Source organism: Henckelia pumila, chromosome 2, assembly GCF_033568475.1.
Source record: "Henckelia pumila isolate YLH828 chromosome 2, ASM3356847v2, whole genome shotgun sequence".
In the NCBI taxonomy this organism is placed as follows: domain Eukaryota; kingdom Viridiplantae; phylum Streptophyta; class Magnoliopsida; order Lamiales; family Gesneriaceae; genus Henckelia; species Henckelia pumila.
The window spans coordinates 76,647,959-76,792,137 of record NC_133121.1 but is presented as its reverse complement, the minus strand read 5'-3'; the positions used below and the strand labels follow the sequence as shown (position 1 = coordinate 76,792,137).

Genomic DNA, 144,179 nt, shown 5'->3' with positions numbered 1-144,179 from the left:
GGAGCCACCTCCTGAAGCGACGGCACAGCGTGCTACATACCAGGGCCCGGTCTGTCTCTGTTATCTGATCCTTGACCTCGAGTCTATAGGGAGTTTGTTGTAAAACTGGCGTTCAGATCAATCACGATTGATACCCGGTGCAGCGGAAGTTTAAAAATTTTATTATGGAACAATTCCATAGTGTGGGTATCAATCGTTTAACGATTAAATTATAAGTGTGTGTAAAATTAAATAACAATTATTAAATTTTACCTTCAATCTCGAAGCGAGATTATTGGACTCCAACAGATTTCTCTGCTCTTGTTGTCTCTCCCAGGAACTGATGAACTCCTTCAATCAGGTCCACGAATGGAGGTTTAATCCCTCTGATAGATTGCACTAGAAAATCTATCAGAAGTTTTCTACGAAGAGAATAAACGAATTTGATTCGCTATTCCAGACTGCAATTCAAAATCACAGACCGGAATTTCTCACGCAGAGAAGGGAGGGGGGCGGCCGAATTTCTTTTGAGAGAGAGCTAGGGTTTTCGATTTTCTGTCTTTCAAATTATGACCAGTTGTGTTTAATTTCTGTACTGCAATAACTTATTTATAATGCAGGCCACTAACAGCTTAGGGCCCATTAGTCATAAGTTGAGGCCCGACAAGCAAAGCCTGCACGTTCAGAAATTAATATAAAATTCATCGTGACTCCGATTGATAAACCGATTTTACCAATGTGCACAGAAACCATTTCTGCACATTTTAAAGTCAAGATAAATTTTCCTGAATCCGAATTCAGTGGTTTCCAAAAATGTCCATCCCTATGTCATTTTAGGAAGAAGACCATATCGAACAGGAGGTCTAGAAGTCCTCTCGGATCTTCTAGGTTCAGGCGTGTCCAGTAATGGTTCCTGAGGCGTAGGATCGTTATTTTGTATTTCGGGTTCTTCTCGAACTTCTTCGAGTTCCATCATCTCGCCTTTCTTATCCAATAAGAACTCCTTCTCCAAGAAGGTGGCATTCCTAGAAACAAACACCTTTGTTTCAGCAGGATAATAGAAATAATATCCGATTGAATTCTTCGGATACCCTACAAAATAACATAAGCTGGATCGACTATCCAACTTATCTCCCACTGTCCGCTTCACGTAAGCAGGACATCCCCAAATCACATCAAGTACTCTGGCCAGAGATTCGTCACACTAATATCTCCTCAGATCGCATAGGATATCCACACTCGCAAGTATGTGGTGAATCCTTGACAACAATGCATCGACTCCTATATGTGTTGTAACTGTACCCAATCCCGACACCTGATGACCCCATAGAGTCGGTAAACGAGTCAAAGCACAGTACTAGCATATAGAGTCTCCATGATGTTTCAAGTAGTAAGGACTAATGGTGTACAACCAAAACCGCGGACTTTATCCACTCGATAAGTGATAACCACTTGGAAAGTCCGGATAGGGTAGTTCGATTATTCATCCTATGAATCTCCATTCATCCTATGAATATCCATTTGCATGCTTCGAACATCTCCATGTTCCCTACCAATGAAACGTGGTACTCCGCATCGCAAATGCTAGTCTCAAACTCGAGCGATCCTTATCCTTATTCTCGGACGGCTCAATTGACTAGGAACAGTTTAGAATATACAGTGACTATAAGATGTATTTCATGATAGACATCTCCATGTTCTACCACATCTTACATACACTATAGTACATTCAAGGTCTTTATCAAAACAACAATAGTATATCATAATATAACAATATGAAGAAAGATAAAGTCATTGCCATTAATAAAAGTGTAAATAATATTAAACAAAATATTGTTTGTACAAAGAGTCATCAAAGCCCATAGCCACAAGTTGGCTCACTGGGCACCCACTCTTTCAATCTCCCACTTGCCCTATAGCCAACTAGTCATACTACGTAGACCCATTGCTTCGCGATGTTTGTCAAACAATGGTCCTGGCAAGGGCTTAGTAAGCGGATCAGCGATATTGTCTGCAGAGGCCACTCGTTCGACAGTGATGTCTCCTCTTTCCACAATCTCCCGGATGATGTGGTATTTCCTCAGTACGTGTTTGGATCTTTGATGAGACCTTGGTTCCTTTGCTTGAGCAACGGCACCCATGTTGTCACAGTACACCGGGACTGGACCAACAAATTCAGGAATGACGCCCAACTCTTGGACGAACTTCCTCATCCAAACGGCCTCTTTAGCAGCAGCTGATGCTGCAATGTATTCAGCCTCAGTGGTGGAATCCGCTGTGGTGTCCTGCTTGGAACTTTTCCAAGAGACAGCACCGCCATTGAGCATGAACACAAATCCAGAGGTTGACTTCGAGTCATCCAAGTCACTTTGGAAGCTAGAGTCGGTATAGCCTTCCAATTTCAGATCTCGTCCTCCATATACCATGAACATATTCTTAGTCCTTCGTAAGTACTTAAGAATGTCCTTCACGGCTTTCCAATGCATTTGACCAGGATTAGACTGATATCTGCTCGTGACACTCAGAGCAAATGCTACATCCGGTCTGGTAGATATCATCCCATACATGATACTACCTATAGCTGACGCATATGGTACATGTGTCATATTCTCTATCTCTGCATCAGTCTTGGGACACATAGACTTGGATAAAGAAACTCCATGACACATGGGTAGATGTCCTCTCTTGGACCCATCCATTGAAAACCGTTTCAATATGGTGTCGATGTAGGTTGATTGAGTGAGTCCTATCATTCTCTTAGATCTATCTCTATAGATCTGTATCCCAAGAATGTAGGATGCCTCACCCAAATCCTTCATCGAGAATCTACCTGATAACCATATCTTTGTTGACTGCAACATCCCTACATCATTCCCAATGAGTAGGATGTCATCAACATAAAGTACTAAGAATGTCACAGCATCCTTAACTACTTTCTTGTACACGCACGGTTCCTCCGGGTTCTTGATGAAACCAAAATCTTTTATTGTTTCATCAAATTTCTGGTTCCAACTTCTTGATGCTTGTTTTAGACCATAAATTGATCTCTGAAGCTTGCATACCTTATGCTCGCTTCCCATGGATGTGAACCCCTCAGGCTGCTTCATATAGATTTCTTCCTTAATGTCTCCATTAAGAAAGGCAGTCTTCACATCCATTTGCCATATCTCATAGTCATACCATGCAGCTATGGCAATAAGGATTCTTATGGACTTGAACATTGCAACTGGTGAAAAGGTTTCATCATAGTCAACTCCTTGCCTTTGAGTATAACCTTTTGCCACCAATCGTGCCTTGTAGGTCAATACCTTACCATCAGGCCCAAGCTTTCTTTTGTAGATCCATTTACACCCTATTGGAACAATTCCATCAGGAGGATCTACTAAAGACCAAACTTGGTTTGTATGCATCGAATCCAATTCAGACTGCATAGCTTCAAGCCATAAATTTGAATCCGCATCAGAAATTGCTTCCTTGAAGTTTCTTGGATCACATCCAATGTCGGGTTCATCTTGATCCCCTTCAAGAAGAAGACCATATCGAACAGGAGGTCTAGAAGTCCTCTCGGATCTTCTAGGTTCAGGCGTGTCCAGTAATGGTTCCTGAGGCGTAGGATCGTTATTTTGTATTTCGGGTTCTTCTCGAACTTCTTCGAGTTCCATCATCTCGCCTTTCTTATCCAATAAGAACTCCTTCTCCAAGAAGGTGGCATTCCTAGAAACAAACACCTTTGTTTCAGCAGGATAATAGAAATAATATCCGATTGAATTCTTCGGATACCCTACAAAATAACATAAGCTGGATCGACTATCCAACTTATCTCCCACTGTCCGCTTCACGTAAGCAGGACATCCCCAAATCCTCAAGTACGAATACTTAGGAGCTTTGCCATTCCATAACTCGTATGGTGTTTTGTCCACTGCTTTAGTGTGGACGTTGTTCAACAACAATACCGCCGTTTCAAGCGCATAGCCCCAAAACGAAGGTGGAAGCTCAGTGAAGCTCATCATGGATCGAACCATGTCCAACAAAGTTCGATTACGACGCTCCGATACACCATTAAGCTGTGGTGTCATAGGAGGAGTCCACTGAGAGAGAATCCCATTCTCTTTTAGATAGTCCAAAAACTCGGTACTTAAGTATTCTCCACCTCGATCCGATCGAAGTGCTTTAATACTTTTACCTAGCTTGTTTTCTACTTCAGCCTTGAATTCTTTGAACTTTTCAAATGCTTCAGACTTATATTTCATTAAATATAAATACCCATACCTTGAATAATCGTCAGTAAAGGTAATGAAGTAGGTGTGGCCATATTGAGTCCCAACTCTAAATGGTCCACAAACATCTGTATGGATCAAATCCAACAGATTTTGACTACGCTCAGGTTTCCCCTTAAAAGGAGATTTAGTCATTTTTCCTTTTAGGCAGGATTCACAAGTAGGTAGAGAGTTAATATCAGACATATCAAACATGCCCTCTCCCACTAGCTTGTTCATCCTCCTTGAGGAAATATGACCTAGTCTAGCGTGCCAAAGGTTTGCTGGGTTTTGACTATCGATTTTCCTTTTGTTTGTTGTCGCCGGTTTATCAATATAATTTATTGGAACGTCTTTTAGTTTTAAGTTGTATAGATCGTTTTCAAGTTGTCCATTTCCAATCAAACATTCATTCTTGTAAATATTGCAAATCCCATTCACAAAATTGCAAGAATAACCATCTCTATCAAGCATAGAAATAGAAATAATGTTTTTAATTAAATCTGGAACAAATAAAACATCTCTTAATAATAACTTAAAACCGTTCTGCAAAGTTAAACAAACATCTCCAATGGCCGTAGCTTCAACTCTGGAACCATTCCCGAGCCTCAGCTGGGTCTCACCCATTCTAAGCCTGCGACTTCTTGTCATCACCTGCAAATCATTGCAAATGTGAGATCCACATCCGGTATCCAATACCCAAGAAGTTGTATTAAGTGAAATGTTTATTTCAATATAGAACATACCCTTTGCAGTTCCCAACTGCTCTAGATATTCCTTGCAGTTGCGCTTCCAATGACCGGGCTTCTTGCAGTAATGGCAAACATCCTTGGATTTTGCATTGTTTGAAGCCTTTGTCTTGTGCTTCTTCTCGGGCTCGACTTTCTTGGGTGGGGCAGAACGTTTCTTGCCCTTCATACTTGGCCCCTTCTTTGCAGAAGATGAGGAGCCCACCAAGAAAGCTGGCTTATCCTTCTTAAGTGTGGATTCATATGTAACGAGCATATTGACCATCTCTTCAAGGGTGGCCTCTATCTTGTTCATATTAAAATTTATCACAAATCCATCAAACGAAGAAGGAAGAGACAGAAGTAGTAAATCTACGTTGAGTTCATGCTCCAACACCAAATCAAGGGTCGCTAACTTTTGTATGAGCCAAATCACTCGTACCCCATGTTCACGGACCGAAGTCCCTTCACGCATGCGACACGTCATTAGCTCCTTAACAGTAGCGAACCTTTCAGCCCTCGATTGAGCCCCAAAAAGTTCCTTGAGTTGAGCGTGAATGTCAGCAGCATTCACGGTGTCCTCAAATCGCCTCTGGAGTTCATCAGACATTGAGGCTTGCATATAGCATTTGGTCTTGATGTCATGGTCCCACCATGCATCAAGTTTGGCCAATTCCTCCGGACTTACATCAGCTGGTGCTTCCTTCGGAGGTGCTTTCTCTAACACGTAGAGCATTTTCTCCGAAGTCAAGACAATCTTCAACTTCCGGAACCATTCCGTATAGTTGGCGCCAGTCAACTTGTTTTGTTCGAGGATCGAGAATAATGGATTACGCGAATTCATTGTATGAAATACTGAAAAGAAAAACAGACATATATCAATGATTGTTTAAGCAATTTACTAAGACATAAAATAGGCGAATTTAATTTTATGAATCTCACTCCCACTATTTTAACGATTTCACTACCCTCTAGTGAAAACGGGAAACTTTTCCTTAGTGAGAACATGGAGTCCAATCGACAAACTTATGGTCCCGAATAATATCAGCCAACCATAATTCTCAAAGGTAGAGCCCAATTGCTTCCAAAGCAACCCCCATGTATTTACCTCATGTCCAATAAGGGCCCAATAATATGACGCCGTTTAAAGTGACATGTCAAGATGACCCATCAATATTAAGTTGTGATGGACGGTCGCCATGTGGATCCCCCAATAATATGAGCCGATCCCATGGGAGTTCCACCCAACTTACAACATTTGTCGATCCAATGTACAGCTTTCCGACGGACGGGCCCCCCCAATAATATGAGCCGGACCGTATCCGCGAGTAGCATCACATACATTGACCGTTGATGGAAGGTAGGAACATTTAAACAAATTTAAATTTCCTTTATTTATCTTGATATCAATTTTAAATCATATTTAAAATGAGGGATTTTAATTATAAAAATTTGTCTCATCATAATCATTTTATTGCATGCTTGCCGGATTCACGCAATTATGTCTAAAACATGCATACAATCATAATATCATATATTATATAGGATGATCGATTCCATTTCTAATTGACCCGTGGTTGCCAATCACGAGTCTTAGTCCAATCCTAGGTAATATGCAGTATGCAATGCAATCCTATTACATTAGCTTCCAATTTACATTTCTTCGTCTTTATTGTCTGCTGGGCCCACCATCTTCAAATCTTGATCTCCCACTAAATCTAATGTATTTACAATAAATAACAATGACAAGTAGGGGATACATTTTTAGGGGGTGGGAACGGGCCATAAACCAAGCCCACTTTTATTACATATGACATTCATATCGGGCCATAAACCAGGCCCATTAATAAAACCAACAACAATAAAAACAAATGTAAATTCCTAACATACACCTACAAAATTGGTCATGGCAATCGATCATCCTTATCCAATAACATTTAATTCAAAATTAATTTATTGGATAACATGCAGTGGCATTTCAAATTTAAACAGGATAAAATCATATTTTATATATAAAATCTCATTTTACATATAAAATCATATTTTATCTCTTTATCAAATAAAATCATATTTTATCTACAAAATCCAATTTTATAGATAAAATCATATTTTATTTAATATATTCATAAGATCAAATCTTATCATCAATTGTACCAAAAATAATTGATTTCAAAATTCAATTTAAGGATAAAATATTAAAATTTTCCAAAAATTCAAATTTATCCAAAAATCAATTTTAAAGTTTACAGACTCGAACAATTCGATCCGAAATCTCGTGAACCAATCAAAAACAATTTTTGACCGGACCAAAAATAAAATTTTAACATATTAAAATTAATTTTAAATAAAAATTTAATTTTTCCCGCGGGCCGCCCGGGACACTCCCGGGCCGGCCCGCACCCATGGGCGCCGCCTTGGGCGGCGCCGTGCGCCCCCTTTGGGCGGCACCGTGCGCCGCCCGGGGCAGCAACAATTGCTGCCCCACCGGGCAGCGATCCAATCGCTGCCCGGGTTTTGCCCCGAAATTTTTTTTTTTTTTTATTTAAAACTATTTATTTTGTTTCAAAAACCGAGACTCAAAAATTTTGTACAATCGATTAATTTAATCGTTTGATCTGAGCAACCTGGCTCTGATACCACTGTTGGAGAACTGGCGTTCAGATCAATCACGATTGATACCCGGTGCAGCGGAAGTTTAAAAATTTTATTATGGAACAATTCCATAGTGTGGGTATCAACCGTTCAATGATTAAATTATAAGTGTGTGTAAAATTTAAATAACAATTATTAAATTTTACCTTCAATCTCGAATCGAGATTATTGGACTCCAACAGATTTCTCTGCTCTTGTTGTCTCTCCCTGGAACCGATGAACTCCTTCTATCAGGTCCACGAATAGAGGTTTAATCCCTCTGATAGATTGCACTAGAAAATCTATCAGAAGTTTTCTGCGAAGAAAATAACGAATTTGATTCGCTTATTCCAGACTGCAATTCAAAATCACAGACCGGAATTTCTCTGACAGAGAGAGGGAGGGGTCGGCCGAAAATTGAGAGAGGGAGACTAGGGTTTTCGATTTTTGTCTCTCAAAATTATGACCTGTTGTGTGTAATTTCTGTACTGCAATAACTTATTTATAATGCAGGCCACTAACAGCTTAGGGCCCATTAGTCATAAGTTGAGGCCCGACAAGCAAAGCCCACACGTTCAGAAATTAATATAAAATTCATCGTGACTCCGATTGATGAACCGATTTCACCAATGTGCACAGAAACCATTTCTGCACATTTTAAAGTCAAGATAAATTTTCCTGAATCCGAATTCAGTGGTTTCCAAAAATGTCCATCCCTATGTCATTTTAGGAAATCCTACTCCCTTACTCTTATTTAAGAAGTCCAACTTCTTTATTCATTAAATTTAACTCTTTAAATTTAACTATCTCAACGGGGATTAAAACTCCATTACACTGTGTGACCCTCAATGGTTCAGGGATACAGCTAGCCGTGGGCTCACAACTCCTTGTGACTCGGAACAACAATTTCCGACTTGCCCAACGAATCATGGTAAAGCGCCTAGCAACATCGCCCCATGATTCCCTAGGTATCACTGATAGTGCCTACAAGAACCAGTAGATTTTGGTTAGCGTACAGTACGGTCCCTTCATCCATATCCCGATCGAATCAACAACCATTGGTATATCGAGAGTCGCTCAAGATTCGATAACTATGCAATACATCTTGAAGATCCAATTAGTGACATCGCATGTGCTACTAAGAAACCATTTCTTAAATCACATCAAGTACTCTGGCCAGAGATTCGTCACACTAATATCTCCTCAGATCGCATAGGATATCCACACTCGCAAGTATGTGGTGAATCCTTGACAACAATGCATCGACTCCTATATGTGTTGTAACTGTACCCAATCCCGACACCTGATGACCCCATAGAGTCGGTAAACGAGTCAAAGCACAGTACTAGCATATAGAGTCTCCATGATGTTTCAAGTAGTAAGGACTAATGGTGTACAACCAAAACCGCGGACTTTATCCACTCGATAAGTGATAACCACTTGGAAAGTCCGGATAGGGTAGTTCGATTATTCATCCTATGAATCTCCATTCATCCTATGAATATCCATTTGCATGCTTCGAACATCTCCATGTTCCCTACCAATGAAACGTGGTACTCCGCATCGCAAATGCTAGTCTCAAACTCGAGCGATCCTTATCCTTATTCTCGGACGGCTCAATTGACTAGGAACAGTTTAGAATATACAGTGACTATAAGATGTATTTCATGATAGACATCTCCATGTTCTACCACATCTTACATACACTATAGTACATTCAAGGTCTTTATCAAAACAACAATAGTATATCATAATATAACAATATGAAGAAAGATAAAGTCATTGCCATTAATAAAAGTGTAAATAATATTAAACAAAAGATTGTTTGTACAAAGAGTCATCAAAGCCCATAGCCACAAGTTGGCTCACTGGGCACCCACTCTTTCACCTACTCCCTTACTCTTATTTAAGAAGTCCAACTTCTTTATTCATTAAATTTAACTCTTTAAATTTAACTATCTCAACGTGGATTAAAACTCCATTACACTGTGTGACCCTCAATGGTTCAGGGATACAGCTAGCCGTGGGCTCACAACTCCTTGTGACTCGGAACAACGATTTCCGACTTGCCCAACGAATCATGGTAAAGCGCCTAGCAACATCGCCCCATGATTCCCTAGGTATCACTGATAGTGCCTACAAGAACCAGTAGATTTTGGTTAGCGTACAGTACGGTCCCTTCATCCATATATCCCGATCGAATCAACAACCATTGGTATATCGAGAGTCGCTCAAGATTCGATAACTATGCAATACATCTTGAAGATCAAATTAGTGACATCGCATGTGCTACTAAGAAACCATTTCTTAAATCACATCAAGTACTCTGGCCAGAGATTCGTCACACTAATATCTCCTCAGATCGCATAGGATATCCACACTCGCAAGTATGTGGTGAATCCTTGACAACAATGCATCGACTCCTATATGTGTTGTAACTGTACCCAATCCCGACACCTGATGACCCCCATAGAGTCGGTAAACGAGTCAAAGCACAATACTAGCATATAGAGTCTCCATGATATTTCAAGTAGTAAGGACTAATGGTGTACAACCAAAACCGCGGACTTAATCCACTCGATAAGTGATAACCACTTGGAAAGTCCGGATAGGGTAGTTCGATTATTCATCCTATGAATATCCATTTGCATGCTTCGAACATCTCCATGTTCCCTACCAATGAAACGTGGTACTCCGCATCGCAAATGCTAGTCTCAAACTCGAGCGATCCTTATCCTTATTATCGGACGGCTCAATCCACTAGGAACAATTTAGAATATACAGTGACTATAAGATGTATTTCATGATAGACATCCCCATGTTCTACCACATCTTACATACACTATAGTATATTCAAGGTCTTTATCAAAACAACAATAGTATATCATAATATAACAATATGAAGAAAGATAAAGTCATTGCCATTAAAAAATGTAAATTATATTAAACAAAAGATTGTTTATACAAAGAGTCATCAAAGCCCATAGCCACAAATTGGCTCACTTGGCACCCACTCTTTCAGAGTTCACTTTGCATGCATGTATACTCATACTCTCGCACTGAGCGTTTTATGCTCACGTCTCGTACTCTGTATTTTCTGGACACCCTATTCCATGGGGCAGGTTTGCGATTGGACGAGGAGGGTGGATCCAGGAGGGGCTAGTCAGTGGTTGGCCAGCTGGAGCTTCGTCTAGGCTTTATTACTGTTGTTTGTGTTTATACAGCTATTCGATTTGGTTGTATATTATTGGATAATTACAGATTCCTTTTCTTGGGATTGTATAATGTTATTGGTTTCCGCAGTTTTATTCTGATATCTGTTTTATTAAGTTAATTGCATGCATAAGTTCTGTTTAGTAGGTGATCCGGGTAAGGGTCACTACATTTATGGTATCAGAGCATGCAAAAGATTTCTTGGGATTTAGTCTCATCTTGAGGTATTTTTGTAGATGTCAAATCGTGACGACCAGAGTTCTCATGGCAGTGTTGGTGGGCGTTGAGGTGATGCCGACCGGGAGCCTCGTCGAGAACGGCGTCATCGTCACCATGACGACGAGCGTTTCACTGTGCGTCGATTCTTAGCTATGGGTCCTAAGCCCTTAGTTGGAGGTGAGTCTCCGGAGGATGCGGAGAACTGGTTAGACCGCATGGAGACGACTTTTCAGACTTTCCAATGCACCGATGAGCAGAAGGTGGAGACCCTTGGCTATCTTCTGGATGGGCGTGCGCGCAGGTGGTGGAGGTTTACTTCTGCACCTTTTGTTGCGGCGAGAGGAGTGGCCACCTGGGCCGAGTTTCGCACAGCTTTCCAAAAGCGGTATTTTCCTCCTGCACTCCGACAGTCGAAGGCAGGCGAGCTACTGAGTCTGCGACAGGGAACTATGTCTATCGATGAGTATCAGCAGAGGTTCTTTGATCTGCTATCCTATTGCCCCGAGATTGCTGATAGCTCAGAGATGAAGTATAATCTGTTCCTTCAGGGCCTTAACCCTGAGATCCATGATCGTGTGGCGGTTGGTGACGACATGTCCTACGAGGGTTTGGTGAGCCGTTGTCACCAGGCGGAGGACAGCATTCGGCGGAACAGGTCTTTCTCTCAGTCGAGACCTGCTAGTTCTTTGGCCCCCCGTGCCCAGTCATTCAAGAAGTCCGGGTCTACTTCTTCCTCTGGTTCGGGAGGTGTTGTCCGTTTCGGTAAGAAGGACAAGTGTGATCACTGTGGGAAGAACCATCCATCCGACAGGTGCCGTAGAGCTTCTGGAGCTTGTTTCCGTTGTGGAGAGACTGGTCATATCCGGAGGGATTGTCCACTGTCTGGGGGAGGTGGTTCTGGATCTGGTTCAGGATCTGGTTCTCAGGCTACCGTACAGCAGAGGTCGCAGGGACAGTCTGCTGGGAGTTCTCATTTGAGGCCACGAGCTTCTGGCCAGGTGTTTGCCCTGAGACATGATCAGGCTGTGGAGGAGAATGAGAAAGTCATCGCAGGTACATTTATGCTTTATGGTATACCTGCTCTTGTACTTATTGACACTGGTGCATCTCATTCCTTCATTTCTGCACGTTTTGTTAAGAGGCATAAGTTACCATGCATTGCACTAGACGTAGTGATGTCTGTTTCTACTCCGACGGGCCAATCTGCTTTGGCTAAGCGTCTAGTGATGGGTTGCCCTTTAGATTTCGAAGGGAACATTCTGTTAGCGAATCTCATGGTCCTGGCGATGGTCGATTTTGATTGCATTCTGGGAATAGATGTGCTGACTACCTATCGAGCTTCAGTGGACTGCTATCAGAAATTAGTACGCTTTCATCCGGAGGGGAGTGAGAGCTGGTTTTTCTATGGTGAGGGAGCGCGACCCCCGATGCCTTTGGTATCAGCTTTGAGAGCCTGTCGAGCTCTAGAGTCTGGCGGGGAAGGCTACCTTATCTATGCAGTTGATTTGTCCGCTGAGAGTATTGGGATAGAGAGAATTCCTGTTGTAGATGAATTTCCAGATGTGTTTCCTGATGAGATTCCGGGTTTTCCTCCTGCTAGGGAAGTCGAGTTTGGCATAGAGTTGATGTCGGGTACTTCGCCGATTTCTAGAGCACCGTATCGTCTGGCACCGTCAAAGATGCGTGAGTTGAAGAATCAGCTACAGGATCTTTTGGACAAGGGGTACATTCGTCCTAGTGTATCTCCTTGGGGAGCTCCTGTTCTCTTCGTGAAGAAGAAGGATGGGTCGATGCGGCTGTGCATTGACTATCGGCAGCTGAATCGAGTCACTGTGAAGAACAAGTATCCATTGCCTCGCATTGATGACTTGTTTGACCAGCTGCAGGGCACATCAATTTACTCCAAGATTGACTTGAGATCTGGGTATCATCAGTTGAGAGTCCGTGATCAGGACGTAGCCAAGACTGCATTCCGTACTCGCTATGGGCATTACGAGTTCCTAGTGATGCCATTTGGTTTGACTAATGCGCCGGCTATATTCATGGATTTGATGAACCGTGTCTTCAGGGAGTATTTGGACAAGTTTGTCGGGGTCTTCATTGACGACATCTTGGTGTATTCGCGTAATACGGAAGAGCATGTTTTTCACTTGCGGTTGGTACTGCAGACTCTTCGAGATGAGCAATTGTACGCCAAGCTGAGCAAGTGTGAGTTCTGGATGGATAGAGTGGTTTTTCTTGGCCATATCATATCCAGGGAGGGGATTTCTGTTGATCCAAGCAAGATTGAAGCGGTACTTAATTGGTCGCGTCCGACGACAGTTGCTGAGATCCGTAGTTTTCTGGGTCTAGCAGGGTATTATCGTCGCTTCATTCTGAATTTCTCTCAGTTAGCTCGACCGTTGACGCAGCTTACCCGCAAGGGTGTGGATTTTGAGTGGTCCTCCGAGTGTGAGGAGAATTTCCGTGAGCTTCGACGGTGGTTGACTTCTGCGCCGGTGTTAGCATTACCGTCAGGATCTGGAGGGTATGTAGTTTACACGGATGCTTCTCTTCAGGGGTTAGGTTGTGTCCTGACTCAGAATGGGCATGTGATCGCATACGCTTCTAGACAGCTGAAGCTTCACGAGGACAACTACCCAGTCCATGATTTGGAGTTAGCAGCCATTGTATTCGCTTTGAAGATCTGGTGTCATTATCTGTATGGCGAGAAATTTGAGATCTTCACCGACCATAAGAGTCTCAAGTATTTGTTCACTCAGGCAGAATTGAACATGAGGCAGAGACGTTGGATGGATTTGCTTAAGGACTATGATTGCGAGATTAAGTACCATCCGGGAGCTGCTAATCTCACTGCTGATGCTTTGAGTCGCAAGGTGCGACTATCCGCACTTCAGACTTGTTCGATGTCTAGTGCGATTAGTGACTGTTGTACTTCAGGTTATACCTTCAAGCATAAGAAAGGTATGCAGAGTATCCAGATGTTTGCGATATTATCTGAGCCAGCCTTGTACTCGCGGATCCGAGATGCTCAGATGTCTGATTCGAAGACCCAGCGTTTAGCTCGTCTAGCTAACGAGGGTAGCTCGTCTGGATTTCATTATCAGTCAGATGGCTTTCTGTGTTTGTCTGGTAGGCTTGTGATTCCACAGGATGAAGAGTTGCGAGAGGAGATTTTGTCTCAAGCACATCGCACTAAGTTGAGTATTCATCCTGGGAGCAACAAGATGTACAAGGATCTACGTACTCGTTTCTGGTGGAAGGGAATGAAACGCAGTGTCTATCAGTTTGTTTCCAGATGTTTGGTGTGTCAACAGGTCAAGGCAGAGCACCGACGACCTGGAGGATTGCTTCACAGTCTGCCTATTCCTGAATGGAAATGGGAGTTTATCACTATGGACTTTGTGACCCATTTGCCGGTATCCCCGAGGAACTGTGATGCTATCTGGGTGGTGGTGGACCGACTCACCAAGTCAGCGCATTTCATTGCCTATAGCCGAGAGTACTCTGTGGATCGCATGGCACGGATGTACATTCAGGAGATCGTTCGACTTCATGGAGTGCCTGTGAGCATTGTCAGCGATCGGGACCCTAGGTTTACTTCTAGACTCTGGGGGAGTGTTCAGCGTGCGATGGGTACTAATCTCAGTTTGAGTACAGCCTATCATCCAGAGACTGATGGTCAGTCAGAGCGCACTATCCGTACGTTAGAGGATATGCTTAGAGCGTGCGTCTTGGACTTTGGTTCAGCCTGGCAGGATCATTTGCCGTTGATCGAGTTCGCTTACAACAACAGCTATCACACTAGTATTGGGATGGCACCTTTTGAGGTGTTGTATGGGCGACGTTGTCGTACTCCACTCTTCTGGGAAGAAGTGTGGGAGAGACAGGCTGAGGGACCGGAGTTTATCCAGCAGGCGATAGATATTGTTGATCAAATAAAGAAACGGATTAAGACTGCACAGGATCGTCAGGCCAGCTATGCTAATATCAAACGTAGGCCTTTGCAGTTCGAGGTCGGGGAGAAAGTGTTTCTGAGAGTGTCACCTTTCCGCAAGATTCTCAGATTTGGCCTTAAGGGCAAGTTGTCTCCCAGATTTATCGGTCCGTTTGAGATCTTGGAGAGTATTGGCGATTTGGCTTATCGACTAGCTTTGCCACCGCATCTATCCAGTATTCACGACGTGTTCCACGTATCTCTGTTGCGACGGTATGTGGCGGATGAATCTCATATTCTGCGGCGGTCTGAGGTTCAGGTAGACAAGGATTTGACTTATGTTGAGAAACCTCTTCGTATCCTGGATTATAAGGATAAGGTTTTACGGAACAAAGTCATTCCTTTGGTTTTAATTCAGTGGCAGCGCCGAGGCACTGAGGAAGCTACTTGGGAGCTTGAGGACAGGATGCGTAAAGACCATCCTGAGTTGTTTTGATTTCATTCTTTAAGTTGTATTCAGTTGCAAACTCTGTAAACGTTTGATTGAATAAAGAATGTTTCTGATTTCTGTATTTGCATTCGGTACTTAAGATCTGATTTCGAGGACGAAATATCTTAATTGGGGGAGAATGTAGTAGCCCGAACCCTAATTGAGTAATTAAAGGATTAATGCTAATTAAATAAATTGGGGATTGGACGGATCGGAAGCTCCGAAGGGACGATCGGAAGCTCCGATCGGGATCGGAAGCTCCGATGAGGATCGGAGGCACCGATGATATTACGTCATCCATGACGTGTGGCTGGATCGGAAGCTCCGATCAGGACCGGAGGCTCCGATCACCCCTATCCGGAATCAACAAGTGATATTTTGACACGTGGCAGATCAGGATCTTCGGAAGCTCCGATGGTAGGATCGGACGTTCCGATCCAGGTTCGGACGTTCCAATCGAGGATCGGAGGCTCCGATCGTTGTCTATAAATAGAAGGCCGAGACTTCATTTCTCCTTGCCAATTCCGGATTTCCTCTCTATTTCTAGTCATATTCGAGCTGTTCTAGTCTTCTTAGGCTTGGTCCGGAGGTCGGAGAGACGTTCGGTAGTCGTAGCGGAGTTGTGCCCAAGTTCTGGAGGCATCGACATCAAAGGGCTAACGACGGACGAAGGTATAGCTTTTGCTTCCTATAAATATTTAGGAGTATGCAATAGCTTAGTTAAGGCTTTTAGAGCACTGTAATGATAGTAGTATCATTTCGCTGTGTAGGCGGACTTTAGGCTTGGACTTAGAGCTGGTAGTGCCTACCTGGTATTTTGAGGTACGAAAGTACTGTTCGAGATATCCTGACTGAGTATGCATGTATTATATGACTGCATGATTTATATGCCATGATATTATGCTGCATTCATTTGCATCTTGCTGTATCTCCTTCGAGATGTCTGTAGTAGGGTTGTACCCTATCCTGTTAGTGGATGGACTTCCATCGATTTGGGTCCGGCGTATCCACAGTTATCTCGGTATGGGAGCCACCTCCTGAAGCGACGGCACAGCGTGCTACATACCAGGGCCCGGTCTGTCTCTGTTATCTGATCCTTGACCTCGAGTCTATAGGGAGTTCACTTTGCATGCATGTATACTCATACTCTCGCACTGAGCGTTTTATGCTCACGTCTCGTACTCTGTATTTTCTGGACACCCTATTCCATGGGGCAGGTTTGCGATTGGACGAGGAGGGTGGATCCAGGAGGGGCTAGTCAGTGGTTGGCCAGCTGGAGCTTCGTCTAGGCTTTATTACTGTTGTTTGGGTTTATACAGCTATTCGATTTGGTTGTATATTATTGGATAATTACAGATTCCTTTTCTTGGGATTGTATAATGTTATTGGTTTCCGCAGTTTTATTCTGATATCTGTTTTATTAAGTTAATTGCATGCATAAGTTCTGTTTAGTAGGTGATCCGGGTAAGGGTCACTACATATCTCATGATGAGACTAAATCCCAAGAATTCTTTTGCATGCTTTGATACCATAAATGTAGTGACCCTTACCCGGATCACCTACTAAACAGAACTTAGGCACGCAATTAACTTAATTAAATAGATATCAGAATAAAATTACGGAAACCAAAAACAATATACAATCCCAAGTAAAGGAATCTGTAATTTATCCAAATAATATACAACCAAATCGAATAGCTGTATAAACCCAAACAACAGTAATAAAACCTAGACGAAGCTCCAGCTGGCCAACCACTGACTAGCCCCTCCTGGATCCACCCTCCTCGTCCAATCGCAAACCTACCCCATGGAATAGGGTGTCCAGAAAATACAGAGTACGAAACGTGAGCATAAAACGCTCAGTACGAGAGTATGAGTATACATGCATGCAAAGTGAACTCCCTATAGACTCGAGGTCAAGGATCAGATAACAGAGACAGACCGGGCCCTGGTATGTAGCACGCTGTGCCGTCGCTTCAGGAGGTGGCTCCCATACCGAGATAACCGTGGATACGCCGGACCCAAATCGATGGAAGTCCATCCACTAACAGAATAGGGTACAACCATACTAACAGACATCTCGAAAGAGATACAGCAAGATGCAAATGAATGCAGCATAATATCATGGCATATAAATCATGCAGTCACATAATACATGCATACTCAGTTAGGATATCTCGAATAGTACTTTCGTACCTCAACACAGTGCAAGCTCTACCAACTCTAGGTCCATGCCTATAGTTTGCTCTACACTGCCAAATGATACTACTATCATTAAAGTGCTCTAAAAGCCTTAACTAAGCTATTGCATACTCCTAAATATTTATAGGAAGCAAAAGCTATACCTTCGTCCGTCGTTAGCCCTATGATGTCGGTGCCTCCAGAACTTGGGCGCAACTCCGCTACGACTAACGAACGCCTCGCCGACCTCCGGACCAAGCCTAAGAAGACTAGAACAGCTCCAAAAGGACTAGAATGGAAAGGAGAACTCGGAATTGGCAAATGAAAGTGAAGCCTCGGCCTTCTATTTATAGACAACGATCGGAACTTCCGATCCTTGATCGGAACGTCCGAACCCCGATCGGAACGTCCGATCCTGCCATCGGAGCTTCTGAAGATCCTGATCTGCCACGTGTCAAAATATCACTTGTTGACTCTGGATAGGGGTGATCGGAGCTTCCGGTCCTGATCGGAGCTTCCGATCTAGCCAATCTTCATGGATGACGTAATATGATCGGAGCTTCCGAATCTCTATTCAAGTAATTATGATTAATCCCTTAATTACTGATTTCGGGTACGGGGTACTACATTGGAGGAGATGACGGTCAATAGTTTCCAACGGCCATCTGAGCGTATAGGATTAAAGAAGCCAGCTGGAGTGTATGCAGTGGATCCTCTCACGTCCATCACTGCTCAATTATCTGCACTGACTACACAGGTAGCTTCTTTGAATAAAATTAATGTTGTAGATTCAACTGGAGTTGAAGGATCACCGGCCATAGATCAAGTCAATTATATAAATCCTAATGGCTACCGAGGTTATGGAGCGTACAGAGGTAATCCTATTCCCAACACTTTTCACCCTAATTTGCGGAATAATGAAAATTTTTCATATGCTAACAATACTAATAAGGGTGATGGTAAGTTGTCTTTCGAGGATGTGGTTAGTACCTTTGTGCAGGAATCAGGTAAGCGGATGGCAAGAATTGAGTCTCGCCTTGACAGCTTGGAGACGCACATTGCCAACATGGGCGCAGTGTTGCAATCCATGGAGACTAGTATTGGGTAGTTGGCGAACGCACTGAAGGACAACAACCGCGGCCAGTTCCCTAGCAATACTGAGGTAAATCCCAAGGAGCAGTGCAAATTCCATAGAAGTGCGGAGTGCCAAAGACATTGGAGTCCAAATTCCTACTGTTGCGGATAAGAAACTTGAGGAAAAAGTTGAGGAGAAAGAGAAGCAGCTTGAATCTGAACCAAAACCGATGTACAAGCCTCCACTTCCCTACCCGCAAAGGTTCAAGAAGAAAGCATTGGACGAGCAATTTTCCATGTTCTTGGAGATTTTTAAGAAGATTCACATCAACATTACCTTTGCTGAAGCTTTGGAGCAAATGCCGAATTATGCAAAGTTCATCAAGGAGGTAATGTCCAAGAAGAGGAGGCTGCTAGAGAACGAGGTAGTGAATTTAACGGAAGAGTGCAGTGCTGTGCTCCAAAAGAAGATGCCACAAAAGCTTAAGGATCCAGGGAGTTTTACTATTCCTTGCACTATTGGCTCTTCTTATTTTAATAATGCACTTTGCGATTTAGGAGCTAGAATTAATCTCATGTCTTTGTCTGTTTTCAGGAGCTTAGGACTTGGTGAGGTGAAGCCCACCAGGATCGCATTGCAGTTGGCTGATCAATCTATCACATATCCGCTTGGAATCATTGAAGATGTTTTGGTAAAAGTAGATAAATTTATTTTTCCAGCGGATTTTGTTGTGTTAGATATGGAGGAGGATGCAAACATGCCCCTGATATTGGGGAGACCTTTCTTGGCCACTGCCGATGCCAAGATAGAGGTGAAGAGAGGTGCATTGTCAATGGGTGTGGACGGTGAGAGTGTAATTTTTAATATATTCATGAAGTCATCAAATACCCCTATTGAAAAATTATGCTTGATAGAGCCGGTTATGAATTTGGAGGGACGTTCAAAAGCCGACATTGCGGTTGATCGTCGAACAAGAGAGCGCCAAAACCACCAAAGAAGGCCACGAAAAAAGCAAAATTTAAAAGGCGGTTCGTGGAATTTATTTGGCGAGTAAAAGAGAAGGGGAAGAATTAATCCCGTGAAAGTCGGGCTGAAGACTTTAAACCAAGCGCTACTTGGGAGGCAACCCAAGCGTTTTCTTTTATTTTAATTTATTTGTTTTTATTTTTAGTTTATTTAATTTTTGTTATTTAATTGTTTTAAGTATTTTATTTTTTAATTTTATTTTCAATTTTTGAGCTTAATTTTTCTTAATTTTCAAAAATTTGTAGGCTCCAGAAATCTCAAATTCGAGCAAGCGGTGCGCCCGCTCCATTTATCGAAGCGCCCGCGCCTTACGTGAACGAAATTGGAGTTGTTTTGCGACTTAAAGGCGCGCCCGTGCCACTCCATTCGATCGCCCGCGCCTCCCCTTCGTTGCACTGATACACGAACAGCGCATGACACCTACCTAACTTGCGCCAACAAGATCACCAAGCGCGATAGCTCTTCCACCAGCCCAATCGCGCCCATCCAGGTTTCATCAGTGCTGCATCCTAGCACTAACGCGCTCTCTCAATTGCGCCTAAGACAGCGCTAACGCGCATCCTCATCAGCGCTATCGCGCTCTTCAACAGCGCTCTCCATCAAGGGCTATCGCGCTCCTTACTAGCGCAACATTAGGCGCTATCGCGCTTCTGAACAGCACATGATTAGGCGCTATCGCGCAAGCATTATTTAAAAGCCCACTCCAGAGTCTACTCCTTCCAGACTTTAGAAATCACGATCCCTCGTTCGAGTCCATCTTTAAATCTCACACACTGGCACGATCATTGTAAATCTTTCACTCAACAAAATATCATCATCTCAAGGATTTTGATCTTGATTACAAGGCAGAGATTCTCAGAATTGGTCTTGCTCCATCTACGCTTGTCGAGAAAGGGGAATTTGGAGAATTTGGAAAATGTTAATCTTGAACGGTACAAAAGCTGAAATTTTATCTATTACATTTGATTCGTGATAAATGTTGTGATTTGAGGCTATTGGGTTGTCTGAGCTGTGGTGTTGAGTACATTTGATGCAGTGAAATTCTATATCATTTTATTCGTGCCTACCAAGTGTTTGTTGAATTGCTTGGGTTGTATTTGAACGTTGGTTGCTGGAATTGTTTGGAGTTTAGTGCATTGTTTGAGGCATTTGATTTGATTTGAGTTGAATTATTGAGTTACAATGCCACCAAAAACCAAAGGGAAAGGAGCAATTTCTTCGTCCTCTGCTGCTTCATATGATAGACACAGATTTTGGAATGCCACAGCAGAGGAGTATTGTTGTGATGTAATGGAGCGAAGGATGCACAAAGAAAGAGGAATGAGTTTGAGAGAGCATAGTGCGCCGGCGTTAATTGAAGCTAAGAGAAGAGGTTGGGAGACATTTGTTAGGAGTCCACCAGATGTTGTTATATCATTGATTCATGAGTTTTATGCAAATTTGATGGTCAAAGACGTGAATCTGAAAGTTCGAGTTCGAGGGAAATTGGTGCCTTTTGATAAGAGTACAATTAACCGTCTCTATAAAATGCCGGATTTGGACATTTCAGATGATGAGTATGAGGTATTTAAGAATGAGTCATATCCAGAGAATATTGTAATTCAGAATTTGTGTCATGATGGGGCGGAATGGAAGAGGAATGCAAAGGATGAAGCTGCTACATTTCCATCCATCTTTCTTAGAAGAGAAGCGAATAAATGGCATGAGTTTGTGGCTGCCAGAATTTTTCCATCTGGGCATACATCTGATGTGACTAAGGTTAGAGCTGGTCTTGTGTACTGCATTGTTACTGGAAAATCTGTTGATGCTGGGAGGGTGATTCAGGAGTCTATTATTGCTGCAGTTAGGGGTTCCTCGACTATCAGTTTACCCCACTCGTCTTTGATTACTCAACTTTGCCGGTTAGCTGGTGTTGTGTGGGATGATACGGAGCAGATTCTTCCAATTCGAGGTCCTATAAGAATTAATGGTGCATTGAGATGGGACAAAAAGAAGAAAGCAGCCAGTACTTCTGAACATGCAGCTGAACCACCGCAACCCTCGGAGCCACTACCACACTTTGAGCCAGCACCTTCCCATTTGGAAGGACCTATGTCACTACCGACGCATACGGCCACTGAGTATTCTACTCGTGATGATTCTACGGTCGTGATTACTCAGATGAAGAAGCAGTGGAAGATGATGCAAGCACATATGACATATATGCATGACTTCACTGCCGCTCTCGCCCAGAATTATCCGCCCACTGTTGTGCCTTATCCACCTCCTCCGCAGTGGTATTCTGATGATACTGCTGCTGCTGCACCTTCTTTCCATGGAGATGATGATGATGACGCCGAGTCCTGCAGCTCGGTGTCGAAGGTATGAGTCCCTTGTTCTTTTTATTGTTTTTAATCATTAGGGACAATGATTACATTAAGTTTGGGGGGGTGAATCAATGTTTGATTTAGTTGTTTGGTTGTTTGGTTGAAAGTTGAGTTTTGAATTTCATAGATAAAATTTTTGTTGAGTTTAGTTGTTTTTGGTTGAGTCGAGTTGAATTTAAAAGAAGTTGAGAAATATTGGATGCATGGTTGATGAAAATATTTTTGTGCTATAACTGAAATCCATGATTGTCTACCTACCTGACAAATATTTTTTGAAAATATGGAACCAATTAGATGAACAATTTCCTATATACTCTGTGATTAATACTTGAATCTGATTTTTGAGACATACAGACATAGATATGATTGAGGCATTGTTTGAAATTTTTGGGCCTATTTTTCATTGAATTTATCCTTAGTTGCCCATTTGAGCTACACTTGTATATTAGTACATTGAGGTACGAGAAAATCTGAATTTTTTTGTGAAAATCATCATTAACTGCTGATGATTATTTTTTCTGCACTGATTGAGATTTGTATGTTGGAAAACTGGCGAGTTCCCAGACCAATTACGATCGATACCCGGTGCAGCGGAAGTTTAAAAATTTTTTCATGGAACGTTTCCATGGTATGGGTATCAACCGTTCATCGATTGAATACGTGTGTGTAAAATTTAAATAACAATTAAATAAATTTTACCTCAAATCTCGCAACGAGATTAATGGACACCAACAGAACAATTCTGCTCTTGTTGTCTCTCCCTGGAACCGATGAACGCCTTCAATCAGGTCCACGAACAGAGGTTTAATCCCTCTGATAGATTGCACTAGAAAATCTATCAGAAGTTTTCTGCGAAGAGAATACACGAATTTGATTCGTTATTCCTTACTGCAATTCAAAATCACAGACCGGAATTTTCTCGGGCAGAGCAAGGGGGCGGCCGAAATTCTTTGAGAGAGAATAGGGTTTTCGAATTTTTGCTCTCAAAATTATGACCTGTTGTGTGTAATTTCTGTACTGAAATAACTTATTTATAATGCAGGCCACTAACACCTTAGGGCCCATTAGTCATAAGCTGGGGCCCGACAAGCAAAGCCCGCTCGTTCAGAAATTAATATAAAATTCATCGTGACTCCGATTGATGAAACGATTTCACCAATGTGCACAGAAACTATTTCTGCACGTTTTAAAGTCAAAATAAATTTTCCTGAATCCGAATTCAGTGGTTTCCAAAAATGTCCATCCCTATGTCATTTTAGGAAATCCTACTCCCTTACTCTTATTTAAGAAGTCCAACTCCTTAGTTCATTAAATTTAACTCTTTAAATTTAACTATCTCAACGGGGATTAAAACTCCATTACACTGTGTGACCCTCAATGGTTCAGGGATACAGCTAGCCGTGGGCTCACAACTCCTTGTGACTCGGAACAACACTTTCCGACTTGCCCAACGAATCATGGTAAAGCGCCTAGCAACATCGCCCCATGATTCCCTAGGTATCACTGATAGTGCCTACAAGAACCAGTAGATTTTGGTTAACGTACAGTACGGTCCCTTCATCCATATATCCCGATCGAATCAACAACCATTGGTATATCGAGAGTCGCTCAAGATTCGATAACTATGCAATACATCTTGAAGATCAAATTAGTGACATCGCATGTGCTACTAAGAAACCATTTCTTAAATCACATCAAGTACTCTGGCCAGAGATTTGTCACACTAATATCTCCTCAGATCGCATAGGATATCCACACTCGCAAGTATGTGGTGAATCCTTGACAACAATGCATTGACTCCTATATGTGTCGTAACTGTACCCAATCTCGACACCTGATGACCCCCTCAGAGTCGGTAAACGAGTCAAAGCACAGTACTAGCATATAGAGTCTCCATGATGTTTCAAGTCGTAAGGACTAATGGTGTACAACCAAAACCGCGGACTTTATCCACTCGATAAGTGATAACCACTTGGAAAGTCCGGATAGGGTAGTTCGACTATTCATCCTATGAATATCCATTTGCATGCTTCGAACATCTCCATGTTCCCTACCAATGAAACGTGGTACTCCGCATCGCAAATGCTAGTCTCAAACTCGAGCGATCCTTATCCTTATTATCGGACGGCTCAATCGACTAGGAACGGTTTTAGAATATACAGTGACTATAAGATGTATTTCATGATAGACATCTCCATGTTCTACCACATCTTACATACACTATAGTATATTCAAGGTCTTTATCAAAACAACAATAGTATATCACAATATAACAATATGAAGTAATATAAAGTCATTGCCATAAAAGTGTAAATAATATTAAACAAAAGATTGTTTATACAAAGAGTCAACAAAGCCCATAGCCACACAGTTGGCTCACTGGGCACCCACTCTTACAATCTCCCACTTGCCCTATAGCCAACTAGTCATACTACGTAGACCCATTGCTTCGCGATGTTTGTCAAACAATGGTCCTGGCAAAGGCTTAGTAAGTGGATCAGCGATATTGTCTGCAGAGGCCACTCGTTCGACACTGATGTCTCCTCTTTCCACAATCTCCCGGATTATGTGGTATTTCCTCAGTACGTGTTTGGATCTTTGATGAGACCTTGGTTCCTTTGCTTGAGCAACGGCACCCGTGTTGTCGCAGTACACCGGGACTGGACCAACAAATTCAGGAATGACGCCCAACTCTTGGACGAAATTCCTCATCCAAACGGCCTCTTTAGCAGCAGCTGATGCTGCAATGTATTCAGCCTCAGTGGTGGAATCCGCTGTGGTGTCCTGCTTGGAACTCTTCCAAGAGACAGCACCGCCATTGAGCATGAACACAAATCCAGAGGTTGACTTCGAGTCATCCACATCACTTTGGAAGCTAGAGTCGGTATAGCCTTCCAGTTTGAGTTCTCGTCCTCCATAAACCATGAACATATTCTTAGTCCTTCGCAAGTACTTAAGAATGTCCTTCACGGCTTTCCAATGCATCTGACCAGGATTAGACTGATATCTGCTCGTGACACTCAGAGCAAATGCTACATCCGGTCTGGTAGATATCATCCCATACATGATACTACCTATAGCTGACGCATATGGTACATGTGTCATATTCTCTATCTCTGCATCAGTCTTGGGACACATAGACTTGGATAGAGAAACTCCATGACACATGGGTAGATGTCCTCTCTTGGACCCATCCATTGAAAACCGTTTCAATATGGTATCGATGTAGGTTGATTGAGTGAGTCCTATCATTCTCTTAGATCTATCCCTATAGATCTGTATCCCAAGAATGTAGGATGCCTCACCCAAATCCTTCATCGAAAATCTACCTGATAACCATATCTTCGTTGACTGCAACATCCCTACATCATTCCCAATGAGTAGGATGTCATCAACATAAAGTACTAAGAATGTCACCGCATCCTTAACTACTTTCTTGTACACGCAAGGTTCCTCCGGGTTCTTGATGAAACCAAAATCTTTAATTGTTTCATCAAATTTCTGGTTCCAACTTCTTGATGCTTGTTTTAGACCATAAATTGATCTCTGAAGCTTGCATACCTTATGCTCGCTTCCCATGGATGTGTACCCCTCAGGCTGCTTCATATAGATTTCTTCCTTAATGTCTCCATTAAGAAAAGCAGTCTTCACATCCATTTGCCATATCTCATAGTCATACCATGCAGCTATGGCAATAAGGATTCTTATGGACTTGAACATTGCAACTGGTGAAAAAGTTTCGTCATAGTCAACTCCTTGCCTTTGAGTATAACCTTTAGCCACCAATCGCGCCTTGTAGGTCAATACCTTACCATCAGGCCCAAGCTTTCTTTTGTAGATCCATTTACACCCTATTGGAACAATTCCATCGGGAGGATCCACTAAAGTCCAGACTTGGTTAGTATGCATCGAATCCAATTCTGATTGCATAGCTTCAAGCCATAAATTCGAATCCGCATCAGAAATTGCTTCCTTGAAGCTTCTTGGATCACATCCAATGTCGGGTTCATCTTGACCCTCTTCAAGAAGAAGACCATATCGAACTGGAGGTCTAGAAGTCCTCTCGGATCTTCTAGGTGCAGGCGTGTCCAGCAATGGTTCCTGAGGTGTGGGATCGTTATTTTGTATTTCGGGTTCTTCTCGAACTTCTTCGAGTTCCATCATCTCGCCTTTCTTATCCAATAAGAACTCCTTCTCCAAGAAGGTGGCATTCCGTGAAACAAACACTTTTGTTTCAGCAGGATAATAGAAATAATATCCGATTGAATTCTTCGGATACCCCACAAAATAACACAAGCTGGATCGACTATCCAACTTATCTCCCACTGTCCGCTTCACGTAAGCAGGACATCCCCAAATCCTCAAGTATGAATACTTAGGAGCTTTGCCATTCCATAACTCGTATGGTGTTTTGTCCACTGCTTTAGTGTGGACGTTATTCAACAACAATACCGCCGTTTCAAGCGCATAGCCCCAAAACGAAGGTGGAAGCTCAGTGAAGCTCATCATGGATCGAACCATGTCCAACAAAGTTCGATTACGACGCTCCGATACACCATTAAGCTGTGGTGTCATAGGAGGAGTCCACTGAGAGAGAATCCCATTCTCTTTTAGATAGTCCAAAAACTCGGTACTCAAGTATTCTCCACCTCGATCCGATCGAAGTGCTTTAATACTTTCACCTAGCTTGTTTTCTACTTCAGCCTTGAATTCTTTGAACTTTTCAAATGCTTCAGACTTATATTTCATTAAATATAAATACCCATACCTAGAATAATCATCAGTAAAGGTAATGAAGTAGGTGTGGCCATGTTGAGTCCCTACTCTAAATGGACCACAAACATCTGTATGGATCAAATCCAACAGATTTTGACTACGTTCAGGCTTCCCCTTAAAAGGAGATTTAGTCATTTTCCTTTTAGGCAGGATTCACAAGTAGGTAGAGAGTTAATATCAGACATATCAAACATGCCCTCTCCCACTAGCTTGTTCATCCTCCTTGAGGAAATATGACCTAGTCTAGCGTGCCAAAGGTTTGCCGGGTTTTTGACTATCGATTTTCCTTTTGTTTGTTGTTGCCGGTTTGTCAATACAATTCACTGGAACGTCTTTTAGTTTTAAATTATATAGATCGTTTTCAAGTTGTCCATTTCCAATTAAACATTCATTCTTGTAAATACTGCAAATCCCATTCACAAAATTACAAGAATAACCATCTCTATCAAGCATAGAAATAGAAATAATGTTTTTAATTAAATCTGGCACAAATAAAACATCTCTCAACAATAATTTAAAACCGTTCTGCAAAATCAAACAAACATCTCCAATGGCCGTAGCTTCAACTCTGGAACCATTCCCGAGCCTCAGCTGGGTCTCACCCATTCTAAGCCTGCGACTTCTTGTCATCACCTGCAAATCATTGCAAATGTGAGATCCACATCCGGTATCCAATACCCAAGAAGTTGTATTAAGTGACATGTTTATTTCGATATAGAACATACCCTTTGCAGTTCCCAACTGCTCAAGATACTCCTTGCAGTTGCGCTTCCAATGACCCGGCTTCTTGCAGTAATGGCAAACATCCTTGGATTTTCCATTGTTTGAAGCCTTTGTCTTTTGCTTCTTCTCGGGTTCCACTTTCTTGGGTGGGGCAGAACGTTTCTTGCCCTTCATACTTGGCCCCTTCTTAGCAGAAGATGAGGAGCCCACCAAGAAAGCTGGCTTATCCTTCTTAAGTGTGGATTCATATGTAACGAGCATATTGACCATCTCTTCAAGGGTGGCCTCTATCTTGTTCATATTAAAATTTATCACGAATCCATCAAATGAAGAAGGAAGAGATAGAAGCAGCAAGTCCACATTGAGTTCATGCTCCAACACCAAATCAAGGGTCGCTAACTTCTGTATGAGCCAAATCACTCGTACCCCATGATCACGGACCGAAGTCCCTTCACGCATGCGGCACGTCATCAACTCCTTAACAGTAGAGAACCTTTCAGCCCTCGACTGAGCCCCAAAAAGTTCCTTGAGTTGCGCGTGAATGTCAGCAGCATTCACCGTGTCCTCAAATCGCCTCTGGAGTTCATCAGACATCGAGGCTTGCATATAGCATTTGGTCTTGATGTCATGGTCACACCATGCATCAAGTTTGGCCAATTCCTCCGGACTTATGTCAGCTGGTGCTTCCTTCGGAGGTGCTTTCTCTAACACGTAGAGCATTTTCTCCGAAGTTAAGACAATCTTCAACTTCCGGAACCATTCCGTATAGTTGGCGCCAGTCAGCTTGTTTTGTTCGAGGATCGAGAATAAAGGATTTCGCGAATTCATTGTATGAAATACTGAAAAGGAAAACAGACATATATCAATGATTGTTTAACAATTTACTAAGACATAAAATAGGCGAATTTAATTTTATGAATCTCACTCCCACTATTTTAACGATTTCACCACCCTCTAGTGAAAACGGGAAACTTTTTCCTTAGTGAGAACATGGAGTCCAATTGACAAACTTATGGTCCCGAATAATATCAGCCAACCATAATTCTCAAAAGGTAGAGCCCAATTGCTTCCAAAGCAACCCCCATGTATTTACCTCATGTCCAATAAGGGCCCAATAATATGACGCCGTTTAAAGTGACATGTCAAGATGACCCATCAATATTAAGTTGTGATGGACGGTCGCCATGTGGATCCCCCAATAATATGAGCCGATCCCATGGGAGTTCCACCCAACTTACAACATTTGTCGATCCAATGTACAGCTTTCCGACGGACGGGCCCCCCCAATAATATGAGCCGGACCGTATCCGCGGGTAGCATCACATACATTGACCGTTGATGGAAGGTAGGAACATTTAAACAATATTTAAATTTCCTTTATTTATCTTGATATAAATTTTAAATCATATTTAAAATGAGGGATTTTATTTATAAAAAATATTTGTCTCATCATTTTTAATTTATTGCATGCATTGCCGGATTCACGCAATTTATGTCTAAACATGCATACAATCATAATATCACATATTATATAGGATGATCGATTCCATTTCTAATTGACCCGTGGTTGCCAATCACGGGTCTTAGTCCAATCCTAGGTAATATGCAGTATGCAAATGCAATCCTATTACATATGCTTCCAATTTACATTTCTTCAGTCTTCATTGTCTGCTGGACCCACCATCTTCAAATCTTGATCTCCCACTAAATCTAATGTATTTACAATTAAATAACAATGACAAGTAGGGGATACATTTTTAGGGGGTGGGAACGGGCTATAAACCAAGCCCACTTTTATTACATATGACATTCATATCGGGCCATAAACCAGGCCCATTAATAAAACCAACAACAATAAAGACAAAATGTAAATTCCTAACATACACCTACAAAATTGGTCATGGCAATCGATCATCCTTATCCAATAACATTTAATTCAAAATTAATTTATTGGATAACATGCTGTGGCAATTCAAATTTAAACAAGATAAAATCATATTTTATATATAAAATCACATTTCACATATAAAATCATATTTTATCTCCATATCAAATAAAATCATATTTTATCTATAAAATCCAATTTTACAAATAAAATCATATTTTATCTAATATATCATAAGATCATATCTTATCATCAATTGTACCAAAATAATTGATTTCAAAATTCAATTTACGGATAAAATATTAAAATTTTCCAAAAATTCAAATTTATCCAAAATCAATTTTAAAATTTACGGACTCGAACAATTCGATCCGAAATCTCGTGAACCAATCAAAAACAATTTTTGACCGGACCAAAAATAAAATTTTTAAATATTAAAATTAATAAAAAAAATTAAAAATTAATTTTTCCCGCGGGCCACCCGGGACACTCCCGGGTCGGCCCGCACCCGGGGCGCGGGCCGGGGGCAGCCCGGCTGCCCCCTCAGGGCAGCGCCTGGCGCCGCCCCTGGGCGGCGCCGTGCGCTGCCCTGGGCGGCGCCGAGCGCCGCCCTGCGCAGCGCCCAGCGCTGCGCTGGGCAGCGCCGAGCGCCGCCCCTGGGCAGCGCCGAGCGCTGCCCTGCGCAGCGCCCAGCGCTGCGCTGGGCAGCGCACAGCGCTGCCCTGTGCTGCGCCGTGCGCCGCCCTGGGCGGCGACGGTCGCCGCCTTGGGCGGCGCTGTGCGCCCCCTTTGGGCGGCGCCGTGCGCCGCCCGGGGCAGCAACAATTGCTGCCCCACCGGGCAGCGATCCAATCGCTGCCCAGGTTTTGCCCCGAAAAAATTTTTTTTTTTTTATTAAAAATATTTATTTTGTTTCATAAACCGAGACTCAAAAATTTTGTACAATTGATTATTCAATCGATTGATCTGAGCAACCTGGCTCTGATACCACTGTTGGAAAACTGGCGAGTTCCCAGACCAATTACGATCGATACCCGGTGCAGCGGAAGTTTAAAAATTTTTTCATGGAACGTTTCCATGGTATGGGTATCAACCGTTCATCGATTGAATACGTGTGTGTAAAATTTAAATAACAATTAAATAAATTTTACCTCAAATCTCGCAACGAGATTAATGGACACCAACAGAACAATTCTGCTCTTGTTGTCTCTCCCTGGAACCGATGAACGCCTTCAATCAGGTCCACGAACAGAGGTTTAATCCCTCTGATAGATTGCACTAGAAAATCTATCAGAAGTTTTCTGCGAAGAGAATACACGAATTTGATTCGTTATTCCTTACTGCAATTCAAAATCACAGACCGGAATTTTCTCGGGCAGAGCAAGGGGGCGGCCGAAATTCTTTGAGAGAGAATAGGGTTTTCGAATTTTTGCTCTCAAAATTATGACCTGTTGTGTGTAATTTCTGTACTGAAATAACTTATTTATAATGCAGGCCACTAACACCTTAGGGCCCATTAGTCATAAGCTGGGGCCCGACAAGCAAAGCCCGCTCGTTCAGAAATTAATATAAAATTCATCGTGACTCCGATTGATGAAACGATTTCACCAATGTGCACAGAAACTATTTCTGCACGTTTTAAAGTCAAAATAAATTTTCCTGAATCCGAATTCAGTGGTTTCCAAAAATGTCCATCCCTATGTCATTTTAGGAAATCCTACTCCCTTACTCTTATTTAAGAAGTCCAACTCCTTAGTTCATTAAATTTAACTCTTTAAATTTAACTATCTCAACGGGGATTAAAACTCCATTACACTGTGTGACCCTCAATGGTTCAGGGATACAGCTAGCCGTGGGCTCACAACTCCTTGTGACTCGGAACAACACTTTCCGACTTGCCCAACGAATCATGGTAAAGCGCCTAGCAACATCGCCCCATGATTCCCTAGGTATCACTGATAGTGCCTACAAGAACCAGTAGATTTTGGTTAACGTACAGTACGGTCCCTTCATCCATATATCCCGATCGAATCAACAACCATTGGTATATCGAGAGTCGCTCAAGATTCGATAACTATGCAATACATCTTGAAGATCAAATTAGTGACATCGCATGTGCTACTAAGAAACCATTTCTTAAATCACATCAAGTACTCTGGCCAGAGATTTGTCACACTAATATCTCCTCAGATCGCATAGGATATCCACACTCGCAAGTATGTGGTGAATCCTTGACAACAATGCATTGACTCCTATATGTGTCGTAACTGTACCCAATCTCGACACCTGATGACCCCCTCAGAGTCGGTAAACGAGTCAAAGCACAGTACTAGCATATAGAGTCTCCATGATGTTTCAAGTCGTAAGGACTAATGGTGTACAACCAAAACCGCGGACTTTATCCACTCGATAAGTGATAACCACTTGGAAAGTCCGGATAGGGTAGTTCGACTATTCATCCTATGAATATCCATTTGCATGCTTCGAACATCTCCATGTTCCCTACCAATGAAACGTGGTACTCCGCATCGCAAATGCTAGTCTCAAACTCGAGCGATCCTTATCCTTATTATCGGACGGCTCAATCGACTAGGAACGGTTTTAGAATATACAGTGACTATAAGATGTATTTCATGATAGACATCTCCATGTTCTACCACATCTTACATACACTATAGTATATTCAAGGTCTTTATCAAAACAACAATAGTATATCACAATATAACAATATGAAGTAATATAAAGTCATTGCCATAAAAGTGTAAATAATATTAAACAAAAGATTGTTTATACAAAGAGTCAACAAAGCCCATAGCCACACGGTTGGCTCACTGGGCACCCACTCTTACATTGTATGATTTAATTGTGGATTGAGACTTGTCTAGAACTAGTTCGAACACTCTTCGAGGCGAAATACGGGAAAAACTGAGATTAGGAATGATTTAGGCAATTTTTCTGAATTCGTTTGAGCCTTTCAAGCTACTTATTAATATGTTATCCCTAGTACCTTGTTTGAACTTTATTGAAAATCGAATGGCATGCGTGTAAACGTGTGATTAAACCTCCATTCGTCATTATTTCAAGGTCCTACATTGACTACCTGAATAGCCTATACACTATTTCCTACCTTTAAGGGAGTAATTTGAATGCTAAAATGTTTTATGCTCCTAGTTTTATTTGTGAGAAAAAGGATTGGTGTGGTGGATAAATTGAAAAGATGAAAAGAGGTAGTAGAAAAAAGAGTTGAAAAATGTGGTTGAAAAAGTTGTGAAAGAAAGAAAAAATTTGTGAGAGAGTTGTGAAAAAGTTGAGAAATGAAATGAAGGGAAATAGAAGTGGAATTGTGAATGAAAAAGGAGTCGTAATTGAGCATAAAAATATGAATTATTCCTTATTTTTGAATTCTTATCCTTCATTTGTAGCCATGAGCCAGACCTTACATTATAAGCTGAATAAGTCCTATTGACCGAGTCTCAGTTGCCCAATATACTAGTGGAGAAGAGTTGCGAGAATTTAGCCTATGGACTGTTGATTGATGCTTTTAATGATTATGAATTTTGATCTAAACACTTACACGTTTATTCGTTGCATTTATCTATTTGTGAGTGTTTTTGATTTATATCCTATTTTTGATCCTATTGTTACCTTGAAAAGATCTCATGATCTATGAATGTTTGAATTGAATTTGGATGAAGGTGTTTTGAAACGTGAGTTGCGGAGATTGTGAGTTTATGCGGTTATTTTGTTCTGGCTGAAACTTTCAAGTGTTAGTAGGTTGGATGAGATTGGATTTGATATTTTTTGAAATCACTGCTGAGGCCATTGCTCCATAATATTTCTTGACTATTCTTGTTGGTTTTTGAGAGAATAAGTTTTTGGAATTTAATAGTTTTGCTCGGGACTAGCAAAAGTCTAAGTTTGGGCTATTTGATAAGTGTATTTTATACACTTAATTTATATATGATTTAATTGTTAAATACTTGTTTCGAGCAGATTTATGTGGGTATTTTGTTGTTTTTGTGTTTACAGTGAATTGTGGAATTTTGGGGAGAAAAGAATAATTATTGAATTTATTTGGAGAAATAAATTAAAAAGAAAAGAAGAGAAAATTGAAGAAAAGAGAAGAAACGTAAAGAAGAGAAGAAAAGAAGAAAAAGAATGAACAGTGTTGGGTTTCTTATTGGGCTTTAAAAGTCAGCGCTTAATTTAGCGCTAATGAGGAGAGGAAGAAGAGCTAACGCGCAATGCTATGTTTCTGAGAGAATTGAGATTTTGAGTTGAAGGCGCGTCCGCGCAGTCTATTGAGCGCCTGCCCTGTAGCTGTTTGGAAAGTTTTATTATTTCGGGTAATTAATTCTTGGGCTTGATTTTGTGGGCTTTTGTAAGCAATATAAAAAGGAATTTTAATCAGAGGAGAGGGAGAGCCGCCACTCATAACACAGAAATCAGAGAATTGATCGTGATTTCCTGAGGATTTATCTGGAGCTTAACTTGAAGAACGAAGACGGAGTTCGATAGACCGGACACGGCGTCGACGATGGATTTGTTTCTTATCTTTTATTTAATTCTGAACATGTTTGGATTTATTATTTATTGTTTTCAGAATTTTATTATGAACTAATTTTTATAGTCTAGAGGTCGGATGGAACCTGGTGTAGACGCTTTCATGAATTTTTGATTTTATTGAATTGAATTTCTTCTAGATTAATTGTTTTTTCTAGAATTGATTGTCTTTTCAATTATTTGATCAATAATTGATTTGTTATATTTATTTGAAATCATTGCTCGGGAGAGGGGATTTTGAATAGGACATTAGAAACTACACTGTTAATTACTTATACAGCTCGGGAGAGTGTATGATTTTAACAGAGCTTTTTAAAAGAACATTGTTTTGTGATAGATCACTACGATAAATTTTTAATAGGGATATTGGAATTGAATTGTAGTTGATAAACATTATTTGTTGCTCGGGAGAGGGAAATAATAAACGTAAGTGTTCTTGGTTATTAATTGATTGGAATTCATGAAGATTAATTAATTAGGATTGATTGTTGTTGAAACCAGGTGAAATCTATACCTCTAGACCAGTTTTATCTGATTGATTTTTAATCTGAAAGTTGTGTGCGTGCTTTTAAATCATCTGATTATTTATTTTATTGCAAAATTCTCAAAGTTTGACTTTCTAGATAAAGTTTAGATTATTCTAATTACAAGTACTAAATATTTTCATTTTACTCCCTGTGGGATCGATATCTGAATTATTCACTATATTAAAACTTGACACTCGTACACTTGCGAGAAAATTTCACAACACGGATTAATTCTACTGCATCAGTCATCTGCTGAATCATCTGAGGACCCTCCACCTGCCGCTCACCAACCTCGTCCCAAAACAAAGGTGTACGACAACGACGTCCATAAAGAGCCTCAAATGGTGCCATGCCAATGCTGCTATGGTAGCTATTGTTTTAGGCGAACTCCACCAAGGGTAAATGATCATGCCACGCTGGACCAAAATCCATAACCGCCGCGCGAAGCATATCCTCTAGAGTACGGATAGTACGCTCCGACTGTCCGTCCGTCTCTGGATGATAAGTCGTACTCAAGCTCAAAGTAGTACCAAGGGCTCGCTGGAAACTACCTCAAAATCTCGAGGTAAATCTCGAATCTCTATCGCTGACAATGCTCAACGGAATCCCATGCAATCGAACAATCTCCCGCACATACAATTGTGTCATCCTATCAAAAGTGTAATCACGGTTATAGGGAAGAAAATGCGCTGACTTCGACAACCGATCCACGACAACCCAAATAGCATCACAATTCCTGGAAGACATAGGCAAGTGGGTGACAAATTCCATCATCACATGCTCCCACTTCCATTCAGGAATCTCTAAGGTGTGAAGTAACCCTCCGGTTTGTCTAAACTCTGCCTTGACTTGTTGACACACAAGGCATCGGGATACGAACTGATAAACGCTGCGCTTCATCCCTTTCCACCAAAATCGAGTGCGAAGATCCTTATACATCTTCATGCTGCCTGGATGTATAGAAAATCGACTGCGGTGAGCTTGCGATAAGATCTCATCCCTCAAAGTAGAATCCTCGGGTACCACAACTCGACCAGAAAGACACAACAGACCGTGTCCCTGCAAATGGAAACCAGAAGTATTATCACCCTCAGCCAGCCGGGCCAACTTCTGAGTCTTCAGATCAGAATTCTGAGCTTCTCGGATTCGTCTGTATAGCGCTGGCTCTGCAAGCACAGAAGAGACACGAATCCCTTGTTGTTCTTTATTATGACGGAACATGAATCCCAAAGAACAACACTCCTCTACTGCCTTCGAAACCGAACTGGTACGAATGGAACTCATATAAACTTTGCGACTAAGCGCATTAGCAACAGGATTTGAAGAACCTGGATGGTACTTGATCTCACAGTCGTAATCCTTCAACAGATCCATCCAACGATGCTGCCGCATGTTCAACTCAGCCTGAGTGAACAGATACTTCAAACTCTTATGATCGGTGAAGATCTTGAATCGTTCTCCGTACAAGTAGTGACACCATATCTTAAGAGCAAAGACAATGGCTGCAAGCTCTAAATCATGTACGGGATAGTTCTCCTCGTGAATCTTCAACTGTCTGGAGGCATAAGAGATCACGTGGCCATTATGAGTCAACACACACCCCAAACCCTGGAGAGAAGCATCAGTGAAGAATACAAAACCACCTGATCCAGACGGTAAAGCAAGAACTGGAGCTGTCGTCAGACGACGTCTCAACTCACAAAAACTGTCTTCACAAGCATCAGACCAAACGAAAGAAACGTCTTTCTTCGTCAACTGAGTCAAAGGCTTAGCTATCTGGGAGAAATTCTCCACAAAACGACGATAGTATCCTGCTAAACCAAGGAAACTACGAATCTCAGAAGCTGTAGTCGGACGCGACCAATTCAAAATAGCCTCTATCTTGCTAGGATCCACAGATACGCCCTCCTGAGAAATGACATGACCAAGGAACACTACTCGATCAATCCAGAAGTCACACTTACTCAGATTCGCATACAGCTGTCTCTCCCTCAAGACCTGAAGTACAGTATAGAGATGGTAGGCATGCTCATCCATGCTGCGAGAGTACACCAAAATGTCATCGATGAACACCACCACGAACTTATCCAGAAAGTCGCGGAAAACTCTTTTCATCAGATCCATAAAAACAGCTGGAGCATTCGTCAACCCAAACGGCATCACTAGAAACTCATAGTGTCCATACCGCGTACGAAATGTTGTCGTAGGAACATCCTCATGTCGAACTCGCAATTGATGATACCCAGACCGAAGATCAATCTTCGAATAGACAGAAGTACCCTGCAACTGATCAAAGAGATCATCTATACGCGGAAGAGGATACTTATTCTTCACTGTCACTTGATTCAACTGACGGTAGTCAATACACAACCGCATCGAACCATCCTTCTTCTTGACAAACAGTACTGGGGCTCCCCATGGCGAAACACTAGGTCGAATATAACCCTTATCAAGAAGATCTTGCAATTGCTTTTGCAGCTCTTTCATTTCTGACGGTGCCAATCGGTAAGGAGTTCTGGCAATCGATGCAGTCCCTGGCACTAACTCAATGCCAAACTCAATCTCCCTTACTGGTGGCAAGCCTGGAATCTCCTCCGGAAACACATCTGGAAAGTCACGAACCACTGGTATCTCTTGGATATCCGGCTCTCCTAAGGATGCGTCAATGGCGTAGATAAGGTAGCCTTCCCCGCCAGAGTCTAACGCACGCCGGGCCTTCAAAGCTGAAACCACTGGCATCGGGGGTCGCGCTCCCTCACCATAGAAATACCATGACTCGTCATCCTCTGGACGAAACTGAACAAACCTCTGATAGCAATCCACTATCGCTCGGTAGGTAGTCAATAGATCTATCCCAATGATGCAATCGAAATCCTCCATCGCTAGAATCATTTGGTTAGCACTAAGATGATGTCCCTCAAAATCCAAAACACAACCCACAACTAGACGCTTGGCTAAAACCTCGCTACCCATAGGAGTAGAAACCACTAATAACACGCCTAGAGGAATATATGGCAACTTATACTTCTTATCAAAACGTGCTGAGACAAAAGAATGCGATGCACCGGTATCAATTAAAACATATGCAGGAAAACCACATAAACTACAGATACCTGCAATCATCCGATCGTTGTCAGCCTCTGCCTGCTCTTGGTTAAGCGCAAAGACCTGACCCTGGGCACGTGGCCTCAAAGAAGAATGACCCCGAGAAGGAGTCTGAGTAGGCTGTCTCTGATACTGCTGCGGGTGCTGGCGCTACTGCGAAAACTGCTGCTGGAAAGGTGGCTGCTAGTACTGAGGTGGCTGAACAGATGCCTGAGAACCTCCAGAACTACTCGCTGCCCCAATCAGCATAGGACAATCTCTCTTCATGTGACCCTCCTGGCCACACTAGAAACATGCAGTGGTCGATCGACCACACTGTCCTGGCGGATGCCTGCATCGGCACTGAGTACACCGGTTCGGTCTCTGACCAACAAAACGATGCACTCCACCAGATCTAGAGGAAGAAGAAGAAGTACCTCCTGGCTTCTTGAAGGACTGTCCTCTCGGACCCAAAGTACTAGAGCTCGCTGGCCTGGAAGAAGAAGAATAAAGTCCCCTGTTCCTCTGAATACTGTCATCGGCTTGGCGACAACGGTCCACCAAATCCTCGTAAGTCCCATCGCCGCCCACAGCAACCATACGATGAATGTCAGGATTCAAACCCTGAAGGAAATGATCAAACTTCGCCATAGAACTATCAACAATATGAGGACAAAAGGGTAGCAGATCAAAGAACTTCTGCTGGTACTCCTCGATCGTCATCGTCCCCTGTCGAAAACTCAACAACTCACTGGCTTTTGCCTGACGAAGAGCTGGAGGAAAATAAAATCTCTGATAAGCAGTACGGAACTCAACCCAAGTAGCTGCACCTCTAGCTGCTATGAACGGTGCGGAAGTAGATCTCCACCACTTCCTCGCTCTGCCCTCAAGCATAAAGGCAAGAATCTCCATCCTATCCTCAGCCGTGCAACGGAACTCCTGGAAGCACTGCTCCATCCTCTCCATCCAATCCTCCGCCTCTTCAGCTGTCTCACCACCCGTCAAAGGCTTCGGGCTAACTTCTTTGAATCTATGCATGCTCACTCGCCTGCGCTCCTCGGGCTATCCCCGACATCTACGATCATCTGGATCGCCCCAACGACCACCGTCTACGCTACCGTGACTTTCGTCGTAATCTGCCATCTGTTACATAAGAACAGATAATTACTTAATCCGCTTTACGATATTCCCAGTGCAATGCGTCGCTCTGATACCAAAAATGTAGTGACCCAACCCGGATCCACTTTCTAATCAGAGTTATAGTAAAAGCGCACGCAATAAAAGCTTAAAGCGTAAAGCGCGGATAATTAAAATATAACAAATCCAATCGGCAGAATACAACCAACGCTATCACAAGCGTATAAAATACTGTTATACAACCAAATCGAAGGTTCAGGGTAAATAAATCCCTACCATCTACAACCTCGCACTCTCCAAAGCTCAATCCTGCTGAGAGCCGCTTGGACCGTCCAGCCTCAAACCTGCCCCGCCACAAGGTACACAATACCCAAACACAGGGGCGTGAGCTAGAACGCTCAATACGAAGCAATGATATAAATACAAATATTCGCACACAGATGATTTAAAACTCAAGTGAAAACACTTGCTCATGGCGTCGAGAATATACAGTACCGGCTAGAGAGCTACTCCGCGGGGTACTCGTATATTCCATATCAGGGCTGAGCCAACCCCATCCTGACCCGAATCCAAAACAGGATACAAGCCTCATATGGAAACTGTCATACCTAACTCGAGTCCAGAATGAGATCATCGTTCCCTATGGAGACTGTCAATGACTCACATCTCTCCGGATGCAGTCACACGTAAAATCATGTATGTGCTAAGGCGGTAAAATATGCTAAAACATGATAAAACATATAGCACATACTCATGCAACATATAAGCAAATATATCATGTCGGCTATCTCGGTCAGTACTTACGTACCTCTAACACTGCTGGTCAAACCTAGCTCTGCTGGTCTAGACTCCAAGCCTACTAGTCCAGTCTACTAGCTACTACAATGCAAATATCCATGCATCAACAATTAAGCTCTAAAAGCCTTAACTAAGCTATTGCATACTCCTAAATATTTTTAGGAAGCCAAATTATACCTTCGTCCGTCGTCAGCCCGCTGGTGTAGAATCACCTCAAAACTTAGGCATACCTCCGCTACGACGCCGGGATCGCTAGGCAACTTCCGGATTCCCAATAGAATGCCTAGAAGTCCGTAGATCTAAGTAAGAAGGTTCGAAAACCAGAGGAAAGGAGGGGAAATTGGTGCACAGAATGAGGGCTCGGACCCCTTATTTATAGACGGCGATCGGAATGTCCGATCCCTCATCGGAACGTCCGATCGCGAACGGAGCGTCCGATCGTGACATCGGAACGTCCGATGTCACCTCACGTGCGTAAGCAGTGACGTCATCTTGCTGACGTCGGTGATGACGCCAGCCCTAGCCAGAAGGGAACGTCCGATCCCGATCGGAGCTTCCGATCCACTTCGGATAATTTTAGGCAAAATTTAGTAATTAATTTTCTTAATTACCTTGATTAATTGCGGGTCACTACAGTGGAAGACTTTTATTTAGTTTTGAAGAACGATTTTAAGTTACTTTTGAGAGATGTTTTATTTGTGCCAGATTTGATTAAAAACATTATTTCTGTTTCTATGCTTGATAGAGATGGTTTTTTTGCAATTTTGTGAATGAGATTTGCAATATTTAAAAGAATGAATGTTTAATTGGAAATGGACAACTTCAAAATGATCTATATAACTTAAAATTAAAAGATATTCCAATTAATTATGTTGATAAACCGGTAACAACAAATAAAAGGAAAAACGATAGTCAAAACCCAACAAACCTTTGACATGCTAGGCTAGGTCATATTTTCTCAAGGAGGATGAACAAGCTAGTGGGAGAGGGCATGTTTGATATGTCTGATATTAACTCTCTACCTACTTGTGAGTCCTGCCTAAAAGGAAAAATGACTAAATCTCTTTTTAAAGGAAACCTGAGCAAAGTCAAAATCTGTTGGATTTGATCCATACAGATGTTTGTGGTCCATTTAGTATTGGTACTAAATTTGGACACACCTAATTCATTACCTTTACTAATGATTATTCTAGGTATGGGTATTTATATTTGATGAAATATAAGTCTGAAGCATTTGAAAAGTTCAAAGAATTCAAGGCTGAAGTAGAGAACAAACTAGGAAAGAGTATTAAACACTTCGATCGGATCGAGGTGGAGAATACTTAAGTACCGAGTTTTTGGATTATCTAAAAGAGAATGGGATTCTCTCTCAGTGGACTCCTCCTATGACACCTCAGCTTAATGGTGTTTCGGAGCGTCGCAATCGAACTTTGTTGGACATGGTTCGATCTATGATGAGCTTCACTGAGCTCCCACCTTCGTTTTGGGGCTATGCGCTTGAAACGACGGTATTGTTGTTGAACAATGTTCACACTAATGCAGTGGATAAAACTCCATATGAGCTATGGAATGGCAAAGCTCCTAAGTATTCGTACTTGAGAATTTGGGGATGTCCTGCTTACGTGAAGCAGACAGTGGGAGATAATTTGGATAGTCGATCCACCTTATATTATTTTGTAGGGTATCCGAAGAATTCAATCGGATATTATTTCTATCATCCTATTGAAACAAAAGTGTTTGTTTTGAGGAATGCCACCTTCATGGAGAAGGAATTCTTAATTGATAAGAAAGGCAAGATGATGGAACTCGAAAAAATTCGAGAAGAACCCAAGATACAAAATAACGATCCTACACCTCAGGAACCATTGATTGACACGCCTATTACTAGAAGATCCGAGAGGAATTCTAGACCTCCTATTCGATATGGTCTTCTTCTTGAAGGGGATCAAAGTGAACCCGACATTGGATGTGATCCAAGAAACTTCAAGGAAGCAATTTTTGATGCGGATTCGAATTTATGGCTTGATGCTATGCAGTCGGAAATAGACTCGATGCATACAAACCAAGTTTGGTCTTTAGTAGATCCTCCCGATGGAATTGTTCCAATAGGGTGTAAATGGATCTACAAGAGAAAACTTGGGCCTGATGGTAAGGTATTGACCTACAACGCACGATTGGTCGCAAAAGGTTATACTCAAAGACAAGGAGTTGACTATGATGAAACCTTTTCACCAGTTGCAATGTTCAAGTCCATAAGAATCCTAATTCCCATAGCAGCTTGGTATGACTATGAGATATGGAAAATGGATGTGAAGACTGCATTTCTTAATGGAAACATTAAGCAAGAGATCTATATGATGCAGCCTGAGGGATTCACATCTATGGGAAGCGAGCATAAGGTATGCAAGCTTCAGAGATCAATTTATGGTCTCAAACAAGCATCAAGAAGTTGGAACCAGAAATTTGATGAAACAATAAAGGACTTTGGTTTCATCAAAAATCCGGAGGAACCGTGCGTATACAAGAAAGTAGTTAAGGATGCGGTGACGTTCTTAGTGCTTTATGTTGATGACATCCTACTCATTGGAAATGAGGTAGGGATGTTGCAGTCAACAAAGATATGGTTATCAGGTAGATTCTCGATGAAGGATTTGGGTGAGGCATCCTATATTCTAGGGATGCAGATATATAGAGATAGATCTAAAAGAATGATAGGACTTACTCAAGCAACCTACATCGACACTATATTGAAAAGGTTTTCAATGGATGAGTCCAAGAGAGGACATCTACCTATGTGTCATGGAGTTTCTCTATCCAAGTCTATGTGTCCCAAGACTGACGAATAGATACAGAAAATGACACACATACCATATGCGTCAGCCATAGGTAGTATTATGTATGGGATGATATCTACCAGACCAGATGTAACCTTTGCTCTGAGTGTCACAAGCAGATATCAGGCCAACCCCGGTCAAATGCATTGGAAAGCCGTGAAGGATATTCTTAAGTACTTAAGAAGGACTAAGAATGTATTCATGGTTTATGGAGGAAGAGAATTGAAATTGGAAGGCTATACCGACTCTAGCTTCCAAAGCGATGTGGATGACTCGAAGTCAACCTCTGGATTTGTATTCATGCTCAATGGCGGTGCTGTCTCTTGGAAGAGTTCCAAGCAGGACACCACAACGGATTCCACCACTAAGGCAGAATACATTGCAGCATCAGCTGCTGCTAAATAGGCCGTTTGGATGAGGAATTTCATCCAAGAGTTGGGTGTCATTCCTGAAGCTGTTGGTCCAGTTCCGGTGTACTGCGACAACACTGGTGCCGTTGCTCAGGCAAAGGAACCAAGGTCTCATCAAAGATCCAAACACGTACTGAGGAAATACCACATCATCTGGGAGATCGTGGAAAGAGGAGACATCACTGTCGAAAGAGTGGCCTCTATAGACAATATCGCTGATCCAATTACTAAGCCCTTGCCAGGACCATTGTTTGACAAACATCGCGAAGCAATGGGATTACGTAGTATGACTAGTTGGCTTTAGGGCAAGTGGGAGATTGAAAGAGTGGGTGCCCGATTAGCCAACTTGTGGCTAAGGGCTTTTATGACTCTATGTATAAATAATCTTTGTTTAATATAATTTATATTCATTAATGGTATTTTCTTTATCTTTCTTCATATTGTTATATTTTGATATACTATTGTTGTTTTGATGAAGAACTTGAATATACTATAGTGTAAGTAAGATGAGATAGTGAATAGAGAGAGATCACTATTATGAAACACATCTTATAGTCACTGTATATTCTAAACAGTTCCTAGTCAATTGAGCCATCCGCAAATAAGGATAAGGATCGCTCGAGATTAAGACTAGCATTTGTGATGCCAAGTACCATGTTTCATTGGTAAAGAACATAGAGATATTCAAAGCATGCAAATGGATATTCATATGATGGATGATCGAACTACCCTATTCGGACATTCCAAGTGGTTATCACTTATCGAGTGGATAATGTCCGCGGTTTTGGTTGTACACCATTAGTCCTTACTACTTGAAACATCATTGAGACTCTATATGCTAGTACTGTACTTTGACTCATTTACCGACTCTATTGGGGTCATCAGGTGTCGGGATTGGGTACAGTTATGACACATATATGAGTCAATGCTTTGTTGTCAAGGATTCACCACACGCTTGCGAGTGTGGATATCCTATGCGGTCTGAGGAGATATTAGTGTGACAAATATCTGGCCAGAGTACTCGATGTGATTTAGGTTACTTGGTTTCCTAGTAGCACATGCGATGTCACTATTTGATCTTCAAGATGCATTGCATAGTTATCGAATCTCGAACAACTCTTGATGTACCAATGGTTGTTGATTCGATTGGGATATTTGGATGAAGGGACTGTATTGTATGCTAACCAAAACTTACTGGTTCTTGCAGGCACTATTAGTGATACCTAGGGAATCATGGGGCGATGTTTCTAGGCGCTCTAACCATGATTCGTTGGGCAAGTCGAAAATCGTTGTTCTGAGTCACAAGGAGTTGTGAGCCCATGGCTAACTGTATCCCTGAACCATTGAGGGTCACACAAGTAATGAATTACTAAACTCTGTTGAGATAGTTAAATTTAAAGAGTTAAATTTAATGAAAGAGAAGTTGGACTTCTTAACAAAAAGGAGTAGAATTTCCTAAAATGACATAGGGATTGGCATTTTTGGAAATCACTGAATTCGGATTCAGAAAAATTATCTTGACTTTAAAAGATGCAGAAATGGTTTCTGTGCACATTGGTAAAATCAGTTTATCAATCGAAAATTCCCCTACTCCTTTTGAGAAAATTCGGTCTGTGATTTTTGTGAAAAATTACATTCCGAATTAACAGATCAAATCTGTTTATTCTCTTCGATAAACATCTGATTGATTTCTAGTGCAATCAATCAGAGGGTTTCTGTTTTCTATTCGTGGACCTGATTCCGGAGATTGATCGTGATAGTCATCGGTTCCCGAGATTTACAAGAAGAGTAGATTAAATTCTGTTGGAGTCCATAATCAAGCTTTTGCTTGAAGAGGTAAAATATTATTAATTGTGATTATTATTATTTTACTTATATAATTTAATCGTTAGGATTTGATACCCATAATATGGAATTGTTCCATATAAAAATTTTAAACTTCCGCTGTACCGGGTATCAAGATCTTTGATCGCGAGAACGACACATGTTCCAACACATACCATCCTCAAACCAATGGCCAGGCGGAGATCTCTAACCGGGAAATCAAGCAAATCTTGGAGAAAACGGTTAAGACAAATCGGAAAGATTGGGCAATCAAGTTAGATGACGCCATTTGGGCCTACCGCACCGCATTCAAAACGCCCATTGGGATGTCTTCTTACAGGCTGGTTTTTGGTAAGGCATGTCATTTACCTTTGGAGTTGGAGCACAAGGCGTTTTGGGCTATCAAGAAGCTAAACATGGATTTCGAAGCATCCGGGGAGTTGCGGAAACTACAGTTGAATGAATTGGATGAATTTTAAAGTGAAGCATATGAGAATGCCAAGTTATACAAAGAGCAAACAAAGAAGTGGCATGATAAAAACATTTTGCATAGGGAATTCGAAATGGGTCAGAAAGTTTTGCTATTTAACTCTCGTTTGAAATTATTTTTAGGGAAGTTGAAATCGCGATGGTCAGGGCCGTTTCTCGTAGAGACTGTTTATCCACATGGTGCCATTGAATTACGATGTACAGATGGAAGAGTTTTCATGGTCAATGGGCAGAGAGTCAAGCACTACTTTGGCAATGAAGTACCACCCGCATCCAGCGCATTGCTTAATGATCCCAACTAAAGACTGGTGCAAGTCGGTCTGCGGACTTTAAACCAAGCACTTTTTGGGAGGCCACCCAAATTTTTTAGTTTTTGTTTTTGCTTTCTCGTTTTAATTTTGCTTTTTAGTTTTTACTGTTAATTTTGTTGTTTTGGAAGTAATTTTTTTTTTTTCTATGATTTTTTTCAGTATTTTGGATGCCAATCTCGAGCCAAAGGGGCGCCCGCTCCACCTATAGGCGCGCCCGCGCAGTCACATATTCAATCCAAGAAAATTTTTTCGAGATTGAGGGGCGCCCGCTCTGATCTTAGGCGCGCCCGCGCCGCTCCTGCAGTTATTTTGTGAATTTTTTTGAGATGAAGGCGCGCCCGCCCCACTTTCAGCGTGCCCGCGCCATTTCTGTGCCGTAATGGGTGCCAATTTTTTGAATTGAAGGCGCGCCCGCTCCTCTACATTGCGCGCCCGCCCCGCCCCTGCACTAAATAAATTTAACCTACCGAAATAAAGGCGCGCCCGCTCCTCTACATTGAGCGCCCGCCCCGCAATCTTTTTCTTCCATATATCCGATTCCTTTTCTTTCCTTTCTCCCAAATTTTTCCCTAATTTCTCTTCCGCCTCCTTCCTCACGTTTCTTTCCCTTCTTCGTCTGATTTGACCGTCTATCTCCTAATCTCCAACATACACCATTTACTTTCTTTCATCACTATCTTCTCCAATCGGATCGGTGTTATCACAGTGTCAAGGGCAAGCTTCGGTTCTAATTTCGGAGGGTTCTACAATGGGGAGATTTTTTCTTATCTACTTTTATCGGACTCATTTGGATTTGGAGTAAGTTCGTTCTTTTTGGTGCTTATAAACGTGATTTGGGTGGTGAGTTTTCCGACATCCTATCTCTTGCGATTCGTGGGTATTGACGTTTTGCTATTGGATAATCGTTCTTTGGAGTTTGGATTCTTTTGGATTGTCGTGAAGCGTTTGTTTTTGTGTGTGGATTGTGGATTAGATTTAAGTTAGGGGGAGTTTTGATTGTGGCAAATTGGTTAATTTTTGCGTGACTTGTGTTGCATACTAAGTGTTTGATTCATGGAACCAAAGAAGAAACAAAAATCTGTTGCATCCTCTTCTCATGCTAATCCGGAGCTTGAGCCGCAGCGTTTCTGGAATGAGAGTGCCGAACAGTATTATCAAAATTGTCTAGGCAAAATGATATTACCGGAGCGTGGGTTTGATACGACATCGGGATTTGGGAACGATGAGTTTTTGAGTACAATTGGTAGGGTTGTGAATGGGCTTCAATGGTTAAATTTTGTTAAGCCACCTCAGGATGCAGTTTTCCCAGTCGTTCGTGAATTTTATGCGAACTTGAAAGTAAAGCACATGCAGTTGAAAGTGCTTGTCCGAGGCCAGCTGGTGCCTTTTGATGCTCATACTATTAACACCATGTACAACCTTTTGCCAATATTTCACGATGAGTATGCGGAGTACCGAGCGAATGAAGTGGATTACGCGGCGATTCTGAGCCATATTTGTGTTCCGGGCGCGGAATGGCGCATGGGTCGTGATCATCAGCCTTCCAAGTTGAAGAAGACCTAGCTAATTCCTGATGCTAAGCTGTGGTATAACTTTGTGTGTGCTCGTCTTAAACCGACTGACCACGAGCATGAGGTGACACAAGAACGAGTGATTCTTGTTTATTGTATTTTGGAGGGCAAAGCAATTGACTTGGGACAGATTTGTCAAGTAACTATTCAGGGTGTGGCGGCAGGTAAGATGACTGGCGGGTTTGCATTGCCCGCACTTATCACTGATCTTTCTGAAGCGGCTGGAGTTGAGTGGAGCCAGAATGAAGAATTGTTGAAAGCTACTGCTCCGATTGCTTTCAAACTCCTTTTCGCATGATACTGGCTTCTGAGCACCAAAATTGCGCTGAGAGATGAGATTTTAATGAGAGAGCAGCTGCATGAAGCGGCCCTACACCCCGACCTCAGGTTCCCCCTGTTGCGCCGAATCGTGTTGCTCTTTTGGAGGATGAATTGAGAGCGCGCCGTCAAGAGTTTTGGATATTTCAGCAGACTACTGGTGTCTTTATGGACTACATGATGGATTTTACAGATGCATTGAGACATCAGTTTCCACAGGCTGCTAGTTCGACTCATCCATTTCCTCTGTATCCACAGTGGCCGCCCACTTTTGGCCCTTCAGGTTCATCCCATGATGATGCCGCTGATGATGGCGATGACCACTGACGGTCGTCGTTTGTGGTACATGTCCTTTATGCCTTCTTGTTTTTATTCTTTGAGGACAATGAATGTACTAAGTTTGGGGGAGTTGTGTCATTTCTGATTTTTGTTGTTTTTGTTTTTTGTTTTTGTTTAGTTGCTTTTGCTTTTGTTTTGTTTTTGTTTTCTTAGTTGGTGTTTAGAAGTTGTGTTGTGTTGGTTTGTGGCTGAATCTGAGAAATTCATGCAATTGTGGTTTTTGGGTAATGATGTTGAGAAATCATGAATGAAATGGATTGATGGCCAATGATGTTAAATTTTTGTTTTGTAACTGAAATCCATGACTATATGCCTAGCTGACAAAATTTTTTGAATAAACGGAACCAAGTGAACAATTGAACTCCTATATATTGTGTGATTTTGCTTGAATCTGAATCTTGAGACAGACAAACATAAAAATGATTGAGGCATTGTTTGGACTTTTTGGGCCATGAATTTTATTGAATCAATTTATCCTTAGTTGCCCATTTGAGCTTACACGCATATTAGTACTTAGAGGTATGAGAATTCTGAAACTTGTTGTGAAATTTATCGTTTACTGTTGATGATTATTCCTTTCTGCATTGATTGAGATTTGTATGATTTAATTGTGGATTGAGACTTGTCTAGAACTAGTTCGGACACCCCTTGAGTCAAAATACGGGCAAAACTATGATTAGGAATGATTTAGGCAATTTTTCTGAATTCGTTTGAGCCTTTCAAGCTACCCATTAATACATGTATCCCTAGTACCCTATTTGAGCTTTATTGAAAATCGAATGGCATGCGTGTAAACATATGAATAAACCCCCATTCGTCATTATTTCAAGGTCCTACATTGACTACCTGAATAGCCTAAACACTAATTCCTACCTTTAAGGGAGTAATTTGAATGCTAAAATGGTATATGCTCCTAGTTTTATTTGTGAAAAATGGAATGGTGTGGTGGATGAATTGAAAAGATAAAAAGAGGTAGTAGAAAAAATCGTTGAAAAAAAGTTGTGAAATAAAAAATAAATAAAAAAAAATAAGTTGTGAAAATTTGAAAAATCATGGAAATGAAGTGAAATAAGTGTGAAGTTGTGAATGAAAATGAGTTGAAATTAGAGTTTGAGCATAAATGTGAATTACTCCTTATTTGAATTCTTTTCCCTCATTTGTAGCCATGAGCCAGGCCTTGCATTATAAGCTTATTAAGTCCTATTGACCGAGTCACAGTTGCCCAATATACTAGTGGAGAGGGGTTGCGAGAATTTAGCTTATGGACTGTTGATTGAAACTTTAATGATTATGGATTCTTGATCGAAACACGCACACACTACGTTCTTGAATTAAACCAATTGAGTGTGGTTGTGATGATATATCCTTGAATTTGATCCTGTTCTACAATGAAAGTCCTCATGATTTGTGAATGTTTGAATTGAGTTAAGAGAAGAGTATTTTGAAACGTGAGTTGCGGAGTTTATGAGTTTATGAGGTTGAATTATTTTTCTGGCTAACTTATTATTCAAGTCTTAGTAGGATAGATATGATTGGATTTAAATTGTTTTGGAATTCTATACTGAGGTCATTAATCCATAGTCATTCTTGATGGTTGTTGTTCTTGCAATTGAGTGGAGTTTGTGTTAGTTTTGCTCGAGACGAACAAAAGTTCAAGTTTGGGGGAATTTGATAAGTGCATTTTGTGCACTTAATTTGTATATGGTTTTACTTGACTTTTGGAATTTATTGGTAGATATTGCATGAAATTGTTGTTGTTTTTGTGTTTGTAGGAAGTTATAGACTTCGATGTGTTCAAGTGGAAATAAGCTTAAAAGATGGAAGTTTATAAGGAAATTCAAGAGTTGGAAAAGAGAAGAAAAAGGATGAGTTCGAGCTTACGGGGCGCCCGCCCTATTCATAGGAGCGCCCGCGCTGTTACTGAAGAACCCAAGAAGAAATCTCGAGCTTAAGGCGCGCCCGCGCCGACACTAGGCGCGCCCGTGCTGATGAAGAAAGTCTGAAGTTTGTTTTGCGAATTGGAGGCGCGCCCGCCCTGTTCCCTGCGCGCCCACGCCGTCGTCTGTATGAAATATTAGAGTCCGACTGTTTATGGAAACTTTGGGATTTTCTTGGGTTTATTTTGGACGATTGTTAGGTCATATTTAAGGGATTTTTCTGAGTCATTAAACAATCTATCAGCCGCCAATACACACAATATTCTAGAGAGCACTTTTGTGAGTTTTTGGAGTTGAAGAATTGAAGATTGCTTGGAACGAAGATGAAGACTGTTCGACCGGACACGGAAGAAAGACTACGGCTTTGTTTCTTCTTTTTATTTTCTTTTGATTGTTGAATTATGTTTGAGATATTAAACATGATTTGGTTTTTTATTGAATTCGAGCATGAACTAAACTTTTCTAGTCTAGAGGTTGACGTAGCTTTGTTGAGACATATTCATTAATCTTTGATTTTAATAAATTGAATTTCTATAGATTAATTGTGTTTCTAGAATTGAATGTCTTCTTAATTTACTGGCCATAAATTGAGTTGTTATATTTACTTAGAATCATTGCTCGGGAGAGTATATAGCTTTAATAGAACCTTTAAGGAACATCATTTTACACATATCACTACATCTAGATTTTTAATAGGGATATTGAAATCGAATTGTAGTTGATACACTCTATTTGTTTCTCGGGAGAGGAAAATAGAATAATCTAAGTGTTCTTGGTTATTAATCGAAGGAAATTCATAAAACAGATTAATTAGGATTGAATATTGTCGAGACCAAGTGAAATCAAAACCTCTAGACTATTTTTCTCTGATTGATAATTCTTCGAAATTTTTGTGTGTGTGAGCTTGATAATTCCTCATTATTTATTTTATTTCTTCTGCAAAATTCTCGAAGTTTGATTTTCTAGATAAAATTAAGACTATTTTAATTACAAATATTGAATATTTTCATTTTACTCTCTGTGGGATCGACACTCTCTCTTTCACTATACTAAAACTTGACACTCGTACGCTTGCGAGTAAATTTTCACAACAATAGGCTCAACATGTATATGCACATGACATATGAATATGAAAAAAAGTAAATCATATATCATGCCATATAATAATTCAAAATAAATGCAACACATAAACATGTATACTCGCTGGCAATCTCAGTCAATGTGTACGTACCTCTAGGCTAGTTCAAGTTTAGTAGGATCTTAGGTTCCAAGCCTATATTCAAAAGTTCACTGTATCATTACACAAGTTCTATAAGTCTTAACTAAGCTAATAAATACTCCCAAAACTTAAATAGATTTCCGGACCAAACCTTCGTCCGTAGTAAGCCCTTTGGAGTCGCTAGTCCCGGATGACTATAACCACGTCTTGGTTATTCTAGAACCTTATTATAAACCGATAGGGCCCTCAAGTGTATACCTCACACTATATAACTAAAGAAGAAAACTCGAAATTCGTAATTCAAAATGAATCTCGTAGACCCCTATTTATAGGCCAAACTCCCGGCCACGATCGGAGCTTCCGATTTTGGGATCGGAGCTTCCGATCCGGCTCACTGTGTGCATGCGTGAAACGTCAGGATCGAAACTTCCGATCCGATGATCAGAGCTTCCGATCTACTCTACGTTTGACACTTGTCAAAACTCGTGGCTGAGTCATCGCACATTGCTGGCAGCTGAGGATCGGAGCTTCCGTTCCTGGATCGGAGCTTCCGATCGTGCCTTAGTTCCGAAGTAATCAAGCTCTTTCCGGTGCTTCCGATCCGCAGGGTTCGGAACTTCCAATCTGGGTTCGGAGCTTCCGATCTTGTCCATGCTTGGAAGTCCAATTCTTAACTTTTAATTCATGATTATCATATTATTATCTTTAAAAACATCTGGGTTACTACATGATATACACGTATAAACGCATATATGTAACAAGTGTCCCATTCAAAATAGGCTTTTTGCATTTTAGTCCCTGAAATCTTCACTATTTGCAAATCAGTCCTCGGTCAATATTTTTAATTCAATTTAAATCCTAAATAATTTAATAATGTTTGAATTTAAATATAAACTCAAAAAATTCTCAAATTAAATATTTTTGAATTAAAATTAAATAATTTCTGGCCTTACAGCTAGTGTATCTTGAAAAATTTCAGCATGTTACTTGATTTGTTGGTGCTCATTTCTGAAATTTTGGATGAAAATGCTTAAGGGGATGCCTAGGTTAGTTTATTGGAGTTAGAATGGTGTTATGGGTGAGGTTTTATGTGGTAAATAGGTTGGTGAAGAGGGTTGTACAGGTTGGTAGTGGTAGCCGTGTGGTTTTGGAGTTTGGAAGGGATTGAGTCGACAATTGGTTGGGTTTTTTAGCTAGCCTCGGTTGTGAGGGCTTGGCTAGAGGGTTCAACGTCGACTAAAGGGTGGTGATAATGTTAAAATGTAGTCTGGAAGTTGAGAAAATGGTTTGGTGAAGGGTTTGAAAGGGCCTAAGATAGTAGTGAAGCGTGTGCAGATTTTACTCGCGGTTGCAGCTGAATGGAAGTTGAAGTCTAGGCCAATATTAGACTCAAGATTTGGTTATGGGGCTGACTCTGGAAGTATCCAATGATGTTAGGAGCAGGTTGGTTCAAGTTGTAGTCGTTTCAGATAGGGAAAAGTCAAGTTAAGGGCAGTTTAGTACCGAGTCGTCGGTGCAGAAATTTTATAGGTTTTCGGGGGCTGTCCTAGTGTCGTGGTTTAGGGACTGGTCTAGTGAATTTATGGGGTTAAGGGCAGGATAATGGATTAGTACAGGGTGTGTAGGAGATTTAGGTTCAAATGAAAGTCAATTCGGTTAAGGAAAGGTGGAGTTATGGGTTTTTCGGTTTGAACGCTCGTGGTGAGTCTTGGTTGAGGAGAAAGGAGAGTTTGGTTGTTTAGTCTAGCCTAGGGGGCAGCCACTTAATCATTATTTTGCCTTGATTTAAAGCATGTTTTCATCCCCTAAGGTTGTGTATTCGAGTTTTTTGCTTCAATCATTCGAATTGAGTTAAATTTTAAACAAGTCAAGTACAAGACCTTTGCGTTTTCAAGTCAAGTGAAAGTTTGCGTTGATGATGAGTTAAAGTAAAAGTTTTGAATAAGTAAAGTTGATTGTGACGTTAGACGTGTAGGGAGGGGCCAGGAGACATCTTGGTTTCCCTACCACCCAGATGTTTCAGGAGGGTCTGGGATAAATCTTGGTTTCCTTACCAACGAGACGTGTAAGAAGGGGCGGGAGAAATCTTGGTTTCCTTACCATAGAAGGGAAATGTGGGGCCGGGAGAAATCTTGGCTTCATTACCGGCATAATATTGTAGCCATTGATCGATCAAAAAAAATAGGGTCACAATTGAGGATCTAAATTCTCAGAGGAAAGTTTAAAGTTAAAGTTTATGAATGTTATGTTTAAAGACATGAGTAAAGTTACAGTTTCAAGCGTGAGCTTGAGTTAAAGTTGAGTGAGTTCATTGCATGCGATTTCTTTAAAGTTCTAAGTCTTGTCTACTTTTAATTTCAAGCATTTTTCGAGGAATGTTTCAAAGTAGTTTGAGTATAAATATTTTAAAGTATTGTGCATGTATTATATATCCTTTGTTATTCATGTTTTATACTTGTTGAGTCTTTAGACTCACTACTTTGCTTGGTGCACGTGAGGATGACTTAGGTACCGAGGGGCAGGACACCCTATGATGATGCCACCGACAGCGCTGACCCTCGACCGTGACTTATCTTTTTTTGCATTTGAGTATTTGAAAGAATGGACTAGAAACTTAATGTTTATTTTTGGAGTTGGTTAGTAGGATGTGCATTCCCTGCAGCTTGTTTTATTGGCCTGTAAACTATTCAACTGGTAAACTTTGGATGTTTGTGATTTCGAAGCTCTTTCATTAGGTTCCTGTTCGTTTCTCGTTTTGAATTTTCCATCTTGTTGGTTGCATCTCTAGTGTGTTGATTGATACAGGTGGATTTTAACAGTTATAGAAAGGTTATGCCGATTTTTTTTAAAAATCCACATTTTTAATTTAAATTTTTCTTTGTAGAGGTTAGGGTCGTATCAGAAGAACAAAACAAAATTCTTGAGTTTTCACAGTCAACTTCTTCATACTCCAACTTACTCACACACATATATGAGAGAGATGTTTATAAATTAGTTGAGTGAGAGTCTTTGCACAAAGACGTTAAACAATGAGCAAATCTTTGTAAACTTTGTAATGAGTTTTGGACATGTTTTCCATTTGAGAGTGATAGTCTAGTAGTTTCGATTAGGCAGTGGGTAAGTCTTAGATTGGAGTGGGTAGTTGCAAGAAGTTTTAATATTCAAATTTTCTAGTGGAGTCCTTCTGAAACAGAAGAATGGCGTATCTATAACTATTCGGCCTTCGAACTTCCATTAACAAATTCGTGTCTCTTTACATTATTGCATTTACTTGTTGTTGCTATTTTGAGATGCATTGTTGAAGTATTTTATGTGTTTAATAAAATACCAAAATGTTGCATACAAAATGTGTGATAAAATGCTTTAACCAAACTGTTTATATTATTTCAACTTGCATCATTTTCAAAGGATTTCTAAATGTTTAAATCAGTTTTAGAGGGATTATTTTGAGTGTCTTCCGCTCGGTTTGAAAGCCTAACTCGATATTTTTTCTCGATACTCAGTTCATCTTTAAACATTTTAAGAACGAGCTATTGTAGCTCAAAATATTTTTAAAAAGTATGTATTCACTCAATTTATTCAAACGTTCTCGGTCCTCACAGACGCAACAACCAACAAAAGTATGCTCAAAGCGCAAACACACGTACATACACTAGCAATGCAGAAAATGCACTAATGTGGTTGAATAATTTAATAATATATATTATGAAATTTTAAATAATCCACATCAAAACTAATTTTAGAGCCTGTTTGGTTAGAGAAGCTAGATGCCAAAAGCAATTTAAAAAAATAAATAAAAGCACTTTTTTTTAAAAGTATTGCGTTTTGTTGGGGATCGGTTGTATGTGTAGAGGGAGAGTGAATACACACTAAAAATTTTTTGCTTTGAAGAGATGAGGTTAAGTAAATGTTAGTTGACTTAACTAATTTTTCTCAACTTTCTAGATGAAAAAGAGCTACTAAATGATAGTGCGGAAATGACTCTTACTAAGCGAGGTGATAATAATGAAAATATGATGCAATGCAATAATATGGATGTGCACAAAATTGTTTATGGATGTTCCGAACTGAATATCCTATCTCACCCCTTCTTCCTTATGAGAAGGATACACTAGAATACTTTGGTTATTACAACGTCTTGTAATACACTCACTCCAAGATATGACTTATCACTGCCTAAAATGGAAATCCTAGATTTACACTGAAAAGATCTAAAGTTCTTATCAAACATCTTCGGATGATGATGATGTGTGTGACTAAGCTTTTGAAAGCTTAGATTCTCAAATCCTTGGATTGAGATCAGTGCTCTTCAATCAGCAACTTGGATTTGAGTAACCCTTGAAACGATATCTTGAAGATCAAATGTGCTTCAGCTTAGCGAATGGTTGCGTGAGCAATAGAGTGTTGAGAAATTTTGTGTGCTCAAGATCGAATGCTTTGATAATGCGTTAGCTATGTATCATTCTATCTTCTTGCTCCATATTTCTCTGATATTTATATCTCAGTTTCCAACGTCTCTTTTTCTTTGATATCAGCACTCTATCTTAGTTTTTTTGTCAACGTGGTAAGAGATGTCTTTTCAAGCAGATACTTAGCAGATTACAGATAAATTCTTGTATTTCGGTTGACATCAATACTTTTTATGCGTGACTTTGATCGGTTGACGTCTGAGCAGTTGATGTCTTCTCATAAATCGGTTGACGTCTGAGAAGTTTATGTCTTCTCATAAATCGGTTGACATCTGAGCAGTTTATGTCTTCTCATAAATCGGTTGACGTCTTCTCATAAATCGATTGACGTCTTCAGATCAGTAGAGGTATTCAAATCGGTAGATGTCTTCCTATTAGTACATTTGAATGGCGGCAGTTCTATAACAATGTTGTATTGTTTTGTTATCACCATAAGTTAGGATTCAACAATTTCCCCCTTTTTGGTGATGACAAAACATATGCCCCAAAAATCATAAATCACAAGGATAGGATAATGAATTCATTTCGAAGATGAATTGCATTGATACATAGTTGTTACAAGCAATCATTAAAAATGCAAGAAAATCATATTTCACCTACTAAGATTAGTATAATTAAATTCACCTTTCAAACCAGCTACTTCCACCTCTGCTTTTCTTGATATCAGATTCTCTTTGCTTCTGCTGTGGTGCTTCGTGTTTCTGTCTTTCTATATCAACTGATTTTCTCGATTCTTCCTCATTTTTGACATCACCACGAGTAAGATGAGATATGATTTCTCCAAGTTGAGCACTGACAATGGCTTGAAATGAGTCAATACGGTAGTCGATATGAGCAGTTAAATCAGCTTGAAGAACAGAAATCTTTGTTGTGGTATGTTCATTTGTGTGACGCACAGTTTGGGTCACTTTGTCGGCGACGGCTTCCATCGCACGTAGATTTCTTTCTTTATAGTTCTTCAGTTTAGTGATGTATTTGTTAAGGTCAAACGATAAGCCATTTAGTCGAGAGATGATAACACAACGTGAATCGACAATTGCGGCATCTTGCCATTGAATGCGATTGTTTAGGATTTTCACAGCAGTGCGGAGGTTCTCAATGATACTTTCTAGATCATATTATCAGGAAATTCAGCAACGGTAATTGGATTGGATGCATGTCTGGCAACCAAACTGACTTTGCCAATGCAGGAAACAGGGTTGGTTAGTGCCTGATTATCACTGGTAACTTCAATAGTAGGCACGATGGGAGAGTCATCAAGATATTCTTCCAAGATTTCAGTATGCCTTGGAGGGGATTCATCTGTTCTCTTGATCTGTTCTATACTAATTTCAGTAATCGTTGGAGAAGTTTCTTCAAAAATTGTTTCAGGAGAAGACACAGCCGTTGTGGTCTCAGGGTGAGGTGAAGTATGCTGAACAACTTTAAAATATGATAGCGATTGAAGAACTTCAGTGACAGATGTGAGAGGAATTTTTGGCAAAGGATCTTCAACAACAGCATCTGTGTGAACAACCGATGAATTGGGGTCAGATTCTTTGTGATGGAGTATTGGGGGTGGTTCTTCAGACGTGGTTGCAAGTTCCACAGAAAGAGTAGGATAGTACAGTGGATATTCGTCTTTTGCTACCATAAAGGATTGTTCTTCGGCCATGAAGATGGGTTCATCTTCATCAGAGGCATCATGAGTTTCTATGGTAGACATCATAGCCTTTTATTCTTCAAGATATGTTTGAATGTATTTGTCTGATAGTTGAAAGGATATGTGATGCTTCAACTGATATTCGTGAAGATATTGGCCAGTGACATCAGTGGATTGCTTTAGGCATTCAATGAACTCACGATCATCTTTGGCAGTCTTGCTAAGAGGATCAAAGTTCTGTTCTCTTTGAAGAATGATGTGGCGAGCTAGGCTGTCACGAAGTTAAACATCAATAAGTTTGAATCGGCCTAGTGTTTTTTCAAGGTGCGAGGTAGCAGTAAGAACAAACATTTTGTCTTCAAGTCTGGCTAAATAGCTCAGCTTATTTTCTCTAAGAATTTGTGAGTATGAGATTTTGGTTCTTTATGTAAACCATTCATCAAATTCTCTTAGTCTGAACTGGACTGCGCGAAGAATGCCTGGCAGGATGAGCATAGTTTCTGCCTTGGCAACTGATGGAGTCTTTGGTTTTGGTAGAAAAATCCCTTTACCTTTGTCCCGAGGATCAATGTTGGGGTTGATGAACATATTGTGAGCAGATGGCTCAACAATTTTGGTCCCTTTTGATGGATAGGAGGAAGAAACCAAAGGTGGACTGATGGGCTGATCAGTAGAATTTGGCATCACTACTGAAGAAGTGTTCGGTTCCGAAATCAAAGAAGATGAAAAATTTTCGATTGTTACTGCAGTGCTGTCAGTATCGGTGGATAGCGTGTTCAGAGGAGCTGTCACCTGAGTAGAATATGGCAACTTCGGGCTTGTACAAGACATTCTGAGTGAATCTTCAGTGGAGAGGAACAAGTCTTCAATCGATGGATTGATAACTTCTGTAGAAGATATGGTGATTTCAATCGATGGAATGCTTTCTTCAACCAATGATGTATGTACAGCTGATGGAAGAGGTATCTCAACTAATGAGATGGGTATCTCAACCGAGGAAGTAACAACCGGTACTGAAGGTGTGGAGATCTCGACTGATGAAGTTGTGGTCTTTGTGGTTGGAGTGGTGATTGTTGTTAGCATCTTCATCTTTTTGGCTTTCGGTTGAAGTGCTTCATGAATATCCTTCTTTTTTGGAGAGGGTGAAGAGCTTCCAAACAATTGAACAAAAGGAGTTTTATCAATAGCATCCTCTGCTTCATGTGAGTCAAGATTGACAGTGCTCTTCCTCGTCCTTGATCGCTTATTTTTTATTTGAATTATACCAGTGGTGGCTACTTCCTGTTCAGCTCCAATCTCTTGCTTAATAAATCGAATATTGTCAGTGGTGACTTTGTTATTTTGAAGAAATATGGGAATAGTCACTGCATTGAGCCATTTGGATACATGTAGTGGCTCAAATTCTGAGAAATCAACATCGAGCAGCCCAAGTATGTTACAGATTTGCAATCCATACCCTTCAGATTGCCCTTTACCTCTTATCATCTCACAAAGTGTAGAATACATAATAGATGACCAATTGAAGCTTAACTTGGATGCAATGGAGGCCATGTATTTGAGTTTCTGAAGAGTGATTTTTTCATAGGAGCCTGCTTTGGCGAGAAGGGTCTTGGTAACGATGTTAGCCAACAGCCGATATGCGGGTTTTAAGCTTTGCTTGAGTCCATTAACCTTGATGGGTGCACCATCCATGGTAAACTGTGTTGCCCAGTGAGCGGCATTGCCATCGAGTAGATCTGAGAATTTTTCCAAACCCTTGGTGGGAAACTCAAAAGTCTATCCGAAGAATGGCTGATTAAACTCAAGGCATCGGCCATGGATGATACAGGTGATGCTGCCGTGATTGATTTGTGCGATGGAAAAGAATTGTTTGACGATGTTGTAGTTGACAGTAGAACACCCTCCGAGAAACTTTCGAAGTCCTGAAACTTCAAGCATTTGAAATATCTTTGTGATTTTGGAGTCATTGACTGAGTAGATTTCATCGAAATGAATGCCCAAACACGTCTTCTGGATCGACATCGTGAGCATTCTGAAAATGAAAATTTTAAAAAACACGATTAAGTGATTTTGTGGGTAAATGGAAGAGAATAATGCACAAATATCAAATTCTGTGATCAATAAAATGTGTGTACATATATATATATGTTTGTGTTAGGTGAGGGATATAATCCGACGTGGTAGTACGCTTAATAAACATTTGAATTTTGAAATTTTGAATCTTCGCGCTCTATCCACGCAAATTAAGTTGGATGCTAGAGATTCAATGTCACAATCTATATGTCATGTATGAAATAATGATTAAAAGGTCTTGTAATAAAATATAGAGTGACGGCTGATCCGAGTCCCAATGACTACCCTCGACTGATGTCTGATATGATGAGGTGGCCTCTAGGGCAAGTCATCAGTTGCTATAATGATAATGCATGACTTCTCGTTTGATCGGTAGATAAGGGGCAGGCGAGATGTAACTCTGATGTGACTACACAAATATTTTAACTTTATTTACTAAGCAAGTAAGTACATATATGTCACACAACATTTAATTCTAAATATCATAATGATGATATTAGAGATTTTCAATATAAATATGGACTGGTATGCTACTTATTAATTGATTGGGGGTGAGTGACATATTGATTTTATGATAGATCTTGCAAGATGAAAAAGTATTGATTGGACATCTGACGTTTGGTTCCCAATGATTTTTCATCTTCTCTCTCTTTTGCCTATAAATTCAAATAGCAGCCATGTACAAATTGCCAAATTTCATTAGCAAACAAAGAAACTTTTAAGTAAAATGGCTGGGCCGAGTGGTACTGTCTATGAGCGATGCTCTCCTGAAGAGTTTGAAGTCTTGACGAAGCAATATGAAGATAGGGCCATGTTCAGGGTCATGAAGGTGTGGAATGATATTGAACGTGTTTGAAATCATTTGCTTTTTGATTGTCTGGCCAGTACTTCTTAAACTGAGATGTGTTATCATTTTTTGGGACGTCATTACATGCGTATCTTGAAGACTTATTCTTTAGGTATGTGCTCAAACCCTTAGGAGTGCTTTTGCTGATTCTCCTTGCTGAACGAGACGAGATATAAAACATTTGTTTTGATGATGATGTGTGCAATGGCTCGGATTCTCTGTTTAGGTGGATGATCAATTGGAGTACTTCAGTAGGTAGAGAGTTGGCAAGTGCCATTGTAGCTTATCGTGATAGGAGATAAACTTACTTCTGATGTTGTCATGTTTCTGTTTGAATAAAATTTGTGTTTGTGTGTGAATACGTGAATGGTCAACACAACATATCATAAACAAGTACTAGCATTCCCCCTAAACATGTGCATGAACTTAATTTAAATCTAATAAACCAAGTATATTTCGAAAGAAATAAAATTTAGCGTCCGGTAATGGTTTAGTGAATATGTCAGCAGCTTGTTGATCGGTAGAAATGTACACCATTTAATCTTCTTTTTTAGCATGTGATCTCTGATGAAATGATGGCGTACATCTATATTCTTGGTTCTTGAATGCATAACCGGGTTCTGAGTAATGGCAATTGTGCTGGTATTGTCACAATAGATAGGGGCTTCAATCGATTGAATTACATAGTCTAGAAGTTGTTGATGTATCCAAAGTATTTGTGTACAGCAACTCCCAGCTTCCAAGTACTAAGCTTCAGCAGTAGATGTGGAGATAGACGTTTGCTTCATGCTAAACCATGATATAAGCCTATCTCCCAAAAATTGACAAGAACCAATGGTACTCTTTCGATCAATCTTGCATTCTGCGTAATCTGCATCTGGGTAACCAACAAGGTTAAATTTCGAGTCTTTTGGATACCAAAGACCCACGTTGATAGTGCTTTTAAGATATTTAAGTATTCGTTTAGCAGCTATGTAATGTGATTGTTTAGGTGCACCTTGAAATCTAGCTCATAAGCATACGGCAAACATGATATTCGGTCTACTTGCAGTGAGGTATAATAATGAACCGATAATTTCGTGATACATGGTTACCTCTACCGGTGCTCCTGCTTCATCTTTATCGAGTTTAATGGAAGCACTCATAGGATTAGATGCAGTATAGCAATTTTCCATTCCAAATTTCTTGATAATCTTTGGTATATTTGGCTTGATTGATGAAGATGCCATCTCAAGTTGTTTTACTTGTAATCTGAGAAAGAAATTCAACTCGCCCATCATGCTCATTTCAAATTGTTCCTGCATAAGCTTAGAGAATTTCTTGCATAGCCTAGGATTATTTGAACCAAATATGATATCATCTACGTAGATTTGGACAAGTAGAATGTGATCTCCTTTAGTGTATTTTAAAATGTCTTATCGACCGTTCCAATCACAAAGTCATGATTTAGTAAAAAATGTGATAATGTGTCATACCAATCTCTTGGTGCCTGTTTTAAAACATAAAGTGCTTTATCAAGTTTAAAAACATAATCAGGAGTTATTGGATTGACAAAACCTGTGGTTGCTCAACATAGACTTTTTCATGAAGTAATCCATTAATAAATGCTGACATGACATCCATTTGATACACTTTGAAGTTCTTGTAAGCAGCATATGCTAAGAATATTCGGATGGATTCAAGTCTTGCCACTTGGGCAAATGATTCATCAAAATCAATGTCTTCATCTTGTCTGAATCCTTGAGCAACCGGTCTGGCTTTATTTCTTATCACCGTTCCATGCTCATACAATTTGTTGCGAAATACCCATCTGGTTCATATGATATTTTTATTGGTTAGTCGAGGAACCAGATTCCACACTTTGTTCCTTGTGAATTGATTTAATTCCTCCTGCATTGCTTCTATTCAACTAGCATCTTGTAAAGCTTCATCAACTTGCTTGGGTTCTAGCTGTGATATGAATGATGCATGCATTAACTCATTAATCATTTGATTTTCTAGTCCAAGAGGATTTGTATCCCGATTCTTTGGGGTATCATCTTAAAATCTGACTCTATTGTTGGGTGGTACTGTATTTTCTTCAACCACTAGTTCTTCATGATCTTGACCATCTTGGTCCTCAATTATGAGTGGTTCAACGGCCGAGGGCTCAAGTTCATCTTTTCTGATGGGATACTCATCACTATCACTATCATCATTGAGAACTGTTGTTTCCAACCTATTTGTTAGATCTTTAATATTCATCTGTGCTTGATCTGCATATATAGTAGATTAATAAAAAATAACATGAATGGTTTCCTCTACTGTCAGTGACTTATTATTGAATACTCTATAAGCTCGACTAACTGAGAAATAACCAATGAATATTTCTTCGTCTGCCTTTGCATCAAAAGCTGTAAAACGATGTTTGCCATTGTCATGGATAAAGCTCTTGAATCCAAATATTTTGAAATATGATATGTCGGTTTTTGTGCCATTCCAAATCTTATAAGGTGTTTTGTTATGTCTCTTATTAATCATAGATCTGTTTTGAGTGTAATGTAGCGACCCAACCCGGATCCACTACCTAATCAGAGTTAAGAGCATAATTAAGCATGCATTAAATAAATGGCTGCGAAAGACTTAAATAAAAGCAAACTGGCATAATACAACCGGTTAATAAAATTCGATTATACAACCCAATCGAATAAATAAACCTAAAGGGCAAAAACCTACAGCTAATCCTGTTGTCTTCACTGGTCATTGGCTACTCCAAGCTCCTGGTGCTCAATCTTGCACCTACACCTGCCCCGTCGAATGGGGTGTCCAGCTACACAGAAAAGACTGGACGTGAGCTCTAAGCTCACTACAAAAGCACGGGTAGAACATACAAATATGATGCATGCAAATGACAGGGTATCCATATCTGGGATAACTGTGTACAACTGCTCAGTAATGGCGCCTAGGACATGAGTGGTACAACCCGAGGATCAAACCCTGCATACACTGCTCATTCCTCACGGACGTAGACCGTGTCTTCTAGATGCCAGTGCCGGCTAACCCGTCGGTCACGGGGCGCTCGACATCTACCGTTCGAACAGGGCTGAGCGGCCCTACATGACTTATCTCAAAACATGGACAGGCACGATATGATATGCACATGCTGCATAATAATATGACACACAAATGAAAAATATAAGCATGCAAAACCCGATGGCTATCTCAGTAAGTACTTACGTACCTTATTACAGGCAGTCCTAGCAGTCTCACTCTAGGTTCCAAGCCAATCATCAACTCTACAATGCAAATACCCATGCATCATTCATTAAGCTCTAAAAGCCTTTACTAAGCTATTGCATACTCCTAAATATTTTAAGAAAACTATAGCTATACCTGCATCCGTTATCAGCCCACTGATGGCGACTATCCCAAAATTAGGGGTACACCCCTGTTGCAACTCCACAGCCTCGATCACGGCTCCGCTACACAAGCACTGCTCCGCTACAATGTCAGACACTGTCTGACTATAATAAAATATATTTCCTACTCCGACTCTAAAATAAGAGTACCCAAAGCCCTAAAATAGAGCCACGCGGGCAAAGGAAAGGATTTGGAATTGGCATGAAATGAAAGTCTCGGACCTTATATTTATAGGACACGATCAGGCCATCCGATCATGCCTTCGGAGCATCCAATCTGCTTCGGGCCGTCCGATCGCCTCAACGGATCAGCCGATCTCCGCCACGTCTCAAACAAATCGCATGCAACTATGCACATGTCCCGTACACTGTTCGGATGGTCCGATCTCGCCCTTCGGATCGTCCGAACTCAATATTACATCATCCATGACGTAAGACATCCGATGATAGGAACACACATGTCATTGCTCATGTTCGAATCGTCCGAACTCAATTTCGGAGCGTTAGAATTGCTCGTATCCTCCGACCCTTGGCTCCGTTCCCAGTTCGGATCCTCCGAACTCAATTCGGGTCGTCCGATCCTCCAAAACCATTCCCACCATTTTGAGTGTCCTAGATCCATATCCGAACTCCGTTAATTCCTTGGAAATTTCTTTAATCATGTTTTACTTAATCTAAACATTATTACATGATTAATTAAGCATTAATCGTTAATTTTGGATATGGGTCACTACATTCTCCCCCCCATTAAAATATTTCGTCCTCGAAATCTAGGGTAAACCTCGAGAACGTACTAGAACCCTTGCTCGAGTGTCTGGTCGAAATAGCTCCCGACACACTCAGACTCTTGTCGAATTCCCTACAAACTCCATTAATGCTGAACCGCATTAACATTCCCCCAACTGAAGATTACTGCGCTACTTGTTCGACAGTCAAACTCCTCTGGCACTAGCGTATCACACACTGGTACATCTTCCATTATGACCACGATCTCCCTGATCACGAAGGATACAAACACCCGCTCGATCGAGATCATAGACCAAAGGAAAAATCTTAGACTGACGAATACCAAGTCATAACCTGACTATTTTACGACATTCATCGAATCACTAACAACATCTAACTTCCCAATGATTCCGAAAAGCTCTCGATGTCTAACACCTCTAGTGAGGAAACACCAATCCCAACACTGTGATGACACAATAAAGCCGAATTTCTCCCAAAGAGAATCTAGTTGACACAAAGCAATGCTCCAACGTAACTGCTTAACATGATTTCCAGACTAGTCATCCTTCCCATGCTCCACCGAAGCAAACGAGTTTCCCAAGCATTACTGGGAATTCAGCCCACCATGTATAGTGCTAATCACAGTTCACGTTTCTTAGTATAACTCAACACTATGCCTTGATGAAAACTATCATCGCTCGCCGATAATGACGCTAAGTCATCTCCTAGCCATTGGCCTGCGAAGCCACACGTACTCCAATGGAAATCATCACTCCACTGATGATCTACATCATCTCGACTATAGGTTATTCACCTCATGAATTTTCAATCGATGGACATCCTTCTGATAGTTATACATACTCGCAATCACTGTACGCTCATCAAGACTAATGCAAGCTCCCACCAATATGCTCGATTGGGACATTCCACAGTGCACAGACATATGGAAATGCTTCATATTATGTCTCAAAACTCGACAGTCTTTTGCACTTGGTATAACAAATCTAATAGTTTCTAATGACACCATCATCACTAGCTACTTATCACGCATCCTGTAACGCCCCACTGTATCAAGACGGGTCTTTTCAGCGTGCTTATGTCCTCACTCACACGCACCCTGGAAAACTTCCCAGGGGGTCACCCATCCTATAATTGCCCCAAGTCAAGCACGCTTAACTTTGGAGTTCTTATGTGATGAGCTTCCGAAAAGAAGATGCACCTTCTTGATATGAGCAGTATATATGAAATCTTTTAATTCCTCCTCAACTATGTAGTCCCATACCTACACAGTCTCAGAATCCCCTCTCATTCCGGCACGGGATCGGTTCATTCATGTCTCCCTCCGCCTAGAAGCCTATCAGAAGCCGCTCATTGTCCGTGCAACCTCTTGGCACTGGCGATCACTCTCTGCCTCCTCAGCCCCGGGCGTCACATGCCCACCAGCTTCCGCTTGGTTCGTCCCCGAACCATACCATACTAAGAGAGGTCGGCTCTGATACCATTTGTAACGCCCCACTGTATCAAGACGGGTCTTTTCAGCGTGCTTATGTCCTCACTCACACGCACCCTGGAAAACTTCCCAGGGGGTCACCCATCCTATAATTGCCCCAATTTAAGCACGCTTAACTTTGGAGTTCTTATGTGATTAGCTTCCGAAAAAAAGATGCACCTTCTTGATATGAGCAGTACATATGAAATCTTTTAATCCCTTCTCAACTATGTAGTCCCATACCTACATAGTCTCAGAATCCCCTCTCATTCCGGCACGGGATCGGTTCATTCATGTCTCTCTCCGCCTAGAAGCCTACCAGGAGCCGCTCATTGTCCGTGCAACCTCTTGGCACCCGCGATCACTCCCTGCCTCCTTAGCCCCGGGCGTCACACATCCGACCATTGTCCATTGCTAAAACGCAATATCCTTAACAAACAGTCTGCATGGGTGTGACTCACTGACTTGAAAAGAACAAATTCGATCCGTCACGATCTTGCGAAATCTTCGATCCCAAAGGCAAACCTCGTTGGCTACTAATTCTATCCTTGACTATCTCAGTCACCTCAGAGATATCGCACATTACTCGCTGAAAGATTAGTGACACAACCTGCTGGATCTCGAGTACTAGATCCTAACTAATGTCACACCTCCCGATCAGACAACTGATGTCCATACGAGTACACAATTCTCGTTGGATCTCAAAACCCAACGGTATACTATGACATCATCACAAGAACACTATCCGGGGAGCTACCAATTCCTTCGCTTGTTTCTCCTGTCAATTTAACACCCAACTTGACCATAAAAGTCCAATTGCAATCGTTCCCGATTACAGCAATCCCAAATTATTCGTCTCCGGCAATCCTAGAGACTCTACATCATCCAAATTGCCGAATGCTCTAAGACTGTACCAAGTACTCATCTCCTAAGCACTAATAGAAAAATACTACCCCAAGTATTTCTTAATTGTTACACCTCGATCATCACTGATTGGCTCAACCAATCGAACTCATCGATCTACTTAGGCTCGCACTCATCAGATCAGACCACCACTGATCATCCATCCTATGTGGCTAGATCAATTCCGTTGCCATAACAAACTGTTCCCAATACTGGAATACTCAAATCACTCTAGTTTCAACACACCCATACTTGATAATCCAGACAATAGCTATTAGTAGCCTATCGACACAATCTCGTGCCTTACTACTGACAGTTGCCTCGTATACTGAATTTAATCAACCTAACTCTGACAGAGTTAGCCAATTGCCACTAGTAGTCATTAGCACAAATCCCGTGCCACATTAGCACTACTAATTGTTGTTTTGTTCACCCAAAGCGAACATCAAGACGAACTAAGCCCAAGATTTCCTCGCGATCTATCAACCTAGACCATTCCCATCCCCTGGAAAATTATGCGCTCAACCTCTGAAAATATCAGACAGTACTTAGCGCAACCACTGGACTAACTATCCTTGCCCCGTTCATTCAGGATGAACATCACGATTCGTCAAGTTCAGAAATTATAACTAACGAATCTCCAAGATTCTCACAATCTCCGGACATACTCCTGATTATATCCCTCGCTAAGATTGTGCAACAATTCAAGACTAAGGTAGCTTACCACGATAACCCACCCGGACAACCACCAAGGCTTCACGGTCATAGGCCACGCTTTCCTCACATCTCAAATAGTCCTGTACAATCCTCAAAATCTGATATAATCCATCATAGATGAAGCCAATCATCATGGAGTAGTCCTCGTATTCGAGTTGAAGTCTTAAAGAAACATCCCATCCAAGTTCTTGGATGACTCCTATCGCAGGGAAACCCTAAACACAACTCTGATGACAACCCCTAGTCATCGCTGGTAGAAATACGTCCACCTACTAGATCCACATGTCTAGCAGTAACCCAAAGGTTAAAACTTATCTGCTCAGAGTACACACACTTATCAAGGAAATCCCTCCAAGATTGGTTCCCACAGCAGAATACTCAACCTATATCTCTGGCACACCAGACGATATCGAACCATCGATATCAAACCTGTTATCAAATCCAAGGTCATACCTTGTCGTGACTGTTACCAAAACTCTATACTGAGTAGCCTTCCCACCGTCATCCCCTGAAGCACAAAGGCTCCCAGGTACATCGACATAGGGTCACGCATCCTCACGTCAAATCATGGTCATAGTCCACAACTCTCGGCATATACTGGACCTGACATCTTGATGAAAACCCATCATCACCAGTCTCAACCTAACGAAGGTCAGACAGCCTACTGTTCTAAGGAAACAACCTAGAAAAAAGCCCAATGTTCTAAACAGAAAAATAATCTTATGCCTCTAGATGAGTTCACTCATCGCTGGCACTATCTTAGTCTTCTGATTAACTAGGTCAATCCTAGTAAAACGCATAGACTAACCACAAGTCAAACAGTTACAGTAGGTCCACTCAACCCCATGGGATACAATAGTTGAACACTTAATCAACTAGAACCAAGCCAAACTTAGAAAAATCAATTTCCATCATTCACGAATTGCTGGATAAATAAAACATGTATCATTATTTCAAGTTACGTACAATTTTCTTTATTACAATTCCATGTAATACAATTACAGTATTCAAAATACAATGAAATGTAAAATCGAACTTGAAATGATACAACCAAAGTATGATGATTCATTACAACTGAAATACTGTTTACAAATTATAACAATGCAGTATTTAAATCATCGTACTAGTCTTGTTCCTTGAGTATGAAGCTTCTAATCGACACATGCATCAATGCAAGCGTACTCCTGTCCAAGTCTCTCTACATGTCCTCCCGCGAAGAACTCCGGAGAAATGGCATGTGATAGCTAACCAGCTATGCTCTACGTTAGTGCATGTCAGTTGACCTCTTCTGCTCACGATCTACCGTCAGCTTTCTTCTTGTATTCATATCATGCTTTTGAACATGAAGTTTCCCGTTTGCCTACCAAAAGCATCGATACAAGCATATCGGCAAAACCATGTTCTTCATGAGTATAATGACCTTACGCTCGAAACCTGTCATGCCTTAGACACTCGAGGCATTCCTTGGTGAAGGTAAATATGACAATCTCTCCAACTACGACTGGAGAATCTTCAGAGTAGTGTCATCATGGTACGGACTGTACAGATGCAAACATCAAGTGCGTCCCAAACAATCCTTTGCCACTGTCTCTGACATCTGGTACTCGATCCAAAGCTAAGATCCACATGAGTAGAAATCTTGAAAACTCGGACACGATTCCTCGCTCCTGTCCGCACTTGCTAGAATCCCACAAGACAAATCTTCATAAATCCTACCGATGATGATAGTCTTCGGGCAACCTAACTGTCTCATCATCGTTTCTTCCAAGGTCTCATCAATCCTATAAGGATAACCCAAAGTCTTAGTACTTTATCCCAAGTCTCTTGCATGCATGCTCTGATACCAATAATGTAGCGACCCAACCCAGATCCACTACCTAATCAGAGTTAAGAGCATAATTAAGCATGCATTAAATAAATGGCTGCGGAAGACATAAATAAAAGCATGCCAGCAGAATACAACCGGTTGATAAAATTTGATTATGCAACCCAATCGAATAAATAAACCTAAAGCGCAAAAACCTACAGCTAATCCTGTTGTCTTCACTGGTCACTGGCTACTCCAAGCTCATGGTGCTCAATCTTGCACCTACACTTGCCCCATCGAATGGGGTGTCCAGATACACAAAAAATACTGGACGTGAGCTCTAAGCTCAATACGAAAGCACGGGTAGAACATACAAATATGATGCATGCAAATGACAGTGTATCCATATCTTGGATAACTTTGTACAACTGCTCAGTAATGGCGCCTAGGACATGAGTGGTACAACCCGGGGAGAAAACCCTACGTAAACTACTCATTCCTCATGGACGTAGACCGTGTCTTCTAGATGCCAGTGCCGGCTAACCCGTCGATTGCGGGGCGCTCGACATCTACCGTCCGAACAGGGCTGAGCGGCCCTACATGACTCATCTCAAAATATGGACAGACACAATATGATAAGCACATGCTGCATAATAATATGACACACAAATGCAACATCTAAGCATGTAAAACCCGCTGGCTATCTCTGTCAGTACTTATGTACCTTATTACAGGCAGTCTTAGCAATCCCACTCTAGGTTCCAAGCCTATCATCAACTCTACAATGCAAATACCCATGCATCATTCATTAAGCTCTAAAAAAAGCCTTAACTAAGCTATTGCATACTCCTAAATAATTTAAGGAGACCACAGCTATACCTGCATCCGTCGTCAGCCCACTGATGACGACTATCTCGAAACTTGGGGTACACCCCTGTTACAGCTCCACAACGTCGAGCATGGCTCCGCTACTATTTTAGACACTGTCTGACTATACTAAAATATATTTCCTACTCCGACTCTAAAATAAGAGTACCCAAAGCCCTAAAATAGAGCCACATGGGCGAAGGAGAGGATTCAGAATTGGCAACAAATGAAAGTCTCGGGCCTTATATTTATAGGACACGATCGGGCCGTCCAATCACGCCTTCAAAGCGTCCGATATACTTCGGGCCTTCCGATCGCCTCAACGGATCATCCGATCTCTGCCACGTGTCAAACCAATCGCATGCAACCATGCACCTGTCCCGTACACTGTTCGGATGGTCCGATCTCGCCCTTCGGATCGTCCGAACTCAATATTACATCATCCATGACATAAGCCATCCGATGAAACAAACACACGTGTCACTGCTCAAGTTTGGATCGTCCAAACTCAACTTCGGAGCGTCCGAACTGCTCGTATCCTCCGACCCTTGGCTCCATTCCCAGTTCGGATCCTCCGAACTCAGTTTGGGTCATCCGATCCTCCAAAACCCTTCCCACCATTTTGAGTATCCAAGATCCATTTACGAACTCCGTTAATTCCTTTGAAATTTCCTTAATCATGTTTTACTTAATCTAAACATGATTATTTGATTAATTAAGCATTAATCGTTAATTTTGGATACGGGTCACTATAGTAACATGTTGTATTAATTGCCTCTGCCCAAAGTTTCTGAGAGACATTAGAATCAGAAATCAACGTTCTAGATACTTCCTTGAGAGTGCGATTCTTTCGCTTAACAATACCATTTTTTTGTGGGGTTCGTGCAGCTGATAACTCATGCTTGATTCCCTGGTCATCTAGATAGAATCCAAGGTTTTTGTTTAAAAACTCAGTGCCTCTATGACTCCTAATCCGATCTATCCCAGTACGTTTCTCATTTTGTAAACGTTTTAAAATTTTAATTAAGTAAGTGGTTGTCTTGTCTTTGGAAGACAAAAAGAATACCCAAGTAGATCGAGACTAATCGTCTACAATGACCAGAGTATATGTGAGACCTCGGTTCCAAACAACTAATCTCGGGATTAAACAACAATAAGGCATACAATAACCAAAGGTTAAAAGCAACAAAGATTTTTTTTTTAAAAGAGAACAGTGTCGCGCTCGATCCGGCAAAAAGCCAGGATCGAGCGCACCACTTCTCTCAACTCTCTGCTGAGAAAAAAATAAGGTGCCGCGCTCGATCCAACAAAAATCCAGGATCAAGCGTACCATTTTTTTGAAACCTCTGCCTCAAACAAAACAGGGGCTGCGCTCGATCCTAGCTTTTCTTAGGATCGAGCGCACCTTGGGCAGCAGAAAAAAAAAATCAGAACAGGGCAAGCTAACCAACTCAAACCAACAATAAGTCAATCTTCAATCTAAAACATGCACTAACACATCCAAACATGCATAATACATTACAAGGTAGTTCTAGAGTTATACAATCTCAAACTAATAGAACATGCATCAATCTAAGTTCCATAACCGATACAAAATGAGTTCGAATAAAATCTACGTTCGATTACATATTCGAATTCTAAAACAACAAGGCCTCACGTCTATCATCTCAACCACCTAGCCATGCTGCCTCTGACTCGGTCCTGCCCCACCTGTTGCCAAGCACACATACAAAGACAAGACAACAGCCGGATAATCCGGTGAGAATATAATTCCCAGTAAAAGAACAAACATGCATATCATAAAAACATCTCAAACGAAATGCATCAACTTCCAGATATTCAATTAACAACCATGCAATTCCAAAAGCATATATAAACTCAATTCAGATGCATAAATGCAATGCATGTCTTTAAATCTGGGATTATCATGTCGGATAATCAAAAGAGTTGCTGCTTTTGCTTTTGGGATCCCGAGGAAGAGATCACATAAACAACTCACCGACTATCCCGATCGAGGTGGTGCTACGTATCTCCATCCTCTAGACTTTGGTGCGACTATAAGGAGTATGTTAGCACTAGGTGAAACGGCTACACCCAGGCCACTCACAATATAATCCCCAAAATGTCTATCATAAAAGGGCCGTCCTGCCCGCTGCTCAAATCAAGGATTCTTAGCTCAATATGAATGCAATGCAAACCATAACTCAAATAACTCAAATAATCAAATAACATGCAAGTATGTGATTTTTCCGGAATACTCGAATCAAGTCGGATTCGAGTCACACGTTCCATTCCAGTCTAAGTCATCTTATACCTCTTTCAACAACGTCGATGCTCCAAAACCTGGAAACAACAACGATTCCTTAATTCAAGATTCATTCTAACATTCAACGATAATAAGAAAGTCGATACTATACCGGCTACAATCTTCAAAGCGATACAACTCTTGAAATCTCGAAACTCAACGGACTGCAAACGAATCTGTAAAAGAAGTAATAAAGGACCGAGATCAATATCGACAATCCAACTCGACTGAAAACGGTTCGATTCAATTCAAACCAAACTATAGCCCAAATTTCAAACCGGCGGCATAACGGCTATAATCTGATAAAACCGGAAATGCAGACAGCATAATATCAATCCAATAGACTCCATTCAACCAACAATCCATCAAAACAACCAATTCTAACAAATCACAAAACTCACTTTTTGAATAATCTTCTAAAATTCACAACAAATCCGAACGACGCTCTATTTCAAAACCGACAGATAATAAACGATCAGACCTCTGCCGAGATCAACATACTCGAATCTCGAACGATTCTAACAACATCCAAAAACTAGAATGAACCTGATCGTAGAAAAACTTACTATAGAACGAAGCTCTCGCAGCTGTGATCGCTAATCTGCCTTCAGAAATAAATTCCAACGAACGGATCGAGCTCGGGAGGAAATCTGAAAAGCTTGGGAGTTTGGGAATCGTCTTCAATGGAGGAATCGGTGGAGAGGGTGAAGAGGAAGGAGAAAGAATAGTCAACAAGCTTATAAATATCTAACAAATCCCAAATTTTCATTTTAGTCCCTGAAAAATCCGAAATTTGCAAAAAGGACCCTGATCAAAATCAAGTCGGCTCTTGAACTTTGGAATCTCCGATTAACTCAAATAAACTCATTTAAGATAAAAATGGGGCATTACAATTCTCTCCCTCTAAGAAAATATTTCGTCCTCGAAATCAACACGGTTCCAACACGAACTATGTCTCTCAACTTACTCCTACAAGTACGTCAATCCAAAGTCGACTCATTCTCGTCAGAATAATCTTCCTCTGCTTAGTCTCAATTCGTTTCATCTCTGGTTCCAAAACAGGTGACACAAAAAATCACTTCCAAACAATGGGGATCTTCTTCTCTTCTCGTACAACTCTTGAAAAGTGCATTCAAGAATTCACTAAAAAGCTGTCGTTGTACGAAGTCTCCACAAGAATTTGGAGTTCTGCCAACTAGTGCTAAGTCGAGCACTACAACTCATGGAATAACTTCAAAAGTTCAACTCATCTGCTCTGGCTGTCCGTTGTTCTGAGGGTATCGAACTAAATAATGTTGAAATCGGACCACAAAACCTCATCGAAGTCCTTTCCTAAAGCACGAGTGCATCAAGGATCTCTGTCTAAACTGACAGACTTCGGAAAAACATGACATCTGACGACCTCTGACAAGATTTCAATCCTCTAATATTGAATGAAAGTCATTCTATACGGAATACGGTAGCAGATTCCAACAATCGGTCAATCAAATCAGATAGTAGATAAAATAAGAACAACTCAAAACATCGGTTGTTGCATACAATTCCTTAGATAAAAATTTGCAGTCAGAATCTCATATTATCAAATCCTCTTCTCTGTCTCCAAATCAGTTCCGTCTACAAAAACAAATACGCCAATTCCTAAGATTAGAACAGATCACAAAAATTTCCTCATAAGACAATAGAAAACAGATCTTCTAATCAATAAGATCGCTGCGAGCTCAAAGTCCAGATTCAGACATTGAGTCTCGAGCATCTTCAACTGTCTCGACGTCTAGATTATAGCGCAATTCCACTTAATAAGAATACATCCCCAAAATCTCGATAAGAAAAGATCGCTGATCGGCATAAATTCCTTCATCAAATCATACAATCGAAGAAGACCATTCGATCCAAAAGAATTCAGACATCGAAGAAAAACATACAACTGCTCGGCACAAACATCTGCTATACGATTCTCAAAAGCTCTGAAAGATCAGTACAATTCTCATTCCAAAAAGATAAAAAATCAACAATAAGAATTCCTAGTCTCAACTAATTCTTCTAAAAGATCCGGTTAACAGAAGTTAACAACACTACTGGAGCATTCATAAATTCGAACGATTCAACAATTTAAAAGAGGCACGTTAAACATATACAGATTCTTCAATAAGAAGGCAAGAGATTCGCCAGTATCTAACAGTCCAATAAGAATAGGAAACTCAATATCAAACGTTACCTGATCTGTCATTATTGGGTGCAGCCTGAGTCTGCGGATCCTCAGACAGAGCAAAAACTCGTGCCTGCTGTCTGGGAGGCTGGCTTGCATACTGATTACCTTCCTACACATTCTGTTGCTGAGGTTGGAAAGAGTGGACAGTAGGTGCTTGCTGCTGAGGCTGAGCTGTCTGTCTCGGGAAAATTCCACTCTGAGCTTGCTGAGGAACACGCTGAGGACACGTTCTTGCAAAATGCCCCGCCTGGTTACAAATATGACAGCTTCCAAAACTACCTCTACACTGATCACTGGAGTGACGACCTCCGCAGTTGGCACAAGACATGCCTGACTGTCCCGAACTCTGTCCCGATCCATACTGCCTCGAACCACTAGAGCTCGAAGAACTGGTTCCGTGCTTCTTAAACTGCTTCCCTTTCGGATGATAGTAATCCTTCTTATTACCTCCACAGCTACCACCTTCAGAACTCGGTGGTTGATTCTGAAACTGAGATGGTTGGTTCTGGTATTGGTAAGGTTGTGCCTGAAACTGTCCTTGCTGTTGCTGCGGCACAAACTGACCTCCACTCTGTCTCCACAAACCTGCTTCTGCTCCTTTTGCGTGATTCATGGCATCCGCAAAATTATCTGGTCTAGCAGTGTTTACCAGCGTGAAGATGTTAGGGTTCAAGCCATTAATGAAATGGTCGGCTTTAGCTTCCTCATCACCGGCAATTAGCGGTGCAAAACGCAACAGACTATCAAACTTGGCTACGTACTCTTCAATGTTCAGATTCCCTTGACTCAAATTGGCAAACTCAGCTCCCTTATCCTTACGGTACGAGATAGGGAAAAACCGCTTATAAAATTCAGATTTGAAAAGAGTCCAAGTAACTTCCGTACCTCTATTCTCCATTGCTTTCTTCGTCATGATCCACCAGCTCTTAGCAACCCCACAAAGCTGATGAATGACTAACCTGATTCGACGGTCATCTGTGTAATCGATGGAATCGAACAACTGATCGATATCATCCAACCAACTCTCACAGTCAATTGGATTTTCTGAACCCATCAGCAACGGCGGATTGAACGACTGAAACCTCTTCAACAAGGTTTCCATAGGCGTCGTTGTAGCATCCATCTCAACCGTTTCAGTACTAGCTTGCTCAGTTGTAGGAATAACTGGCGGTGGATTCCAATTAATAACTCGTCGAGGACCCATCTGATAATCAAAGGTTAGGATACAAGATATCTCAATCGCTGCAATTCGGTGCCCTTGCAACCTCTCAGAATTCCGGATACAGGTGAAATACAGTTCATATCTCAAATAATTCATGCTTTATAATTCAAATCACAAAATCATGTAACTCAAATAATTCTCAACAATAAAGCATGCTTGCATGGTATTTAAATAAATCAATTTAAATAACTCAATCACATGCGAGAATCAATTCATGCGGACTCGATCTACCCCGCTCACTTCTAAATTCAGTCCAAGAATCTTATCGCTCTGATACCACTTAATGTGAGACCTCGGTTCCAAAAAAGTAATCTCGGGATTAAACAACAATAAGGCATACAATAACCAAAGGTTAAAAGCAACAAATATTTTATTTTTTTTTAAAAGAGAACAGTGTCACGCTCGATCCGGCAAAAAGCCAAGATCGAGCGCACCACTTCTCTCATGTGCCTGGAGCATCCACTATCAAGATACCATGTAATATTTTCTACCACTTTATTTTTATCGGCTGATTTTATTTCTTGAAAAATAAATATATGACTATGGTACCCTTATCTTATTTGGGTCCGAGCTGGATTATTCCTTTCGAGAACCACACTTGAATTACCCTGATGGGTTTACCTGTGTGTGCATCCAAAAAGTGAATCAGTCGACGGATCTTATGTGTGCTTGTGTGTGATCTAGATACTACCTTGTGCTGTTTGAGCTTTTGATATTTGTTGTTCAGTTTGTATCACTTTTGAACAGGCCTGCAGTTGAAGTACTGTTAGTTTGTCACTCGATGATTCCTGTACTTAGATTGAATTTGTTCAAACCTCGCCTGACTAAAATTAGATCGGTTTCCCTCTCTTTGTTTATTCAGCTTTGGTTTGAACTGGGTCTCTCTTTTTCGAGGATTTTATGGTTCTACATAACCTAGCCCTCTGTGCTTAGCCTTGTTCTAATAGTGTATTGACTGTTCTATATTGATCTTAGGCTCATTGTGTTCATATATCTTACTAGATCGGACAAATCTTATGACATTACGATTGTCCTTAATAGGATACGATTGAGTACCTTCCTCAGTAAGAGTGCAGTCATTTGAACCATATCCAGGCTGGTTCTGTAACCTTCCTGTTTCTGGTTCTTATGTATCTTACTTAACAAGGTAGAAGCATTATTCCAAGAGTTGATTGTTTTAAGCAACTTTTGATTTTCATACAAATTGGCTTGGAATACTAGTCTCATGTTATCATTCTCAGTTTCTAGCAGATTTATCTTACTCTTTAGATTATCAAGATCCTTTCGCTGTGAAAAGCTAGATTCTCTTTAATTGTCAATGAGACTTTCTTTTTATGCCTTTACTTCCTTGAATAATATAGAGAGCTTCTCATACTCATCAGTCATGTCATTAAGTGCTTGTACTAAGTCCTGCCGTGTAAATTCAGATGATTTAAAATCAAATACCTCAATTTCGTCATCTTCAAATTGAGAGTTGGCCATTAGACACTGAACTTGCTCGTCCTCAATTTATTCAGATGAACTGTCTGAACCAGATGACTCAGATTCAGTTTCTGTCCACTTGCTTTTTCCTTCATCAGCAACTAGTACTCTTTGTTCACTCTTCTTCTTGAAAGTTCTTCTTCCTTCTTTTCATTTCTTCTTTTCATAGTGCTGTTTATTTTCATCATTCTTGGGCTTGGTACAATCTGCAATGAAGTGGACTTTCTTGCCACAGTTAAATCACGAGGGACCATCATCTGTATGGTCTTGTTTATAGTAATGTTTATTAAACTTTGTTTGATTTTTACGCATAAACTTACCAAATTTCTTAATGAAAATAGTCATCTCCTCATTGCTCAGTTGCTCAGCTGTCTTATTTGATGGAGCTTCCTCAATCGGTTGAGGTACAGAAGTTGAGGTCAAGGCTTTAGTTGGATTGGACGAAGATGGCTCCTCTTCAGTTATGATTCCGAGCTCAAACTCATAAGCTTTGAGATCAGTAAAAAAATCATGAAGTTCCAGTTTGCTGCAAGTCCTATGATTCTCTCATTTCAATGGTCTTGACATCCCATTCTCTGGGCAATGCTCACAAAACCTTCAAGGCAATTTCACGATTAGAGTATATTTTACCAAGAGAAATAAGTTCACAGACAATATTACTAAATCTTTCATCAAACTCTGCCATTGTTTCCCCTGGCTTCATCTTGGCATTGTCAAACTTCTGAATGACCATTGTGAGCTTGTTTTCTTTGGTCTGATCGTTTCCCTTGCATAGCTGAGTAAGCTTTTCCCAGATTTCTTTAGCTGTTAAGCATGTCTTGATCTTGCTTAACATGTTATTGTCAAGCATCTCATAGAGAATATCCTTGGCCACATTGTCAAGGTATGCTTTCTTTTTGTCTTCAGCACTTCATTCTGCTCTGGGTTTTTTAACCATCTGTGGTTCACCACCTAAAATGGCTACAACTGTATTAATAATGAGGATCTTCATTGGGCCATCGGTGATGACATACCATATATCATCGTCTTGAGCAGATAGATGTGCCTACATACGTATTTTCCAGTCATCATATTCTTCTTTAGAAAACATAGGAATTTTGTTTAGTGAAGTCATGATGCAAGAGTAAATATCAGTAGCTGAGAAAGAAACCCGCTCTGATACCACTTGTTGGGGATCAGTTGTATGAGTAGAGGGGGGTTGAATACACACTCTAAAAATTTTCTGCTTTGAAGATATGAGGTTAAGTAAATGTTAGTCTACTTAACCGATTTTTCTCAACTTCTTAGATGAATAAAAGCTACTAAATGATAGTGCGGAAATGAATCTCACTAAGCTAGGTGATAATAATGAAAATATGATGCAATGCAATAGTATGGATGTGCACAGAATTGTTTATGGATGTTCGAAGCTCAATCTCTTACGTCACCCCTTCTTCCTTATGGGAAGGATACACTAGAAGACTTTGGTTATTACAAAATCTTGTAATACACCCACTCCAATATAGGACTTATCACTGCTTAAAACAGAACTCCTAGATTTACACTACTAAGATCTAAAGTTCTTATCAAACTTCTTTGGATGATGATGTGCGTAGTAAGCTTTTGAAAGCTTAGATTCTCAAATCCTTGGAGTGAGATCAGTGCTCTTCAATCAGCAACTTGGATTTGAGTAACCCTTGAAACGATCTCTTGAAGATCAAATGTGCTTCAGCTTAACGAAGGGTTGCGTGAGCAATAGAGTGTTGAGAAATTTTGTGTGCTCAAGATCGAATGCTTTGATAATGCGTTAGCTGTTTATCATTCTATATTCTTGCTCCATATTTCTCTGATATTTATATCTTAATTTCCAACGTCTCTTTTTCTTTGATATCAACATTCTATCTTAGTTGCTTTGTCAACGTGGTAAGAGATGTCTTTCCAAGCAGATACTTAGCAGATTATTTTCCTCTTTAAGTGCAGTAAAGTTTGCCAAACTTTGAATATCTGTACTGGAGTTGACTTTAAGTCCATTCAATGTGTCTTCACAATAAATGATATTTATGGCTTTTAAAACTTTATCATATGGCTCCTTAAATGCTTGTCCTTTCGCATTTAAGTTGTCTTGTCAAAGATCCGTTACTCATCACTTGTGACTTAGAAGATCGGTAGGAAACTTTGAGATAACAGATAAAGTCTTGTATTCCGGTTGACATCAATACTTGCTATACGTGAATTTGATCGGTTGACGTCTGATCAGTTGATGTCTTCTCATAAATCGGTTGACATCTGAGCCATTTATGTCTTCTCATAAATCGGTTGACGTCTTCAGATCATTAGAGGTCTTCAAATCGGTAGATGTATTCCTGTTAGTATAAATGAATGGTGGCAGTTCTATAACAATGATGTATTGTTTTGTTATCACCAAAAGTTAGGATTCAACACGTTTGGTTACAAAAACAATTTAAAAAAAGAACTTAAAAAAGTGTTTTTTTAAAACCTAGAATTTCTAGCTTTTTGGGATTTTTCTTCTAACTATATTTAAAAATTTAAATAAAAGCACTTTTTCAAAATTTATCCAAACACCAAAATAACTTCTGCCTTTTCAAATAAAAAAAGTTAAAAAAGCTGAACTTATTTAAGCACTTTTTTAAGCTTTCAGTTTTTGTATCCAAACTGACCCTTAAAAGGTCAAGCTAACAATGATTTACAATTGTATTACTTTAAAAAGTAAGTATACATATCCAAATTTAAACATAATATTTATATCTTACATATGATTCTAGTAATATATTATATATATCCTTTTATAGTTATTGTGTTAATGTATCTACTCTTAAATGAAATCAACCAAGTTAAGAGAGGACTTAGAAGAAAGAAAACTGAATTGTGTAAAACAATTTATCATTTTTCCTTCTTTAATGAAGATTTTAATAGAATAAAATAATTGTACAAATGGTTAATGATATTAATTTAATAAAAAATGATATTTATCACTCCTGTAAATCCTGGTGTTGCTAATAACCCCCTACGAAAGTTTTTTGAGTCTGTAGCCCCCTGTGATTCTAGATCTGTAGCATACACATCCCTTCCAGGTGAAAAATGACTAAACTTCTCTTAAATGACTTTTATGAACTCTTTTATCACCCTTTGTTTCAAATTTAAATTAAAAAAAATATTAAGATAAAATAATTATATATAATTTTCATAGTAATTTAACTAAAATTTAATTATTTTATTCAATTAAATATAGATATTATAAAACAAAATTAATTTAATCATTTATTTAAGCAGGGTATTTTGTTATTTTTTAGCTGAAAAGGGTGTGTATGCTACAGATTTTGAATCACAGGGGGTTATTAACTCAAAAAATCTTCAATAGGAGGTCATCGACAAACCCGTGATCTAACATGGGTGATACATTCAATTTTTTATTAACTTAATAGGGATAAATTGGTGAAATAGTAGGAAATATAAAATTAATTATTTAGAAAACTAAACTGTATCATTAGGAGTGATGAAAAAATAAATGTAGCCTAAATGAGTGGAACGGAGGAAGTACTATAATACAGATAATGGAGTAAGAGATATATTTATATTCGGTAAATAATAAAAGATAGAGAAATATGTATTTATTCGTGAGAATGATCGACCCGATCCATATATAAAATGAAAAATAATACTATGCCATAAAAATGTATAATTTTTCATGAGCCGGGTCTATTAAGAAACCGTCTCACAAAATTAATCGTCTCGCGAGACTTCTTGTGAAGATTACATGTGTGTGTTTGTACGTGTAAATGAAATGGAAAGCAGAGGAAGTGAGCATATAAAAATCATAAAATTTTAACAAAAATTATTTACAGGAAATTTTTTGGGTTCGAAACAATGGAATTTTGACAGTCTAACACAATAGCTAGATCTCATTAATAAAAAGCCACCCAACCAAATTTGATGAATAACTTTATAATAGATCTCAATTAATCAGAATGCTAATATAATTAAACTGAAAATTGCAGCCAAGCTTAGAGATCCAATAGCATGGGAAATTATACTGCTTCCTGCACTTTTGGGAGGTGGACTCACAGCAGAACCTGAAACAACATTTCATTAGATAAATTTTAAAATTTATTCTTTCTTTGCCAAGATTTTAATATATTTGAAAATTAAGAAAACTCGGATTTCGTTCTCCTATATTGTCAAATTTTTAGTTTGAGTACTCATTTTTTCTAACATGGGGTTGATGTGACACGTCACGTAAGATTCATATTCGACAACATGGAAATACAAATTTTCATTTCATAAAATCAATTTCATTCTAGAGAGGTTTTGTATTTGATTTTTTTTTTGTTTTATGGAAATACAATTTGTATATTATAATTGAGAAGGTGACGCTTTTATTTCCGAAACAAGACATTTGATACTAGATATCATGGATACTCTGATCCGGTAGATTATTTTGTACGTCTTATTATATGAATGCATAAAAAATTACCATTGGAAGAAGTGGAAGGTGCGGGTGAAGCCTTTGGGGAAGAAACAGGAGAGGGTGCATCTGTTTAGAAACAAACTCAATAAAATTTACAAAAAAATTAACTTAACTTGTAATTTTATGTTATGCATGATTTAATTAAAATAAAAGAAGAAAACAAATAATAATACCCTTTTTGCAATTGGATTGATCGACAATGGCTTCACAAGATTTTGCAAGATTTATTCCATCTTGTTGAGTGACGTTGAGACTTATCAAAATGTCGCGATTGTTAAACACAGCGCAAAGGCATTGGCTTTCCTCGGCTACCACCTGTTTCATCGGCACGCAGCACGACGGCGGCGGGGTGACCTGAGACTTCAGATACGGCTGGCATGGCAGCAGTTTCTGGATGCACCCCAGGGGATCTCCGCCGCCTTCTTGATCGGAAAAACCTACGAAAACCAGAGAGCATATCACCAAAAAGAACAAGCAAACATAGTTGGATTTCGCCATGGATTTGATCTCTAGTTTTGTTTCTTTTCGATCGGTTCGCTGTTTGCGTGAGTGAGCGAGGGAATGCAGTGGTCTGCTTGGGATTTTATGGGTGAACGAAGAGATCTTTCTTACCTCAATTTCAGCACCGTATTTTAAGGCTGTTCTAATATTCTTCATTGTGGATGAGGACATAATTTTTTTTTTTTTTACCATAATTTGAAAAATTATCCATTTTGCCTTTTACTACATCGTCAAACTTTCATTTTCATCATGAACCAAATTTTTTAATTTTAATTTTAAATCATCGAGATTTAAATGCATGGAGTTGGTTGGATATATAAATGATGGTTTCTAAATTATAAAAATACTTCACCAACATACCCAAAGTTAGTTAGTATAAAAGGTATAATTTTAATTAATTATTAGTATATATAATCTCATTTAAAATTTGTACGACATTCCTCGATTAATAAGATATGGCGATTCAAATCTTTTTTGACAAGGACGGCAAGTTTATGTTATTTACACCTAAATTTTAATTTTATGCTATGTTGGTGGGGGAGTGTTATTTACACCAAAAAAAAAAAGTTAATAACACTCCACTTTATTTATAAAATTTATTACTCGACAAATTAACCCTTATTTATTATTTTTATTATACCATAGGATTTTGATTTGACATTAAAAACACAAATACAAGAATTTTGCATGTTACCGAAAATAATTTTTATGTTCAAAAATTTTTCGCAATCTTTATTTTAAGGATTGTAAATTTATGAAATTTGTATTTTATATTCAATTTTGGTAAGTAAACAACGTTTTCCTTCTTTTGAGTTTAAATTTCATTATAACTTAAAATTTTCCTTTTAAATTAATCATAATATCTTCTAAAAACATTTTTAACAAAAGTTTTATTTTAAAATAATAATTATTAATAAATTAGAGTTAATACATTTGTGTATAGGAATTTTTAAAAATAAAAAAACAGTAATTTAATATTTAATTTTTGTTTGTAACATCAATAGAGTTCAAATAATATCTTTATTCTACTTATATTTATGTCATTAATCACTGGATTATATATTATAAAATAAAAAATATAAATTAGATATTAATTTAATTTTAATCTTAAATATACTCGGTATATATTTATATAAAAAACTTAAATAAAAGTTTTATTTTTAAAAAAAAAACAAATTTAGAGTTAATATATGATGGGATCGGTTGAGGGGGTGAACTTAAACTATTTGATAAACTGAAGTTTCGAGTTACTGTAGCAGTTAACCCTCAAACTACTTTAATTGGTTCAGTTGAGGTTGGTCAACTGAATATTTTTCTTCTCGTGTGTCTATGTTAATTTGCAAATAAGTTTGTTGTGCGGAATAATGCAAACTAACATATTGAACTTGCTAAGATGGACTGTGTGTGTGAAGATGGTGAACTAAAGATAAAATTGCACAAGGGTTGTTTATGGATGTTCGGTGATTTCAAATAATCCTACGTCACTCCTTCTTCCACCTCGGAGGATTCACTCTAGAAGAATTTGACTATTACAATACACTTGAAACAGCCCTCCAAGACTAGGACTTACACCCACTGTCTATCCCCGAACTCCTAGAAACAACCAAGAATATAGTTCACGACTACTTCTTGATACAATGAGGTTTGCAGCACCTCATCTTATTACACTTGTTGTTACACAACACTTGTTACAACACTTTGCATTGATATCCTTCACTATGAAAATGTGCTCTTTCATGTTCATCGGCTCTTCGAATATGATCTTGAATTACGCCTTCTGTTACTCAACTTATGTCGGTAAACTGAAGATATTCAGTTTACCACTTATATATGTAACTGTGTATGCGAGTATCTTTTTGTAAGCCGGTGATTTGAAGTGTCCCAAAGATGGGTATTTATACTCGGCGGATAACGGCTCATTTGAATTCAAATCAATGTCGTTAACTTGTCTCTTCCACAAACATTCCCTGACACGATGGAACACTGTTGTGTCTTCGGCTTTAGACACTTGGTCTTGTACAAAAATTTTTATCCATATGAGTTCCGTTGAATTGAATTGGCTTGCCTAGATTCTTGATCTGTTTAGGCTTCAGTTGAGATATAGTCAACTGATTTAGTTTAGCTCAGTAAACTCATGAATTGAGTTGTCTTCATACTTTCAGTTGAACTATGCTGAAATTCTCTGATAGCTGAGTGAAACTGATTCTTAACTCATCGTGTTCAGTTTATCTCTTTCCTTTGATATGCTAAGATCAATGGTCAACTCAGTTGATCTCTTCATTTTGGATTGAGAGTTTTGGTCAGTTTGTGTTCTTTGTGCTCGGATCGTGATAGAGTCCGTTGATCTTTGATGTAGACTGAATTATGTCAATATCAAAACTCTGTATTTCCAACAATATATTTGTGTATTAGCATTTTTCAAAAAATAAACGTAATTTAATATTTAATGTTTTTCTGTTACATCAATAGAGTTCAAATAATATCTTTATTCTAGTTATAATTATTTCATTAATCATTGGATTATATATTACAAAATAAAAGGATATAAATAATATATAAATTTAATTTTAATCTTAAATATACTTGGTATATATTTATATAAAAACTTAAATAAAATTTTTTTTAAATCAATTTTGTTTATTTCCATAAAAAAAACTGTCCAAAGTTTTTATATATCCATGCTAAAACTCGGGAGGACTATCAAAGATGACTTCATTTAGCAAATTTCTCATGTTCTCAAGAGAATACTTTAATGGCTAGAAGATAAGGATGCAAGCACACTTGTTTGCTTTAGATGATGACATTTGGTATGTCATCACTAACGGTCTCATTACCATTACAAAGACCAATACTTCAATTGCGATGACAAAAAGAGCTTCCCAAAGTGCTGAAAAGCCTAAAAGCAAATGGACAACTGAAGAAAAGAAGAAGACTAATTTGGACAATGTTGCTAAAGACATTTTATACAAAACTCTTGACAAAATACCTTTAGTAAAATTAATATGTGCAAAACTGCAAAAGAGATATGCGAGAAACTCATCCAGCTTTGCGAAGTGAATGAAAAAACCAAGGATAATAAACTATCTATGGAAACACAAAAATTTGAAAACATTCGGGTGAAGCTTGGAGAATCTATGACTGAATTTGATGAAAGAGTAAACATTATCATTATCGAATTCAATGCACTTGGAAACGTGTATCCAAACCGAGATGTAATATTGAAGGTTATCAGAGGACTTCCCAAGGAGTGGGATGTCAAAACAATGGCAATGCGTGAATCAAAAGACTTGAACAAGCCTGAACTCCATGATATATTTGCTTATTTGAAATCATACGAGTTTGATTTGAAATCTAGAGAGGAATATCAGTCTACCACCCCTCAGTTGACTAAAGCTCTTGCAGCAATAACTGGAACCATCAGAATTTGTGGAAAGGACAGTAGAACAGTTGAGCAGTGATGCCATGTCACTGTTTGTGAAAAAGTATGGAAAATTCCAAAGAAATAATCAATGAGGATCTCACAGGAAAAAATTATCAAAAGAAGGATTCAGTCGATGAGTCAAAATCATGCTTCAATTGTGAGAAAACTGATCACTTCATAGCCGACTGTTCAAAGCCTAATAAGGATGAGAAGAAGTCAACTGATAAGAGAAAGAAGCCCTATGAGAAGAAGAGAAGTTCAAGAGATGACAGAAAATCTTCTAAGAAAAAACATGAAGCTCTAGTTTCTGAGGAAATAAAAGCTAAGTGCGTTGAGACTAATAGTGACTCACCCGAGTCACACTACTCCTCTAGTTTGAGTGTTGATGAAGAAGTTACCTGCTTGATGGCCAATGATCAAGAACTGGAGTCTACCAGTGAGCAGGTATTTGTATTTAGCTCCGATGAATTTACACAAGATGATTTGATAAATACACTTCACGATATGAAAAATAAGTACCAAAAACTCTCTATATCATTCGAGGAAGTTAAGGAAAAGCAGCATGATCTGGGAGACATCTCGATTGAACCCAAGTGGGAAAAATTAGTCGAGAAAATCAATCTGGAAGCAGAGATTGCTTAACTGAAAATTGAGAATGAGCAAGTCAAGATGAGTTACAAGAAGCTTACTTTTGAAAATAAAAAATTGAATGATTTGGTAAGATCTTGGAACAAGTCTTTAGTTTTTGCTGAATCCTGACTTTTGGTGATAACAAAACAATATATCATTGTTATAGTATGGCCTTCATTTGTATGTAAAACAGGAAAAACGTCTACCGGAAGATATCAACCGATTGGAAGACATCGACTGTTTACAAACATCAGCTGGACTCTTGGACATCAACCGACTTTCACATATCAGCCGAGTCCATAATGTATATCAGCTGGTCCTCAATACTTCAACCGATCTTAGCAATCAGAATAAGTGTCAACTGGAATACAAGTCTCAAGGATATCTACCGACTTCATAAAGTCACAAATACCTAGTAACGGATCCTTGACAAGAAAACTTAATTGCAAAAGGACAGAACATTTAAGGAGCTGTCTGACAATGCTCGGAAGATCATTAATATCATTTATTATGAATACATATTGAGTGGACATTAAAAGAGATTCGAGTACAGATATTTGAAGGTAAACAGATCTCAGTCTTACTCCACAAAACGAGATATATTATCCGACATACATCTGTTTGAAATGATGTTTCTTACCGTTGACACAAAGGGATAAAAACGTTGAATATTGAGATATATATATATACCAGAGCCAAGCAAATAAAATAGGATACAGGAACATCAAACTATAAAAAAATCTGTGAGACCTCGATTCTAATCATCTAATCTCAGAATAAACAATAATTACGCATACAAGATCTAAGATTAAAAGAAAAGTTTTTTTTTTTTTTTTTTTTTACACAGGGTGACACGCGGGCGCGCCACCCGAGGCACGGGCGCGCATACAGACCTGCCCGGGCCTCCGAGAAAGGGAGCATAACGCGCGGGCGCTCCTCCCCAGGCGCGGGCGCGCATGGCCTACTGTTTTAGCTCAAAATAAGGCTCCAAAATTGCAATCCAACACCCGAAAAGGCTCCGACATGATCCAACTAACACTTTTCAACAACGAAGTATTCAATTACAAGAAAGAGTTAGAATACAAAACATATCAAGTTCGAGTTCTAACATGCTCCAATCTTAAACTAGATAAACATGTTAATTCGACTTCTAAACCGAGTCTCACTTCTACTACTTGCCCTCGAAGCTAACCATGCCTCTTCTGACTTGTTCCTGCCCCACCTGTTGCCAAGTACACATACAAAACAAAGCAACAGCCGGATAACCGGTGAGAACGACATTCCCAGTAAAAGCAACATAACAAGTAATACAAGTAACAAACATGCTTTCAATACAATAACAAAATCAATAACATCGTAATGAATGCATGTCTTTAAACAGGGATAATAAATCTGATAACGAGGGATTGCAGCTGTGTCTTTGGGATCCCGAGGGTAAGATCACGTAACAACTCACCGACTCTCCCAATCGAGGTGGTGCCACGTATCTCACTCCTCTAGACTTTGAGCAACTATAATGAGTATGCTAGCACCAGACGAAACGACTACGACCTGGGCCACTCAATCATAGTTCCCAAACGTCTAAACAAAAAGGGCGGTTCTGCCCGCTGAAAACAAGATTGGCTCAAGATGAATGCATAACAGAAACATAAAACATAAGCCAAAACAATAAAACAAAACACAAGTTCCTCATGCTAGAACAAGTGTAGATGCAAGTACGTGATTTCAAAAGGGAAAACTCAAGAACCACAGTCCCGAGTATGCTATGCCGCTGCGATGACTGCTTTTACCTTTCAATGCAGTAGCTCCAACTCTGGATAAGCTACAAAAGAGATTGTATAAACAACTACACAATCTAACAACAACAAGGCAACGGTTCAAGGAAAACTCTTTATACCGTTCTTCGTCCAACTCTCGACGAACAATGCTGCTAACACAGGGCTCGACAAACTCCAACGAATCTGTAATAATTCAAGAGTTGATCAAAAACCACGATCACTCACACGCCAAGACTTCAATCAATACAAAAACGATTCGAAAACCCAAAACTCAAACCGACGGCATAACGGCTATAAACTGAACAAACCGGAAATGCAGACAGCAGTTCAATACCGATATTAACTCATATCAATGCCCAAAACAACAATAACAAAGCAAACCCATCAATCTAAAAATCCACATTTTCGAAAATGGCTTCTAAAAATCATAACAAATCCGAACGTCGCTCTAATTCAAAACCGACAGATAATAAACGATCAGAACTCTGTCTAGAACAACATACTCGAATCTCGAACGATTCTAACAACATCCAAAAACTAGAATGTATCCGATCGTAGAATAACTTACAATATAATAGAGCTCTCACTGCAGTGATCGATAATTTGCCTTCAGAAATAAATTCCAACGGCCGGATCGAGCTCGGGATGAAATCTGGAAGCTTGAAGAATCGATTTCTTCAACAATGGAGGAGGGAGGCATGAAGAGGAAGGTGATGGAGAAGAGAGTGGGTCCAAAATCCTTATAAATATCTATAAAAACCGATAATTGCGTTTTAGTCCCTGAAAAATCCAATTTTTGCAAAAAGGACCCTGATCAAAATCAAACCGGCTCGAGAACTCTGTAATCTCTGATTAACTCAAATAAATTCAATTAAGATAAAAACGGGGCGTTACAATTCTCCCCCACTAAGAAGAGATTTCGTCCTCGAATCCACAAGAACTGTAACTCATAAGATAGAATAAAGAACTAAAGACAGTAAGAAGAACTCACGTCATCCGAATAACTCCGGAAATCGCTGTCTCATGTCAGATTCTGTCTCCCAAGTCGCTTCCTCAACGCCGTGACGGCTCCACTGCACTTTCACCAATGGAATCAACTTGGTTCTGAGTTGCTTTTCTTTCCGATCAAGGATCTGAATCGGTCGCTCAAAATAGCTCAGGGTCTCGTCTAACTCGGCTTCGTCAGGCTGAAGGATATGAGAAATATCTGGTTGATACTTTCGCAGCATAGAAACGTGAAAAACGTCGTGAATACCAGATAAAGACGGAGGAAGTGCAAGTCTGTAGGCAAGATCGCCTATTTTCTCGAGAATTTCGTACGGACCGATGAATCTCGGAGATAACTTTCCTCTCTTACCGAATCTGACGGTGCCTCTGAACGGAGAAATCTTAAGGAATACACGGTCTCCCTGCTCAAAACTCAGAGGTCAACGTCTGACATTCGCATACTTCGCCTGTCTATCTTGAGCTGACTTCATTCTGGTCTGAATGATCTTAACCTGCTCTGCCATATCTCTAAGCATCTCCGGTCCCAAATCTGGTGACTCGGACAATTCATCCCAAAACAATGGAGATCGGCACTTTCTACCATACAAAGCCTCAAAAGGCGCCATACCGATACTCGCTTGGAAGCTGTTGTTGTAAGAAAACTCGACAAGAGGCAAAGAATCCTGCCAACTAGTGCCAAAGTCTAGCACTACCGCTCGCAGCATATCCTCCAACGTCTGGATAGTCCGCTCTGACTGTCCATCTGTCTGAGGATGATAAGCTGTACTCAGATGCAATCGAGTACCAAGTGCCCCCTGAAGACTGTGCCAGAAGTGAGAAGTGAATCTAGGATCTCTGTCTGAAACGATCGACTTCGGCACACCATGAAATCTCACAACATTGCTAACATACAACTCAGCCATCTGATCATGACGATACGTCATCCTGTACGGAATAAAACACGCAGACTTCGTCAATCGGTCGATCACTACCCAAATAGCATCGCATCCTCGAACGGATCGTGGTAGCTTCGTGACAAAATCCATAGAAATGTGATCCCATTTCCATTTAGGAACAGATAGGCTGTGCAAAAGACCACCTGGTCGCTTCCGCTCTGCTTTCACTTGCTGACAATTCAAACACCGAGATACAAATCTCGCAACATCGTCCTTCATTCTCTTCCACCAGAACTGACTCTTCAGATCGTTGTACATCTTATGACCTCCAGGATGAACGCTAAACCGACTGCAATGAGCCTCTCGGAGAATACGCTGTCTCAACTCCGAAATATCAGGCACAACAATACGATTATTCACGAACAAAACATCATCTCTAACCTGGAATTCAGACTGATGGCCCGATCTGAATTTCTCTACTGAAATCTGGATGCTCGGCTCAGACTTCTGTGCTTCTCTGATTGCAACAAACAACTCTGGCTCGGCTTGAATAGCAAACACTCTGATAGTCTCCCTATCTGTTTCAAACTCTAAACCAGAAGTGCAACAATCATCGATCAACTGGGAAACACCCATAGTAGAAAGAGATAAAGAACAAAGCTTTCGGCTCAAGGCATCTGCAACTGCATTAGACTTCCCCGGATAGTACTTGATTTCACAGTCGAAATCCTTCAACAGATCTAACCATCTCCTTTGTCTCATATTCAGCTCTGCTTGAGAAAACAAGTACTTAAGACTCTTATGGTCAGAAAAGATCTCGAAAGACTCACCATAAAGATAGTGACGCCAGATCTTCAGAGCAAAGACGATCGCAGGTAGTTCAAGATCATGGACCGGATAACGAGTCTCATGCGGTTTCAGCTGCCTTGATGCATACGCCACCACATGCTTATGCTGCATAAGAACACAACCCAAGCCTCGGTTAGAAGCATCACAATAGACTGTGAACCCTCCAGTACCCTTCGGAATAGAAAGAATTGGAGCACTGGTCAGTCTCCTCTTTAGATCAACAAAGCTAGCCTCACAATCTGGAGTCCAGACAAAAGGCGCATTCTTCTGAGTCAGCTGGGTAATAGGCTTGGAAATAGACGAGAAATCCTCGATGAAACGACGGTAATAACCAGCTAAACCCATGAAGCTTCGGATCTCAGGTACTGATGTCGGTCTAGGCCAATTCATAACCGCTTCGATTTTGCTGGGATCGACAGAAATCCCATCTTCAGAAATAATATGACCGAGAAAGACAACTCGATCTAACCAGAATTCGCATTTCGATAGCTTGGCAAACAACTTCTCAACTCGCAAAATCTGCAAGACGATTCTTAAGTTCTCTGCATGGTCAGTACGATTCTTCGAGTAGATAAGAATATCATCGATGAAAATAATGACGAACTCATCTAAATAACGCTGAAAGATACAGTTCATCAAACCCATAAAAACAGCTGGAGCGTTAGTCAAACCGAACGGCATGACTATAAACTCAAAGTGACCATACCTCGTTCTGAATGCGGTCTTAGGAACATCTTCCTCTCGCACTCTCAGCTGATGGTATCCTGACCTCAGATCAATCTTAGAGTAGACAGAAGAACCCTGCAGTTGATCAAACAAGTCATCTATTCGGGGTAAAGGATATCTGTTCTTAACTGTAGTCTGATTCAATTGGCGGTAGTCGATACAGAGCCGCATAGAACCATCCTTCTTCCGAACGAATAGAACAGGAGCACCCCAAGGCGATACACTAGGTCTGATGTATCCCTTGGCAATCAAATCCTCAAGCTGCTCCTTCAACTCTCTCAATTCAACAAGTGCCATACGATAAGGAGCTTTTGAAATAGGTTGAGTACCTGGCACTAAGTCAATGCTGAATTCGACTTCTCGAATGGGTGGCAATCCAGGAACATCTTCCGGAAACACATCAGCAAAATCTCTAACCACTGGTAAGTCAACCAAAGCTGGGCTAGATTTCAGTACATCAACCGCATAAACCAAAAATCCTTCTGCACCTCTCTGTAACAAACGAGTCATAGATAACACTGAAATCAAAGGAATTCTAGATCGAGAACCCTTACCAAAGAATTTCCACTCGTCTGCCATTTCAGGTCTGAACCTGACAACCTTCAGAAAACAATCAACTGTCGCCCTGTACTTGGTTAAAGCATCTATCCCGACAATACAATCAAAATCTGACAGTCCAAGTACAATACAGTCGAATTCTAACAAATTTCCCTCAAAACAAAGTTCACAGTTCCTGTCTAGTCGGACAGAAACAAATCCTCCACCCAAAGGTGAAGTAACAACTACTACAGTAGGCAACAATTCAGTTGGCAAAGCATGCAATAACACATATTTCTCAGAGATAAAGGAATGGGAAGCACCTGTATCTATCAAGACATGAGCAGAATGACCGAAAATCGAACAGTTACCTGCTATGACATCGTCAGGTGCTGCCTGAGCCTGATCCTCTGTCAATGCAAAGACTCGTGCTTGCTGTCTCGGAGGCTGATTTGCACTAGAGCTACCTCCTTGTCTGTTCTGCTATTGCTGGGGTTGGAAAGAGTGCACTGCAGACGACTGCCTCTCCGGCTGAGCTGCAGGTCTAGACGAACTCCCACTCTGAGCTCTATCTCTATTACGTTGAGGGCACACTTTAGAGAAGTGTCCCGGTTGCTGACATGTGCTACAATTTCCGAAGACTCCCACACACTGATCCGGTGAGTGTCTTCCTCCACACTTGCTACAGTACAGGGATGATGACCCAGAACTCGGTCCTGAACCGAATTGCTTCGAACCACTGGAACTGGACGAACTGTTCCCCTGTCTCTTGAACTGTTTACCTCTTGCCTTGTACTGATCCTTTCTGTTTCCCCCACTGTTTCCACCTTCATACCTCTGCTGCTGGTTCTGATGTTGAGGTGGCTGATTCTGGTACTGAGATGGTTGGTTTTGATACTGCCTCTGCTGCTGAGGTGCCCCCTGATTACCTCTTTGCCTCCACAAGCCTGCTTCTGCTCCCTTTGCGTAATTCATGGCATCCGCAAAGTTGCTAGGCCTGTTGGTGTTAACCAACGTGAAGACATCGGGGTTCAACCCGTTGATGAACTGATCTGCCTTAGCTTCTTCATCTCCGGCAATTAGCGGTGCAAAACGCAACAGACTATCGAACTTAGCCACGTACTCTTCAATGTTCAGATTCCCTTGCCTCAGATTTGCAAACTCTGCTCCCTTATCCTTATGATACGAGATAGGGAAAAACCGCTTATAAAACTCAGATTTAAAAAGAGTCCAAGTAACCTCTGTACCTCTACTCTCAATCGCTATCTTTGTCATGATCCACCAGCTCTTAGCACCACCACGCAGCTGATGAATTACTAACCTGATTCGGCGATCATCTGTGTAGTCAATGGAATCAAACAACTGATCCATATCATCCAACCAACTCTCACAGTCAACTGGATTTTTTGAACCCATCAACAATGGCGGATTGAACGACTGAAACCTCTTCAGCAAGGTTTCCATAGGAGTCGCTGAAGCATCCAACTGATCAACCTCAGTGCTAGCTTGCTCAGTCGCAGGGATAAATGGTGGTGTGTTTCTGTTTATCACTCGACGAGGACCCATCTGATAATCAAAGGTTAGCACACGAGATATCTCAATTGCTACCATCAGTGTCCTTACAACCGCTTGGAATACCGAATACCAGTCGAGAACAGAAACAGTTATATCTCAAGTAGATCATGCTTTATTAATTTAAATCACACAACCATGTAATTCAAATAATGCTCAAACAATAAAGCATGCTCGCATGGAATTAAGTACACAATTAAATAATTCAAACACATGCGAGGAGTCATTGCACACAGACTCAATCTACCCCACTCACTCTAGTTCGACCAAGAATCTTAATGCTCTGATACTACTTAATGTGAGACCTCGATTCTAATCATCTAATCTCAGAATAAACAATAATTACGCATACAAGATCTAAGATTAAAAGAAAAGTTTTTTTTTTTTTTTTTTACACAGGGTGACGCGCGGGCGCGCCACCCGAGGCGCGGGCGCGCATACAGACCTGCCCGAGCCTCCGAGAAAGGGAGCATAATGCGCGGGCGCTCCTCCCCAGGCGCGGGCGCGCATGGCCTGCTGTTTTAGCTCAAAATAAGGCTCCAAAAGTGCAATCCAACACCCGGAAAGGCTCCGACATGATCCAACTAACACTTTTCAACAACGAAGTATTCAATTACAAGAAAGAGTTAGAATACAAAACATATCAAGTTCGAGTTCTAACATGCTCCAATCTTAAACTAGATAAACATGCTAATTCGACTTCTAAACCGAGTCTCACTTCTACTACTTGCCCTCGAAGCTAACCATGCCTCTTCTGACTTGTTCCTGCCCCACCTGTTTCCAAGTACACATACAAAACAAAGCAACAGCCGGATAACCGGTGAGAACGACATTCCCAGTAAAAGCAACATAACAAGTAATACAAGTAACAAACATGCTTTCAATACAATAACAAAATCAATAACATCGTAATGAATGCATGTCTTTAAACAGGGATAATAAATCTGATAACGAGGGATTGCAGTTGTGTCTTTGGGATCCCGAGGGTAAGATCACGTAACAACTCACCGACTCTCCCAATCGAGGTGGTGCCACGTATCTCACTCCTCTAGACTTTGAGCAACTATAATGAGTATGCTAGCACCAGACGAAACGACTAAGACCTGGGCCACTCAATCATAGTTCCCAAACGTCTAAACAAAAAGGGCGGTTCAGCCCGCTGAAAACAAGATTGGATCAAGATGAATGCATAACAGAAACATAAAACATAAGCCAAAACAATCAAACAAAACACAAGTTCCTCATGCTAGAACAAGTGTAGATGCAAGTACGTGATTTCAAAAGGGAAAACTCAAGAACCACAGTCCCGAGTATGCTATGCCGCTGCGATGACTGCTTTTACCTTTCAATGCAGTAGCTCCAACTCTGGATAAACTACAAAAGAGATTGTATAAACAACTACACAATCTAACAACAACAAGGCAACGTTTCAAGGAAAACTCTTTATACCGTTCTTCGTCCAACTCTCGACGAACAATGCTGCTAACACAGGGCTCGACAAACTCCAACGAATCTGTAAGAATTCAAGAGTTGATCAACAACCACGATCACTCACACGCCAAGACTTCAATCAATACAAAAACGATTCGAAAACCCAAAACTCAAACCGACGGCATAACGGCTATAAACTGAACAAACCGGAAATGCAGACAGCAGTTCAATACCGATATCAACTCATATCAATGCCCAAAACAACAATAACAAAGCAAACCCATCAATCTAAAAATCCACATTTTCGAAAATGGCTTCCAAAATCATAACAAATCCGAACGTCGCTCTAATTCAAAACCGACAGATAATAAACGATCAGAACTCTGTCTAGAACAACATACTCGAATCTCGAACGATTCTAACAACATCCAAAAACTAGAATGTATCCGATCGTAGAAGAACTTACAATATAACAGAGCTCTCACTGCAGTGATCGATAATCTGCCTTCAGAAATAAATTCTAACGGCCGGATCGAGCTCGGGATGAAATATGGAAGCTTGAAGAATCGATTTCTTCAACAATGGAGGAGGGAGGCGTGAAGAGGAAGGTGATGGAGAAGAGAGTGGGTCCAAAATCCTTATAAATATCTATAAAAACCAATAATTGCGTTTTAGTCCCTGAAAAATCCAATTTTTGCAAAAAGGACCCTGATCAAAATGAAACCGGCTCGAGAACTCTGTAATCTCTGATTAACTCAAATAAATTCAATTAAGATAAAAACGGGGCGTTACAGAATCTGAGCACTCGAAATTGTCTTCAATACTCTACTTCTCATTCAACCCTTCGCTCAAACAGAAGCATATATGATCTTCTTAGAGATCTACTTAAGGGTTACTCAAATCCAAGCTATTGCTTGAAAAACATCGACTCATCCAAGGATTTGAGATACTAAGCTTTCAAGAGCTTATCCATTCATCATCATCAACCGAAGAAGTTTGATAAGGACTTAGAATCTAATTAGTGTAAATCTAGGAGTTCCATTTTAGGCAATGATAAGTCCTAACTTGGATCAGGTGTATTACAAGACGTTTTAATAGTCAAAGTTTTCTAGTATATCCTTCCCGTGAGGAACAAGGGGTGACGTAAGATATTGAGCTCCGAACATCTATAAACAATTATGTGCACATTTACACTACTCCAACACATCATATTTTCACTATTATCACCTAGCTTAGTGAGAGTCATTTTCCGCACTACTTTTGTAGCGAGGGTTCCTTCTCAGCTACTGATATTATGAGACCTCGATTCTAAACATCTAATCTCGGATAACACAATCACTAAACATACAAGAAGCAAAAAGAAAATTTATTTTTTTGGTGAATAGTGCCTCGCTCGATCGATATCTTCTTACCGATCGAGCGAGAAAAACCCTGCTCAACATCTCCAGGACAGCTCGCTCGATCGATAAAGTGTTGTCGATCGAGCGAGAAAAGTGCTGCCTCGAAGGGTGAGGACTCCTCGATCGAACGGTAACTTTCCACCGATCGAGCGAGCCCAAATATGAACTCAGCAAATAGACTTCTCAATATCCAAACTCCATTCATTACATAACGAGGTATAAAATACATGCAAAGACAACAGTCAATCCTCAATATTCGAATATTTGATACAACAAACATCAAACAAGCCCGAGTTCTAAATATGCTCTCAAAACATAAACTAGATTGACATGCTTTTCAACTTCTAAACCAAAGTCCCACTTCTATCCCTCGATCTCGATGCTAACAAAGTCTCCTCTGACTCGATCCTGTCCCACCTAATGCCAAGTACACATACAAAACAAAGCAACAGCCGGATAACTCCGGTGAGAATGATATTCCTAGTAAAAGCAACATAACATGAAATAACAATTAATATATCAACGACATAATATAAAGACAACATATTGAAAGTTAATACGAATGAAATTCATGTCTTTAAAATCGGGATATCAACTCTGATAAATCAAGGAATTTCTGCTATTCTTTTGGGATCCCAAGGATGAGATCACGTAACAACTCACCGACTCTCCCGATCGAGGTAGTGTCCCGTATCTCCATCTAGGCTCGAGATGAATGCATATAGAAAACACAAGTCATTAAACCATAATCAATTAATAACAAAAGTTCAATCAACAAAATACAAGTTCCCCACTCTAGAACAAGTATTGATGCAAGAATGTGATTTAGGGGAAACTCAAGAACCATCTATCTTGAGTGTTCTATCCCTCTTAACCGATGTCTGCTTATACCTTTCTCGATTCAATGGCTCCAAATCTGGATAAGCTAAAATAAGAGATTATATCAAAATCTATACAACCAATAAAACAAACGCTCAAGGTAAACCCTTTACCGCTCTTCGTCTAACTCTTCGACGATCGACTTCTGCTAACTCTGGCTCAAGAAACTTCTAACCAATCTGTACGGAGGAAAAAGAGGATCAACAACGATAATCAAACCCAAACTAACACGGTTCAATCAATTCAAATCAAACGATAACCCAAAACACAAACCGGCGGCATAACGACTATATTCTGAACAAACCGAAATCACAGACAGCAGCACAATATCGAAACTAACTCAATACAATACCAAATCATGAATAAAAATTCCAATCCAAAAAATCTCAAAACTTCATTTTTGAAATATGCTACCAAAAATCATAACAATTCCGAACGACGTTCTTTTTCCGATCCGACTGAGAATAAACGATAAGAACTAGTTCAAGAACATCATACTCGAAACTCATTGGATTCTAACAACATCCAAAAAATGAAATATAACTGAAAGGAGAAAAACTTACGATAAAACGAAGCTCTCGATGCCAGGATCACTAAACTAACTTCGGATTTAAATTCTACCGGACGGATCGATCGAAAACCGAAGAAGAAAATCTTGAAGCTCACTTTGGATTCTTAAATGGAGGATGGCGTGATGGAGGAGGAAGAAGAAGCTAATGAGACCAATTCAACTCATTCCAAGTGGTAGATAATATATAAAATTCCAATTTTGCATTTAAGTCCCTGAAAATTCCAAAAATTGCAAAATAGACCCTGATCGAAATCAAATCGGCTCTCGAATTCTATAATCTCCAATTAACTCAAATAAACACAATTAAGATAAATTTGGGGTGTTACAATTATTCCCCTCTCATAAAAGATTTCGTCCTTGAAATCAATAAGAATCAATCACATAAGATAGAATTAAGAACTTAAGACAGAAAGAAGAACTCACGTCATCCGAATAACTCTGGAAACCGATGTCTCATATCAGACTCTATCTCCCAAGTCGCCTCTTCGACTCCTTGATGGCTCCACTGAACTTTCACCAAAGGAATCGACTTGGTTCTGAGCTGCTTCTCCTTTCGGTCAAGGATCTGATTGGTCGCTCAAAGTAGCTTAGAGTCTCGTCAAGCTCGGCCTCGTCAGGCTGAAGGATATGAGAAGGATCTGGATGAAATTTCCGCAACATAGAGATGTGAAAAATATCGTGAATACAAGATTAAGATGGAGGAAGTGCCAGTCTGTAGGCAAGATCGCCTAACTTCTCGAGAATCTCATACGGTCCGATGAATCTCGGAGATAACTTCCCTCTCTTTCCAAATCTAACAGTGCCTCTGAAAGGAGAAATCTTCAAGAATACTTGGTATCCCTGATCGAAAGTCAAAGGTCTATGTCTGATATTCTTCTCCTGTCTATCCTGAGCTGACTTCATTATCGTCTGAATGATCTTTACTTGCTCTGCCATGTCTCGAAGCATATCCGGTCCCAAATCAGGTGACTCGGTGATAAGTGTATTTTATACACTTAATTTATGTATGATTTTAATTGTTAATTTTTGGTTTCGAGCAGATTTATGCTGTGTTTTGTTATTTTTGTGCTTGCAAAGAATTATTGATTTTATTTGGGAAAGTGAAGAAAAATGAGAATTTGTGAAGAGAAAAGAAAAGTAAAAGAAAAAGAAAAGAAAAGAAGAAAAGAAAAGAAAAGAACGATCAGACAAGAAAGAAATAGTGCTGGGCTTTCTTTAATGGGCCAAACATCAGCGCTTGTTGTTAGCGCTCAAGTAAGAGCAATCGCGCTGTGTCATGAAACCTTTGGAAAATTGAAGTCGAATGAAAGGCGCGCCCGCGACGTTAATTGTGCGCCCGCCCCGATCGTGAGTTAGAGTTTTTATTGTTTCGGACAAGTATTTTATGGGCTTTTTGCTGGGCTTTTTGGGGATCATATAAAAGGAAGTCTGAAATCTTAGAAGGAGAGGAGCCGCCACAACACTAACGCACAAATCAGAGAATAATTCAGAGGAGTGATCGTGAGATTTCTGGAAAAATCTGGAGCCAATCTGAAGAACGAAGACGGAGCTCGATCAACCGGACACGGCATCGCATCAATGAATTTGTTTTCTTTATTTTATTTATTTAATTATGAATTCATGTCTGGATTTTTAAACATGTTTTGGTTTTATTTGAATTCAATTATGAACTAATTTTTTATAGTCTAGAGGTCGGATGGAACCTGGTGTAGACGCTTTCATGAATTTTTTATTTTTATTGAATTGAGTTTCTTCTAGATTAATTATTTTTTCTAGAATTGATTGTCTTTTCAATTATCTGATCAATAATTGATTTGTTATATTTATTTAAAATCTGGCACTCGGGAGAGGAGATTTTGAATAGGACCAATAGAAAATACACTGTTATTTATTTATATAGCTCGAGAGAGTGTATAATTTTAACAGATCTTTTAAAAAGAATATTGTTTTGTGATAGATCACTGCAATAAATTCTTAATGGGGATATTGGAATTTAATTGTAGTTGACAAACATTATTTTTTGCTCGGGAGATGGAAATAATAAACTTAAGTGTTCTTGGCTATTAATTGACTGAAATTAATGAAGATTAATTAATTAGGATTGACTGTTGTTGAAACCAGGTGAAATCTATACCTCTAGACCATTTTTCTCTGATTGATTTTTTTCTGAAAGTTGTGTGCGTGCTTATAAAAACTTCATTGTTATTTTATTTTTCTGCAAAATTCTAAAAGTTTGATTTTCTAGATAAAGTTTGGACTATTTTAATTACAAGTACAGAATATTTTTATTTTACTCCCTGTGGGATCGATATCTGATTTTATCACTATATTAAAACTTGACACTCGTACGCTTGCGAGCAATTTTAACAACAAGTTTTTGGCGCCGTTGCCGGGGAGTAAAATTTGATTATTTTTTAGTCTTGTTACCAATTAGTCTAGATTTTAATTTAGAGTTTTATTTCTTTTATTTTAAGTTACTAATAGATTTCTTCTTATTTTTAATTGCAGTCTATGCGACGATCTCAAAGTGAGAATTCTTTACTGTTTGATCCAGAGATCGAGCGCACTGCACGTGCTTTAAGAAGAATTAGAAGAGAAGTATTAAGGAACATGGCTGAAGAAGAAGCACAACAACCTCCCCTGGTGCCAATTAGAGACCACTTCAGACCGACGATCCATGCTCACTATTCTGGAATCGCTCGAGGGACCATCAATGCAAACAATTTTGAGCTGAAGCCGGCCTTGATCAATATGGTTCAACAGAACCAATTTAATGGGAGCACCACTGCTGATCCTCACCTACACCTACATACCTTTTTGGAGATAACCGATACGGTAAAAATTAATGGTGTGTCTGAGGATATTATTCATTTACGCTTGTTTCCTTTTTCTCTCAGGGATCAAGCAAGGAGTTGGTTGCAATCACTGCCGCTTGGAAGCATCACTAGTTGGGAGAGGATGGCAGAAAAATTTCTTGCAAAGTACTTTCCACCTGCCAAGTCCACCCAGTTGAAGATAGAGATCATCACCTTTCGGCAGATGGACAATGAACAACTATACGAGGCATGGGAAAGGTATAAAGAATTATTAAGATGTTGTCCTAACCACAATTTTGCAGATTGGGAACAGATCGAGTGGTTTTACAACGGACTGAATGCGCCTACAAGGATGAACGTGGATTCTGCTTCTGGAGAAACTATTTTTGTAAAGGACCCCGCTCAAGCCTATGATATGTTGGAACAGATGACGATCAATAGTCTTCAATGGCCATCTGAGCATATGGGAGTCAAGAAGCCAGCTGGAGTGTATGCAATGGATCCTCTCACATCCATCACCGCTCAACTGTCTGCACTGACTACACAGGTAGCTTCTTTGAATAAGATTAATGTTGCAGATTCAACTGGAGTTGAAGGATCACATACACCAGAGCAAGTTAATTATATCAATCTTAATGGCTACCGAGGTTATGGAGCTTATAGAGGTAATCCTGTTCCTAATGCTTATCACCCTAGTATGCGGAATAATGAATATTTTTCATATGCTAATAATACTAATAAGGGTAATGGTAAGTTTTCTTTGGAAGATGTGGTTAGTACTTTTGTGCAGGAATCAGGTAAGAGGATGGCGAGAACTGAGTCTCGCCTTGACAGCTTAGAGACGCACATGGCCAACATGGGTGCTGTACTTCAATCCATGGAGACTAGCATTGGGCAGTTGGCAAACGTACTGAAAGATAATAATCGCTATCAATTCCCAAGCAGCATAGAGGTAAATCCGAAGGAGCAGTGCAATGCTATCATGTTGAGGAGTGTAAAGCAAGTAGATAGAGAAGAAAGCCAGTCATCTGAAAAGACTGAAAAAGCTGTAGTTGAAGAGAAGGAAGTCGAGAATAAGGAGCCTGAACCTGAGCCGAAACCGATGTACAAGCCTCCTCTCCCATATCCCCAAAGGTTCAAGAAGAAGGCGTTGGATGAGCAGTTCTCCAAATTTTTGGAGATTTTCAAGAAAATTCACATCAACATCCCCTTTGCTGAAGCTTTGGAGCAAATGCCGAACTATGCGAAGTTCATCATGGAGGTGATGTCCAAGAAGAGGAAGCTGCTAGAGAACGAGGTGGTCAATCTGACTGAAGAGTGTAGTGCGGTGCTTCAAAAGAAGATGCCACAAAAGTTTAAGGATCCAGGGAGTTTTACTATTTTTTGTTCTATTGGCTCTTCTTATTTTAATAATGCACTTTGTGATTTAGGGGACAATATTAATTTAATGTCATTATCTATTTACAGGGCCTTGGAGTTGGGAGACATGAAATCGACTAAGATTTCATTGCAATTGGCGGATCGGAGCATTACATATCCTTAGGAATTGTTGAAGATGTTCTAGTCAAGGTGGATCATGGTGCTCCGCTGATTTTTGGACGAGCGTTTTTGGCTACTGTGGATGCCAAGATAGAGGTAAAGAAAGGTGAATTGCCGATGGTTGTGGAGTACGAACGAGTGGTCTTCAACTTATTCACGAAAGCACCCAATCCACCCATTGAAGAATTGTGCTTAATTGAACCGGGTGTGAAGTTGGAGAGCTGTCCAAGAGCTGATTTTGAGGTTGAATCAAAGAGTAAAGCGCCAAATTTATCGACAAAGAAAACCACAAAGAACAAGAAAGCAAAATTTAAAAGGCGGTTCGTGGAATTTATTTGGCTAGTAAAAGAGAAGGGGAAGATCTAACACCGGTGAAAGTCGGGCTGACGACTTTAAACCAAGCGCTACTTGAGAGGCAACCCAAGCATTTTATTTTATTTTATTTACTGTTATTTTCAGTTTAATTAATTTTTTTTATTTAATTTTTTTAGTATTTTATTATCAAATTTTGAAGCTAATTTTTTCTTAATTTTCAAAACTTTTCAGGCTCCAGAAATCTCATTTTCCAGCAGACGGCGCGCCCGCCCCATTAATCTGAGCGCCCGCGCCATACCCTGAAGAAATTTGCGAGCAATAGGCACGCCCACGCCACACATCTCGAGCGCCCGCGCACCCTCTTCGGTAGAAGGCGCAAACGAGAGATCCCCATCTGCGCTTATTTATCGAAATCGCGCAGTCATTCAGCGCCAGATATTGCGCAAACAAAGATCCCAACCGTGCAAGAACAAGAGCAATCGCGCAAGTTATCTGCGCAAGATTAGGCGCAAACAATCTCATCAGCACTGCTCTTGAAGCGCAAACGCGCAGAATCCTCCTCCACCATCTTGCGCGAACCAACCTCATCTGCGCAATATCTAGCGTAATCGCGCCTCACTCCTTTCGCAAACCACTCACCATCTGCGCTACCTCAAGAGCAAACGCGCAGCCTCCTTCTTGCTCATCAGCGCTCCTCATCTGCGCAGGTCCAAGCGCAATCGCGCAATCCAGCCACTTCCCTTCCCAAGCGCCAACAATCTTGACCAGCTGCAGATCCCATGTGCAAACCAGCTCTTCCATTTGCGCAAAGATAAGAGCTAACATGCATCCATCTAGCTCGGCATCCATGCATCATGCTCGAGCCTCCAGCTGCAAAACCTCCATGCACCAACACCTCCATGTGCACACCAGCTTTTACCATGTGCAGTCCACCATGCGCTTGGCTCCTCACCTGCAATCTTCATCTTGCGCTAATGATCACCACGTTCACTGATCATTTGGATGTTCATGCGGTGCTTATGAAACGACCAAATTTTCTAAAATAACATATGCAGAAATTTTTTTTTTTTTTTATATATCCTAAGTGAAATAAATGTACATAGATGCCCATACATATATGCACAACAATAAACAGATTTAAAAATAACTTAAATAAAATGCAACATTTTATACTTAAATATCTTAGTCAAACTTAAATAAAATACTGTCAAAACAATTAACTTAAAAGTTTGCATGCAATAAATTACTTAATAAAAATAGTATTAAAATTTTCCATTGAAAAGACTTAAAAGAAATAAATAAATAACAGAGTTTAAAATTCTTAAAAATATTCATAATGACTCAAACGACGGCTGCGGGGGATCACTGCCTGTCTGCTCTTACGTCCTCGTCGCCGGTAGGTACTACATCTTCCTCTATGTACTCACCTGCACCATATAAGTGTAGTGAGCCTAGAGGCCCAACATGCTAACATAACAAGGATTTAAAATAATTTAAATCACTGAAATACTAATACATAACATATACATGAATGGGCATGCTTAAAAATCATGAATCATAACTTAAAATCTTACTTAAACTTGATCTTAAATATAATCATATAATACATACATAAACATTGTTGAGCATAACATTTTTCTAACATCGCATGGTCATATCCATAGTCTAACCTTAAACTTAAAAGTTTCGACTGATCAGTCTCTTAAAACCAACGTACGCGGCGATGACGAATCACCTCTTGCTGGTAGTAAACTACCCTTAAATTGACAGTAAACTGCCCTTAACATGTGGGGGCTTGCCCCCCTTAAATTGTCACACTACTTCAACTTCCAACATAAAATTATTTTTTCTTGCTCAACCTTAAACATTAAATCATGCCATAAAATTATTTCAAGAATGCATGTACTAAAATATAAATGTGTGTCCTTCATATATATTTAATTTAATATTTATACTAACATATATATATACTAAAATAACTTTCATGCATAAAATAATTAAATATATAATTAGAATACATGCAATTTCTCATGGTTTGTACTGAACTGCTGGCTCTAACACTCAAGCCCATTTTCTTAAATTCTGGCCCATTAACACTGAGACTGACCCATTAACACTGAGACTGACCCATTAACATACTTAAGCCCATTAACACATTTCTAAGCCCTATAAATCAATTAAAGCCCATTAGCACATATTTGGCCTAATAACAACTTAATCTGGCCCAATGGGCCCAAAAGCCCAAAGACTGGCCTAATAACTTCCATGAGCTCCCAAGCCCATAAAAATTATCGGGCTAACTTAATTAAATTTAATTAAGCCCAAAAATGATTAAATTTAACCCAAAATTAAATAAATGGAGCCCAATTAACTTTTGGTATTTAATTAGGCCCATTTAACATTTAATTAAACTTAAAACTTAAAAATAAAAATACCCGAGCCCGACTAACTTGACCCGGACCCGAACCCAACTAACATAACCCATGACCCACTGACTTGACCCGGACCACCAAACCCGACCCGGACCCATCACTGAAACCCTAACCCGAACCCTACTTCCCTTTTCATGCGGCCGTGAGCAGCAGCCCTAGAGCTTCGACTGCCCCTAGCCGAAGCTCTGCCGCCCAGACGTGGCCCACGTCTGGGCGGTCCTAACCTGACCAAGGCCCTGACCCCATGCAGCCCACGCACAGAGCACCGAACCCCCTTCCATCAAACCCTAAACCTGCGCCCCCAAGCCCGATCCTGCACCAGCACCTACCTGGGCTTGTTTGGCTCGAACCATTCAAGCCACTCGAGTCCAGACCACCCTCACATGACTTAGGGACCCCTGACCAGCAGCTATACTACCATGGAGGGAGAAAAATGTGAGCTTGAATGAAGAAAGCACATGAACGAGCATCAAGAACAAAACCGTCTCATTTTTCTAAAAATCTATGAACAAATCGATGCATACACAACACACACATAATAATCACTGATATAGTGCGAAAAAGAGGAAGAAAACATGTCTATCACCGACGATGAGAGCTAGAATGCGTAGGCGACGATTTCGGGATGACGGGACGACGACAACCACTTGAAGCTTCAACAAAAATCGGCTATGGTGACTTAGGGCCTGCTGGCCGATTGGGAAGGTGATGGAGGTGGCTGTGAGCGCTTAGGGTAAGTAGAAGATGGAATGAGCGTGTGATAGGGGATTTGGGCGATGGTTTGGTTAGTTTAGGATAATAATTTTGGAAAAATAGATAATCTAGGAGATAATAATATAATTACAAAGGTTCCTAAGTTTTTAAAATATTGATAACTTAAATAAAATAACACAAATCTCGAAATATTAAATTAGGGGATTTTTAAAGATAATAAAAAGTCAATAACATGGCTTAATTTGGGTAAAAACGGACTCCTAAAGTTATATAAAATTAAATACTGATAATTTTGAGGGCATAAAACTCAAAATAATATTTTCGGGCTCCAAAAAGGCTCATAAAATAATTTGGGTAGAAAGTTGTCATCTCGTCCGTCCACGGTCCCGTCAACGCGATAAAATAATACAATTACCATAAATCATGAAAATCTCTAATTATGGGTTAAATGCTTGAAAATCATTTAAATCATGCACAAATAATTCACATAAATATTTAACCCATAATCTAAAATTTTAAATAAATAAATTCCCTAATTATGCATGCGAATTTACGTATTAAAAACACCAGGTGTTACAATTCTCCCCCCCCCCCCCCTTAAATTGGATTTCATCCTCGAAATTAAAGTACTTACCCGAACAACTCCGGGTAGCGAGTCCTCATGTCTACCTCGGTCTCCCAAGTAGCTTCCTCCTCCGAGTGATTCAGCCAATGGACTCTGACCATCGGTATGACCCGCGTCCTAAGTCTCCGCTCATCCCTAGCCAAGATCCGCACTGGCCTCTCCTCATATACTAGATCAGGTGGCAACTGCAAGGGCTCGTAATTCAACACATGCGACAGGTTAGAGACATATCTCCGAAGCATGGATACATGGAAGACATTGTGCACTGCCGCAAGCCCTGGTGGTAAGACCAAACGGTAGGCCAATGTGCCAACTCTCTCCAAGATCTCAAAAGGTCCAATATACTTCGGATTAAGCTTACCTCTCCGGCCAAATCGTACCACTTCCTTCATAGGTGACACTCTCAGAAACACGTGATCACCTACTGCGAACTCCAAATCTCGTCGTCAAGTATCTGCATAACTCTTCTGAAGACTCTGAGCAGTCCTCATGCGATCCCGAATCTGAGTCACAATATCTGCAGTCTGCTGTACAATCTCGGGACCCAATAGAATTCTCTCTCCAACCTCATCCCAATGAATAGGAGATCTGCATATCCTCCCATACAAAGCTGCATAAGGAGCCATACCTATAGACGTCTGAAAGCTGTTGTTATAGGTAAACTCCACTAGTGGCAATCTCGTCTCCCATGAGCCCTGAAAATCGATGACACAGGCTCTCAGTAAGTCCTCAAGAATCTGTATCACCCTCTCAGACTGACCATCTGTCTGGGGATGAAAAGCTGTGCTGAACAGTAGTCGAGTCCCCAATGCTGTATGTAGACTCTTCCAGAATGCAGACGTAAATCTCGGATCTCTATCTGACACAATCGACACTGGTATGCCATGCAGTCTAACAATCTCCTTGATGTAAAGCTCCGCATACTGTGTCAATGAGTAAGTAGTCCTCACTGGCAAGAAATGTGCTGACTTGGTGAGTCTATCCACGATCACCCAAATAGCTGTGCAACCTCTGGCACTCCTCGGTAAACCCACTACAAAGTCCATCGTAATGTTCTCCCATTTCCATTCCGAAATAGGAAGAGGTCTAAGAAGTCCTGCTGGACGCTGATGCTCTGCCTTGACCTGCTGACAAGTCAAGCACTCTGACACAACTCTCCCGATGTCTCTCTTCATCCCGGGCCACCAATACAATAGCTGTAAATCTCGGTACATCTTCGTACTTCCGGGGTGAATGGAGTACGGAGATGTGTGAGCCTCTGCTAAAATCTCAGCTCTCAACTGATCGACGTTCGGTACCCACATCCTACCACGGTACTGAACAATGCCATCCACAACTGTATAAAGAAGACCACCCTTGGCCTCATCTCTCTGCCTCCAACGCTATAACTCCTCATCAGTAGGCTGTCCATCTCTGATCCGATCTCGTAGAATCGGCTTCACCGTCAACACTAACAAGCTCGGTGCATGACCACTCGAGTAAAACTCCAAATCAAACCTCTGAATCTCGCTCTGCAGTGGTAACTGCACTGTCAAACACGATGTTATTGACGACTTCCGACTCAAAGCATCGGCCACTACATTAGCTTTACCTGGATGGTAGCTAATGTCACAGTCGTAATCCTTCACCAACTATCTGTTGCCTCATGTTCAACTCCTTCTGAGTGAAGAAGTACTTGAGGCTCTTATGATCAGTGAAAATCTTGCACTTCTCGCCATACAGATAGTGTCTCCAGATTTTCAAAGCGAAGACCACTGCTGCTAACTCCAAATCATGTGTCGGGTAGTTCTGCTCATGAATCTTCAACTGCCTCGACGCATAAGCAATAACCTTACCACACTGCATAAGTACTGCGCCTAAACCTAGTTTAGACGTGTCGGTGTACACCACTAACTCCTCGTGTGGTACTGTCATCGCTAAAACCGTTGCGGTAGTGAGTGCTTCCTTCAGCTGATTGAAGCTCCTCTGACAGTCTGAACTCCAAATAAAATTCGCATTCTTCTTGGTTAAGGAAGTCAAGGGTACTGCAATAGAGGAAAAACCCTTGATGAACTTCCTATAATATCCTGCCAAACCCAAGAAACTGCGAATATCCGAAGCATTCCTCGGAATACCCCATTTCTGCACTGCCTCAACCTTCGACTGATCCACTGCAATCCCATCTCTCGAAATAATGTGGCCAAGAAATGCCACTTGCTCAAGCCAAAACTCGTACTTGCTGAACTTGGCATACAAACGCTGCTCCCTCAAAGTCTGCAAGGCTGTCTGTAGATTCTTCCTATGCTCCTCAATGCTCCTAGAGTAGATCAAGATATCATCAATGAATACTATGATGAACTGATCAAGATACGGCTGAAATACCTGGTTCATGAGATCCATGAAAACCGCTGGAGCATTGGTCAGCCCTAATGGCATTACTAAGAACTCGTAATGCCCATAACATGTCCGGAAAGCAGTCTTGGACACATCTGCATCCCTAACTCACAGCTGATGATATCCAGATCGCAGGTCGATCTTGGAGAACACCGAAGCTCCCTGCAACTGATCAAATAAGTCCTCTATCCTCGGCAGTGGGTACTTATTCTTCACTGTGACCCTGTTGAGCTTTCGATAATCGATGCACAGTCTCATACTGCCATCCTTCTTCTTCACAAATAACACTGGAGCTCCCCATGGAGAAAAGCTAGGACGAACAAAGCATTTCTCTAATAACTCCTGAATCTGCTCCTTCAACTCTTTCATCTCGGTAGGAGCAAGTCAGTACGGTGCCTTTGAGATAGGCACGGTGTCTGGCACTAAGTCGATACTGAACTCCACATCTCTCACTGGTGGAATTCCTGCAACATCCTCCGGAAAGACGTCCGAAAAGTCACGAACCACTTCTATCTCTGATAATGATCTGCTAGATGGTTCTGAGGCCGTGACAATACTCGCTAGAAAACCTCGGCAACCCCATCTCAACAGCTTCCTCGTCTGAATATAAGATATCACCTGAGGAATATCACTGCTCTGAGATGCATGGAAAGTAAACGGGTCGCCTTCCGACGGTTTCACTGACACTGTTCTCCGACGAAAATCAATCGAAGCTCTATTGGCTATCAACCAATCCATTCCCAATATCAAATCAAATCCGCTCAACGGCAAAACCACAACATCTTCACGAATGGAGTGCCCCTGCAGCTCCAACTCCAGCTCTCGGATGACACTAGAGGTAGTAATTATCTGTCCTGATGGCATAGTGACATCATAACCATTGTCGGCAATCTCAGGGGTAATTCCTATCCGTCTGATAAACTTCAGGGAGATAAACGAATGCGTAGCCCCTGAATCTAGCAACGCAAACGTGGAGTTGCCTCCAACTAGAATTCTCCCTGCACGCAGAAGAATCCCAAAAATTTCATACCACTACTAAACTTTCCCCCGAAGATGAGTCACTAAAAACCATTAATTCTAATCACAAGTAAAACATGCTTCTTATTCTAACATGCAGATAGGTAACCCAAATAACAAATTATTCCCCAACAAAAATCGAAAAAAATTATTACCCAAAAGAAGAAATTATAAAATGCTAGGGGTAAGATATACCGGTGATCAAGGAGGTATCTGGGTCTGCCTCCTCAGCCTGCATCACGAACACTCTCCCTGTAGTGTTCTTCTTCCTCGGGCAATTGGCCATCTGGTGCCCTGGCTCTTTACAATGAAAACAGACGCCTGCTCCTAGAAGACATGGTCCCGGATGCATCTTCTGGAACTTCGGGCAAGTAGGATGTCCTCCAGTATTAGGGGCCCCGCCCCTAGGCTGCTGTATCTGCTGCTGTGGCTTCTGCTGGTTCGGGCCCTTAGACGGCCCAGTAAACTGTTCTTCGCAGGAGACTGCGAAGATGGTTGCTGATACCCAGACTGAAACTGCCTCTTACTCTGCTGCTCCCTCTGGATCTCTCTCCTACCCTCCTCAGAACGCAAGGCTCTACTGACTGCAGCCTCATAAGTAGGGACGTCCGCCATGCGAACGTCATGCTTGATTTCTGCCCTGAGCCCCCCAATAAACTGTCTCATCTTCTCAGGTGCACTGTCAGCAATCAATGGCACCAGGTGACAGCCCCTCTCGAACTGTCGGATGTACTCCACAACGGTCTTGTCCCCCTGTCGGAGACTCATGAACTCTCGGATCATGCGTCTGCGCACGTCCTCAGTGAAATACTTAGAGTAAAACATCCTCCGAAAGTCTGCCCAAAGCATAGTAGTCAGATTCACTCCTCGTGATGCACTCTCCCACCATAAGTCTGTATCACCCTTCAGAATGTACACTGCGCACCTCACCTTGTCCGTATCAGTCAACCCCATATAAGCAAAGATGCTCTCCAAAGAACGGATCCACCCCTCAGCAACGAGTGGATCTGTGGCACCTGTGAACTCCTTCGGTACCTTCTTCTGGAACCTCTCAGCCACGTCCTCATCATGGGAAAGTCTCGAACGCGCCACCTGCTGCTCCAACAGAGCAGTAATCCCAGCCATCATGTTTGCATTGACTTTCTCCAATGCTGAAAGAGGGTTTTGCGGAGGTGGGGATCCCTCACGCCTGTTAATTGGTCTCGGAGGCATTCTGCACCACCACATATTTCTTTACGTAAATCGCCATGCATAACTAAGTACTTAAAAAAAAATATTTTCTGCTAACATAAATACTTAAGTCTTAAACATGCTACTACTAAATCATACTAAAAGCAATTAAAACTTACAGACCGGTAGCGTGGATTTCTGAGCTCGCATAGCAGTGATGACCCCACCAAGAACGCGTCTCTGATACCAATTGAAACGACCAAATTTTCTAAAATAACATATGCGGAAATTTTTATTTTTTTTATATATCCTAAGTGAAATAAATGTACATACATGCCCATACATATATGCAAAAAAATAAACAGATTTAAAAATAACTTAAATAAAATACAACATTTTATACTTAAATATCTGAGTCAAACTTAAATAAAATACTGTCAAAACAATTAACTTAAAAGTTTGCATGCAATAAACTACTTAATAAAAATAGTATTAAAATTTGCTACTGAAAAGACTTAAAAGAAATAAATAAATAACAGAGTTTAAAATTCTTAAAAATATTCATAATGACTCAAACGACGGCTGCGGAGGATCACTGCATGTCTGCTCATACGTCCTCGCCGCCGGTAGGTACTACATCTTCTTCTATGTACTCACCTGCACCATATAAGTGTAGTGAGCCTAGAGGCCCAACATGCTAACATAATAAGGATTTAAAATAATTTAAATCACTGAAGTACTAATACATACATATACATGAATGGGCATGCTTAAAAATCATGAATCATAACTTAAAATCTTACTTAAACTTGATCTTAAATATAATAATATAATACATACATAAACATTGTTGAGCATAACATTTTTCTAACATCGCATGGTCATATCCATAGTGTAACCTTAAACTTAAAAGGTTCGACTGATCAGTCTCTTAAAACCAACATATGCGGCGGTGACGAATCACCTCTTGCTGGTAGTAAACTACCCTTAAATTGACAGTAAACTGCCCTTAACATGTGGGGGCTTGCCCCCCTTAAATTGTCACACTACTTCAACTTCCAACATAAAATTATTTTTTCTTGCTCAACCTTAAATATTAAATCATGCCATAAAATTATTTCATTAATGCATGTACTAAAATATAAATGTGTGTCCTTCATATATATTTAATTTAATTTTTATACTAACATATATATATACTAAAATAACTTTCATGCATAAAATAATTAAATATATAATTAGGACACATGCAATTTCTCATGGTTTGTACTGAACTGCTGGCTCTAACACTCAAGCCCATTTTTTAAATTCTGGCCCATTAACACTGAGACTGACCCATTAACACTGAGACTGGCCCATTAACATACTTAAGCCCATTAACACATTTATAAGCCCAATAAATCAATTAAAGCCCATTAGCACATACTTGGCCCAATAACAATTTAATCTGGCCCAATGGGCCCAAAAGCCCAAAGACGGGCCCAATAACTTCCATGGGCTCCCAAGCCCATAAAAATTATCGGGCTAACTTAATTAAATTTAATTAAGCCCAAAAATGATTAAATTTAACCCAAAATTAAATAAATGGAGCCCAATTAACTTTTGGGATTTAATTAGGCCCATTTAACATTTAATTAAACTTAAAACTTAAAAATAAAAATACCCGAGCCCGACTAACTTGACCCGGACCTGGACCCAACTAACATAACCCATGACCCACTGACTTGACCCGAACCCATCACTGAAACCCTAACCCGAACCCTACTTCCCTTTTCATGCGGCCGCGAGCAGCAGCCCTTCTAGGGCTGCTGCCGCCCAGCTCCGGCCGCCCCTGGCCAGAGCTTTGCCGCCCAGACGTGGCCCACGTATGGGCGGTCCTAACCTGACCAAGGCCCCGACCCCATGCAGCCCACGCACAGAGCACCGAACCCCCTTCCATCAAACCCTAAACCTGCGCCCCCAAGCCCGATCCTACACCAACACCTACCTTGGCTCGTTTGGCTCGAACCATTCGAGCCACTCGAGTCCAGACCACCCTCACACGACTAAGGGACCCCTGACCAGCAGCTATACTACCATGGAGGGAGAAAAACGTGAGCTTGAATGAAGAAAGCACATGAACGAGCATCAAGAACAAAACCGTCTCATTTTTCTGAAAATCTATGAACAAATCGATGCATACACAACACACACATAATAATCACTAATATAGTGTGAAAAAGAGGAAGAAAACATGCCTATCACCGACGATGAGAGCTAGAATGCGTAGGCGACGATTCCGGGATGACGGGACGACGACAACCACTTGAAGCTTCAACAAAAATTGGCTGTCGTGACTTAGGGCCTGCTGGCCAATTGGGAAGGTGATGGAGGCGGCTGTGAGCGCTTAGGGTGAGTAGAAGATGGAATGAGCATGTGATAGGGGATTTGGGTGATGGTTTGGGTAGTTTAGGATAATAATTTTGGAAAAATAGATAATCTAGGAGATAATAACATAATTACAAAGGTTCCTAATTTTTTAAAATATTGATAACTTAAATAAAATAACACAAATCTCGAAATATTAAATTAGGGGATTTTTAAAGATAATAAAAAGTCAATAACATGGCTTAATTTGGGTAAAAACGGACTCCTAAAGTTATATAAAATTAAATACTGATAATTTTGAGGGCATAAAACTCAAAATAATATTTTCGGGCTCCAAAAAGGCTCATAAAATAATTGGGTAGAAAGTTGTCATCTCGTCCGTCCACGGTCCCGTCAACGCGATAAAATAATACAATTACCATAAATCATGAAAATCTCTAATTATGGGTTAAATGCTTGAAAATCATTTAAATCATGCACAAATAATTCACATAAATATTTAACCCATAATCTAAAATTTTAAATAAATAAATTCCCTAATTATGCATGCGAATTTATGTATTAAAAACACCGGGTGTTACAGCTTATCTACCTCCTCCACCATGGTTTTGCGGCTGCAAATTATTTTCTTGGAGCTCGTAATGAAATTTATTACATCGGGTACTGATGCTCGGTGACGAATGTATGTGTCCCTTGTTTTGTTCTTTTTATTGTTTTTAATCATTAGGGACAATGATTACATTAAGTTTGGGGAAGTAAATCAGTGTCTGATTCAGTTGTTTGGTTGATATTGTAGTTGAATTTTATTGTGTGCTTCATAGATAAATTTTTGTTGAGTTTAGTTGTTGTTTTTGTTGAGTTGAGTTGAAAAGAAGTCAAGAAAGAAATGGATTCATGGCCAATGATGAAAAAAATTTTGTTGTGCTATAACTGAAATCCATGATTGTCTACCTATTTGATAAATATTTTTGAAAAAATGGAACCAATTAGATGAACAATTTCTTATATACTCTGTGATTAATACTTGAATCTGATTTTTGAGACATACAGACATAGATATGATTGAGGTATTCTTTGGAATTTTTGGCCTAATTTTTATTGACATATTTTTTCCTTAGTTGCCCATTTGAGCCTACACGTATATGAGTACATTGAGGTACGGAATAATCTGAAATTGTTGTTGAAAATCATCGTTTACTGCTAATGAATATTTTTTCTGCACTGATTGATATTTGTATGAATTAATTGTGGATTGATACATGTCTAGAACTAGTTCAAACACTCTTCGAGGCGAAATACGGGCAAAACTGTGATTAGGAATGATTTAGGCAATTTTTTTTTCTGAAATCGTTTGAGCCTTTCAAGCTACCCAATGATTAATATTTTATCCTTAGTATCTTGTTTGAGCCTTAATTGAAAATCGAATGGCATGCGTGTAAACGTGTGACTAAACCCCCATTCGTCATTATTTTAAGGTCCTACATTGACTACCTGAATAGCCTAAACACTAATTCCTACCTTTAAGGGAGTAATTTGAATGCTAAAATGTTATATGCTCCTAGTTATATTTGTGAAAAATGGAATGGTGTGGTGGATGAATTGAAAAAAAAGAGGTAGTAGAAAAAATTGTTGAAAATTTTGTGAAAATTTGTTGTGAAAAAGAAAAAAGATGAAAGTTGAAAAATCACTAAAGTGAAAATAAGTGTGAAATTGTGAATGAAAAGGAGTTGAAGTTAGATTGAGCATAAATATAAATTACTCCTTATTTTGAATTCTTATCCTTCATTTGTAGCCATGAGTCAGGCCTTACGTTATAAGCTGATTAAATCTTATTGACGGAGTCTCAGTTGCCCAATATACTAGTAGAGAAGAGTTGCGAGAATTTAGCATGTGGACTGTTGATTGATACTTTTAATGATTATGAATTTTGATCGAAACACGCACACACTATTATTCATTTCATTTACCTAATTGTGAGTGTTTTTCATTAATATCCTAATTTTGATCCTATGCTACCCTGAAAAGTCCTCATGATCTATGAATGTGTGAATTGAACTTGGATAAGGGTGCTTTGAACGTGAGTTGCGGAGATTGTGAGTTTATGCGGTTATTTTGTTCTGGCTGAAATTTTAAGTGTTATTTGGGTGTGATATGATTGGATTTGAAAATTCTTTGAAATCATTGCTGATGCCATTGCTCCATAATATTTCCTGACTAGTCTTGTTGATTTTTGGTGATTTGATTTTTTGGAAGATTACTGTGTTTGAATAGTTTTGCTCGGGACTAGCAAAAGTCTAAGTTTTGGGGTATTTGATAAGTGTATTTTATACACTTAATTTATGTATGATTTTAATTGTTAATTGTTGGTTTCGAGCAGATTTATGCTGTGTTTTGTTGTTTTTGTGCTTGAAGAGAATTATTGATTTTATTTGGAAAAGTGAAGAAAAATGAGAATTTGTGAAGAGAAAAGAAGAGTAAAAGAAAAAGAAAAGAAATTAAGAAAAGAAAAGAACGATCAGACAAGAAATAAATAGTGCTGGGCTTTCTTTAATGGGTCAAACATTAGCGCTTGTTGTTAGCGCTCAAGTAAGAGCAATCGCGCTGTGTCATGAAACCTTTGGAATACTGAAGTCGAATGAAAGGCGCGCCCGCGCCGTTAATTGCGCGCCCGCCCGGATCGTGAGTTAGAGTTTTTATTATTTCGAGCAAGTATTTTATGGGCTTTTTGCTGGGCTTTTAGGGGATCATATAAAAGGAAGTCTGAAATCTTAGAAGGAGAGGAGCCGCCACAACACTTACGCACAGATCAGAGAATAATTCAGAGGAGTGATCGTGAGATTTCTGGAAAAATCTGGAGCTTATCTGAAGAATGAAGACGGAGCTCGATCAACCGGACACGGCATCGCATCGGCGGATTTGTTTTCTTTATTTTATTTATTTAATTCTAAATTCATGTCTGGATTTTTGAAAATGTTTTGGTTTTATTTGAATTCAGTTATGAACTAATTTTTTATAGTCTAGAGGTCGGATGGAACCTGGTGTAGATGCTTTCATGAATTTTTGTTTTTATTGAATTGAGTTTCTTCTAGATTAATTGTTTTTTCTAGAATTGATTGTCTTTTCAATTATCTGATCAATAATTGATTTGTTATATTTATTTGAAATCTAGCATTCGGGAGAGAAGATTTTGAATAGGACCAATAGAAAATACACTGTTAATTATTTATATAGCTCAGGAGAGTGTATAATTTTAAAAGAGCTTTTAAAAAGAACATTTTTTTGTGATAGATCACTGTGATAAATTTTTAATAGGGATATTGGAATTTAATTGTAGTTGATAAACATTATTTGTTGCTCGGGATTGGAAAATAATAAACTTAAGTGTTCTTGGCTATTAATTGACTGAAATTAATGAAGATTAATTAATTAGGATTGGCTGTTGTTGAAACCAGGTGAAATCTATACCTTTAGACCATTTTTCTCTGATTGATTTTTTTTTCTGAAAGTTGTGTGTGTGCTTATAAAAACTTCATTGTTATTTTATTTTTCTACAAAATTCTGAAAGTTTGATTTTCTAGATAAAGTTTGGACTATTTTAATTACAAGTACGGAATATTTTCATTTTACTCCATGTGGGATCGATATCTGATTTTATCACTATATTAAAACTTGACACTCGTACGCTTGCGATCAATTTTAACAACACTCGGACACATCGTCCCAAAACAAAGGATATCGACACTTCTTACCGTACAAAACCTCAAAAGGTGTCATACCGATACTCGCTTGAAAACTGTTGTTGTAAGAAAACTCGACAAGAGGCAAAGAATCCTACCAACTAGTGCCAAAGTCTAGCACTACTGCTCGAAGAATATCCTCTAAAGTATGGATAATCCGCTCTGATTGTCCGTCGGTCCTAGGATGATATGATGTACTCAGATGTAATCGAGTACCAATTTCCTCTTGAAGACTGTGCCAAAAGTGCGAAGTGAATCTAGGGTCTCGGTCTGAAACTATCGACTTCGGCGCACCATGAAATCTCACAACGTTGCTAACATAGAACTCAGCCATCTAATCGTGACGATACATCATCTTGTACGGAATAAAGCAAGCAGACTTCGTCAATCTGTCGATCACTACCCAAATAGTATCGCATCCTCGAACAGATCGTGGTAGCTTCATGACAAAATCCATCGAAAGGTGATCCCACTTCCATTCAGGAACAGGTAAACTGTGCAACTGACCACCCGGTCGCTTCCTCTCTGCTTTCACTTGTTGACAGTTCAAACATCGACAAACAAATCTCGTAAATCGCTCTTCATCTTCTTCCACCAGAATTGATTTCTCAAATCATTGTACATCTTTCGACCTCCAGGGTGAATGCTAAATTTACTGCAATGAGCCTCTCGTAGGATTCGCTGTCTCAACTCTGAAACATCGGGCACAACAATGCAATTATTCACAAACAAAACATCATCTCTAACATGTAATTCATACTGATGTCCAGCTCTGGATTTATCTACCGAAATATGAATGCTCGGATCAGACTTTTGTGCCTCTCTAATCTTCATTAACAACTCTGTTTTGGCTTGAATGTCAAAAACTCTTATAGACCTCCTATTTGTTTCAAACTCTAAACCAGAAGTGCAACAATTATCGATCAACTGAGAAACGCTGATAGTAGAAAGAGATAAAGAACAAAGCTTTTGGCTCAAGGCATCTGCAACTGCATTCGACTTTTCCGGGTAGTATTTGATTTCACAGTCGAAATCCTTCAACAAATCTAACCATCTCCTATGTCTCATATTCAGTTCTGACTGCGAAAACAAATACTTAAGGCTCTTATGATCAGAAAATATCTCGAAAGACTCACCATAAAGATCGTGACGCCAGATCTTCAAAGCAAATATGATCGCGGCGAGTTCAAGATCATGAACCGAATATCGAGTCTCATGCGGCTTCATCTGCCTCGATGCATACACTATCACGTGCTTATGCTGCATAAGGACACATCCCAAGCCTCGGTTAGAAGCATCGCAATAAACGGTAAAACCTCCAGTACCTGATGGAATAGATAAAATCGGAGCACTGGTTAGTCTCTTCTTCATATCAATAAAACTGGCCTCACACACTTCAGTCCAGACAAAAGGCGCATTCTTCTGAGTTAGCTGTGTAATCGAATTTTCAATAGATGAGAATCCCTCGATAAATTTGCGATAGTAACCAGCTAAACCCATAAAGCTTCAGATCTCAGGCACTGATGTCGGTCTAGGCCAATTCATAACTGCTTCGATCTTGCTGTGATCGACAGAAATCCCATCTACAGAAATAATGTGACCGAGAAAGACAACTCGATCCAACCAGAACTCACACTTAGACAGCTTAGCAAACAACTGTTCAGCCCGCAAAATCTGCAAGACGATCCTCAAATACTCTGCATGGTCAGTACGACTCTTCGAATATATAAGAATATCATCGATGAAAATAATTAAAAACTCATCCAGATAACGCTGAATGATACGGTTCATCAAACCATGAAAATTGCTGGAGCGTTAGTCAAACCGAACGGCATGACTATAAACTCGAAATGACCATACCTCGTTTTGAATGCGGTTTTAAGGATATCTTCCTCACGTACTCTCAGCTGATGATATCCCGACATCAGATCAATCTTAGAATAGATAGAAGAACCCTGCAGTTGATCAAAAAGGTCATCTATTATAGGTAAAGGATACCCGTTCTTTACCGTCGCTTGATTCAGTTGATGGTAATCAATACAGAGCCGCATAGATCCATCCTTCTTCTGTACAAAGAGGACAGGAGCACCCCAAGGCGACACACTAGGTCTGATGTATCCCTTGGCAATCAAATCCTCAAGAGGTTCTTTTAAATATCTCAATTTGACTGGTGTCATACGATAAGGAGCTTTGGAAATCGGTTGAGTACCTGACAATAAATCAATGTTTAATTAGATCTCTCGAATAGGCAGCAATCCAGGAATCTCGTCTGGAAAGACATCAGCAAACTCTCTAACCACTGGTATATCAACCAGTTCTAGGCTAGATTTCAGGACATCCACGGCATAGATCAGTAATCCCTCTGCTCCTTTCTGTAACAAACGAGTCATCGACAAAACTGATATTAAAGGAATTCTGATCAAGAACCCTTACCAAAAAATTTCCACTCCTCTGCCATCTCCGATCTAAAACGGACTACTTTCTGAAAACAGTCAATGGTAGCCCTGTACTTGGTCAAAGCATCTATACTCATAATACAGTCAAAATCTGACAGTCCAAGCACAATACAATCGAAATTATTCACGTTACCTTCAAAACGTAGTTCACAGTTCCGTACCAATCTTACGGACACATTTCCCCCACCCAAAGGTGAAGTATCAACTACTACAGCAGGCAAAGGCTCACAAGGCAAGGCATGTATCAATACAAAATTCTCAGATATAAAAGAGTGAGACGCACACGTATCAATCAATACATGATCATAATAACCAAAATCGAACAGTTACCTGTTGTATCATCGTCAGGTGCTGCCTGAGCCTGATCCTCAATCAGAGCAAAGACTCGTGCCTGCTGTCTCGGAGGCTGGTTCGCATTTGGGTTACCTCCCTGTATATTCTGTTGCCGAGGCTGGAAGGAGTGAACCGCAAAAGTATGTTTCTCAGGTTGAGCTGTTGGCCTAGAAGAACTCCCAATCTGAGCTCGATCATTACCTCGTTGAGGACACACCTTAGCAAAGTGCCCTGGCTGCTGACAGATATTGCAGTTCCCGAAAACTCCTTTACACTGCTCTTGGGAGTGTCTACCTCCACACTTGTTGCAAAACATAGATGAAAATCCATAACTCTGACTTGAACCGTACTCTCTGGAGCCACTAGAGCTAGAATAATTTCTCCCTGGCTTCTTGAACTATTTCCCTTTTGCTCTGAAATGATCCCTTCTGTTACCTCCATTGCTTCCTCCTTCAAACCTCGGTGGTTGGTTCTGATACTACGATGGCTGATTCCGTTACTGAGACGGTTGGTTCTGATACTGAGACGGTTGGTTCTGAGACTGTCTCGGCTGCTGAGGCACAAACGGAGCTCCTATCTTTCTCATCAAACCTGCTTCAGCTCCCTTTGCATGATTCATGACATCCGCAAAATTATCAGGCCTAGTAGTGTTTACCAACGTGAAGATATCGGGGTCCAAGCCATTAATGAACTGGTCGGCTTTTGCTTCTTTGTTGTCGGCAAAGTGTGGTGCAAACTTCAGCAAGCTATCAAACTTAGACACATACTCCTCAATATTCATGTTCCCTAGCTTCAGAGTGGCAAATTCAGCACCTTTGTTCTTTCTATAAGACACTGGAAAGAAACTCTTATAGAATTCAGTCTTGAACAAACTCCAAGTGACAACTGTACCTCGATTCTCAAGGGCCTTTTTCATCGAAATCCACCAGCTCTTAGCAACACCCTGTAGCTGATGAATCACTAACTTGATTTGGCGATCATCTGAATAGTCGAGAGAATCGAACAACTGATCAATGTCCTCCAGCCAACACTCACAGTCAATAGCATTCTCAGAACCTTTCAAGGTTGGCGGTTTGAATGACTGAAACCTCTTCAGCAAGGCTTCCATAGGCGTCGTTGTGACATTCATCTGATCGGTTTTGGTACTAGCCTGTTCGGAGGAGGAGTAACTGGCGGTGGGTTTCTGTTAATTACTCGATGAGGACCCATCTAATAATCAAAGGGTTAGGACACAAGATATCTCAATCTCTACAATTCGGTTCCTTTCTACCTCTTAGGAATTCGGATACAAGTCGAGAATCAAAACAGTTATATCTCAAATAGTCCATGCTTTAAAAATTAAATCACATAATCATGTAATTCAAATAATTCTCAAATAATAAAGCATGCTCGCAAGGAATTCAAATAATCAAATAAATAACTCAATCACATGCGAGAAGCCAATACAAGCGGACTCGATCTACCCCGCTCACTTCTAGTTCAAACCAAGAACTTATCGCTCTGATACCATTTAATGTGAGACCTCGATTCTAAACATCTAATCTCAGATAAAACAATCACTAAACATACAAGAAGCAATATGAAACACAAATAAAAAAAAATTATTTTTCTGGTGAACAGTGTTTTGCTCGATCAGTAACTTCTTACCGATCGAGCGAGCAAAACCCTACACAACATCTCCAGGACTGCTCGCTCGATCGGTAAAGAGTTACCGATCAAGAGAGAAAAGTGCTGCCTCGAAGGGTGAGGACTCCTCACTCGATCGTTAACTTTCCACCGATCGAGCGAGCCCAAATCTGAACTCAGCAAACAGACTTCTCAATATCCAAACTCCATTCCAAACTCCATTCAATACATAACGAGGTATAAAATACATGCAACGACAACAGTCAATCATCAATATTCGAATATTTGATACAACAAACATCAAACAAGCTCGAGTTCTAAATATGCTCTCAAAACATAAAATAGATTGACATGTTTTTCAAATTCTAAACCGAAGTCCCAATTCTATCCCTCGATCTCGATGCTAACCAAGTCTCCTTTGACTCGATCCTGCCCCACCTGCTGCCAAGTACACATACAAAACAAAGCAACAGCCGAATAACTACGGTAAAAATGATATTCCCAGTAAAAGCAACATAACATGCAATAACAAGTAATATATCAACGACATGATATAAAGAAAACATATTGAAAGTTAATAGAAATGAAATGCATGTCTTTAAAATCGGGATATCAACTCTAATAATCATGGAATTTATGTTATTCTTTTGGGATCCCGAGGATGAGATCACGTAACAACTCACCGACTCTCCCGATCGAGGTGGTGTCCCGTATCTGCATCCCCTAGACTTTGGTGCGACTATAAGGAGTATGCTGACACTAGGTGAACTTCTACAACCCAGGCCACTCGAATATAGCCCCCAAAATGTCTAAACCGCTGAAATCAAAGATTTAGGCTCGAGATGAATGCATATAGAAAAAACAAGGCATTAAACCATAATCAATTAATAACAAAAGTTCAATCAACAAAATATAAGTTCCCCACTCTAGAACAAGTATTGATTCAAGAATGTGATTTAGGGGAAACTCAAGAACCATCTATCTTGAGTGTTATATCCCTCTTAACCGATGTCTGCTTATACCTTTCTCGATTTAATAGCTCCAACTTTGGATAAGCTACAATAAGAGATTATATCAAAATCTATACAACCAATAAAACAAACGCTCAAGGTAAACTCTTTATCGCTCTTCGTCTAACTCTTCGACGATCGACTTCTGCTAACTCTGGATCAACAAACTTCTAACCAATCTGTACGGAGGCAAAAGAGGATCAACAACGACAATCAAACCCAAACTAACACGGTTCAATCAATTAAAATCAAACAATAACCCAAAACTCAAACCGGCGGCATAACGACTATATTCTGAACAAACCAAAATCACAGACATCAGTACAATATCGAAACTAACTCAATACAATACCAAATCATCAATAACAATTCCAATCCAACAAATCTCAAAACTCAATTTTCTAAATATGCTACCAAAAATCATAACAATTCCGAACGACGCTCTTTTTTCGATCCGACTGAGAATAAACGATAAGAACTAGTTCAAGAAGATCATACTCAAAACTCATTCGATTCTAAAAAAATCTGAAAAATGAAATATAACTGATCGGAGAAAAACTTACGATAGAACAAAGCTCTCGATGCCGGGATCACTAAACTAACTTCAGATTTAAATTCTACCGGACGGATCGACCGAAACCGAAGAAGAAAATCTTGAAGCTCACGTTGGCTTCTTCAATGGAGGATGGCGTGATGGAGGAGGAAGAAGAAGCTAATGAGACTAAGTCAACTCATTCCAAGTGGTAAATAATATATAAAATTTCAATTTGCATTTTAGTCCCTAAAAATACCGAAAATTGCAAAATAGACCCTGATCAAAATAAATTAGGCTCTCGAATTCTATAATCTCTTATTAACTCAAATAAACTCAATTAAGATAGATTTGGGGCGTTGCAGATATTTACTCATCATGAATTCTTTAAATAAAATTCCTATGTTTTCTAAAGAAGATTATGATGATTGGAAAATACGTATGCAGGCACACCTTTCTGCTCAAGATGATGATATGTGTTATGTTATCACTGATGGCCCAATGAAGATTCTTTAAGTCAATATAGCTATAGCCATTTCAGGAGGTGAACCATAGATGGTTGAAAAACCCAGAGAAGAATGTAGCACCGAGCACAAAAAGAAAGCAAATCTTGACAACGTAGCCAAAGATATTTTATACAAAACCTTGGACAAAAATATGTTTAGCAAGATCAAGACGTGTTCTACTGCTAAAGAAAAATCTGGGAGAAAATCACTCAAATGTGCGAGGGCAATGACCAAACCAAGGAGAATAAACTAATATTAGCCATTTATAAGTTTGATAATGCCAAGATAAAACAGGAGAAACCATGGCTGAGTTTGACGAAAGATTTAGTAACATTATTTTTGAACTTATATATCTCGGTAAAATATATACTAATCATGAAATTGCTTTGAAGGTTATGCGTGCACTGCCCAGAGAGTGGGATGTCAAGACTATAGCCATGAGGGAATCAAAAGATCTAAGCAAACTAGAACTTCGTGATATGTTTGTTGATCTCAAAGCCTACGAGTTTGAACTCGGAATAAGAACTGAAGAAGAACCATCTGCTTCTAAACCTACAAAAGAACTGACCTCAAATAGTTTACCTCAACCGACTGAGGAAGCATCAGCAAAGAAAATAGTTGAGCAAATGAGCAGTGAAGCAATGTCTCTCTTCATTAAGAAATTTGGTAAGTTTATGCGTAAGAATCAAACAAAGTTTAATAAACCTTACTACAAACAAGACCATACAGACGATGGTCCCTCGTGATTTAACTGTGGCAAGAAAGGCCACTTCATTGCAGATTGCACTAAGCCTAAGAGAAGAAAAGAAACAACTTTATGAGAAGAAGAAATGAAAAGAAGGAAGAAGAATGTTCAAAAAGAAGAAAGCAAAGAGTACTAGTTGCAGACAAAGGAAAAAGCAAGTGGGCAGAAACTGAATCTGAATCATCGGATTCAGACAGCTCATCCGAAGAAAGTGAGGAGGAACAAGTCCAATGTCTTATGGCCAACTCTCAAAATAGAGAAGATGATACTGAGGTATTTGACTTCATTTCTTCTAAATTTACACATGAGGACCTTGTTCAAGAACTTAATGACATGGTGCAAATAGTAAATCTTTAGTTGGTTATTCATATGCAGATTACGCAGGGTGCAAATAGGACGGTAAAAGTACAAGTGGATCATGCCAGTTTCTTGGAGACAGACTAATATCATGTTTTTTAAAGAAACAAACGTTCATTGTCACTTTCACAACTGAAGTAGAGTATCTAGCTATGGGAAATTTTTGTGCCCAATTGATTTGGATACAACAACAATTGAGAGATTATGGAGTAGAGACTAAGGAGCGATTTTCTATGACAATATCAGCATAATTTCAATCACATATAACCATATTATTCACTCCAGAACGAATCATATCGATGTTAGACATCATTTCATCTGTGATCATGCATTGAATAAGGACATAAGATTGGAATGTCTCTACGGAACAACATACAACAGATATTTTCACCAAGCCACTCTCCGAGACTAAGTTTTCTCACTTTAGAAATGTTTTAGGACTTATTAATTTATCTTGAAGCATTAATTTATGGGGAATTTTGAGTTTTCAAGAGGTCAATTGATAAGCCAGTAGTTTCGAAACTGGACTAGTAAACTGATTCAGACTGGTTGATAAACTGAACTAAGTCAACTGTACTTTTCGACCAACTGATCTTATCATTTACATTGATTATCACTTGACTCAATATTTGATTCCACAACAAAAAATGTGAACCAATCAGATTTTTTTTGAAAATTCATTTCAAACGTTATATTTCGTCTCAAAATAATCATTTTTTTATTAAAATATGTTTATGCCTATGACAGACCACCATGTTTCTTGTCAGGAAATTTCAACAGGTTCATCGTACATATGTAACATTAGTTGTGATATTTTAGTTTCGCCTATTCAATTTGAAATCTCTTCACATATTATTCTTGCTCTCGAAGTAAAATTGCAAATGCCCTAATTTCATATTCTTCGCAGATTCAATCTTCTCAAATGGCCAGTTCACCATCTGTGTATGTATTGAACACCATGGGAGTAGACTTTGAGTCTTTGTAAGATATGAATGATGAAGGCATTACTTCAGTCTTCCAAAAGATTGAGATATCTATGAGAAGGATTTAATCTCTATTTATCGCAAGTGCAATAGCAATCACGACGGAGCAATCATTCTATTATTGCAGGACACCAGTTGGTTGTTGATGAGGTGTACTTCGCCAAAATCTTCAAACATCCTTCTGAGGGAATTTCCGACTTCAACACTATCTATACTCATGACCTAACTGGGATGCAAACTTTGTTCTCCAACTCTATCCAAGCTGTAAGAATGTCAGATTTCAAGAGAGAGGTGAAAATGTAATTTCAACTCTTAGCTGATGTAGTTTTTTTTTTTGGGGTTTTTTCTTCTTACTATATTTAATAATTTAAATAAAAGAACTTTTTCAAAATTTATCCAAACACCAAAATGACTTCTGCTTTTTCAAATAAAAGCACTTAAAAAAGATGAACTTATTTAAGCACTTTTTTTAAGCTTCCAGCTTCTGTATCCAAACTGACCCTTAAAAGGCCAAGCTAACAATGATTTACAATTGTATTACTTTAACAAGTAATTATACATATCAAAATTTAAACATAATATTTATATCTTACATATGATTCTAGTAATATATTATATATATATCCGTTTACAGTTATTGTGTTAATGTATCTACTCTTAAAGGAAATCAACCAAGTTAAGAGAGAACTTAGAAACAAGAAAACTGAATTGTGTAAAATAATTTACCATTTTGCACTTCTTTAACCAAGATTTTAATAGAATAAAATGTACAGATGGTGAATGATATTAATTTAAGAAAAAAATGATGTTTATCACCCTTTTAAATCCCGGTGTTGCTGATAACCCCTTATGAAAGTTTTTTGAGCCTTTAGCCCCCTGTGATTCTAGATCTGTAGCATACACATCCCTTCCAAGTGAAAAATGACTAAACTGCTCTTAAATGACTTTTATGAACACTTTTATCATCCTTTGTTGAAAATTTAAATTAAAACAACAATGCATTAACTTATATTTTCAATGAATTTTATTTATACAATCAATTTAATTAATTTAAATATTAAATTTTATTTAAAAAATAATTAAAAATTATTACTTAATTTAATGTAATAATACAATTTACTATTAAAATATATTTAGCTTATAAAAAATATTAAGATGAAATAATTATATAATTTTCATAGTAATTTAACTAAAATTTAATTATTTTATTCAATTAAATATAGATATTATAAATCAAAATTAATTTAATCATTTATTTAAGCAGGGTATTTTGTCATTTTTAGATGAAAAGGGTGTGTATGCTACAGATCTTGAATCACATGGGGTTATTAACTCAAAAAAACTTTCATAGGAGGTCATCGACAAACCCGGGATCTCAAAGGGATGATATATTCAATTTTTTATTAACTTAATAGGATAAATTGGTGAAATAGTAGGAACTATAAAATTAAATATTTAGAAAACTAAACTGTATCATTAGGAGTGATGAAAAAATAAATGTATCCTACATGAGTGGGACGGAGGAAGTACTACAATACAGATAATGGAGTAAGAGATATATTTATATTCGGTAAATAATAAAAGATAGAGAGATAGGTATTTATCCGTGAGAATAATCGACCCGATCCATATATAAAATGAAAAATAATACTATGCCATAAAAATATATAATTTTTCATGAGTCGGGTCGATTAAGAAACCGTCTCACAAAATTAATGGTCTCACGATACTTCCTGTGAAGATTACATGTGTGTGTTTGTATGTGTAAATGTAATGGAAAGCAGAGGAAGTAAGCATATGACAATCGTAAAATTTTTGCAAAACTTATTTACAAGAATTTTTTTGGGTTCGAAACAATGGAATTTCGACAGTCTAACACAATAGCTAGATCTCATTAATAAAAAGCCACCCACCCAACATTTGATGAATAACTTTAGACTAGATCTCAATTAATCAGAATGCTAATATAATTAAACTGAAAATTGCAGCCAAGCTTAGAGATCCAACAGCATGGGAAATCATACTGCTGCCTGCACTTTTGGGAGGTGGACTCATAGCAGAACCTGAAACAACATTTCATTAGATAAATTTTAAAATTTATTCTTTCTTTGCCAAGATTTTAATATATTTGAAAATCAAGAAAACTCGGATTTCGTTCTCCTCTATTGTCAAATTTTTAGTTTGAGTACTCATTTTTTCTAACATGGGGTTGGTGTGACACGCCACTTCAATAATCACGTAAGATTCAGATTCAACGACATGGAATACAAATTTTCATTTCATAAAATCAATTTTATTTCTAGAGAGGTTTTGTATTTGAATTTTTTTTGTTTTATGGAAATACAATTTGTATATTATAATTGAGAAGGTGACGTTTTTATTTCCGAAACAAGACATTTGATAGTAGATACCATGCATAATCTGATCCGGTAAATTATTTTGTACATCTTAATATATGAATGCATAAAAATTTACCATTAGAAGAAGTGGAAGGTGCGGGTGAAGCCTTTGGGGAAGCTACAGAAGAGGGTGCAGCGGGAGAGGGTGCATCTGTTTAGAAACAAACTCAATAAAATTTACAAAAAAATTAACTTAACTTGTAATTTTATGTTATGAATGATTTAATTAAAATAAAAGAAGAAAACAAATAATAATACCCTTTTTGCAATTGGATTGATCGACATTGGCTCCACAAGATTTTGCAAGATTGATTCCATCCTGTTGAGTGACGTTGAGACTTATCAAAATGTCGCGATTGTTAAACACAGCGCAGAGGCATTGGCTTTCCTCGGCTACCACCTGTTTCATCGGCACGCAGCACGACGGCGGCGGGGTGGCCTGAGACTTCAGATATGGCTGGCATGGCAGCAGTTTTTGGATGCACCCCAGGGGATCTCCGCCGCCTTCTTGATCGGAAAAACCTATGAAAACGAGAGAGCATATCACCAGAAAGAACAAGCAAACAGAGTTGGATTTCGCCATGGATTTGATCTCTAGTTTTGTTTCTTTTCGATCGGTTCGCTGTTTGCGTGAGTGAGCGAGGGAATGTAGTGGTCTGCTTGGGATTTTATGGGTGAACGAAGAGATCTTTCTCACCTCAATTTCAGCACCGTATTTTAAGGCTGTTCTAATAATCTTCATTGTGGATGAGGACATACTTTTTTTTTTACCATAATTGGGAAAATTATCCATTTTGCCTTTTACTACATCGTCAAACATTCATCTTCATCATGAACCAAATTTTAATTTTAATTTTAAATCATCGAGATTTAAATGCATGGAGTTGGTTGGATATATAAATGATGGTTTCCAAATTATAAAAATACTTCACCAACATACCCAAAGTTAGTTAGTATAAAAGGTATAAGTTTAATTAATTATTAGTATATAGAATCTCATTTAAAATTTGTACGACATTCCTCGATTAATAAGATATGGCGATTCAAATCTTTTTTGACAAGGACGACAGGTTTATGTTATTTACACCTAAATTTTAATTTTTTTCTATGTTGGTGGGGGAGTGTTATTTACACCAAAAAAAAAAGTTATTAACACTCCACTTTATTTATAAAATTTATTACTCGAAAAATTAACCCTTATTTATTATTTTTCTTATATCATAAGATTTTGATTTGACCTTAAAAACACAAATACAAGAATTTTTCATGTTACTGAAAATAATTTTATCTTTATTTTAAGGATTGTTAATTTCATTTTCATATTAATTTGTATTTTATATTCAATTTTGGTAAGTAAACAACGTTTTCCTTCTTTTGTGTTTAATTTTCATTATAACTTAAAAAGTTCCTTTTTAATTATTCATAATATCTTCTAAAAACATTTTTAACAAAATTTTATTTTCAAATAATAATTATTAATAAAATTAGAGTTAATACATTTGTGTATAGACATTTTTCAAAATAAAAAAAACGTAATTTATTATTTAATGTTTGTATGTTACATCAATAGAGTTCAAATAATAACTTTATTCTACTTATATTTATGTCAATAATCACTGGATTATATATTATAAAATAAAAAATATAAATTAAATATTAATTTAATTTTAATCTTAAATATAATCGGTATATATTTATATAAAAAACTTAAATAAAAGATTTATTTTAAAAAAAAACAAATTTAGAGTTAATATATGATGAGATCGGTTGAGGGGGTAAACTTAAACTATTTGATAAACTGAAGTCTCCCAGTTACTGTAGCAGTTAACCCTCAAACTACTTTAATTGGTTCAGTTGAGGTTGGTCAACTGAATCTTTTTCTTCTCGTGTATCTATGTTAATTTGCAAATAAGTTTGTTGTGCGGAATAATGCAAACTAACATATTGAACTTGCTAAGATGGACTGTGCGTGTGAAGATGGTGAACTGAAGATAAAATTGTGCAAGGGTTGTTTATGGATGTTCGGTGATTTCAAATACTCCTACGTCACTCCTTCTTCCACCTCGGAGGATTCACTCTAGAAGAATTTAACTATTACAATACACTTGCAACAGCCCTCCAAGACTAGGACTTACACCCACTGTATATCCCCGAACTCCTAGAAACAACCAAGAATATGGTTCAGGACTACTTCTTGATACAATGAGGTTTGCAGCACCTCAACTGATTACACTTGTTGTTACACAACACTTGTTACAACACTTAGCATTGATATCCTTCACTATGCAAATGTGCTCTTTCATGTTCATCGGCTCTTCGAATATGATCTTGAATTACGCTTTCTGTTACTCAACTGATGTTGGTAAACTGAAGATATTCAGTTTACCTCTGATATATGTAAGTGTTTATGCGAGTATCTTTTTGTAAGCCGGTGATTTGAAGTGTCCCAAAGATGGGTATTTATACTCGGCGGATAACGACTCATTTGAATTCAAATCAATGTCGTTAACTTGTCTCTTCCGCAAACATTCCCTGACACGATGGTACACTGTTGTGTCTCCGCTTTCGACGCTTGGTCTTGTACAAAAAATTTTTCCATATGAGTTTCGTTGAATTGAATTGACATGCCCAGATTCTTGATCTGTTTAGGCTTCAGTTGAGATATAGTCAACTGATTTGGTTTAGCTCCGTAGACTCATGAATTGAGTTGTCTTCATACTTTCAGTTGAACTCTGCTGAACTGCTCTGATAGTTGAGTGAAACTGATTCTTAACTCATTGTGTTCAGTTTATCTCTTTCCTTTAATATGCTAAGATCAATGGTCAACTCAGTTGATCTCTTCATTTTGGATTGAGAGTTTAGGTCAGTTTGTGTTCTTTGTGCTCTGCTCCTGATAGAGTCAGTTGATCTTTGATGTAGACTGAATTATGTCAATATCAAAACTCTGTATTTACAGCAATATATTTGTGTATTAGCATTTTTCAAAAAATAAACGTAATTTAATATTTAATGTTTGTCTATTACATCAATAGAGTTCAAATAATATATTTATTCTAGTTATAATTATGTCATTAATCATTGGATTATATATTACAAAATAAAAGAATATAAATAATATATAAATTTAATTTTAATCTTAAATATACTTGGTATATATTTATATAAAAAACTTAAATAAAATTTTGTTAAATCAATTTTATTTACATCTCAAATATTTTGTTTATTTCCATAAAAAAAACCGTCCAAAATATTTATATATCCATACTAAAACTCGGGAGGACTATCAAAGATGACTTCATTTAGCAAAATCCTCATGTTCTCAAGAGAAGACTTTGATGGCTGGAAGATAAGGATGCAAGCACACTTGTTTGCTTTAGATGATGACATTTGGTATGTCATCACTAACGGTCTCATTACCATTACAAAGACCAATACAGCAATCGCGATGACAGAAGGAGCTCCCCAAAGTGTTGAAAAGCCTAGAAGCGAATGGAGAACTAAAGACAAGAAGAAGGATAATTTGGACAATGTCGCTAAAGACATTTTATACAAAACTCTTGACAAAATACCTTTAGTACAATCAATATGTGCAAAACTGCAGAAAATCATTCAGCTTTGCGAAGGGAATGAACAAACCAAGGAGAATAAACTATCTGTGGCAACACAAAAATTTGAAAACATTCGAGTGAAGCCTGGAGAATCTATGACCGAATTTGATGAAAGAGTAAGCAGTATCATTATCGAATTCAATGCACTTGGCAAAATGTATCCAAACCGAGAAGTAATCTTGAAGGTTATCAGAGGACTTCCCAAGGAGTGGGATGTCAGAACAATGGCAATGCGTGAATCAAAAGACTTGAACAAGCGTGAACTCCATGATATATTTACTTAATTGAAAGCATACTACTTTGATTTGAAAACCAGAGAGGAATATCAGTCTAGCCCTCAGTTGACTAAAGCTCTTGCAGCAATATCTGGAACCATCAGAATATGTGGAAAGGACAACAGATCAGTTGAGCAGGGATGCCATGTCACTATTTGTGAAAAAGTATGGAAAATTCCTACGAAATAATCAATGAGGATCTCATAGAAGAAATTATCAAAAGAAGGATTTAGTCGATGAGTCAAAAGCATGCTTCAATTGTGAGAAAACTGGTCACTTCATAGCCGACTGTTCAAAGCCCAAGAAGGATGAGAAGAATTCAACTTATAGGGGAAAGAAGCCCTATGAGAAGAAGAGAAGTTCAGGAGATGACAAAAAATCTTCTAAGAAGAAACATGAAGCTCTAGTTGCTGAGAAAATCAAAGCTAAGTGCGTTGAGACTAATAGTGACTCATCCGAGTCAGACTACTCCTCTAGTTTGAGTTATGAAGAAGAAGTTACCTGCTTGATGGCCAATGATCAAGAACTGGAGTCTAATAGTGAGCATGTATTTGTCTTTAGCTCCGATGAATTTACACGAGATGATTTGATAAATACACTTAACGATATGAAAAATGATTACCAAAAACTTTCTACAGCATTCGAGGAATTTAAGGAATAGCAACATGATCTGCGAGACATGTCAATTGAACCCAAGGGGGAAAAATCAGTCGAGAAAATCAATCTAGAAGTAGAGATTTCTTAACTGAAAATTTCGAATGAGCAAGTCAAGATAAGTTACAAGAAGCTTACTTTTGAAAATAAAAAATTGAATGATTTGGTAAGATCTTGGAACAAGTCTTTAGTCTTGCTAATCGAAATGCAAGATTTGCAAAAATAAGTTGGAGACAAAAGTGGTCTCAGATTTGATAAAAATGATTGCATTGGTGAGTCGAGTACTCTCCCAAAACTGAACATGTGCAAAGGTAATACATACACTTTGTAAAGTCCAGTATGAGACATGAACATGGAGAAATTGAGGAAAAACATATCCCTCAAGTTGAAAGGCCAGTTGAAAAGACAAATGGGAAAAAGTTTGGAATCGGTTTTGTTGGAGGGAATTCTAGAACCAAGCCAAATTGGATGCCTAATCGGTTCAATTTGGCAAGGAACAATTATATGAGAGGAAACCAACACCGAAACTATAACATAAGGTCCGTTCAAAAAAGATACAGTCAACTAGATGAAGTGGAAAAGGTTAAAAACCATTTAGTATCAACTGCATATCACACACCACGTTCACGAACACTTGTGTGGGGACCTCGGGTTGTTAATCACATCTTAGGGCAATTAACAATTAAATAACAATAATCGTACACGTTAAAGAATAATCAAACACAAACCCAAAGACATAAAAAAAATTTATTTATTTTTTTAAATTGAGCCTCGCTCGATCGGTTAAACATCACCGATCGAGCGAGCACAAAATTGCAAGTCTCGGGTTTGAATAAAAAAGGGCCTCGCTCGATTGGTGCAACTCAACCGATCGAGCGGGCGTGCTGTGCTAAAAAATCTGCAGAATTCAGCTTCTAAACATGGCTGTCAAAATTGGTTTTAAACTTGAAAAAACTTCATACATCAGTTCTAAACATGTTATACAAGCAAGAACAAGTTTAGGACAGGAATTTCTATAAGTATATTCAAATACAACTACGCACGATTGCTAAAAATACACAAGTTTGGTTCCAACTTCCTTGTCAACATAAACATGCTAAACTTGGTTCCAACTAAACCTTTGACAGTAGTTTAACGTCTAAACCCGAGTCCACACGTGCTACGTCTCTCTCTCTCTCGCTACCCATGTTCTTTCTGGCTAGCTTCTGCCCCACCTGTTGTAATGCACACATACAAAACAAAACAACAGCCGGATAAACTCCGGTGAGAATATAATTCTCAGTATAATCAACATATAAATGCATTAAATAAAATCGTATCAACTCTAAACGTATCGACTCAAGAATAGAGTAAAATAACGCATATATCGACTCGATCATATCAATCAAGACTTCATTCAAAATACTAGTGCGCATATATCAAGAAATGATTCATATCAAATCTCTGCCATCAAGATTCGTATCCGATCTTGACATGGATATCCATCTATCGTAGTCATATCTGACTAGAAAATAAGGTTCATCAAACCTTGGCATTAGAATCAAATCATTTTTCATATCATATCGTAATCATATCAATTTCAAAGATCCACTACCTAAGATGGATCGAAAACAATAACACAAGTTCTAAATCAAGAACAATCAAATAAATAAGTATGTGATTTGTTCGGGATAACTCAAGAAGCATCATTCTCGAGTTTCGAATTCCCGACTCTCGATGTCATCTTATACTTGTCGTTCTCGAGTTTCCAAGGCTCTTCAATCTGATCAGATGAATCAAATAAGCCCCATCAAAATTCAGCTCGATACCAACTCCATCTTCAAGGCACAAACTAGTTGTAACTCTTGATCTATTCTATTCCGATTTCGTCGCTGAATTCCCGAGCTCGACAAGCTTCAATATAATCTGAAATGAAATGATCACAGACTATAAATATCAACAACCAACTCATCTCATATTCAGCTACATCAACACATAAATATCATTCAAACTTTGATCAAATTTCCATCGAATCGAATTCCGAATTCTCGATCTCACTAACTCTTCAAACAATTATGAATTGAAGTATAATAATGATCCATATCCAGATTCAAATTTAATCAACTCATAGTTCAATCATTCTAAACTCAAATTCGATCATATTCGTGAATCGACGGCGTAACGGTACAAACTCGGTGACCAAAATTGAAATTCAACAACTCTAACATCCATCTATACTTCAACACAATTCATCTACAACTCTTAGTAGCTCAGAATCATCAATATATCAGCAAGATTAGTAACATATGTTCGAACCATTTTCTGAAATTTCATAACAATTCAAACCGACATCGTAACGGCTCGATTTCGATAATTCTGAAAACTGAATTATCAAGTTATCTATGATATAATCTCAATATCATTATCAAAACTTCATGTCATAAACGTTTCCAACAATACAAAATATTCAGAATTTCAGAAATTCTTTAATAATTCAAAAACATGTTCAAACGACGATATTTTCTCAATATGTCTTAGATATGCTATCGTCATATATATTAGAACATATTTATCCAATCAAAACATAATTCTAACAATATCACAAAATTTAAAACATAGTATATGTAGTGACCCTGCATGGTAACACCTACTAACTGGCAACTAATAGCATGCATTAAACTTAATACAGCAAAATAACTTAACAGAGTAAAACATGCGGAAACAAAACCATAATTTACATATCAGCTTAGTAACATAATCCAGGCTTAAATCTGTAGTGATACAACCAAATCGAAACCTTAAACAGTAAACATTATACATTTATATCGAATCCTTCTGTATAATAAAATCCTCAAGGCTCCTGCTCCCTAGTCCTGCCTTGAACTACCAGCTTCGTCCATCCTGCGACCTGCCCCATGGAATAGGGTGTCCAAGATAATAACTAAGACGTGAGCACTAACGCCCAGTACATAGACATGAGTAAACATATGTATATAATGCATGCAACATGATGACTGGTACAGGGTCATCTGAAAAATCATGCTCAGAACCGGCGCCACATGAGTGCTGCCACCGCACGGATCAACCTCTGGGTGCAACCACACTCGTCTAGTACACCAGAGTAGACAAACATAAATGCCCCCGCCATCGTGGTACTCTTAGTGACAGACTATCGAGTATAGAGCTGAGCGGCTCTATAGTCAGGTATAACAAGGTATAGGCTCAACGTGTATATGCACATGACATATGAATATAGAAAACGGTAAATCATATATCATGCCATATAATAATGCCAAATAAAATGCAACATATAAACATGTATACTCGCTGGCAATCTCAGTCAATGTGTACGTACCTCTAGGCTAGTTCAAGTATAATAGGATCCTAGGTTCCAAGCCTATATTCAAAAGTTCACTGTATCACTACATAAATTCTATAAGCCTTAACTAAGCTAATAAGTAAATTATGGTTTTGTTTCCGCATGTTTTACTATGTTAAGTTAATTTGCTGTATTAAGTTTAATGCATGCTATTAGTTGCAAGTTAGTAGGTGATGCCATGTAGGGTCACTACATTTTTGGTATCAGAGCCAGGTTTCGATCCTAGGACCTGTGGGTTATGGGCCCACCACGCTTCCGCTGCGCTTCCGAAGTGGCTGGGATCGGAGCTTCCGATCTGGGTTCGGAGCTTCCTATCCGGCCCAAAGTCAAAAGCCCATATTCCTTTCCAAAGTCCAATAACACTCCGAAATTACTAACCCTTAATCATGTTTAACATATTATTATCTTAAAATGAGTTCTGGGTTATTACAGTATAAATTCTTAATACTTACGTAAAAACGTAGCACTCGAAGTCGTGATCGTGATTCTACGATCAGTTTTGAATTCTACCGGCCGGATAATTTTTAATCGAAATTGAAAGTGAAAGAATTGGCTTGGAAGTTTTCTTCCTCACTTCACACGATACTTCTGCTGAAATGGGAAGAAGGAATACATGTAATTCAATATATATTCTCACGTGTACTTGCCCACTTGCAATGCATAAATTGCATTTTGGTCCCTGAGTTGTTCCATAATAACAATTCAGTCTTTAAACAATCTTTTGCCTCTACATTCTCTTTAATTCTCGCATTTCGGAATTTAATCTTAAATCCCATAAATATTTAATCCAAATATTTTGTTCTTTTAATTTAAGAATTCCAGAATTTAAATCTCAAAATCCGTAAATTCTCAAATTAAATATTTTCGGCTCGAAAATTAAATCTCTAATTTTCATAAATTCTCCAATTAATATTTTCCCAATTATAGAATTTAAATCTCAAATTCCATAATTAATAACTTAATATTTTCGGGCCTTACAATTCCTCACTTCTAAGGAATGATTTCGTCCTCGAAATCACATTCAATCTGAATATCAAATTTGATAGACTGAATAATGATCTGAAGTATTTCTTACCGCAATCGTATAACTCTGAACTTCATATCTTATCTCTTAATCTCTTATAAGGTTATCTCTTTCATTCTGTGTCTATTCTGTATTCACTCTATTGTACTTTAATCAACTGAAAAGAATTCTCTCTGAGTTATTTCTCTCCTTAATCAAGGATCAATCAAATACTCGATTTAGCTCAGAATCTTTTCAATATCTATCTCGTCTGATTTAAGTACATAGGATAAATCTAACCGATACTTCCTTAACTTCATTACATGGAACAAATTTGATCCATCATATCGAGTTGAAAAGAATAATTCTTTCAGTGAATTCACTAACTCTGTCTGAAATCTCATATAGTGAAATTCAACTTCTATATCGTTCTATTCTTTGTTCAGAACATATATCAAATCTACACTGTCATTCTATTCATAGCTTCAAAATTTGTATCAACATTCATATTCTGAATCTGTGTGATGTTTCAGAAATAACTTTCTTGCTGACCAATCAGTTCCAACTTCAAAAGTTATATCTATCATTCATTTGCTAAGTCGGTTTATTCTGCTCTGTTCTTATTCTGTACAGATCAATCTTCACATTCTCGGTCTTTTCTCAAATCAAATTTGATATGATATCTGATACTTCTGAAATATTATTTCAACACAAAGAAATCTGATTTTCTTCTCATCGTATCATTAAAGAACTATCTCAATATTGACTCGATAGCTTTTACAGGAATCATAATAATCAAGTGGCAATACATCATGTCAATTAATATCAAATCAGGTATTAAAGTTCTGAGTATATATCCGCAACAATCTGGAGAATCAACTCAGATAATCCATCGATCAGAGAATAGAATAATGCAATCACATATTACCAAACACTCAGAACATCGATCAATCAATGCCACAATCTATCAAAGAAATCTAAAGTCTCAATCTTGACAATAGATTTCAATAATTCCTGTAATCTCATCATATCATTATCTTCTGAACAGCTTATCTATTCATATTTGTATCATATCTAATACAGTATATTCTTGAAATCTGATTAATCTATTCGGACTATTCATCAATCTTAGGATAATATGAGGTACTATCACATCTAAGAGTACCCAGAGCTTTAAATAATCTGTACACAATTCAATAGTAAACCTAATGTCTCAATCTGAAACAATAATTATTGGCTTACTATGCAATCTCACAACAATTCTGACCCACTTATCAGTGATCTGGTCATGAATACATATCATCTTATTCAGTATTTCAAATCAATCTGATCACAATTGCCATCGTTTGCATTACGCATTCTGATTAATCTTGGTAGTTTAGTGACATAATCTGTCAAATCGTGATCTCATTCCGATTCTGGAGTTTCAAAACTATCACTGAACCCATCTGGTCAATGATTTTTCAACTTCAACTGAAACTCTCTATACGTGTAACTTCTAAAACGTACTAATTCTGTTACATCTGTTTTCTTTATCTTCTGATAAAACAACTATTGGATGAATATTAAACTCATTGTTGTGTGGTTCTTTCAGAATCTGATATTTCTTTTCGGAAACATCAAGCACAAACATATAATCAAATACAATAAAATTCATCCACTCTAATCTAAGAATTCAATTCATATCTCAATCTGGCATTTTTTTACTGAATTCTGACTGATTTTATTTACTTTTTGTGTTTCTTTCATCTTCTTAAAAAATCTGGCTCATTTTCAATCGAAAATCATTCTGATTGGTTATGCATTCGTCTGAATATTCAAACCAGAATACACAAAAATCTGTAATCAATCGATTAAATGCCTATCTCATTCCTCATTTATGTTTCCAGAATACTGAAAATCACACAATTCAACCCATAATCTGGATAGTAATCTAATCTTTCCTATCAGTTACGAGCCAAAAATCTCAGAATACGCTGAAATATCCATCAAAGGATTAATAATTCTCAAAATCAAAAGTAATAAATCAAGATTGAGAAAATCTCTCAATCAAGGTCATCCAAAATCAAATCTTCTGGATAAAAAACTCTGCTAAGTGAAAACAACTCACATGCATCTCATAACTCTGAACGAGTGAATCAACTCAGGCTCTATGAACAAAACAAGAAGAGCCACTCAAATCAAACATTTCAAGAATCATATCTCCATTGATGTAATAGCTTCAGCATAATAAAATAAAAGACTCAACAGTAAATGATTTTCATATCGTCATCTATTCTATCAACTCTCAATAGCAATATTCGATTCATAAACTCATCAATTCGCTATTGAATTCCAGTTCACAACTTAAACTAGTGTCGAAAATCTCCCTGGAACATATCTGCAAACTCTAATCATTGGTATATTTACCAATGCTGGTCTAGATCTTCAACATATCTAGTGCATAGAATATACTTATTTCGGAACTTTTCTACAGTCAAACATAATATATATTGAACAGAAATCAAATAATCCTAGATCTAGATTTCATATCATATCATCATATTCATATGCACTTTATGTTCTTGCTGATCTAGCTTAATCACTTCTTATAATCAATCTTCTGTTACTCTGTACTTGGTTATTGCATCATCATCTATCATGCAACATAAACAGATATTCTAAGTACAAACAACATCATGTGCAGTTTCATTTCATCAAAAACTGTAGCTCAATTCTTCAATTCAATTCACAGATTCTCTTTTCTAATACAGAGGTTAAGACATAACAAAGCTTTCAGCTATCAATATATATCTTGCACCAATAACATAAACAGGTTAAACACAATAAATCTGTTACCTGCAATCTCTTTTTCAGGTGCAAGTTCATTCTTATCCTCTGTATACTTCTGGAACTGTGATTCATTCGAATTTCCTCTGAATCTGATTTGCTTAGAACATATTCTAACACATCTGCCAGAACGTCTTTGCACTGATTGTTAGGATGTATCCCTCCACAATGCGTGCAATAATTACTAGCATACTCGGCATTTAGACACAGACTAATCTGTCTCGGTCCGCTAGAGTTAAAGGAACTACTCCCATATCTGAAATGGTAATTGTAGCTGAATTTGTGATTATCTCATATGTTGTGGAAGTTTACAATTTCTTTATGCCTCATCACTCAGTTTCAGTTCTTTTGGCCCTGTCTAGGACTTTCACAAAATGTTTCAGTCGTCAACTTCTATTCAGATATAATCTCTGTCTACAATTTCTTTATGCCTCATCACTCAGTTTCAGTTCTTTTGGCCCTGTCTAGGACTTTCACAAAATGTTTCAGTCGTCAACTTCTATTCAGACATAATCTCCTAATTCAAGCCATGAATAAATACTCAATCTTGAGCTTCTTTATCATCAACAATTCAAAGAATAGTAGTAGGCTTGAAAATTTCGCAACTCATTCTTCAGTATTTAAATTACTCTGCTTCTAGTTGGTATACAATCAATCTGATGCGACATCCATCTATCTATTCCTAAGATTCAAACTACTAATCAAGCTCTTCGAATCAAATTCTACCTGCAATCGCATCTATTAGTTCTCTGTGATACTGTTCTGTTCAGTTGGAGAAACGTCTTTCAGCTGAGAAATTCAGTTATGTTCAGTCTGGGGTGCTTAATTCACCCAAAGAACACTGTTATATTCAATTCTAGGTGCTTACGTTACCCGGGGAACCTTAAAACAAAATGTATAAGAAACTCAGAAATTTATAAATCAGTAAGACATGCATTTTGTTTCCAATAGTAGATCATATTCGCAAGCAATTTATTAAATCAAGTAAAGCATAATCATGCAATACTATAAATTCATGCGACTCAATCTACCCCGCTCAACTCGATCTCAATCCGAGAAACTTAAACTCTAATACCACCTATTGTGGGGACCTCGGGTTGCTAATATCATCTTAGGGAAATTAACAATTAAATAACAATAATCGTACACGTTAAAAAATAATCAAACACAAACCCAAAGACATAAAAATATATATTTTTTTAAATTGAGCCTCGCTCGATCGGTTAAACATCACCGATCGAGCGAGCACAAAATTGCAAGTCTTGGGTTTGAATCAAAAAGGGCCTCGCTCGATCGGTGCAACTCAACCGATCGAGCGGGCGTGCTCTCCTCAAAAATCTGCAGAATTCAGCTTCTAAACATGGCTGTCAAAATTGGTTTTAAACATGAACAAACTTCATACATCAATTCTAAACATGTTATACAAGCAAGAACAAGTTTAGGACAAGAAGTTCTACAAGTATATTCAACTAAAACTACGCACGATTGCTAAAAATACACAAGTTTGGTTCCAACTTCCTTGTCAACATAAACATGCTAAACTTGGTTCCAACTAAACCTTTGACAGTAGTTTAACATCTAAACCCGAGTCCACACGTGCTACGTCTCTCTCTCTCGAGCTACCCATGTTCTTTCTGGCTAGCTTCTGCCCCACCTGTTGTAATGCACACATACAAAACAAAACAATAGCCGGATAAACTCCGGTGAAAATATAATTCTCAGTATAATCAACATATAAATGCATTAAATAAAATCGTATCAACTCTAAACATATCAACTCAAGAATAGAGTAAAATAACGCATATATTGACTCGATCATATCAATCAAGACTTCATTCAAAATACTAGCGCGCATATATCAAGAAATGATTCATATCAAATCTCTGCCATCAAGATTCGTATCCGATCTTGACATGGATATCCATCTATCGTAGTCATATCTGACTAGAAAATAAGGTTCATCAAACCTTGGCATTAGAATCAAATCATTTTCATATCATATCGTAATCATATCAATTTCAAAGATCCACTACCTGAGATGGATCGACAACAATAACGCAAGTTCTAAATCAAGAAAAATCAAATAAACAAGTATGTGATTTGTTCGGGATAACTCAAGAAGCATCATTCTTGAGTTTCGAATCCCTGACTCTCGATGTTATCTTATACCTGTCGTTCTCGAGTATCCAAGGCTCTTCAATCTGATCAAATGAATCAAATAAGCCCCATTAAAATTCAGCTCGATACCAACTCCATCTTCAAGGCACAAACTAGTTGTAACTCTTGATCTATTCTATTCCGATTTCGTCGCTGAATTCCCGAGCTCGACAAGCTTCAATATAATCTGAAATGAAATGATCACAGGCTATAAATATCAACAACCAACTCATCTCATATTCATCTACATCAACACATCAATCATCATTCAAATTCAACTAAATTCTCAAGATCAAAACCAATTCAAACTTTGATCAAATTTCCATCGAATCGAATTCCGAATTCTTGATCTCACTAAATCTTCAAAAAATTCTGAATTGAAGTATAATAATGATCCATATCCAGATTCAAATTTAATCAACTCATAGTTCAATCATTCTAAACTGAAATTCGATCATATTCGTGAATCGACGGCGTAACGATACAAACTCGGTAACCGAAATTGAAATTCAACAACTCTAACATCCATCTATACTTCAACACAATTAATCTACATCCCTTAGTAGCTCAGAATCATCAATATATCAGCAATATTAGTAACATATGTTCGAACCATTTTCTGAAATTTCATAAAAATTCAAACCGACATCGTAACGGCTCGATTTCGATAATTCTGAAAACTGAATTATCAACTTATCTATGATATAATCTCAATATCATCATCAAAACTTCATGTCATAAACGTTTCCAACAATACAAAATATTCAGAATTTCAGAAATTATTTAATAATTCAAAAACATGTTCAAACGATGATATTTTCTCAATCCGTCTTAGATATGCTATCGTCCTATGTACTAGAACATATTTATCCAATAAAATCTTAATTCTAACAATATCATAAAATTTCAAACATCGTATAACTTCGTAATACTTACATCAAAACGTAGCATTCGAAACCGTGATCGTGATTCTACGATTAGTTTTGAATTCTACCGGCTGGATAATTTTTAATCGAAATTGAAAGTGAAAGAATTGGCTTGGAAGCTTTCTTCCTCGCTTCACACGATACTTCTGCTGAAATGGGAAGAAGGAATACATGTAATTCAATATATATTCCCACGTGTACTTGCCCACTTGCAATGCATAAATTTCATTTTGGTTCCTAAGTTGTTCCATAATAACATTTCGGTCCTTAAACAATCTTTTGCCTCTACATTCTCTTTAATTCTCGCATCTAGGAATTTAATCTTAAATCCCATAAATATTTAATCCAAATATTTTGTTTTTTAATTTAAGAATCCCAAAATTTAAATCTCAAAATCCGTAAATTCTCAAATTAAATATTTTCGGCTTGAAAATTAAATCTATAATTTCCATAAATTCTCTAATTAATATTTTCCCAAATATAGAATTTAAATCTCAAATTCCATAATTAATAAATTAATATTTTCGGGCCTTACAACCATAAACTTTTAGGAACACAAAAACTGGTAAGTTAGTGAGACTGATCCAGATTTGGGTATCTAAAGGATTAATCCAGCATGGACCTAAATAGATATAGGTACTTTAATCATTCAACTTTGTGAATGCAGGTAATAGGAATCGAAGAAATGCAAAAATCATTTTTGTATCTAGAAAATGGTTTCTCTAGAAATATGAATGCAGATGCTCAACTACTATCTGAACTAATCAAATGTATTGGACCTTAAATCACCTTTGGTGATAAATCACTGGGAAGAACCATGGGTAAGGGTAATATTATACACTGTAATATCACTATCAAAGATGTATTATTCGTTGATAATTTAAAATATAATTTAATAAGTATTAGTCAATTATGTGATTATGAATATTCAGCTGAGTTCAAGAAACACTCACGTATTGTCAAGGATCTTTCTGGAAATATCATTTTGACAGGAAACAGGTGTGGAAATACATAAAAGCTTGTTGGAATGCTCAACCGATCCAGCCAGTCTGCGTAGTAGTGTCTAACCTTAACCAGAACTGGGTATGACAGAAGCGCAGTAATCACATTAATTCAAGGATATTGCCACTCTGAGTAAGCTTGAATTGGTCACTGTTTGCCCAAAATTGATTTTTATAAAGACAAAGTATGCTCAGGTTGTCAGTTTGGAAAACAAGTTAGGTTATATTTTAAAAACAAAGGGTGTAACTCTTCAACTCGATGCTTAGAACTGTTGCATATGGACTTGTTTTGTCCTATCCCAGTAATGACCTTAAGGGGAATGAATTACACTCTTGTGATTGTTGATGACTACTCTCGATTCACCAGGGTCATTTTGTAAACTTAAAAGACAAAACTGATCCTCAACTGATTAAGATTTTTAAAAGAATTTTTAATGAAAAATCAAATAGGATTGAAAAAATTAGGAGTGACAGGGGAGTTGAGTTTGTCAATCAAACTTTGTCTTTATATTTAGAACACCATGGAATTCGACACGAGTTCTCAACAGCTAGAATACCACATCAAAATGGTGTTGCAGAAAGGAGAAACCGAACTCTTAAGGAAGCTACTAGAACTATGTTAGCTGATTCTAGGGTGTCTCAGAGGTTTTGGGCGTAGGTAGTGAACATTGC

The 144,179-nt window shown here is 39.1% G+C and overlaps 1 protein-coding gene across 3 annotated transcripts; it reads right to left on the bottom strand.

Annotated features, from left to right (window-relative positions):
• Positions 1–80,809: 80,809 nt before the first annotated feature.
• Positions 80,810–128,353, bottom strand: LOC140884820 (non-specific lipid transfer protein GPI-anchored 9-like). Of its 3 annotated transcripts, none has more exons than XM_073291689.1 (3): positions 81,640–82,023; positions 81,473–81,532; positions 80,810–81,071 (listed from the first exon to the last, which is right to left on the bottom strand). In XM_073291689.1, exons 1-3 carry the CDS (start codon positions 81,962–81,964, stop codon positions 80,962–80,964), a joined length of 495 nt encoding a protein of 164 aa, XP_073147790.1. In that variant the 5' UTR covers positions 81,965–82,023; the 3' UTR covers positions 80,810–80,961. The 3 variants fall into 3 exon arrangements, with proteins under 3 accessions (XP_073147790.1, XP_073147789.1, XP_073147788.1); XM_073291688.1 differs by lacking the exons at positions 81,473–81,532; positions 81,640–82,023 and adding exons at positions 127,773–127,847; positions 127,955–128,353 and having other exon boundaries at positions 80,846–81,071; XM_073291687.1 differs by lacking the exons at positions 80,810–81,071; positions 81,473–81,532; positions 81,640–82,023 and adding exons at positions 127,074–127,360; positions 127,773–127,847; positions 127,955–128,350.
• Between the last annotated feature and the right edge of the window lie 15,826 nt (positions 128,354–144,179).

Coding starts and splice junctions, on each gene's coding strand:
- LOC140884820 (XM_073291688.1), bottom strand. CDS start 128,279: ATGGCGAAATCCAACTCTGTTTGCTTGTTCTTTCTGGTGATATGCTCT. Junction 127,848..127,954: donor TCAATCCAATTGCAAAAAGG/GTATTATTATTT, acceptor GTTTCTAAACAG/ATGCACCCTCTCCCGCTGCA. Junction 81,072..127,772: donor ACCTTCCACTTCTTCTAATG/GTAAATTTTTAT, acceptor ATGTTGTTTCAG/GTTCTGCTGTGAGTCCACCT.